The 144,179-nt window shown below is 34.9% G+C and overlaps 1 protein-coding gene across 1 annotated transcript; it reads left to right on the forward strand.

The window, feature by feature from the left end:
• Positions 1-21,302: 21,302 nt before the first annotated feature.
• KYNU (kynureninase) lies at positions 21,303-111,504 on the forward strand. The gene is made up of 14 exons (XM_065880600.1): positions 21,303-21,403; positions 25,294-25,470; positions 35,019-35,139; positions 42,964-43,046; positions 52,395-52,456; positions 54,016-54,087; positions 55,294-55,368; positions 58,156-58,302; positions 77,915-78,013; positions 78,821-78,894; positions 101,723-101,775; positions 103,626-103,711; positions 109,302-109,532; positions 110,841-111,504. The coding sequence occupies exons 2-14, from the start codon at positions 25,302-25,304 to the stop codon at positions 110,985-110,987; spliced, it is 1,419 nt and encodes a 472-aa protein (XP_065736672.1). The 5' UTR covers positions 21,303-21,403; positions 25,294-25,301; the 3' UTR covers positions 110,988-111,504.
• Positions 111,505-144,179: the final 32,675 nt, after the last annotated feature.

The following is a 144,179-nucleotide window of genomic DNA, read 5'->3' on the forward strand; positions in this document are numbered from 1 at the left end:
GAACAAATGAAGCAGAGAAAGCGAGGAAAGGCTAAAGGTGGAATATTCTGGAAATAGTGAGATTTCACTCAAGAGAAGCTTTCATCAAGACAGAGTCAGGAATAACAAGAAGACCAGCTCTTAAGCAGTTGGAAATGTCATGAATCACTCAGCATAGGCAAAGGGGCCACAATTCAAGGGACAAAGTGCAAAAGGTATTGAAAAAAAGTTCAGCAATTAAAACAGCTTTAAAATCATGTTTCTTACTGATGGTCTGTTGACACTCTGCACATAAGAGGTGTCCAAATAATACCAGAGAATTATTGTCTGGGCAGAATGAAATATGTCGCTTTAAAAGTCAAATTGAGGCTTTTCTCCCCTGAATATGTTCTGACTTTGGAGATTTATAATGATCAATTTCTATCACTGGTAGAGAGCTATACACTGAATACTGAATTTAAGATCTATCATTTGCTTGAGCTACATTATAATAGTTTAATTTTTAAGACAATACAGCTGAAATAGTTTTCATACAGGAACTAGATAATAGACTGTAATACAGATTAGAAGAAAGTACAGTACATTTCTTCAGAGTACAAAGCAGGTGCCTTCAATGTTCATGTATTTTAAATGGAGATTGTTTTCTTTTAAGAGAAAATATTATATAGAATATTGATACAAAGGGATTATATATTTTTGTTTTATTTTCCTGAGTTGTAAAACTAATTTTCTTCCTCTAATGAGAGTTCCGTGAAATATTCCATGAAGTCTGTAACAAATCTGGCCTATAAGGAAATGGATTTATATAAACTATAGCTGGGATTTTTCTGTATCTCAATGCAATTTCTTTCTTTGTAACATTTTATGCAGGCTTATTATGATTTTATCTACAGAGGCATTTAGGTATTTTTTAAATGGTAAGGAAAAAATCAAAATTTGAAATTGAAAAAAAGAATTCAAAGTGAGTTACCAGGACAAAGAGTTCTTGAACAATGAATGTTAGAAGTAAGATCACATTCTTACTATATAGAGTGCATATCTGAACAATTTCCAATTGTGACCTAGTAATCAAGACTTCTCTATAACACTGCCTATGATTACCATCATTAAGAATGGTATGGATATTATATATAAAAAACACTGGAGAGGGCTCCTTTGAAATTGATGGCCAATATAACTATAACTCAGAGGCATTTACACGAACAACTTTGTAATAAAGAATAAGCCCAATGGTATAAGAACAAGTTGATTTCAATCACAGTTTTAAGTTAAAGTTTGTGGGGGCCACAGTGAGTGTCTGTAATTATAGGAATGTGCTGTAGGATGGTGTGGGTTTTTTTTCTGAAGCTATTCCTGAAGAAGATAAATGAGGCATGATCGTGGTACTTTTTCATTGGTTATGTTTTCAATAGATCTTTTGTAATGAATGTAAAGTGGCTTAGGAGAAGAAAAACTGATAAATCTGAAAATATAGATACTAGAATGATCTCTCCATGCAATGATGAGCAAAAGAAGTAGTTGAATTCATCAGTGTAACATATCCATGGTAAATGGACAGACCATGTACTGTTATTAGAAAAAGAGCTGGAGCTCCACAAACATCAAGTAAAAATGTAATAACCAAAGAAATTCTGGAAAAATGATTCCTCAATAGATGTTCTGACCATCCAACCCTCTCAATTCCAGTATCCTCAACTACTGCTCTTATATGAAGCACTACTGAATAGATCATAAAAGTCTTAGGCTTTGTTGGGTATTGAGGCAATGAGGAAATAATTAAGCATACCACTATCTAAAGTCTAAGTTCAGGATAGTTCTATTACTGTTCAAAACTGGTCTGAAGTGTAGAGGCAGTGGGCTCCTACCCCTCTGCACTGCATCAAATCTATTCCCCCAGTAAAAACATAGGCCTTTGCCCTTTTTGAGCTCAATCCTGTCCTGATAAACTGACTACATGGGTGAGCCATACAAAATGCAACTTTTCCACAGATGATCAGTTCTAAAATACAGAAAACTCAGACGTGGTTGGAGCAAAACAGTAACTCAAGCTGAAGCTTCTCCACATAAAAGCTTGAGGCCAGAAAAACAGAACTCCTGCCCTCAAACCCAAACCCGAACTTGGATCTGGAAAGAAAGAGAAGCTATACGCAGAAAGTTTATCTTCTTTTAGCCAGAAGGATGCCTGGAGACAGAGGGTAGACAGTCTTGTGATGAGAATTACATTCTGAGGTTCTTGGAGAAAACTCAATCTGTAGAAATCCATAGATATTGGTATTTGAACAAGTGTGTAGTGCTAAGAGCACTCAAGCCTTGGAAGAAATGCTGGAGCATCATACCATTGGACACACTTTAACCTAAATCTCATAAAATAGCAATTTTTTCAGTGAAAGAGACTATGAAGTATAAAGTGTTACCGATGGAGCCTCAACAGAGGGCAGACGGATTGTGGGTGGTACATCGTCAATGCCCAGTTGTAAATACTGTAGAACCTCCCACCACTTGTATCCCTCGTGATAGCTCAATAGCTTGATCTGAGTCATAAAGGCAAATAAAGCCAAGAGTAAATACATACTTAAGAAAATTTAGCACAGAACACAGAACACCCAAAGAAAACAATCCAAATGAGTAGGTTCTTCCAGTGAATTTGAATCTGGAATTTGAATTTGAATCTCACCTTGAATCTGGAGGAAACAGATGAAACTGTTAGAGAAATAAAAAGGAACACTGAGATTAATTCAATGATCATAATAAGGCTTTCAGGTATGGAAACATAATTTTTAAATTTAAAAAATATTAGAAATACTGAAAAAGTAGATGGTGATTGTTAAAAATAAGGCAGTATCCTGAAATCTTGAAATGATAAAAATGCAAAGAGACTGACAAGGAACTTGTAAGACATATCCAGGAAGTCTAACAGCTGAAACATAGGAGTTAAAGAAAAAGGGAACAAAGAGGTTGGGGAGAGACAATTCCTAGAGAAATGATAGTGAAGAATTTTCCCACGCATATGCACATACGAGCATGCTCATGTACACACCCACAAAGAAATTTTTGGGCCAAACTTCTGAATTCTAAAAATAGATAAAAAATTCTAACAAGATTCCACACAAAAGAAACAAGTTGTTTTTTTGTATTTTTGTTTTTTAAAAAGGAAAACCAATTAGACTGGCATTGAGCTTTTCCCTTATAATACCAAAGGAAGAAGTGTATGGAATAACATCTATAGGCTACTGAAAGAAAAGGATTGGAACCTAAGTATCTACACCCAGCTTAGAATCATTCACCTGCAAAAAAAGAAACAAATTTGTTGATAGGCAAATATTCAAAACCATATTATTCTATATCCATCAAAGGAAATACTCGAGAATGGATTTAAAACCAAAAAACAAATAAGTGGAACAGTATCCTTATATATCATTATGGAGGATGATGGGCAAGAGAGTTCCTTCAAACAAGAAAAGTGAGTTTTGTTATCCCTGTCCTGTACTATTTGTGTATGTTTTATATCACGAGCATATTGCTCTCATTTCACTGACATTTCTTTATAATAGTTTTCCTCCACTGCTTTAAAGTGGGAATGGGTATCTGGGTTCATTTTTATTATTAGTCATGAATGCCAGAATAATGAGAAACCATATTTATAAAGAACAAGAATATCCTAAGTTTCCTAACAACACGTATCCTAAAGTTCCTGTTTTTTGAGGAAAACTTTAATTTGGATGAAGTTTGGATTGTCTCTCTTTAGAAATAGGGTAACTGTGTTTCAGTTGCATATGGAATTGCTGAATTGGGTCCATGGGCACAGGTTTAGAATTATGTATCTGGGGGAAAAGATTGGGGTTGCCAGAAGTGAAATTGTAGTGAATTTCACTACAATATAGTAGGTATATAGTTTGGTCAGCTTACGTCAGGGAGCAACCGAAGTCCTGCTCTATAATAATTCTCTATTCAACTGTGTTCAGCCTAGGGTTACTATAGCTATGGATTTTTGTGTGTCTATCTTTTTATCACCAAGATTTCAATTGATATTTCTTTTATATTCATATCTTCTTGTTTTGGTTTTCATGTTTTTTTAAATAATTGAAAACATACTTATTCCTATTATAATTGTATGCAGAGTGAGTTTATCATGAGTATTTAATCACTGAGTATGTCTTTCTTAGCACTATACTACTTAATATAATATGCAGACTTATATTGAAAAAGAGAATGTCGTGATTATTTACACTCTCTCTCCCCCACTTTAACTGCCTTATCAGAATCATGCCAGCCCACTCACCCCTCTCTCTTTTTCTAAGGCAGCAGTCATAGTTCTGTTAGCTCAACCTGTAATTGGCACTTTTGTTTCCTACAGCAGCCAAACATGTAGCCTTTCTTTTTTTCACCCAGATCCACAGCCTTGCAGGACCATAACTTCAGCCCTACTCACTGCTTTGGTTTTATGTTTTGTTTTGTTTTTCTATTTCTTATCCACAGAAATATTTGCCTTTTTATTTATTTTTTGATCCCAGCTACAACTGTTTTGCTTTTCTCTTTTACTATAGTATCTACTAGTGTGGATTTGGGGGTCTATATTGCATGGAATATTCCCTTCTTCTCTCTCTCTCTCTCTCTCTCTCTCACACACACACACACACACACACACACACACACACACACACATTTTATTTCCTCTGACGCATTTCCTCCTCTGTAAAGTAAAACAGTAATAGTACCTATAACTCTTTTTTTCTTTCCTCTAAAGATTAAGGGAGACAATACAAATGAAACCCTAGTACAATACTTGACACTTAGATAGGATTAAATATATACTAGTTATTTATTAATCTTGTTTCAAATTGAACTGACACTTTTGTGGGACTTAGATACACATATAAAATGAGATTTAAATTTAATTTTAGTCTAAATTGAAATTGAATAATTTGTTCTGTCCTATATTTACTCCCTCACCAAAGTCTCTGAGAATGTACAGTATGGTGATAAATGGAGGAGGATGTAGCTGGGAAATCAGCAGCCATAACTCTGCTCTTGAACTCACATTAGCCTGGCACTCCTGCCTGTGTGGGAAACAGACCCTGCCCTTAAAGCTGACCTGCCTTTGTGCAGCAAGCACCTGACCTGCTAATGATGGAGGAACTCTCATCTTTTCATTTGGGCCAAATATATCTATTGAATCCATATATTTATGGACATATATTATGGACAAACTGCAACACTTTCATCACCATTACTCTTGCCTCTAGTGCATGATTTATCAATCAACATGTCAAACCATTTTGAGAAAGGTATCAGGAAATACAAAGTCAAAGTTGTATCTGATTTCTTTACTGAAGAACAAACTTAAAAAGGAAAGAAAAAACAGCACTGCCAATGTCATGATAGAAAATGGAATCATTCTTAAATTCATGAGGCAAAATATGTTTTCCAAAATCTGTATTATAGATATTGGCAAACAGAGATAGGTACGAAAAACAGTGGGGCAAGTAGAATGTTCTTATAAGTGCATGGAGTTTTCTCTTAGTAGAAACCTTTCCATTTAGTTACTAAACAAATTCTCTAAACACTGAAAATATTTTAGAACTTCTCAGGAAATGATCATTAAAGTAAATTGCTAGTGTTTGATAAATTCTCACTCCAGTGTCCATCCGTGGCTCCTTCAACCAATACCTCTGTTCTCGGCCAGATTCTTTGCTAGCAAGGAGTTTTGGGAGCATTTTATATTCACTTGTCTGTGTCAGGTTTGTCTAACATGCTCAGCCTAGGTTGGTAAAAACATTCCATCCCTTTTAAAATTAGTTTCTGGAGTACTCTGTTAAGAAGATGAAAGACCGGACTTCCCCGGTGGTGCAGTGGTTAAGAATCCGCCTGCCGATTCAGGGGACACGGGTTCGATCCCTGGTCTGAGAAGACCCCACATGCCGCAGAGCAACTAACCTGTGCGTCACAACTACTGAGCCTGCGCTCTAGAGCCCGCAAGCCACAACTACTGAAGCTCACGTGCCTAGAGCCCGTGCTCTGCAACAAAGAGAAGCCACTGCAATGAGAAGCCCGTGCACCGCAACGAAGAGTAGCCCCCGCTCGCCGCAACTAGAGAAAGCCTGTGCACAGTAATAAAAACCCAACATAGCCAAACATAAATAAATAAAATTAAAAAAAAGAACATGAAAGACCACATCTAGGCACAGAGGAAAAGAGTACAGTGTGAGCTCCATTAACAGGGACTGCCACAGGCAAGGAAGAAAGGAGTAGCTTCAGGTAAGTGTAGACACTTCTTTGGAATACTCTCTGACTTCCCCAAGCAGAAACATCATTGCTTCTTCCCAATTCCATGGGGATGTATTTTCAGGATACTTTGAATAATTAAATTCTAATTATGTTCTCTGGAGATTTAATAGATCAAATGTAAATATGAAATAACTACTATTCTTGGAAGTTTTGGGATCAACTATTCACCTTTATTACATTAATCAATAAATTCCATTAATTAATCAAGTGGATTACCATGTACAAATCATGTATTTAAGGACTGTGCATATGCTAGGGCTATCTAAACTGAGTTAACCCTCTTATGTAATTCAACGAGCAATATATGTGTTTTCTTATGGCGTTTGGATTATTAAGAAGGTATTGTACACTGTTCTGTAAACTCTATGTTAATGGACCCAAGGTTCACAATCATAGTAAGAGGTGTTTTTTTTAATTGTGTAGTTATACTGTAATCAAGATGTACAGTACAAGAAGCAATAGTAATAAACGCACTAGTCATATCTTATAAATCATGAATAGGACTCTTTTAATAAGCAAAGACCTTGGGTCAACTCAGGCTAAGAGGCAGTGTTGCAAAAAATAAGCTTTTCATAAAATCTCTTTAGCTGAAAATGTAAGCACAATCATTTTTGTGGTTAAACAAGGGAAAGGATTAATTCTAACTCTGTGGATATGTGTGTATATATTTCCCCAACCAAACTTACGATTGCTCATAATAGAGGCAACTTCATTTTTGAAAGGGTTGGCTGTGAGGTTGTGATAATGAAGAAAGAAGCTCTGATAAAGCATGTTTTTTCTAGTGATTCTACAGCTAGTTTTAGTACGTGTTGGGTATTTTTATTAAGCTGATGGCTTCTCAAAGAATATGTTTGTTTTATTGGTGGGTCTTTCCTATATTTTAATTAAAATTGCATACCTCTTGGGCCTCCCTGGTGGCGCAGTGGTTGAGAGTCCACCTGCCGATGCAGGGGACACGGGTTCGTGCCCCGGTCCGGGAGGATTCCACATGCTGCAGAGCGGCTGGGCCCGTGAGCCATGGCCGCTGAGCCTGCGCGTCCGGAGCCTGTGTTCCGCAATGGGAGAGGCCACAATAGTGAGAGGCCTGCGTACTGCAAAAAAAAAAAAAATTGCATACCTCTACCATGTTTTATTTATAATTTTTATGACAATGATATATACATTAAAATAGTTTTTACAGAGCATTGACCAAAAATTGGTAGGATTTCAACATACTTTTCTATCTGAAGACCAAAAGTAGATCTCTGAATATCAGAAAAACCTTAAAAATTAACATTTTAAAAATAAATATAACTTTCACCTTTATCAACTTGATTTGTGCCTGCTTAAGACCTCATGTTCAATTCTGATAATGCTGGGTCTGTGTGGTAAACAGGTCCCCAGACTTATGGTCCAGAGTTTTGTTTTGTTTTTAGATTCATATTCCATTGCCATAATGCTTTTTCCTTTTGTTCGCGTCACTATTAATGATATTTTAATATATTTAATTTATCAGTTTAACTGGTTAATAATAGATCCTGGTGAATAAAAACAATGCAGAGGCAATCTAACTAATAAAATAATTTAACTTGAATTCAGGAAACATTTTATTATCTACTATGCAAAAGGAAGTAAAGAAAGATAAAACTTCATGCTCAAGTAACAAGTACCCTAGAAAGGAAGAAAATTGTGCATACAGATATATTAAGAACTCAGCCTATGCTAAGGGCTATTAACAGCAGTACAGAAAGTGCTACAGGTACAAAAATGAATGCATGTATTTTTATTAGCAACAGAGGGAAAAACTGTAGAATGAGACTGGAAAAGAAGAAGAGACAAAGGAGAATGAGAAAAAAGATTAAACTGAGATTTGCACTCTAAAAGAACTGATAGGAACAAGAGCTTTCAATGTAGAGGCTGTCAGCAGAGAAGGCAGTTTGAACTTGCCAATAAGGAAATCATTAGAACTGTACCAGAGAAGAGGTTCAGTAATACAGTAGAAGTGGAAGTAAGATTTAAGGGGAGTTTGCAGTTAAGGAGGCACTTTAAAGGCATTTCTACTCTGTTCTTCTCTTTGAAGCCAAGAGAAAACAAAAGAAAACTTCTTAGAAAATGGAGAAGAAAACTCTCTCTTTAACAAAATGGGTAATGGCTATAATTGCAAATGACAAATTATGAAGAATAGCTGCTGAATACAATAAAGACCTAACATGTCTGGGTGCAAAGAGTGCATTCATATCTCACATGGTGAGCCCTGGAGTTCTCCCAAAGCAGGTGGCATGGTCCTACGGGAAACTGTAAAGAATATCTTATCCAGAAAAGTAATTCTGGAAAATAGGACAGGCTAGAGAACAATCTCTAAACTCCATTCCACTCTGAATATAGAAAAGAGACATAAGAGTGGAGGAAAGTACACAGATCAGCCGCCATCATAAGAAACTGCAGTCATTATGGTAGTGGGAGGAAAGAGCAGGAGCAATTCACTTTACCCACAATGACAAGAGTTAGCTAAGTCATCTCACAACAGAAAAACCTATGTCACCTGGGTCTAAATGCTAAGCCATGCTGATTTACTGCTGCAGCAACAACAAAAAAGAATTGGACCATACTGGGTAGATAAATCCCCTCACACCTCCTGGATACCTCAGTCATGCTTCTGACTTTAACTCTGTCAAAGCATAATCACTCAGTTAAATAAAATATCATAAGAAGCATTATAAAACAGACAATAAACTCTGACTGGAATATAAAGAAAATCCTGAGCTAAGTGAAAACTTAAGTTCATTTTTGGAAGAGGGCAATCAAGAGAGAAAAGAACATTTCAACCAGAGGGAAGTAACAACATAGGGAAAAACAGAAGTGGATGGAGAGTTTGGGCATCAAATTCTCATAGTGAGTTTAGCATGGTTGGATTATAGCATCCATGGGGAAGAAGGGCCCAAAATGAGGCTCCAAAGGTAGGCACAGTCCAAACCATAAAATACTTTCTATGTCATGTCAATAACTATATCCTTCCTGGATACAATTTTAAAAGTCCTGTAAGTAGCATTTAACACATGACTTGAAAGATTAGTCTGTGAATGACATAGAATTTAGATTACAGGGGAAATATAGAGACAGGGAAGCAAGTTAAGAGACTGTCCAAAAGAAGTCAAAAGGAAGTCATAAAGTGATGACATGTTAGACTCGGACAAGCAGTGAGTATAGAAAGGGGCGGAAGGAATGACTAAACAGTACTTGGGCAAATTGAGGACTCCATGTTTTCTGTAAAGTACCTACAGGATGATGATTCTGTGATCTCATAAAGAGTCACAGATAAAAGGAAATTAAGAACAATTCCTCTTGCACATCTTTTTCCTATTGATGATATTTTTGTTTTCTATTAGTTTTCTTTTATAAATTTAAATTTCAGATTGTCCTACTTGCCTACTAATTGCTGTTAGTAAAACATTAACCTCCTATTTCATCTGTACTGGATTAGGGCAGTGAGTCCAAAAGTCCACTCTGGTAGGCACAATAAAGTTACAGGAGCCTCTTGTGAGTGTAATAGTTACAAGGAATTCCTTAGGAATAATTATAAAGAACAAAGATAACTGAAAAGTTAGAAGTCAGAGGATTTATAAACTGCCCTGTTGAAAGTAGGTCCTAAGTAAACTGCATAGGAGATATAGCTAGTTACTGACCACTCTACAGCTACTTCCTGGCTTGGACACCACAACAAACATCCAGACCATAAAGGCTCCTTGTCTCATAGAATAGCCTAGGGATGCTCTGATCCAACAGGGAAGGCTATGGAGATCTGACCCTGCATTCTGAAGGCTTCCTCAGAGGAAGGACCATGAGGGTGAATATTTTATATGGATTCTCTAGAGCATATAATACTAAATCAACAGGTAAGGAGTAACTGGATTACTGAGCAGCAATTAGGGACCAGTCAAAGTGAGAGAGGGTAAATTTGTATGGGAGTAATAATCACCTTCTTATTTAATTACTTATTTGTCCATTATCATTTAACCAGGGTGGTGAATTTATATTATCAATTAAAAGGCCACATGTAGGTTGAAAAATAAATAAACATACTGATCCCATAGAAAACTACAATAAATACAAGAGGAAATTAGAACTCAGTGATGTAAATGAAAAGTCTCACTAAAAGTAGTGCAAAAAGTTGATTTTAACCTCCCTAGCAGCCAAAGCAAAGAGTAGCACAATTCTTCATGGTTTTTCAAAAACTAAGACCTGAATATTTCTCCTATAATTTTTCAAAGCAAAATCATGTTTTGAGGTAAAATATATATAAAGTGAAATGCATGATTCTGCTCCTTTTACTTCTCTCAAGTCACACTGAAGCAGAAAGTCAAATTGGAGTTCTATAAGATCCAAATCCATTAAGAGCCAAAAGCAATAAGGTTCAACTGTGCAGCCTGAGGTAAAGTCTAAAGATCTCAAAAGTCATCCAGTTGTCACGGATTTCACCATGTTCCCTTAAATGCTAATGATACCTGAGGATATTCATCCTCAGAATGCCTTCCCTTGCTCCAAGGATATGTGTGGTGAGGGGGAGAATATACTTTTCATCACCTCTTTCCTGCATTCCTACTTGAACAAATTTATTTCATTTTGTAGACTATCTCAGTCCATTAAAGGTTATCTCTTTACCAAATCATAATGTATTGAACACCAACACTATTTTTTTATTTCCATTAAGAATAAGACACAAGGCTTTTGGCTGGAAATTTATGTAGAAAAAGGTTTACATTGCAGGACAGTAACATGAACAATCACTAAGGTTCTTTGTCTTTTTCTTATCTCCTTGTCCATCACAAACTCTTCCTGCTTGGGCCACCCAGATTAAATGGTTTTCTATATACCATAGAAAAATAACTTATTTTTTAATATTTTAATTTTATTGGAGTATAGTTGATTTACAATGTTGTGTTAGTTTCAGGTGTACAGCAAAGTGATCCAGTTATACATATACATATATTCATTCTTTTTTAGATTATTTTCTCATATAGGTTATCACAGGTAGAGTTCCCTGTGCTATACAGTAGGTCCCCATCAGTCATGTATATTATATATAGTACTGTGCGTGTGTTCATCCCAAGCTCCTGATTTATCCCTCCTGCCATGTTTCCCCTTTGGAAACCATAAATTTGTTTTTGATATCTATAAGTCTGCTTCTGTTTTGTAAATAAGTTTGTTTGTATCGTTTTTAAATTAGATTCCACATATGAGTGATATCATATGATATTTGTCTTTCTCTGACTTTCTTCACTTAGTATGATAATCTCTAGGTCCACCCATGTTGCTGCAAATGGCATTATTTCATTCTTTTTATGGCTGAGTAATATTCCATTGTATATGTGTATACCACAACTTCTTTATACATTTTTCTGTCAGTGGACATTTAGTTGGCTTCCATGTCTTGGCTATTGTAAATAGTGCTGCAATGAACACTGGAGTGCTTGTATCCTTTTGAATTATGGTTTTCTCTGGATATATGCCCAGGAGTGGGATTGCTGGATCATACGGTGGTTCTATTTTAAGTTTTTTAAGGAACCTCCATACTGTTCTCCATAGTGGCTGTACCAATTTACATTCCCACCAACACTGTAGGAGGGTTCCTTTTTCTCCACACCCTCTCTAGCTCTTATTGTTCATAGGAAAATAACTTATAAAATTAAAAGCAATTATAATTGTTAATAGTGAATATTTGAAATAAATGGGAAAGAATTAAAGAATTATGAAATAAAACCAATGAAATAAAATGAAAGAACAGAATACAAACAAATAAGTTGAGTAAAAATAAATAATAATAAATAAATAATAAAATAAATTAAAATGGCATAACAAGCAATAATAAAGGTCCATCTGTGTAAAGAAAATAATTTAAAATAACAGATTAAAATAAATAAAATAAAAATTGAAAATGTAAAAGTGAGTTATGAAATAAAGCAGGGAAAGAGATTTTAAAAAGTAAAAAAGAGTTAAAATTGTAAAAGAATCAATATTGGAGTAATAAGTAATAAGAAGGAAACACAAGGATCAGATTGGACAAAAGTGAAAAGTTAAGGCAAGAAATTTGATTGGAAAAATTAATATTAAAAATAAGTTGAGAAGGAAGTATTATATGGGAATTCTCTGTACTTTCTGCTTACTTTTGATGTGAATCTAAAGCTGCTCTAAAAAGCAAAGCTTATATAAGAAAATAAAAAAGAAAAACTAGATAAATAAGCTGAAGAAGAAAAAAAAACAGTTGAAAGCCATGTAAAGAAGAACAAAATATGTTAAAACAATGCAGTGGAAAATAGCTATAATTTATTTTAAACAGAATTAATATATCACGAATAAAGATAAATGATTCTAATGAAAACAGTTAAGCAACATGATTCTTTATCAACACTTTTTTTTTTTTTTTAATGAAAACAGACTTTTGTACCTTAGACTCCTACATTATCAAGTTTGGAATTGAGATTAGAAAAACTTCAGAAAATAAACAGGAAAGCTCATTTTTTCCCCAGTGGTCTGGAATAGTTTGAATAATATGGGAATCTCCTATTCTTTTAAGCTGAACTATAATTCAACAATAGTTGTACAAAAGTATTCAAACTTCATATCGCCTTCTGTATGACAGCTCTTTAAACTCATTTCTAACCTCTTCTGAAAGAATTGTTCTTTTCAAGTATTCCTCCAGTTCAGTCAATTTTGAAAATGTGTATCGTGTTAAAAATAATCTCTTTTTTCCAGATTATAGAAATATTTCTATAAAGCAGGATACTATTCTCATATATAAATGCAAGTTAAATTTCAAGTTTATGAATGTTATTTTCTACTTCTTACTAACTCTTCTCTAATACAATGTACTTTCCTTTTCTAAAGAAGAGCCCCTTAGAAGCATTTCCTGTTGGCCCTTAGGAACTTACTGTAACATTCTTTGGATTCTAACTAATAAAATCTCTCCCATGTTCAGTGTGGGATTTAGAAAATTGCTATATTTTGGTGGATGTGTACTATAAAAGCTGTGGGAAGTAAATGAGTAGGAACCAGCAAAGTTGGTGTCTAGATAATGGACACATGCACAATGAGAATTTTTACAGCATTTGTTAGTGGTGCTAGAAACCATTTTGCCAGAGAATCACAGGAAGAAAAGTCAAATGCTAGAGGAGGATCTTGAAGAGTCACCTATGAACATCCACCCTTCATTGCCTCTCTTGATAGTCACTTTTAATATTTTAAAAATGTTTTAAGGAGAAGTGAGTTATTAAAGTAAAAGGAGGGCACTTGTATTTGTACTTGTACTGTGAAAAAAATTCTAGTGTATAAATCTTTGCCTTTTAATGGAAATTTTGCACGAGTGACATCAGCATCATGGCAGAAGACACTTTCTTTGTCTCACCCCTTCAATCTACACACAAACTACAACCAATGAAACATCCATAAGTCAACAAAAGTGTTCTCTTAGCTTCATGGACTTGTATATCCAGTTCTTTCCTTAGGTTTGTAAATTTCTTAGCTATTATTTCTTTAAATAAACTCTCTACTCCCTTCTCCCTTTCTTCTTCTGGAATACCCATTATCTTTATACTGCCTTCTCTTTTGGAGTCAGATAGTCCTCATAGAGTTTATTCATTTAAAAAACAAACAAAAAAACTTAGTTCTTGCTCCTCTTCTCCCCAAATCATTTCTAGCTTTCTGTCTTTGAGCTTAATAATTCTCTTCCTTATGGTCTGCTCTATTTCCAATGCTCCATCTCACTTACTGAGTTTTTCAGCTCCAGAATTTCTGTTTGGTTCATTTTTAGAGTCTCAGTCTCTTTGGTAAAGTATTCCTTCTGATCATTAATTTTATTCCTGACCTCATTGAACTGCCTTTCTGAGTTTTCTTGTAGCTCATTGAGTTTCTTCATGACAGCTATTTTTAACTCTCTCTCAGTTAGATTCTGTGACTTTAAGTTTGTTTTCTGGAGAATTGTCAAAAGTCAATGAAAAATAATTTTAAAGGAAGCCAGGAAAAAAAAAGGATAGTAAACTACAAAGGAACCTCCATCAGGCTATCAACAGATTCCTCAGCAGAAACTGCCATGATCAAGTGGGATTTATTCCGGGATGCATTGATGGTTCAACATCATAAATCAATAAACATAATTCAATACATTAACAACATGAAGGATAAAAATTACATGTTCATCTCAATACATGCAGAAAAACTATTTGACAAGTCAAAAACTCTCAATAAAATGGGTATAGAATAAATACACCTCATCATAATAATAGCCATATATGATGAACTCACAGCTATCATACTCAATGGTAACAAACTGAAAGCTACCGCTTAATATCAGGAACAAGACAAGGATGCCCACTCTCACCATTCTTATTCAATGTAATACTGGAAGTCCTAGACAGAGCAACTAGGCAAGGAAAAGAAATAAAACACATTCAGACTGGAAGAGAAGAAGTAAAACTGGATGACATGATTTGTGGATGACATGATTATATATATTTGTGGATGACATGATTATATATAGGGAAAACTCTGAAGATACCACCAAAAAAATCTATTAGAAGTAATAAACCAATACAGTAAGCTTGCAGAGCACAAAATCAATATAGAAAAATCTGTTGTGTTTTTGTACACTAACAACGAGCTAACAGAAAGAGAAATTAAGAAAACAATCTCATTTATAATCACAACAAAGAGAATAAAATACCTAGGAATAAATTTAACCAAACAGGTAAAAGATCTATATACTGAAAACTACAAGACATTGTTTAAAGAAATTGAAGAAGACATAAATAAATGGAAAGATATTTCATGCTCATGGATTGGAAGAATTAACATTGTTAAAGGTGTCCATATTACCTAAGGCAATCTACAGATTCAATGCAATCCCTATCATTATTCACAGAAATAGGACAAAAAACTCCTAAAATTTATATGGGACCACCGGAGACCCCAAAGAGCCAAAGCAATCCTGAGAAAAAACAAAGCTGAAGATATCATACTCCTGATTTCAAACTATATCATAAAGCTACTGTAATCAGAACAGCATGATATTAGCAGAAAAACAGACACATAGATCAATGGAACATAATTGAGAGCCCAGAAATAGAACCACACATATATGGACAATTAATTTATGACAAAGAAGCAAAGAACCAGACAAGGGAGAAAGGATCGTCTCTTCAATAACTGGTGTAGGGAACACTGGACAGCCAGATGCACAAGAATGCAACTAGACCACTATCTCACACCATACACAAAAATCAAAATGGATTGAAATTGAATGTAAGACCCTACACCATAAAACTACTATTTAGACAGTATGCTCTTTGATGGCAGTCTTAGTAATGTCTTTCTGGATATGTCTCCTCAGGCAAGGAAAAAAACAAAAGAACAAAAATAAACAAGTGGGATTACATCAAACTAAAAAGCTTCTGCACAGCAAAATCTACTGTCAATAAAATGAAAAGATAACCTACTGAATGGGGCATTTACAAATCATACATCTGATAAGGGGTTATATCCAAATATATAAAAGATTCGTTCAACTCAACAACAACTAAAAAACAAACAACCCAATTAAAAAATGGGTAGAGGACCTGAAGAGACATTTTTCCAAGGAAAACATACAGTTGGCCAATAGACACAGGAAAAGTTGTTTAACATCACTAATTATTAGGGAAATGCAAATCAAACCCACAAATATCACCTTATGCCCATTAGAATGACTACAATCATAAAGGCAAGAAATAACAAGTGTTGGACAGAATGTGGAGAAATGGGAACCCTTGTGTAGTGCTGGTGGGAATGTAAACTGGTGCAGTCACTATGGAAAACAATATGGAGATTACAAAAAAAATTAAGAATAGAACTACCATACGATTCAGCTAATTTGCTTCCAGGTATTTTTCTGAAGAAAACAAAAACACTAATTCAAAAAGATATAGGCACCCCTATGTTCATCGCAGCATTGTTTACAATAGCCAAGATACGGAAACAACCTAAGTGCCTATTTATGGAATGAATGGAAAATATGTGGTATATATATATATATATATATATATATATATACACACACACACACACACACACACAAAGGAATACAACTCAGCCATAAAAAAAGTAATATTGCCATTTTCAACAACATGGGTGGACCTAAAAGGTATTATGCTAAGTGAAGTAAGTCAGATGGAGAAAGACAAATAACATATGATTTCACTCATATGTGGCATATAAAAAACAGAACCTCAGAAAACCTCTCCTTATCAAGAGGATAATAGCAGTAACATTACTTTGAGAAAGTCAGTTATTAAATAAACAAACAGTAAAGGCATAACTACTACTACAAAATGGTTTATTTGAAAGCAAGCCCTTGCTTTAGAGTGGGAGTTTTAAAATCCTTAATGGTCATTTTCTAATTCATTAAAGTTCCTCTATTCAGATGTGATGACTCATTGAAATAGGGCCAGCAATATTAAAAGGATTTGCCTATTTCAAAACTGTTTTGAATCTCTTTGTAGCTCAGCTCTGATTCTTTTATCTGCTTACTATTTGAATACAGAGGAAATAATAGATAATTTTGTTAATTCCAGTTCTTCATATACACAATCAGATATTTGGGCAAATCGATATGCAAACATATCTAATAGAGAATATTCAACTTCCCCTGCTAGAGCACAACATATAGATTGACTTGAATGCCTCTGAATTTAACACTGAGGGGGAAAATTTGATCTAGGAAAAAGTGCCTGGGTTATAGGAATTTTAGTCTACAAATGAATTCTTTTAATATTTAATTAATTAATTAATTTGGTTGTGCTGGGTCTTAGCTGCGGCAGCCAAGCTTCTTCATTGCCGCTCACCTGCTCCTTAGTTGAGGCTCTCTGGCTCCTTAGTTGTGGCATGCATGTAGGGTCTAGTTCCCTGACCAGGGATCGAACCTGGGCCCCCTGCATTGGGAGCCTGGAGTCTTAACCACTGAGCCACCAGGGAAGTCCCTACAAATGAATTTTAAGTACCAACTGGCAAAATGTCATTTGCTTATAATAAACCCTTGTATTTTTTCTCAAAAAAAAAAAAAAAACTAAAAAAACTAAAATACTGAATATAGAGGACAGAAAAGCCCGTGCTCACTACTGGGGAATTTTTCTAATAACCAGAATATATATCTCATAGATCTGTTCTCTAAATAGAGAGAACAGATTATTTAGCCTAGTGATTTACTGTTATTTGCTTTCCCTGTTAGATGTGACGGAGAGGGAGAAGAGGGAAGAGAGGAGGGGAAAAGAGTGGAGGAGAAGGAGAGGAGGGGCGAGAAGAGGTGAGGACAGGAGGGAGGTAATAGAGAAGAAAGAAGAAAAGGGAGAGGGGCAAGAGAGAGAGAAAAGGCAGGGGAGGAGGATTAAGGAGAGTAGAGGAAGAGGGGGGAGGGAAGGGAGTAAGAAGGGGGAAGGATAAAAAGGGAAGGCAAGAGAAGAAGGCAGGGAAGGAGAGGAAAGGAGGGAGAAAAGGAAAGGGGAGGGGGAAGAACAGAGGAGAGAGAATTTGGGGGGGGTGTTCTGTTCTTGATATTGTTCCAATGTTTTCCCCTACCCATGAAAGATTTGGCATTCCTTGGCTTCAGAATGAAATTGCTTGACAAGAACCCCCTGACCTGGGTTTTGAGAGAACTTATGTTATGTTGGTTAACCCTAAGAGGAAGGGGAAAGAGTGTTGGCAGTGCAGAGTGATGAGGCTGGGAAAGGAGAGGCAGAAGGGAAGAGAGAGAAGGAAGCTACTAGGCTGGCCCCAGAGTATTTTGCTATGTGTAAGACGTCTGGGGTATTTCCAACATCCCCTTGGAAGAAGAAGGAAGGAGAGTCCTAATAATGACTCAGATTAAATTTCCCTCCACAGAAGTGAGAAGCGAGTTCCTACATGTTTTTACTTAATTAGAAAAAATAGATCTATGTGAAAGTTCCTATATACTGTAGGGGAGGAAAAATAATTTTCCCTCTACCCTTCTGAGTTCTTAGCTGAGATCCCTGTAATAAAAGACAGATTAACAAGAGAAAAAAAAAAAAAGTAAGTTTATTAACATGAATACCTCATGTATACATAGGAAATATCCAGGAGAAAATGAATAACTCTCAGAGCTGGCTTAGAATTCAGGCTAAATTCCCATCTTAATAGGGAAGGGAAGAGGAATGTATGCCACTTCGTGGAGAATAAACGATTTTTAGGAAAGATCAATGGGCCCTTAGAAGAAAGGATGAGAGATAGAAATAGTTTGTGACAAGGTCTGTCTGTGTGTGGTGTGGACTTGTAGTCTCTTCTGTTATAAGACTCAATCTCCCCGGTTAATGAAACTTCTGAGGAGGGCATTTATGAAAATTGGGTTCCTTTCAGATCTATCTTTAGGCAGATAAAGGGAGTTCAGAGACATCCTCTCCCTGCATTTCCTGTTTTTCAAGTGCCTACAGCTCATAATAGTCAATATGCCACAGTGGCATATTTTGTGGTGACATGTCCTGAACTACTACAGTTCTATTTTGGGGTGGCATATTATGCTACCCTTCAACATCCAAGTTTCAGACTGCAGCTTTTTATCAGTCCGTCCTCACTGGCCCCCAAGGTTCTCTTTTACTTCTACAGAACACTTTTAATAGTTGGACCTGAACTGGCCACCAACCAGCATCTTTGCCTTAGTCACATACTCGTTTTTACTTACTGAACATTTAGCATTAGAGCTTCATAGTTGGATCTGTAGCCTTGGATTCTTACAGAAACAGTTTGCTACACTGAATTTAATTTGATTAATAATACTGTGAGCCCTGACTGAAGTCTACTACTTTATGCCACACACTGGTCCAGCCTTAGTGAATAAGCCTTGAAGAGTAAATATAAAATTCACTGTTTAAGAATCAGTTTTTGAGAGAACAGACTTTCCCTCATATCTCCAATCAGCAATTTTGATGGAAGGAAATGAATCATCTTCTGAAAAAAAACCAACCTAATTCAACAGATATTTTCTTAGCTCTATTCATGGGTAAACTCTGAAGAGGATAAAATCAAATTTTCTGCCTTTCAGAGACATGTCATGTTACAGGCCAGATGACATACATGGAAATTAAAAGACAACTCTGAATTGGTGCGTTTATCCTGGCAACATGTTTCCTCTTTCTGTTTCCAAAAAGGAAGAAATTGAAGCTCACTCTGTTCTTTCTTTTCCCGCCACAGCTGGCCTTGCAGTGGATCTTTCTTTCACCACTCCTGTCACGACTTATCTCACAATCCTTTATATTTTTAGGGGCTTATGTGAGTATTATAAAGATTTTATAATGGAAAACCATTATATCCCCAGGAACAAAGAATATTCTTAATACTTTTTAAAAAATGAATGAAGGTAACAGATTAAAAAAGATAGATATACAAAATATAAGAACTAGAATGACAGCTTAGACCTCCACGCAAGTTCTTTAAAAGTGGCTATGTTAAACAATAGTTTTTAAGACAATCTTTTTATGGCATGGTCTTTAACATTATCAAAAGACTTTAGAAGAAGTAGTGTGAAAGCAAGACACTTTATCTCTACTTCTATATGTACCTATATCTGTCTCCTGTAGTTAAAGGAGTATAATTCTCCTACCAAAAGTGACACAGACTTCACCCTCAGGCTCACTTCCTGGATATTAGAACTGGACAAATTGTCTAACACTCTTATAGCATAAGGAATAAGCAAAATAGAAAAAAAACCACAAAATTTGAGATACTCTGGATTCAAAGTTTTACTCTTCCAACTTAATAAAATTAAGACACTCTACTTACTCTATAGTATTATTGTAATGATAAGGTTCATGAGATGAAATACATTTTCTTTTCACTGTTCAATTACTTGTATGAAAGTGACTTCATGTCTTTTATCCCCATCTCTCATACACTGGAGGGTAATGCTTTTGGTCTGGTTAACTAAAAAAAAATAGGGACATGTTACTTATTAACTTATGTGTCTTGGTACACTGGCTCTCTGGGTACATTGTTTTATATCTCAGTAATCTTGATGGAAAAGTACTTTTATGTCTCCATCTGATAGATGACATATAAGACTCACCACAGGTGAGGTAAATTGTCCAGAGTTACACAGCAAACATATGGTAGAGATGATTGAATCAAATAATGCTATACCTGGTATGGTGTGGGGCTCAACAACGGGTGGATGTACAAGTGAGTTAATTATTCAGGCCCAGTCTCTATCTTTGGTCTTCATTCTGAAACATTTTGCTCTTGGTTTTTGATACCTAAAAGGATATTCACTAAAAGACCCAAGCTCAGGAATAAGCTAAAGAGATAATGAAGGTAGAACAATAGATAGCCCACAGGCTTAAAGGAATAATTTCCATTCATGAAGTTTCCTAGACTAGTTTCCACTTGATCTTCAAACTCTAACTCTTTCTTCCTTGATTGTTTTGTTAACGGTTAATTTAGGAGTTTCTAAAATCCACCTATTGGGCAATAAAGTATATTCTAGAATTGAGGGCCAATATTAAACTTTCGACTAAAATGTTAATTCATTAAATATCAAACTCTACCTTCAGACTAGAAACTTACAGTGCTTTTGACAGTGGGGTACTGCCTCAAAATCTAAGTTTTCCTTATCTCCCAGAGTTGGGAAAGAACTTTTCTCCAGTCCTTAGTGTATTCCATAGCCCAAAGCAAGGAAGGATTGCAAATTTGGGGATTTAGTTCCTGGACAAACTCATTGGTTCATTTCACACAAAAATGAGGATAATCTATTTACTCTATAGGATTATTATAGGATATAGCTCACATTCTCAAAGGTCTTAGTTGGAGGACAAAGAAGTGTTTATCTAAGTGTAAAGGTCAGAGCCCCTTAGGGAGCTGCCCTAAGCAGAGCCCCTAGTGTTTGAAATAGAGAGCAGAAGCAGCATTTTGTTTAGATGTTTGTCAGTGACTGGAGATTTACAATCAGCATACACAGAGTGGGAAGAACTAAAGTTAGCTCACAGATTCCCCGGAGGGTGGAGTCTGAGCAGAAGTGCTTTCAATTTCTCACCCAGAAGTCTGGCCTATCAATTTGTAAGGAACTCTTGAGAGGTTTTTTTTTTTGTTGAAGCAGAAACACTGGGAGCTGTGGACCCCACTGGAATCCTAGCCGGTAAGCCCTGAGACACTGATATATATACTCTGTACACAAATATACATTCAGTGATTTTTCTAAAGGGATATTCTGCTAGAATTCTTGTCATAATGCTTTAGAGGTTTCTTCTGCCAGTTTCTTCTCTTTTTCTCCTCCAAATTATTTTCATAAAAACAGTGCAACACCCTAAAAGTGTTCTCACCTTTAAAATTGCGAGTTAAATGAAGAGATTTTTACCAATATAGTAAAAAAAGAATTGATGTCAATAGTATACTGCAATTCATCTACTAAAATATAGTTATAGTTGAATAAATTAATCTTGGTACTCGAGTTTAAATGGTAAGATTTGATCAAAATTCAAATTATTAAATAAGCTTTAGGTCTTTTGTTTTCTGGTAACTCTAGTTGTCTTTAGTGCTGTTAGTCATACTCAATTTTTGTTTAGAGAAGTGAAAATGTCTACTTCTTGAGTGAGGTTTCTTCCCCTTTCACTCTGTGAAATGTTTGCCTAAGAATGGAAAGTTGATACACATTTTTTCTATATAGCTAAAAGAGTTTCTTTTTTCTTTCCTGCTTTTACTTTGAGGACGGAGGGGTGTTTTTTAGGTAGTAATATTGGAGCAAATGTATTGAACTTATTAATGTGAAACTCAGCATATAATTCATATAAGCTTAGATATGAAGTATGCAGCTATGTCAGTGATGTCACTCATTCCTCAAACAATGATATATTTAAAGAACACTGTTCTATGCACATATATTAAGTAATACTTTCTTTCTCAATGAAAAGCTACACACTTTCTTCATAATTTGCTTTACCAGGTTCTAATCTTTGGACTCAAGTGAATAATTTGCTCATTTCAGGCATGAAACCTGAAACTGTGTAAAGATTAACTACTGGGTACTCATTGTCATTTACTTAACTATTTAACCTCAGACCTGTGGGTAACTAGGAGATCCTGAATTCCGTAATTCCATTAAAAATTTTTTATTTTAAGAGTTTCAGCTGTCTAAATAAAATTGAAAACACAATTTACAAAATTTCAAAAGCTAAATTGACAGTAAAATGGCAATTTCCATCACAAGGTACTAATATGAAAATATATTATGAGACTATCTTTTATCTCTTTAGAAAGGAATTTACTTAAATAATTTTATTTGATCCTAACCATGATCTTCTGAAGTAGAATTTAAGATAGTTTTACATAATATTGCAGCAGAGAAATGTTAGGAGACTCGCCTAAGACCATATGTGTACATGTCCACTTTTAAAATAAAATTAACACTAAATACATGAAGTATAAAATTTGGAATTTTTTTTTTTTTTTGCGGTATGCAGCCCTCTCACTGCTGTGGCCTCTCCCATTATGGAGCACAGACTCTGGACGTGCAGGCTCAGCGGCCATGGCTCACGGGCCCAGCTGCTCTGCGGCATGTGGGATCTTCCCGGACCGGGACACGAACCCATGTCCCCTGCGTCGGCAGGCGGACTCTTAACCACAGCGCCACCAGGGAAGCCCTGCTTCTGTTCTGTCGGAAGCTGTACCTGTTGGCAGGGTGGTACCCAGTTTGCTCTTCCGGAAAGACTATTTCACCAGCAGGTATCTTACTGTCAGTGCAGGTGAGGTTTTGACACCTGGGCTATGACAGGCCCAGAAGTAGGACCAGCACTTTAACCTTTGCCTGGCTGGGACTGAAAGGATTAAAAAGAGCAATAGCCTGTGGTGCTTTGCAGACTGAGTACAGGGCTGAAAAAAGAAATAAAGGGAGAGAAAGGGAATGAACCAAAGAAACATCGAAAGGAAAATCAAGAAACAAGATTGAAAGAAAAAGAAGTGAGAGGTTCAAGTCTTGGGTCAGGAATTCTTCTCTGCACATTCCACCCACATGCCCCGTCAAAGACAAGCACAATTTGACTCAGCTCCTCAGGCAAGTGCAGTCCCAAATTGTGAGCTCTATTATCCTTCTCTTTCATTTTTGTTTCTACTCTATTGATTCCAGAGTTTGGTCTCAAAATAGGGGAAAATGACACTGATCCCTCAGAATTGTTACAGGGATTAAATAAGAAACAAATATAGAGAGGCTAATGAGTTAATACAAATATTTTTTTTAAATGAAGTTGAATTTTATTGCTAATATGATGGTAGAAAATTAATTTGTGTATTGATTTAGATAACCCAGTTAGAGTTTAGAGTCAACCCTGATGAACTCTGAAAGTGCTGACTCTCCAAAGGAAGTCTCAAATACAAGGCAAGCTCTCTTGATTCTGAATCCCATTGAAAATGTTCCTTTAATTATTTCCTCTGTGGTTGGAATGAGGAGGGTATTCCTCTAGTAACAGTCATTAATCCTGTCAAATAATTCACCAAGCTATTTTGTGAATCTTATTCAATTGCCATTTCGGGGGGAACACTCTATCTGAAAGGCACTGCTCAGGAATGGGTTGACTACAAAGATAAATTAAACAAGATTCAGGCGCCCAGGTAGAATACAGTTCAATAGTAACTCAATCAAGCTACCATAAGTAATGGGTTTATAGTAAAGACACACTTGATAGACAGAAAAGCTCCAGGTTTTGATTCCCTCCAGACTGTGGGTCACCACACGGGCAAGAGGGTGTCAAGGCTAGATTGTGTCCTAGCCTCTTCTACTCACTTCAGTGTGGTTTTCCCCTCATTCTCCTGATGTGTAGTTGATGCTCAGCCAGCCTTTAGGTTTTTTCAGAGGAAATTGCTTCATATGTAGTTGTAGACTCATTGTGTCTGTGGGGTCAAGTGAGTTCAGTATCTTCCTGCACTGCCATCTTAAACAGGAAGCCTCTCCTATTCTTGCTCAATTTTAAAAAACTAAAACTTTGGGAAATAAAATATAAAGACTAATTACAAAATAAATATAAATATAAAACTCCATTGTCATTTATCCCTTTCCAAAATTTAAGTTTTCTTTCCAAAAGGGTGGGAAGTGTTAGATGATGACTTAAGGAAGCAGGATGTGGTTTCAAGAAAGGGTCCTGCTTTGTTCAAAGATGCTCTGGGGGCTTCCCTGGTGGCGCAGTGGTTGAGAGTCCATCTGCCGATGCAGGGGACACGGGTTCGTGCCCCGGTCCGGGAAGATCCCACATGCTGTGGAGCGGCTGGGCCCGTGAGCCATAGCCGCTGATCCTGCATGTCTGGAGCCTGTGCTCCACAACAAGAGAGGCCACAACAGTGAGAGGCCTGCATACCGCAAAAAAAAAAAAAAGATGCTCTGTATGACTGTGAAAGAGAAGTTTCTCATTAGCAGCAGCAGGTAGATCTCTTTGGTCTTCATATGGCAAAAATTACTAACATTATTTAAGATGTTTAAATACTTTTTCATCGATATTGTTTTTATTCACAATAAAGAATTTGTTAAGGTTCTATTGTATATATGTTCATATTTTTAAAACTATGATCCAAGAATCATTGGGGAGGGGAGAGTGGAGGTGGGCTAGGGAGAAGGAGGATAAGCTAGTTGGGGCACTGCTCTTCTATACTTTTCACAAAAGCATCTTTACTGTTACCTCCTAGTAAGACACCTAAAGGAAAAAGTGCTGACATTATATATGTTTGAACAACATTAATTTGGACTTCTCAGAAAATAAAAATGGAAAGAGCTAACACTTATTGAGAGCTTACTTTGTCTTGAGCACCATTACCTAATTCAGTCCTTTCAGCATCCCTAAGTCACTATTATTTTCATTATTATGTGCATGAGAAAAACTCAGGCATGGGGTTTAATGCTGATTGTTAATTATATTATTCGTGAGGTTGGGAAGATGAGAAGCTTAGTTAAAACAAAAGGTTTCACCTAAAAGCTAATTTTCTACCAAAAAAAAATGATGGTGGCTAGATTATTTTTAATTTTTTTCAAATTAATTTTTAGAGGAGAACTTATAATGGAACCTTCACCTCTTGAGTTACCAGCTAACACAGTCCGACGCATCGCATCTGAACTTAGATGTCACCCAACAGATGAGAGGGTTGCCCTCCGCCTCGATGAGGAAGATAAGCTGAGGCACTTCAGGGAGTGTTTTTATATTCCCAAAATGCAGGATCTGCCTCCAAGTAAGAATACTGGAAAGGGTTTTACTTTTCTTAATTAATTTATTAACATATTTGCTACTGCATGTGTTCATCATAAATCTTTGAAAATCATTGTTCTGTTACATAATAGAGCCATTGCATTTGTGTCCACAAAACAGCAGGCTCCTGGTGGTATTAATTCTACTTGTCAGCCTACCTTAGTCTCAGATTCTATGTGTTTCCTCTCCTCTTCTGAAGAAAATACTTACAGGGTTCTTATACTGTCATCTAGTTCTCTGAACAATAGAGTTACTGATTGAAAATTGTAGCAGATGCATTTACTTATTCTCTTAAGCACTCAGAGCTCAAAACAATTCTTCTTTAATACAGTATTAGAATACCTCTTGTTTTGTGGCACCTAGTTCATGATAATATATTTGTCTAAGAGAGAATATTATTTTGGAACTTGGACATATTAGGAAGGATGTTACATAAGTAGCCATCTTTGTGTGTTGAGGCATGTATGACTTACAAAAAATAATTAAATAAATAAAATTAATGCCTAAGAAATGCATATTGCATTTCAAAAAATTAATAAACTGACTTCGTTCTTGTTTTGGAGGATGTTCTGTTTAAAAAAAACTAGGTAGCACAGGTAAAAAAAATGAAACAATTTTTCATATTTGGCTTAGCTCCATTTTCCATCGATGAAAAAGTTTACAAGTTGAATAGAATTGATCCACCAAAATGGGTTTCACATACTTAATAATTCAGTCTAATTTCCTTTTTTCTTCAGATTAACTGTGGCGGGTACAATTTTGGATAGTCATAATCTAAGAGCATCAGCTAATATGATTTTAAGATGAGATTGGGTCACATAACTGTCATATTTGGTTTATATTTTATTATGTAACATAGGATGGCACTTTGTAATATTATGGAAGTGTAAAATAAAAGGAAGCCTAGTATCCAATTTAAAGTTGCTTACTTTCTGCCCTGCAAACCGGTTCATCTGTACCATTTTTCTAGGTTCCACATATATGCGTTAATATACGATATCTGTTTTTCTCTTTCTGACTTGCTTCACTCTGTTTGACAGTCTCTAGATTCATCCACATCTCTACAAATGACCCAATTTTTTTCCTTTTTACGGCTGAGTAATATTCCATTGCATATATGTACCACAACTTCTTTATCCATTCGTCTGTTGATGGGCATTTAGGTTGCTTCCATGACCTGGCTATTGTAAATACCACAGCAATGAACATTGGGGTGCATGTGTCTTTTTGAATTATGGTTTTCTCCGGGTATATGCCCAGCAGTGGGATTGCTGGGTCATATGGTAATTCTATTTTTAGTTTAGTTTTTTTTTTTACGGTACGCGGGCATCTCACTGCCGCAGCCTCTCCCGTTGCCTCCGTACGCACAGGCCCAGCGGCCATGGCTCACGGGCCCAGCCGCTCCGCGGCACATGGGATCCTCCCGGATCAGGGCATGAACCCACGTCCCCTGCGTCGGCAGGCAGGCTCTCAACCACTGCGCCACCAGGGAAGCCCTATTTTTAGTTTTTTAAGGAACCTCCATACTGTTCTCCATAGTGGCTGTATCAATTTACATTCCCACCAACAGTGCAAGAGAGTTCCCTTTTCTCCACACCCTCTCCAGCATTTGTTGTTTGCAGATTTTCTAATGATGCCAATTCTAACTGGTATGAGGTAATACCTCATTGTAGTTTTGATTTGCATTTCTCTAATAATTAGTGATGTTGAGCAGCTTTTCAAGTGCCTCTTGGCCATCTGTATGTCCTCTTTGGAGAAATGTCTGTTTTGGTCTTCTGCCCATTTTTGGATTAGATTGTTTGTTTTCTTAATATTGAGCTGCATGAGCTGTTTATATATTTTGGAGATTAATCCTTTGTCCATTGATTCATTTGTAAATATTTTCTCCCATTCTGAGGGTTGTTTTTTCATCCTGTTTATAGTTTCCTTCGCTTTGCAAAAGCTTTTAAGTTTCATCAGGTCCCATTTGTTTATATTTGTTTTTATTTCCATTATTCTAGGAGGTGGACCAAAAAAGATCTCGCTGTGATTTATGTCAAAAAGTGTTTTTCCTATGTTTTCCTCTAAGAGTTTTATAGTGTCCGGTCTTATATTTAGGTCTCTAATCCCTTTTGACTTTATTTTTGTGTATGGTGTTAGGGAATGTTCTAATTTCATTCTTTTACATGATGCTGTCCAGTTTTACCAGCACCACTTATTGAAGAGACTGTCTTTTCTCCATTGTACATCCTAGCCTCCTTTGTCATAGATTAGTTGACCATAGGGGCCTGGGTTTATCTCTGGGCTTTCTATCCTGTTCCATTGATCTATATTTCTGTCTTTCTGCCAGTACCATATTGTCTTGATTACTGAAGTCAGGGAGTCTGATTCCTCCAGCTCCACTGCTTTCCCTCAAGACTGCTTTAGCTATTTGGGGTCTTTTGTGTCTCCATACAAATTTTATGATTTTTTGTTCTAGTCCTGTAAAAAATGCTATTGGTAATTTGATAGGGATTGCACTGAATCTGTAGATTGTTTTGGGTAGTATGGTCATTTTCACAATATTGATTCTTCCAATCCAAGAACATGGTATATCTCTCCATCTGTTGGTATCATCTTTAATTTCTTTCATCAGTGTCTTATAGTTTTCTGCATACAGGTCTTTTGGCTCTCTAGGTAGGTTTATTCCTAGGTATTTTATTCTTTTTGTTGCAATGGTAAATGGAGTGTTTCCTTAATTTCTCTATCAGATTTTTCATCATTAGTGTATAGGAATGCAAGAGATTTCTGTACATTAATTTTGTATCCTGCAACTTTACCAAATTCACTGATTAGCTCTAGTAGTTTTCTGGTGGCATTTTTAGGATTTTCTATGCATAGTATCATGTTATATGCAAACTGACAGTTTTATTTATTCTTTTCCAATTTGTATTCCTTTTATTTTTTTCTTCCCTGATTGCCATGGGTAGGACTTACAAAACTATGTTGAATAATAGTGGTAAGAGTGCACATCCTAGGCTCATTCCTGATCTTAGAGGAAATGCTTTCAGTTTTTCAGCATTGAGAATGATGTTTCCTGTGGGTTTGTTGTACATGGCCTTTATTATGTTGAGGTAGGTTCCCTCTATGCCCACTTTCTGGAGAGTTTTTATAATAAATGGGTATTGAATTTTGTCAAAAGCTTTTTCTGCATCTATTGAGATGATCATATGGTTTTTATTCTTCAATTTGCTAATATGGTTTATCACATTGACTGATTTATGTATATTGAAGGATCCTTGCATCCCTGGAATAACTCCCACTTGATCATGGTGTATGGTCCTTTTAATGTGTTGTTAGATTCTGTTTGCTAGTATTTTGCTTAGGATTTTTGCATCTATATTCATCAGTGATCTTGGTCTGTATTTTCCTTTTTTGTAGTATCTGTCTGGTTTTGGTATCAGGGTGATGGTGGCCTCATAGAATGAGGTTGGGAGTGTTCCTTCCTCTGAAAATTTTTGGAAGAGTTTGAGAAGTATGGGTGTTAGCTTTTCTCTAAATGTTTGATAGAATTCACCTTTGAAGCCATCTGGTCCTGAACTTTTGTTTGTTGGAAGATTTTTAATCACAGTTTCAATTTCATTACTTGTGATTGGTCCATTCATATTTTCTGTTTCTTCCTGGTTCAGTCTTGGAAGGTTATACCTTTCTAAGAATTTTTCCATTTCTTCCAGGTTGTCCATTTTATTGGCATAGAGTTAGTTGTAGTAGTCTCTTAGAATGCTTTGTATTTCTGCAGTGTCAGTTGTGATTTCTCCTTTTTCAATTCTAATTTTATTGATTTGAGTCTTCTCCCTCTTTTTCTTGATGAGTCTGGCTAATAGTTTATAAATTTTGTTTATCTTCTCAAAGAACCAGCTTTTAGTTTTATTGATCTTTGCTATTGTTTTCTTTGTTTCTATTTCATTGATTTCTGCTCTGATCTTTATGATTTCTTTCCTTCTGCTAACTTTGGGTTTTGTCTGTTCTTTTTTCTCTAGTTCCTTTAGGTGTAATGTTAGATTGTTTATTTGAGATTTTTCTTGTTTCTTGAGGTAGGCTTGCATAGCTATAAACTTCCTTCTTAGAACTGCTTTTGCTGCATCCCATAGGTTTTGGATCATCGTGTTTTCATTGTCATTTGTCTCTACGTATTTTTTGATTTTCTCTTTGATTTCTTCAGTGATCTCTTGGTTATTAAGTAACGTATTGTTGAGCCTCCATGTGTTTGTGCTTTTTACGTTTTTTTTCCCTCTAATTCATTTCTAATCTCATAGCGCTGTGGTCAGAAAAGATGCTTGATATGATTTAAATTTTCTTAAATTTACTGTGGCTTGATTTGTGATGCAAGATGTGATCTATCCTGGAGAATGTTCTGTGTGCACTTGAAAAGAAAGTGTAATCTGCTGGTTTTGGATGGAATGTCCTATAAATATCAATTAAATCTATCGGGTCTATTGTGTCATTTAAAGCTTGTGTTTCCTTATGTATTTTCATTTTGGATGATCTGTCCATTGGTGTAAGTGAGGTGTTAAAGTCCCCCACTATTATTGTGTTACTGTCAATTTCCTGTTTTACAGCTGTTAGCAGTTGCCTTATGTATTGAGGTGCTCCTATGTTGGGTGCATATATATTTATAATTGTTATATCTTCTTCTTGGATTGATCCCTTGATCATTATGTAGTGTCCTTCCTTGTCTCTTGTAACATTCTTTATTTTACAGTCTATTTTATCTGATATGAGTATTGCTACTCCAGCTTTCTTTTGATTTCCATTTGCATGGAATACCTTTTTCCATCCCCTCACTTTCAGTCTGAATGTGTCCCTAGGTCTGAAGTGGGTCTCTTGTAGACAGCATATATATGTGTCTTGTTTTTGTATCCATTCAGCAAGCCTGTGTCTTTTGGTTGGAACATTGAATCCATTCACTTTTAAGGTAGTTATCAATATGTATGTTCTTACTACCATTTTCTTAATTGTTTTGGGTTTGTTTTTGTAGGTCCTTTTCTTCTCTTCTGTTTCCCACTTAGAGAAGTTCCTTTAGCATTTGTTGTGGAGCTGGTTTGGTGGTTCTTTATTCTCTTAGCTTTTGCTTGTCTGTAAAGCTTTTGATTTCTCCATCGAATCTGAACGAGATCCTAATCTTGGTTGTAGGTTCTTCCCTTTCATCACTTTAAGTATATCTTGCCACTCCCTTCTGGCTTGTAGAGTTTCTGCTGAGAAATCAGCTCTTAACTTTATGGGAGTTCCCTTGTATGTTATTTGTCGTTTTTCCCTTGCTGCTTTCAATAATTTTTCTTTGTCTTTAATTTTTGCCAATTTGATTACTATGTGTCTTGACATGTTTCTCCTTGGGTTTATCCTGTATGGGACTCTCTGCACTTCCTGGACTTGGGTGGCTATTTCCTTTCCCATGTAAGGGAAGTTTTCAACTATAATCTCTTCAAATATTTTCTCGGTCCTTTCTCTCTCTCTTCTCCTTCTGGGACCCCTATAACGTGAATGCTGTTGTGCTTATTGTTGTTCCAGTGGTCTCTTAGGCCCTCTTCATTCTTTTTTCTTTATTCTGTTCCACAGCAGTGAATTCCACCATTCTTTCTTCCAGGTCACTTATCCGTTCTTCTGCCTCAGTTATTCTGCTATTGATTCCTTCTAGTGTAGTTTTCATTTCAGTTATTGTGTTGTTCATCTCTGTTTGTTTGTTCTTTAATTCTTCTAGGTCTTCGTTAAACATTTCTGGCATCTTCTCGATCTTTGCCTCCATTCTTTTTCCGAGGTCCTGGATCATCTTCACTCTCGTTATTCTGAATTCTTTTTCTGGAAGGTTGTTGCCTATCTCCACTTCATTTAGTTGTTTCTCTGGGGTTTTTTCTTGTTCCTTCATCTGGTATATAGCCCTCTGCCTTTTCATCTTGTCTGTCTTTCTGTGAATGTGGTTTTTGTTCCACAGGCTGCAGGATTGTAGTCCTTCTTGCTTCTGCTGTCTGCCCTCTGGTGGATGAGGCTATCTAAGTGGCTTGTGCAAGTTTCCTGATGGGAGGGACTGATGCTGGGTAGAGCTGGCTGTTCCTTTGGTGGGCAGAGCTCAGTAAAACTTTAATCCACTTGTCTGCTGATGGGTGGGGCTGGGTTCCCTCCCTGTTGGTTGTTTGGCCTGAGGCGACCCAACACTGGAGCCTACCCAGGCTCTTTGGTGGGGGTAATGGAAGACTCTGGGGGGGCTCACGCCAAGGATTACTTCCCAGAACTTCTGCTGCCAGTGTCCTTGTCCTCACAGTGACACACAGCCACCCCCTGCCTCTGCAGGGGAGCCTCCAACACTAGCAGGTAGGTCTGGTTCAGTCTCCTATGGGGTCACTTCTCCTTCCCCTGGGTCCCGATGTGCACACTACTTTGTGTGTGCCCTCCAAGAGTGGAGTCTCTGTTTCCCCCAGTCCTGTCAAAGTCTTGCAATGAAATCCCACTAGGCTTCAATGTCTGATTCTCTAGGAATTCCTCCTCCCGTTCCCAGGCCCCCAGATTGGGAAGCCTGACGTGGGGCTCAGAATGTTCACTCCAGTGGGTGGATGTCTATGGTATAAGTTTTCTCCAGTTTGTGAGTCACCCACCCAGCAGTTATGGGATTTGACTTTATCATGATTGTGCCCCTCCTACCATCTCATTGTGGCTTCTCCTTTGTCTTTGGATGTGGGGTATCTTTTTTGGTGAGTTCCTGTGTCTTTCTGTCAATGATTGTTCAGCAGTTAGTTGTGATTCTGGTGTTCTTGTAAGAGGGAGTGAGAGCACGTCTTTCTACTCCACCATCTTGAACCAATCTCCATAATTTCTTCATTACATTTTTGATCCCCTTCTCTCTCTGTCTTCTAAAATCCCTATAATGTGAATATTGGCATGCTTAATGTTATCGTAGACATCTCTTAAATTGCTTTCAGTTTTTAAAAAATTTACTTTTCTGTCTGCTGTTCCAACTGGGTGATTTCCATAATTGTATCTTTCAGATCACTTTTGCATTCTTCTGTATCACTTAGTCTGTTATTCATTCCTTCTAATGTGTTTATTTTAGCTGTTGAATTATTTAGTTTTGATTGGGTCTTTTTTATATTTTCTAGTTCCTTGTTAAAATATTAGTGTTTAGATCAATTATTTTTTTCTAATTCAGTCAACATTTTTATTATCAATGTTTTGAATTCTTTGGTAAATTATTTATTTATGTTTTATTACTTTTTTCAATGGCTTCCTCTTGTTCTTTCAATTGTGGGTAGTTCTTCTGACTTTTCAGTTCACTTAACTTTGCCTCTATGAATTTACATGAAACAGTTACCTACTGTGGTCTTGAAAGGATGTTCTTAGGTTGGAGCATCCCTGTGCAGACTGCGTGTGACCAATGCTTTTGGTGGGAGAGCTGGATTTGATATGGATACTAGTCACATCTTCTTCCAGGGTGTGCTGGCAGCTATCTTATGATGTGAGTATCTCATGACTTGGTTAGGTGAAGGTCAGAAAATTCTTCCTACACTAGCCATTTCTCAGATTCCTTCAGCTTAAAACATCCAATATGCCAAGGTGCTCTATTTTTTTAAATACTTTTTAAAAAATTATTTATTTATTTTTGGCTGCTTTGGGTCTTTGTTGCTGTGTGCAGGCTTTCTCTAATTGTGGTGAGCAGGGGCTACTCTTCATTGTGGTGCACAGGCTTCTCATTGTGGTGGCTTCTCGTTTCAGAGCACAGGCTCAAGGTGCAAGGGCTTCAGTAATTGTGGCACACAGGCTCACTAGTTGTGGCTCGTCGGCTCTAGAGCACAGGCTCAGTAGTTGTGGCACACGGGCTTAATTACTCAGCGGCATGTGGGATCTTCCCGGACCAAGGTCCGTGTCCCCTGCATTGGCAGGAAGATTCTTAACCACTGTGCCACCAGAGAAGTCCAAGGTGCCATATTTTGAGGTAGCATGTCCTGAACCCCATGACTGCCAAGAGTACCAACTTTTAATAAGAAATTTTCTTATCATTCTTCAGAGAAGAGAAGCCTAGGCCCCCACAGCTTAAAGTCCTGTTTGTCTTTCATGTTGTAAAGATCTGATGGCATTAGGTCGGAGAGTGGTGTGTTATCTCTTCATTCTTGTGGGTAATTACCAAAGCACTTTCTTGATACTCTATTCCACCTATTTACATAATGCCAACTAATGCTCACATGGTGACATTTGATGTGCTTTGGAGACAAAAAACAAACAAAAAAAAACAAAACTCAACCAAGTAAAAGGAAAATAGTTTAGGATGGGGAACCACACTTTGGGGAGGCATGAGATGAGATAATTCAGTTTACAATCCACTTTTTTTTCACACTGAACACATTTTAAAAATGACTTTCTAAGTAAAAGTAACCCAATACCTATTTATCTGTAAAATCGTCACCAATGAAAGAACAAGACAAAAAAAAAAAAAAATGGGAGCAGAGATCTGGGTGGTTGCCTCCTCTTCCTGGGTTGTTGATAAGGCTGACACACACAGAACATGTTTAGCCTTTAAACTACTTATTTGAATGCTTAGTTGAAATTTGAGCCATGGTACACCAATTAAAACCTCTGGATTCTAAAAAAAATCCTTCAGTATTTGTTCTCTAGATCGACAAAGAACTGTTAATTAATCAAATTTAAATGTGTGAACAGTATTTACACCTCTTTGATTGGGTCTGACTTAAGAAATGCCAATGAAAAAGTGACGCAGGATCTATAAAAGTAGGTTGAATTAGATGGTATGCTTTTAAAAAGCCTGCAAAGATTTAAGTAGTCTAAATAAAGACAAGTATACTACCAAATGATTCAAATTTCAGCAAGAAGCTTAATCTTTCTTCCCACAGAATTAATATAAAACTTAGTAGAACACAATTATAAACTTGTGCATTTCTAGAAAATACTTGAAGCATATAGATTGGTTTGCTAATGAAATTGCATTTACTGCAATCAAGGAAAAATTATAAAACAAATCACTAAAGTTCTGATTTATTTGAATAAAAAGTAGATATAGAGAACAATCTTTGCCTACATATGTATTAATATTATATGCATACAAAGAACAAAAATCTATAAATTCAATATATCTACTTCAGATATATAAATAATAATTTAGATTTTTTTAATTTGCCTGATCTACAACACCAGGATTATTACTTGTCTAAATTCTGGTAACCTTCTGCTATGACTAGATAGGCTGATATAATTTCTGTAAAAATTCTGGTTTTAACTCTTTTCTATTGGCTATTTATGATTGGGAGTAGCTGTTAATCTAGATTTCCTCGTGGAGCATAATAAATACGACAGACCTGAACAAAAGCATCTATCTGTTTAAACTGTATTTTAAAATATAAATGTAAAAGATTATTTTTCAGAGAACCTGATGTTATCCTTGGGAGGAATTTTAAGATATGTATCATCTTTCTTGGAGTTAATTACATTCATTGTTTGTAGTGGATTAACAATGCCAAATGGAAGAATGTTAATTAATTGAATAAGTATATTTTCCCTTTTCTTCTATTTCAGTTGATTTATCTTTAGTGAATAAGGATGAAGAAGCCATCTATTTCTTGGGAAATTCTCTTGGGCTTCAACCAAAAATGGTTAAAACATATCTGGAAGAAGAACTAGATAAGTGGGCCAAAATGTAAGTATTATTTCAAAAGCTATCATTCAACATCTCATATAAGAATTTTAAAAATCACGCCAGGTTGTCTAATATTTGGAAAGGTGTATAGTAGAATCTTAGAATTTTAGAGCACAGGGAACCTGAGGGATTGTGTCATTCAACACTGGATGAAATAACTGAGGATCAGTAAATAAGGTATTATGGCAAGTTAGTTGCAGAATCAATAGTAAAACTTTTGAAATATTTAAAATTTTAAGTTCCTCCCTTGAATTGACACATCTACATCATATGCAATTATTTTATTTTCTAAATGATTAACAAAGCAGTTAATATTTAGGATTCAATTTAGTGTTTTCATGATTAGTTCTTGGCTAAACTCAACCACACTAATTTTTATAAATAAGAAAATAAAAATTGTTGAGGTGGGGAGAGGAGGTTGAGTGGAACAGAAGGTGCTTCCCTCCCCAAATTGAACATGATTATTGAGAAGATGCTCCATTTGGGCTTAGCTAACCATGCAGGAATCTTAAATTAGGATTCATCTTTTTCTCCTTCTTTTATGTTCTGCTTTTACTCTTCTGCTTATGAAACCCTTCATACTCTCTGCTTACCTCAATGCTTACCCTCTTTAATATCAACCTTCTCAACCACTGATTAGCCCTCCCTGAATGTCTATTGCATTAATAATCAGTGCTCTACAATAGGCAGTTTAGAGGGTTCTACTTTCATTAGTTTCATATTCTTAGCTGTATTGTAAATCCCTTAAAAAATAACCTAATCTTATGTACTTCTTATCCTTCCCCAGTGATTACTGATAAAGCTGGAACTGAAAATATTTTAAAATATTTTTAACTATTTAAACATTTTATATTTAAAATATTAAAAATAGTACAACTATTTAAAAAATATTTTTTGACTCTTAGAATCTGAAAAATAGCTATGAAGGGGAAGCTAAACCTGAAGGACAGGAAAAAAAAAATTCAGGAAGGAAGATGAAAAATTCAGGAAGGAAGATGAAACTAAACCAGATAAGAATTCTGAGCAAGATATTTGGTTCTTATAGAAACTCAGAATGCCTTTTCCAGCTTTCTATATTCTTCAGGTCAGTGGTCTTTTACATTGAGACCAAAACCTCTTCTATAAAGTTTAGTTTACACTGACTATGCCAATGATTACTACCATGGCTATTAGATAACATTGTAAAGTTTCTTAATTTAAGTGGTTAAGAATGTAAGTTCACAACTCAATGCAAGAATAATAGAGTTTTATATAGTTTATTAGGCATACTATAACTTTACCTGCATAACATTTATGCATAAATTGAAAAATAAATATCACCACATTTGGAAGCATTTTGCACTAGCAAGCTTTAGTATTTAAAAAATGAGGGTCATAGTTAATAAAAATGGTTAATATTCATTTTTGGCCTTAACGTAAAAGATAGCAAAGAATTAGATTGAATTTGAACTTTGGAGAGTGTCCTTGACTCTTGGATATTCATTCAGCAAGACTGTGCATTTTTATCCTTCAGGTATTTTAAAAAGATGCCGCTCTTCTATCCTATTCATATTCTTATGATTATCCTACTTTATTAAAAGAATGGTTGATTATTCTCAAGACATGTATTCCAGTTATGTTCCAGGAAAGTGCCTCTCTGTCATAATGCCCTTCTATTGTTGTTACCTTTCAATTTTATATTTTACCTTGTGACAACAGAAAATTACATAATCTTAAACCCTCTACCTATTTTTCATCAGACAGACGATTTAGCAAGGAGGTGCACTGTAATGCTTCAAGCAGTGTAAAGTAAATTTTAAAAAGACTTCTTCTGAGAAAAAGATTAGGTAGCTAGTTTGTTTTATTTAGTCTTTTTGCTGTAAACTGTGGTGGCCCAGTCAACATCATAGCCCTGCCAGCTCAATGTCAGTGGTGTTTTAGGTGCATGATCGCAATCCTGTTTTCTCCTATCCCACCCTTGATCTTTCATCTCAAATAGGTTTGTTCATTACTTTTTGCTCCTAAATATTTAGCTTAAAATTCCACTCTGGCCTTTTCCAGCTAAGGTTGTGTTGGGAGGAAAACTTTTCCTCTACCAACTTACATTCTAGTGGTTGGGGGCATGAGAATTAATTGACAGCAGACAGATTAGCAGGAGAAAAGTTTATTTCACATGTGTGCAGAAGCACTCTACAAACAGTGATTCACTGATCAGCCAGAGTAAAGGTTTAAAACCAACTTAACAAAAGGGGCGAGTTTTAGGGCTTCAGTAGGAAAGTATGGAAGGCTCTGTTGGGCTTTTCCATCCTGATGATAATGGGCAGTATCTTTCCAGGCTGGAAGCCCCCCAAGAGGAAGATGGAGGGGAAGTAAATTTGTAACTCCTAGTGCTAAGCGTCATTTTTCTCTGACGGTGGGTCAATGGCAATGGCATTTTCAGGAGGCTTTCCTTAAGTCTAGATAATGTTTCTTTCTTAGGCTGCTGTTTGTCCACATGCTTTTAGTTTAAAGTAATCTTCATGCTACTCTGGTGGCCTGTTGGTTACTTCAATTCCCTTTCTGGCTATTGCTTTTGTTTTAAATCTCCCCTGCATATATTTGATTTGCCTCTAGATCCAGGGCCTCCCATTACTGTGGTGAGTTTTATCCGATTATCTGTTCCTCTTCATCTCCTCCAACCCCACTTCTGCCCTACTTCTTAGCTGATACCCAAGCCAGGCCAGTGCCTCCCCCTCTTCTAGATCACTGAGAGATTTTGAGAAGAACTGAGTCAAAGAGAGCTATACAGTCACTAAACACTCTAATGCACATTGAAATTAGTTGGAAAAAAAATAATATTAAAAATTTATAATCTTAACAGTAACATAGAAATTTGAGTGCTCTAAGCAAGATATTACTGTGGGATATTGATGTCAAGTCTCTGGCCATCCATGACCTATAATGTAGGAAATGACATTTGGCTCATGGTTTTCATCTTCTATGTCATCATCTTTTATGGCCCATTGTAGACATACTACCTACTTATCTACAAAATAAACCATCACTGGTCACAATGCCATCCAATCTTATAATTCATATGGCTACCATATTTGATTATTTATACTAAAGAAAAGTCAAGGATACAGGCATACTTAGAAATATTTTAGGACCCAAATGATTTCTTCTAAAACTTCAAGTTACTTAAGGCAAAACTATGAAAATAAAATACTTACCTCTGTGATTTTTATAAATGATTATCATTATTTTCCAAAGTCATTTTCAACTGTATGTGATTTCTAAAGTAGGTTAATGACACTTTACTTTGGAGTATATATTATTTGTTTGGTGAAATGATAATATTTAGATAATTTTAATATTCTGAAATAGAAAACTTTTAGGGTAATTTCATTCTTTGATATATAATAATTAGTTATCAGCAAGAAGCTACCATAAACAATAAGAAGCAACAATATCATATGCTTGTCCATTGTGGGTCTGCTAGGATGGATAGGCAATAAACTTAAATAATTTTTGAGAACATTTAAAGTTATGTATTTTACCAATGGCCCAGATTATTTAAAGGAGAATAACATGGGTTAATATTCATAGCGGTAAAGTTCGGCTAGAAGGGAAAGATATGTCAGTCCTAAAGAGCACATTGTAAGTTGAGAAATGTATATTGTGTCCCTAAGATATAATCACTATATCTTAGGTCTTCTGGGTTGTCTTATCTGCTAGATAAATAAATTTCTTTCTTTTTCATAAGAGCAAAAACTTGCCACATTTGTGTTTTTATAGGCATTCTTCTAAGAATTGAGACATATTAGGTAGAATTATTTAAAGAGAAAAATAGCCCACTGAATTACATATTAGGAACAAAAGGCCTGGTTTGCAGACAGTGACTTAACTTACATGGCAATGTGTGTGCAGAAAAGGTACTGGTAAAGCACATGGGAGAGGTCTGCTCCTGCAGACCTGCAGTGGTTCAATTTATGGGTTTCTTTCTTTAAAAAAAAAAAAAAAAAGTGTATTGTAAGGGAGGAAAGACTGTCCCCCTACTCTCCTAGATCCATTAGCTGGGTCTACGAAATAAACACAACAGGCAGATTAACAAGAGAGAAGGCATAAAAGTACATGTTTAACATTACGTGTATGAGGGCGTCACAGGAAAAAGAAAAAAGTGAATATCCAAAAAATCAATTAGATTTGAGAGCTTACGTACTGTCTTAATAGGGACAGAGGAAGGGTATATAAGCTACTCTGGGGAAAGTAAACGATTTTTAGGAAGGATGAATGGAACTTTAGAAGAATAGATGGGAAGTGTGATAGCTTGTGACAAAGTTTGTCTGGCTGTGGTGCTGACTTCTAGTCTCCTCTCTTGTGACAAGAGTAAATCTCCTCTGGTTGATGAAACTCCTGAGGAGGGAATTTATGACAACTGAGTCCTTTTTGGAGGATCTGTCTTCAGGCAGATAAGGAGAGTTCAGAGATATCTTCCCCATGTATTTGCTGTTTTTCAAGTGCATTCCTTTTTATTAATTTATTTATTTAATTTATTTATTTTTGGCTATGTTGGGTCTTTGTTGCTGTGCGCGGGCTTTCTCTAGTTGCGGCGAGAGCAGGTTGCACTTTGTTGCGGTACGTGGGCTTCTCATGTGGTGGCTTCTCTTGTTGTGGAGCATGGGCCCTAGGCACGCAGTCTTCAGTAGCTGCAGCATCTGAGCTGAATAGTTGTGGCTCGTGGGCTCTAGAGTACAGGCTCAATAGTTGTGGCACATGGGCTTAATTGCTCCATGGCATATGGGATCTTCCCAGACCAGGGCTTGAACCCATGTCCCCTGCATTGGCAGGCGGATTCTCAACCACTTTACTACTAGGGACCTCAAGTGCATTCTTTGTGTTTTGTGCAAAATAATCCTTATGCCAAAGAGGCCAGTTTTAGTGTGGCATATTCTGCCACCCTTCAGTATGAATAAGAAAATACGTGGTATGACATGTGACGGAGCTTTTCCTGACATCTCTGTTGGCTAATCGACAATTGGGTCACAGAAAAAAACTTGTGATATCATTAAGGAAGACTGTGAAGTCTTATTTATTCGCTTATTGGGGGGAGCTTTTAAAAGCAGGGCCACTTCTCATTTTGTAGGATGGTTAAAGCACAGTCATATTTCAAAGAGGATCCACATTTCTATTAACTTCCTAATTAGATTTTATATTCTGAAATTTAATTTTCTGAGCAAATACTGCCTTGTAGACTTCTCTGAGAACAGCTCACTCAGGCAATGATTGATGCTATGGTAGTGAGTGAATGCTTTCCTATGCTCTCTTTTCCTTTCCAGCATTTGTAAAAGAAGATTGCAGCTACACTGCAACTATTTTAAGCAGTTTTGAATGAGAACAACATAATCTTTCTCTTAACTTGAATATGTACATTATGAATGCAGTGTGATCCACATCAGCTCTTTCTAATGACAGGCCACTTTACTTTGAGTTTATTTGGGTAACACTTTCTAAATACATTTCACTATCTCAGGCTAGGAGACTGACAAAATGAAGAAGCTGACTCTGCATGTGATATTTTAAAGGGAGGAAGATGACAAAAGCATTCCAAGAAGAAAGTATCCTTAAAGATTATTATCATGGTGTCTACCACAGTGAGAAGTAGGTGGCATCATATTCTGAGATATAAATTCTCTGAGGCAGAACATAGACTTTTACTACCTAAATGTAATAAGATGTATTGTGCTATCAGCAAGGCCATGGAGCTCTATATGATTAAAATAAAAATGTATCCAAGTATCTTCCTTTAAATACTATTTAATGATAATGATTTTTGTCTTTAGCATTTATATTGGAAGTCAAGAAAGAGGCAAGCTGCAGGCTATCTAATAATAATATGAATAATATGCACTAACAGTTGCCCTTCTTTTCCTCCTTAGTTCTTATAGTCTATGTTTATTCTCAAAGAAAGTCTTCTTCCTTCATCTCAGTTTATATGCTAATTGAAATATTAGCTTAAAAGTTGTGTTTTACACCTCATGCTGGTGAAGTGAGTTTTAACATTAGATTTTCATTAGGAAAGAAGACTCAGAAAAGGGGTACCATGTACCAATCTTTTTCACATGTTACTTGTTTTTCATAGCCATACTTTAAGTTATATATTGTAACCCACTTACTTTTATAAAAGTGGAAAATTAGGCCCTATACACCTCTAATAAATGTAGCCTCGGGCCCAGTATTGCCCTGGACCTGTCTCATCCCAGGTGATGGAGCCAATTGCTAAATATTCAAGATTTTTGTTGATACCAAATTGGCCATGTGAATGGGGGTAGTCATACCGCAAAAAACAGCAAGGGCTAAAAAACAGGGCTCCTCCCTTCCAGTTCCCCACTGCTCTGTAGAGGAGAAAAAATATTTTCCTTTACCCTACTGAGTTTTTACCTGAGAGCTTGTAATAAAAGATTAACAAGAGAAGAACAAACGGAAGTGTATTAACATGAATACCTCATATATACATAGGAAACACCCAGGGAAAAATGAGTAACTCCCAAAAGTGGCTTAGAATTCAAGCTTAAATCCCTTGTTAAAAGGGAAAGAGGAGGAGAGATGAAGGCCTCTTAGAGGAGAGTAAAGGATTTCTATGAAAGATGGTCCTTGAAGAATAGATGACAAAGTTTATCTGGGGTGTCACTGACTTCTAATCTCTTCTGTGCTAAGAATCAATTTTCCCTGGTTGATGAAACTCCTGAGGAGGGGATTTATGACAACTGAATTCCCTTTGAAGGATCTGTCTTTAGGCAGATAGGGAAGTTCAGAGAAAGCTTCTCCATGCATTTTCTGTTTTTCAAGTGCCTACAGCTCAAGATGATCAATATACCACTATGCTACATTTTAGTGTGGTGTGTTCTGCTACCCTTCACCTCTGAGAGTAGGTTTACCAGCTCACCACTGCCAGCTTACTTAATTTCAGAGTATGTATTCATCACAATTAGCACTATACATAGAGCACATGCTCATTCTTTTCTTCCAAGTTTAAATAGTCTTTGGATTCCAAAAGAATTAAAAACAATCTAATTCAAAGCTTCCTAAGATATGTTTGTAACAGTACACAAAGTCACTCCCTTCTTAATCCTTTGTTTTAATTTCTTCTCCTATATTTTTCAAATATTTTGCCTCCTCATTTGATAGAAACTACCAGAGAGTTGAAGTTCTCTTATGTATTTTGTGTTTTTTCCATTATGCCTACTGGGATACTTACTAGAATAATAAAATTGAGCTAGAATATGATAGATGAAATTGCTAGAAAATAGGTCAAGAAATAGTGTTGGCTTTGATTATTGCCACGTTTTACTATCTACTTAAAATGTTACCATGAGTATAGTCACATTTTATACACTTCTATTTAATTTACAGATTGTAATTATATTTTAATGTTTAATTAATAATCATTTTAATCTCTAGCCTCAAATAACAGTTAATATGTTTTAGTATAGGTACAACTATATGGTATGGTATACAAGTAAGGTACTCAAATAGTCTTGAAATTTTCAAAAGAAAAGAGAAAAAAATAACATCTTAGACTCCAAAATAGAGAAAAATAATGAAATATATGGGTAATCGCCCCTACGCTCCCCAACAGAAAGGAAATCAAAGAAATTTTTTTAAATGACAAGTTAAAAAGCAGAGTTCTCAAGTATTACTTTTGGTTTTCAAAAAAGCATGCTTTTTATTAAAACACTACAAAGACTCATTTAGAAATGTCCAGTTGCTAATGCTGATATCTGAAAACTCTCACACACACACTCACACAGATAGACACAGACACACACATAAACTAAGATTGTTCATCTCCCTTTTCAATTTCAGGGGAGCCTATGGTCATGATGTAGGGAAACGTCCTTGGATTATAGGAGATGAGACTATTTTAGGACTTATGACTGACATTGTAGGTAAGTATAAAATGAATTTTTTCCAAAAGAATCATAATGATATAATCATTTAGTTATACACATAGGTTATACGGTAAAAATTTTATTGAAGAATGTCCTGATTTTCTATTTTAATCCATAACACTAAGGCGTAAGCATGCCTTTAATTAAGACTTATTGCTAATGTTATTTTTTATTATATATTCTAGGACTAGTATTTGCCCACCAATGAGAAACACACATATTTATAATTAAATAAGTTTCATAAAAATCAACTTAAAAGAATTTTCTAAGGTTTTATTATATGGTAAAATAAACATTAATCGTAACATGCTAAAGGTCTAAAACACCAATATGTTTTGGTTCATTTCAACTTAACTCATGGTGATCTTTTAAAATTAGGCTGAGTGCTGTTGAAAATAATATAGTTGATGCTGTTTTTTGGTATATAATGTATTCCTTAAAGTGAATTCTATCTACTCTTGGTAGAACTATTCAAGATAGTTTTAGATGGTAAATGTGTTAACATTTCAAAAAAAGTTATCTGTTTAATTGGATTGATTATTCAGCATTGCCTAAAATCTTATATGAAATTTAAGGTATTAAACAAACAAAAAATATAGCTCTGGTGACCAGAGACGAGTGTGCTTCTGGGCCCCATAGTAAGTTTCCTACATACAGCCTCTTCTTTAAGATCAGGAAATGTAACAAACTTCCCTAAAACATACAAATAAACATAGAGAATTAGGCAAAGTGAGGTGACAGAGGAATATGTTCCAAACAAATAACAACATGAAACTGAAGAACTAAGTGAAGTGTTGATAAGTAATCTACTCGATAAAAAAATCAAGGTAGTGATTATAAAAATGCTCAATGAATTAGGGAGAATGGATGAAAACAGTGAGGAGTTAAACAAAGAGTTAGAAAATATAAAGAAGAACCAAACAGACCTGAAGAATACAATAACTGAAATAAAAATACACTAGATGGAATCAACAGTAAATTAGATGATACAGAGGAACGTGTCAGTGAACTGGAAGACAGAGTAGTGTAAATCACTCCAGCTAAGCAGAGAAAAGAATAAAGAATTGAAAAATAAGGACAGTTTAAGAGACCCCTGGGACAATATCAAGTGTACTATCATTCACATTATAGGGGTCCCAGAAGGAGAAGACAGAAAGGGGCAGAGAAGTTATTTGAAGTGATAATAGCTGAAAACTTCCCTAACCTGGGAATGGAAACAGACATCCAGGTCCAGAAATCACAGAGATAAGATCAAACCAAAGAGGTCCACACCAAGACACATTGTAATTAAAATGTCAAAAAATAAAGAGAAAGAGAAAATCTTAAAAGCAGCAAGGGAAAAGCAAGTAATTACATACAAGAGAACTCCCATAAAACAGTCAGCTGACTTTTCAGCAGGAACTCTGCAAGGCCAGAAGGGAGTGTCATCACATATTTAAAGTGGTGAAGAAAAAAAAACCTACAAACAAGAATACTCTACCTGGCAAGACTATCATTCAAATTTGAAGGAGAGATGAAGAGTTTCACAAATAAGCAAAAGCTAGAAGAGTTCAGCACCACTAAATCTGCTTTACAAGAAATGTGAAAGAAACTTCTGTAAGTGGAAAAGAAAAGGCCACAACTAGAAATCTCTCTCTCTGTTTTAATGTTCTTACACAGTATTCATTTGCTCTGTAACAATTCACATTTTAAATAGTGCTTCCTGACAACATGACAGCTGGCTCTTCTTGAACAGGGGCAATAAGGATAGCAATTCACATTCAAGGTGGTAATATTACCAGACCACACTAGAAGGGTAAGCAGAGATTCTCCGGGGGAGGGTGTATGTGGTGGGGAGGATGTTGTCTAGGGTAGAGGGTTTGTAAGGGAAGGAAAGAGGAGAGGTTGGGAGAAGGAACACCCTTGAATTTGCAGAAGTCATTACTCTATCTAAGTAGTGGTTGTATTGGCTTTGCTGGTAACCCCATGTAGGGAGAAGAGGAAGAAAGGAGCACTTCCTATCTTAGATGTTTGGTTGGGGGCTTGCCTGCGAGGAGAAGGAAGTTTAGGGACACATTTGACAAGAGACCAGCACCCACACCAATCAGGTGAAGCTTACTCAGTCTTCAGCCACCATTTACATCCTCTGTACTGGCTGCAAGAGGGAGAGGAAACCTCAAGCTTTTGCACTATGTTTAACAAGGAGAAATTCAAACTTATTATAGTCAAAACAATCTAAGGCAGTTTGCAAACATACCACAAAGAATTTAGGGACATTGTTTTTCTAGCTTCTTCTTATGTATTTCTGGGAGTCACCCCAGCATAAATATAGTCTTCTGCCCCAATCAACCCCCACAAACCAGATCCTCAGTAAACAACTTTGCATTTTACTCCTGCCCAAAGTGGCTGGCTTCCCAGAAAGCCTCAACATGGTAGAGAACGAGGCCTAGGTGGCCCAGCCCAGGTTGCAGGACTACTGCCCAAGTTTAGGTATTCAGTCAACTAAAAATTAGTCCTTAGAATTCTCTATTAGACTAAAATCTCACTGGTAAAGGCAAGGAGGACACAGTTCAGTCCATAACATATTCCCTGTGAAAACAGAGTTAAATAAATGTTTATCCACCTCTGCGCTAACTTAGCTCCCAGTATCTAGGCAGGAGACTGGAAAAGTCTTCTCTGCGATATTTGGGCAGCCTGAAGGTTCTGACATGGATTTTCATAGCACGACAAACCCCACCACATGCACAGCAGGGAACACAGTGGGTGCTTAACACACCCCAAACTACCAGACTTTAAGGAAAACCTGTTTTTAGTTTATGAACTATATGAATGTGTAACCTGTTCCATTCAGCAAGTTAAAAAAACAAACAAACAACACTCCATCAAAGAGTTGCAAGCAAAAGCAACAAGCTCGGTTTGCTGCTAGTTATTACTGAGTAATCATTACACTACACACATTTCTGTTTTATGTGGTTATATTATAGGATCAGAAGATTGGCTTCTAGTTAGATAACACATTAAGTACAAACTGAAAATGCTCCCTTCTATTCCAAAAACAGAGAAATGATAGAAAAAAATTTAGATTAACAAACATATAGCAACACTAAAAAAAATTAAATAGAAATCCCTACTGACCAGAAATATAGCAATTGCTGAGAAAGAAGCAGTTGAAAGCTAGAAGCACAATATCTGGGGGGTAGTGCATGGAGCCAGGAGTGTGTAGGGCCTGAGTGCAGGACTCTCACAAGCCCCAGGGCGAATCTGCAGAGCCCTGGATGCTTGGGGCTCAAACTCAAGGCCAGAACCTTGTCAGCCAGGGTGGGTAAAGGTGAAAACATAGCATCTCCTGCCAAACCAGTCAGGATCTTGGGAGCACAGAGTATTTGATCAGACTGCCAGCATTATCCAGAGGAGTGTATATTTTCATGGAGGGAATTCCCACCTGAACAATCCTGGACTACATTTACGGGTGTATTAATTAGTTGTTTGACAATGCTTTCATTTATGCTCATTTTTTAGACGCCTATTATATTCATTCAAATGCCTAACATGTAAATTTTAAAAAAAATTGAAAAAAATCCTGCATTAATTTGACCTGAGCATATGTTTTCCTTAGATGTGGACTGTCTCTTTCTTTGCTAGATTTGCTTTCAGAACATAAATTGCATTCTAATCCTATTATTTTGTGATTAGTATTTATCATCCTTTAAAGAGGAGTTCAGATGTTTATATACAGGCCAGGGAAGTGGTAAGGCTATCATTTAGTGAGATTTATTTATGAAGCCCATAAAACCTGCAAAAAGATTTCCTTTGATCGTTTAAAAGTTTATAGCTCTATTGCAACTTATTAAATGTGCATGTGTTTTGTTGCCCAGCAAATACACATATGTCAGAATGATCAATGAAATTTAAACCAGCCCACCTCTCATGATGATTACTAAGGAAATTAAAAAACAACAACAACAACTAAATACTCAGATTTATTTAGATAAGTAAGAAGATTGAACTTACTAAAAATGTTTAAAGAATATTTATCAGTTCTAGCTTTAGGGATTTTTGTGTGTCTTTGAAATACCATACAAAGCTGTAAAGTATGGGACAAACTTTATTATGTTTTCTGTGATTTTTGTCCTTGAATGTTGTATAAATTAAATTACAGTCATTTGATCCTAATTATACAGGATATAAAAATAACAATTATGTCTTGAAATGGGCAAAGTCACATTTGTACATATGAAACTCAATAAACAGTATATGTATTGTTTATTATATATATATATATATATATATATATATACAGTATATATATATTCTCAAAGTTTCAAGCCTTAATATGACAAATGCATTGTCATATTTTATTTGAAATATTGTCAGTGCATTAAACTAAATATTTAGTTTAATGATTAGTTTATTAAATGTTTATTTTGTTCTCTCCAATTTATGTTGTATCAGGAGAAATATTTCTACTATTTTTGTTGTTGACAGTATCTTCAAAAGTATATTATGAGCAATATTTTAAAAGCTTTTCTTTTTAATTTCAGTAGCTATCATCTATCCCCAAATTTCTTTACTTTTAAAACTGTATATATTAGTCCAAGAAACGGTTCTTACCTTAAGTTGAAAAATGAATGAGTTCACTTTGTTCGATTTAGTAGTAACTGATTCTTTTAGAAGGTATTTTGTGTCTGTTCATGTTTATTTTCTTTGTTGCAAATCCCATGCAGGTTCCCTTTTGCCTTGGTTGATAGTAAGTTCTGAGAAAATTTGGTGGAGTTCGAAGTAGCAAAAATATTTAGTTAAAAAAATATATATATTTAATAGCTCCTAATTTGTTTCTCATCCACATATATAGTACTCTGTTGCACTTTTTAAAATCATTCTTTCTCACACGTAATGCAAGAAACCTAAAATCCTCTTTGGAAGTAGATATTGTATAAATCACAAAATAAATGTTAAAATTATGTGGTAACTACGGAAGAGAGCAGCAGAAGTCAAATTGATTTTTGCTACTTGTGGGCTGTCTAAATGTGTCATGAACAGATAAGTTGTATATTTTGGACTATGACTGAATCTTCCAGGTTCTTAAAACCACAACCTGTATTTTGCCATAAAATTTCTCAAAAAGAAGTAACAGGAGTATAATAAAAATTATTATGTGTACAAATTGATAGAGTGGATAGAGAAGCGGAAGACACAGTGAGCAACCCTATATTTCTATGTCCACAGACATAGAAAAGAATTTCCATTTCAGATGAGAAGAAAAACCATTAATAAAACATTTTATATGGAGCTAACAATTCTGCAAAACATGGAATAACTTTCCCTTAGAGTTAATGTCATATTATCAAGATGCTAGAAATAGAATTGCTGAAGAATACTGTTAGTATTATTATTAAGCCTACTTCTCCCTGGGTACATAAACATCACAAAGGGCTAGATACATACATTTTGGCTTATAAAAATGTTGTAAAGTGAACATAGATTTGCTTTATGAAACTTGTGGTTGACCCTCAGAGAAGCAATAATCCCTGGGAGCTCTCTCCAAAGTCATAAATCCTCAACCACACACTAGCCACCTCCAAGGCCATAGGAATTTGCTATTTGAAAAACAGAGTGGAAAGTTCTCGGACTTAGCCGAACTACAAACCTTACAACAAAATCCACAATTAACATTTGCATCTGCTTAATAAAATATACAGAACATGGTATGGCAGTTATGAGATCCATCATTAACCTTCTTATCAAACACTAAGCAGCCTGGAACCCTCCTGACCTCACTTTGCAAAATATTTGAAATTAAATGAAGATTAGAAAGGTGCTGAGGGATGTTAGTAATGAACATGGGCTTCCTATATTTGACTTACAGGGAGTGGATAATGTAGACAACACTTCCAAATGTTACCTTGAACAAAGATTTTAATTAATATTTTTTTCTATAAGATTTTGTCTCCTACTTCCTATCTGTGAGACCTTAAGCGAGTTAGTTCATTTCTGTGCACATCAGTTTCCTCATTGATAAATATGGAAATCAAAGTAGATACCTTATCAAGTTACTGTGAAGTGTTGGCACATAATAAGGGCTCAATAAACGTTAGCATGCCAGGCATTGAGATAAGAAGGCAGTGCTTGTACATAACTTTCACCTTCTGGTAAACAAAAAGTTATGTTCCATAAATAAGCAAGCAAGAAAGCACTCTTCAAATGAGAACCCTGGCTCACACCCATCTCAGATGAAGTAATTCAAATTTTTACATTTACTGCAGTGAGTTTTATATGATCTTCTAAAATAAAGACTCTTTCAAATCCTCATAAGTTTTCATGAAGTTTTTAAAAAAAACCTTGGCCTCCAATAAATTTGCCCTCAATACTTGTGGTTCTTTCTTTTATTTTTATTTTTTTTTGAATTTTAGTCAGATGAATGGATAAAGAAGATGTGGTGTATACATATACAATGGAATATTACTCAGCCATAAAGAAGAATGAAATAATGCCATTTGCAGGGGCGTGGATGGACCTAGAGCATATTATGCTTAGTGAAAGAAGTCACACAGAGAAAGACAAATACTGTATGATATCACCTATGTGGAATCTAAAAAATAATACAGAAGAAGGTATATGCAAAACAGAAACAGAGTTATGGATGTAGGAAACAAACAAGTGGTTGCCAAAGGGAAGAGGGAAGAGGGAGGAGCCAAATAGGGGAGTTACAAACTACTATGTATAAAATAGATAAGCAACAAGGATATATTGTATAGCACAGGGAATTACAGTTCATACTTATAGTTATTGGTTTCAACATTATTTCACAAAAAGTTCTTGGGAGAAGGAAAAAGTACAAAGAAAAGCAACTTGAAATAATTTCATCTTGCTTAAAAAAAATTTGTCTTATGGAATGCTGATAATATTGAAATATCTTAAAACAACAAATGTTGATTTCAGAAATACATATTGGACCAAAAGAGATAGGTCAATTAGATATATTTCCTTTGGAAAATAGGCTAAAAATCAGTCTGACTGGTGGCCCTTTCATGTTAACAATGCTTGTTTCTTTAGTGCCTTTAGGTCATATTTGGAATAAACATTACTGTTAATGTTCTGCAGCATTAATATTTGCACCATCCTTAGATATACATAGGTACGCACGCACATGTTAAGTACACCGAACCTCTCCTTGACAACGTTCGTTAGCAGGTGAGGAGGGCATTTTGTGAAGAGCTTGATTGAATTTAAAGTGTGCCAAGGCGGGATAATTTTTGCGGGCAAATTATTCAACTCAGTGAGGGATTATTTACAAAGAATTGATCCAATGTTAGCATGCCATTGAGAGTGAGGGGAGGAAAGGCCACGTGTATGTCTAGATTAATTCAGCCTAGCACTTGTGGTTCATCACATTCCACGCAAGAAAAATTTTAGGTGATCCAAAATGAACACTATTATTTGAAGGACTAACATTCCTGAGGAATGAATAATTATTTTAATCAGAAGGTAATCACTAAGCAAAAATGGAATGCCTGACCTTGTATAGAAAGTCTCACTCCCTTCCTGCCTCTTCTATTTCTTTGTTTTCATTTTGTGATAAAACTTATGAACTTTCTCTTTTGTTTTCTTCCCACCACATTCTTTCAAATGCTTTTCTTTCTACTAATTCTGCTTTCTCAGTATGTTTGGGGCGTGGCTCCCCCATGGATACCAAAATAGGAGGATGCTCAAGTCCCTAATATAAAGTGAGTCGTGCCATGAATAAAGTCCGTCCTCCATATCCGCAGGTTTCATATCCGCAGATAAGGAGGGCCAAATGTATTATTTTTCCTTCCTTTTCTCCTTCCACGCTCCCTGCCAGAATATTTTTTATTAAAATGAATAGTGTTCAGAAAAGATGTGTGTAAAGAGCTAACAGGGAGTTAAGGGTTATATAAGATTAATATAATAGATAATGTTTTGTTTTAGAAATAACAGTAAAAATTCATACCATAATGCAAAGAAACAAAATAAAGCTTGCAGCATTTCTTTCACCATATTTCTAAAAGACTTTTATACCGTAGGAGAAGACATATGCCCCTGTATACAAATTAAGCTTTCTAGTATGTTTGAGATATTTTATTTAGTGCTAGGAATGCAGAATGAGGTTGTCGTTATTGTCCCCTGACTTGAGACACTATTCACATTACAACGACCAGAGATACATCTCTTAACAGCCACCATTTATTTACCAGCCTTGCATTCAAATGGGGAAATCCATCAATCAAATGCAACAAAAAGTTTTTCTTGACTAAATGAAGACACAGGCCTTTCCTTAAATGGCTATGCTGAAATATAAATTCCTAAATTATACACTTATTTCCAGTGGCCTTCCCTCAAGTGAACTTAACCTAAAATCCATCTATTAATTAGATTAATTATTCTACTTACTGTCTATTCTTTTAGTAAAAATGGGAGTCTATGAGAAGTATTTCATTGGATACAAAGTGCAAGACTCGTATGAAGTATTTTCTCTAACACCTAGTACAGCCTTACAAACGTTAAAGCTCACAGCCCATTTTTCTCACTGACAGTAAAGAGAAATCATTCCTATTAAACAGGTCTAATTGCCTTTAAGAGACATCATAAGAACTAAAAATAGGGAAAGTATTAATATCTTTGTTATTGTGCTCTGAGTTCTTAAGTATTCAATGTATGCTTTGTCTCTGGGTCTGTTTCCAGTGGCAAAACCCTTGTTAACAGGAATTATATCAGATTATGATTGTGTAGTGGATATCTTAATTTTGTGTGTTTTCTTCATCAGACAATACATATCTATATTAATTACCTTATATCAGTGTGTATAAATAAACCCCAGAGCTATTTAGCTCTTTGTACTTTGCTTCTAGCTCTTTTGTCTTATGAACTACAGTATTGTATATCTCACTGTAATAACAGTGAATTATGTTTAGCAACATTGCCTTCTTTTATTAAAGGTGCATTTTAATTTGATGTTACAAACAACCAGCTTTAAAAATGTGATGGGCTTTCATTTCTTTTTAGATTCCTTTTGGAGATACACTTACCACAAAAATGTCCTCTGTGGGAATTTGGCAGCGTAGCTGATGATAGGATAAATCATTTTTAGTTTAGCAAATGCTTCACTATTATGTTATTATTATTTACTATGTCAAAAAGGAAATATAATTTTTAGCTAGCTATATGCATATGAGTCCAGCTATTGTTTGATAAAATGAGTCAAGTGGGAAAACTTCCATTTCTTTGTGATGACACATCAAATGTGTCCTTATCTCTAAAAACATTAAGGATGAAGGAGTGATAGTTTGTTTTTCCAGGTACTCTTAGAACTAATAGAACAATCTAAATTATGATATATTTATTTTGCAGGAGCCAATGAGAAAGAAATAGCCCTAATGAATGGTTTGACTGTTAATTTACATCTTCTATTGGTAAGCTTCCTATTCCACCAATGTTTAGTATACACTGTTTACAGAATCTGACATTTTTCAATCTTTAATTCATGAGCATTTGGAGGTTTACTTATTTAAAAATAAGTTGTGAGGTTGTTTTCATTTCTACCAGGAAATGCTGGACCATGACAGAATGGCTTCTTCGTAACCATGGGAGAGTTGACTCTTGCAAAGAGCTTTAGAATAATGAATAGCTCTTATCTCAGAACATAAGGAATAAGCGTCACAGTGGGTAAAAAGCAAAACTGCTGCACACACACAAAACAATGATGTATGAATGGTAGCAAACAGTGAGCTTTTCAGAAAGACAGTTTTCCAATATGCTGGGCTTTAGCAGGGTGGGACTATGGATTAGTATGTCTTTGTAGGCTAATTTTGGGGGAGTGGATTAAAAAAGAATTAGAAATTAAAACTAAATTGGAGAAAAAGGACCTAGTACCTTAAATGAGTCACTGTGTTTAGGTGTTTCTTACATCCTAAGAACTTAATAATGTGTATGCCTTAGAATGTCAAATATATTATTGATTTGAAATATGGCACCTATAGTAATTGATGCTATGAAAAATTTGTATTTCATTTTTAAGTGAGATTTTGAAAACATGTCTACAAGACAAAGATGCACAATTAAGATATTGATATTTTATTTTGATAAAATATAGACATGATTATTAAATATGCCTAAGGAAAGTACTTGTGGAGTATGTTAACTATGATGGTAAACAGCATAGTTTTCAGTTCAGACACCTCTGGTTTGGCTCCCAGCTAGGCTACTTAATACCTGTTTGACTTTGGACAAGGGTTTTGGCATCTCTAAATCTTAATTTTTTCCTCTGTAAAAGTGAGGATAATACCTACCTCGTACATATGAAACAAGATAATATGTGAAAATTGCTTTAGCACCCTGGCCAGTGGTCAACATCCAATTAACAGTAGTAATCATCCTCATTGTTATTATTGTCAGTCAGTATTGCTTCTCCAGGAACTGTGTGGAGAAATGAAAAGGCCCCACTGAACACATGAGCTACTTCTCTCTGGTGTCTCTAGAAATGCCAAATGTTTCATTAGGGCAAAGGTACCTCTAGTTGAACCTAAAATTAGATTTCATAATATCATAAAACTGTAGAAATCTTATGTACTAGAAACCAAATCTGCAGTGCTAGATAAATCAATATAAATAAAATATACACAGAACATGATATTTGTCTCATAATAGAGAAACTGCCATTAAACGCATTGGGAAGTTAATTTTTCAATTAACATTTAAGTAAAGTTTGAGAATGTGTTTTTATCTGATTCACATTTTCTCCCAAATTTGCTTTCCTATTGATAAATATAATGAGCAAGTATCTTCTTCCGTTTTAGAATTTACTGGAAACAAGGCTAATCAGAGAAGGTACCTTTGACAGACATCTAGCTGTGTAATTAATTAATGCCTTTAAAATGCTGGAGATTATAAAATGAAAGTGTGGTATATATAAAATGAACAAATGTCTAAGTTGTGCATTAACGCATTTCTCAATAAGTCCATTTCATTGCAGTTATCGTTTTTCAAGCCTACACCCAAACGGTATAAAATTCTCCTAGAAGCTAAAGCCTTCCCTTCAGATCATGTAAGGATTCTTCAAATTATATTTATATTCTTTCTGCTCTTCCTAAAGGAGTATATCATTTGCCTGACTTGAATGTTTATTCACTAGTCTTTTCCAAGTAACCTTATAATAAAAAAGATCTGTCAAATGCTTTTGATTTATGCATTTTTTATAGATTGTAGCTTTATTTCTTTGGTTCAAGTAAAACGTGTTAAAAGAGGAAAGAATTGAATGGGAACATTGATTTATTAGTCTTTTTAAAGACATTGAGCAAACCGCTGGTCTAAATCAAGTGCAGTTATAAATGTTTTATTAATTCTTGTTGCTGTTTTATTTTATGAAATTAAATCGATACATATACCAGTACTTAACCTTTTAGGTACATAAAGTAGGAATATAAACATTTATTTGTCCATTTGTTTTCATAGCACACTAACATAATTATTGATACTTTATAATTAAAAAAATGTATTAAGGACTAAAAGAATTTCTTGTGGTTCAAGAAAAAAATCATGCTACTTTTTCAGGAATCACAGTTGGTAAGAAATATGATTGTTCCAGACACAGACAGGCACAGATTAAAGTATATTGCAGTTTCAGTGCTGTATTTCAGTTTTAGTGTTGGAGAAACTTGATTTCTGTCTTTTCTAAGTATTCTAGCCTACACCTTGTAATTTTAAGGCACTTAATTAATGCAAGTTAATAACCATGCTCTTACTAAAAAGGATCAAACCCCTATTTTGAAAAACTTCAGGGTTTCTAAAATTTCTTGCTCCCATTTATATCTTGGGCTCTCAATGAAGGGAACTTCTTGATGCCCTTTTCTTTTACTAGCTTACTCTTTCTAGGACAAGCCACTTCTGTACTCTCTGTTGGAGCCTAGCAAATCCCCACCTCCTCACTTTGGTTATTTTGTAAATTCTGTTTTGACTTGCATTAGATGATTTAATATCTTATTCTAAAAATCTCTTGTACTCCTAAAGTCTAGATGACCCCTACATTTCCATCCATTTCTAATATTTTGTGTTTCAAAGAATGTTCAGACTGTTGCATGTAAATTATGTTAAATAATTCTTCTCTGATATATTCTGTTTAGTCACTTTTAACCTTGACCTTGAATTTAATATAATAATATGCTTTTATTGGTATTTTATTATTTTTTTCTGAGTTATTTCAATATACTTCTGTACACTGGACTTGATTTAATAAATCATCTTTCTTTTCCAGTATGCTATTGAGTCACAGCTTCAACTTCATGGACTTAACATTGAGAAAAGTATGCGGCTTATAAAACCAAGAGAGGTATATGAGAAAGATAAATAAATATTAATCATTCTTCTATTTAGTATTGATCTTTTTTCTTCATTTTCTTCAAAAGTTTATTAGCTTCATTACTTTAATGGAAGTTTCAAGAAAGTATAAAAGGCCTATACTCTGTTACTGTTAGGTCATTTTGCTTAAAATAGAGAATTAACTCAGAAGTGTATCTATTTTAATTTTTCAAGGGCTATTACAAGCAAACTATTTTCCTATTAATACCACTGGAGTCTGCCATATTCTTCAATGGGATGGGAGGAGATGACAAATTGCATACATCATTTTCAATTTTAAATGCCATTTCCTGTGGGTGCCATTGAAATCATGTTAAAAATTAGTGATACTTGTTGAAATTGAATGATGCCTATCTTTTATGCCCCTCTTAATCTAAGGATCAAATATTTTCCTCTGAGCTTGGCCTGGGGAATAGAAAGGGATGTGGTGTAGCAGAAAAAAACTAGGCTTAGAACTTCGCTATTACTCCCCAGGGAAATCCCAGACCCACCGACATACTGGGTATGTGACTTTCTGATAGTTAATCTATCTCTGAGATTCCTTTATATTTAAACAGACAACAAAGGAAATACCTAGTCAGGCTTGACCATATGTTCAAGGTCTAAAATACTGTGCATTTTACATTAATAAAGATATAAGGCTAAGTTGTACAGGTTTTGACCTATAAACCCTGCATCTTGTGTAATTTTGGCATCAAGAGATCCACACAGAATAAATTTTAGGTTTCACATATGTACGATGCTCCCAGGCTGTTAAACCAGTGTTTGAACATTTATTTCTTTCAACCCAGAACTAATTTGAGAAATTAAAGGTCTACTCTATTCACTTCTATTTGCCAACATGCAATAAATTAATGGAACAGAAAGTTCTCACAGCTTTGGAACAACATCTGTTTCATATGTTGTATATAAATTGCTTATTTCCAGCAAAAATGAGCATAGCCACTAATATATCACAAGTTTTTACTTTAAAAGTGACAAGTGGGGACTTCCCTGGTGGTCCAGTGGTTTAGAATCTGCTTTCCAATGCAAGGGACACGGGCTCGCTCCCTGGTCAGGGAACTAGGATCCCACACGATGCAGGGCAACTAAGCCCGCCCGCCACTAACTAGAGAGAAGCCTGCGCTCCATAACGATAGATCCTTCATGCCACAACGAGGATCCCGCATGCCGCAACCAGGACCCGATGCAGCCAAATAAATAAATAAATAAATAAATAAAATGAAATAGGAACAAACTTACAGTTACCAATGGGGAAAGGTGGGGGGACAGGGTGGAGGGGAGAGATAAATTAGGAGTTTGGGGTTAACACACACACTACTGTATATAAGGTAGATAACCAACAAGACCTACTATATAGCACAGGGAAATATACTCAATATTTAAAAAATAAAAAAATAAAAAAGTAATAAAAGTGACAAGTGTTGTAGAGCTGTATGAGTTAATCATAATTTGGGGACCACTCTTTAGCATTACTGGATTAGGGCACATCAACATAAGACAGAACCATATCTATCATTTAAAAATATATTTCTTATTTGCTTAATACTGATTCTTTAAAGAAATAAAGTATTAGTAGATATAACACTTTCCTTACTTTTCTTTGAAATTATGGTGGACAAACTGTATTAGCTTCCTCTAAGGGAAAAAAAGAGTTTGGGGTTATGATATTAATTTTACTCTGAATTTTTTCTTAGAATCACTGAAATCCTTCTCTTTATGTATAAAGTATGCATCACTTAATAATTCAAAGATTTCATTGTCAATCCTATTTTTATAGATTATCATTTTGTAAACAAGTCTCAGACTATCAGCAGAAATTAGAGTATTTTTATATTTGTGATACATATTATATATGCCTAATGTGGGATACAGTAACTGGCAAATAGTAAGTTACCAAAAATTAAAAATAATTGAAGGAAAATTCATTAATGCCTTAATGAGTTTTCCCCACATATTAATGTAGTTAATGATGCTTTGACTTCATAATCATGTCAGATTTAGCACTGTAGAAAATACATGAAGACTTCATAAATAGGTGAGAATTATCAGGATACAAATAGACTATATGTATCTAGGTGAGTTATTTTCACTCAAGTTGTTTATAAGACCAAACCTAAATTCATTCACAATTTTCAGAAAGTCACTGATCACTAGTCTTAGGTGGGGAGTTGTGGGGGAAAAGTAACTTTGATAATATTGAATTTTATTGATATTTTCTTCATGTTTGGATCTTGATCTTTAGATTGGTGTGGAGGAGATTTTACTCTTAAACTAATAGAAAATATTGGTTAAGTTACACTCAGATGAATGATGTATACGTGCCTCTTTTTTCTGGAAAAAAATATTAGATTGATAAGTAAAATACTAATTTCCAAGAAATTTGCCTTGACATTTGAATTTTATGGACATCCTGTACTTTCTGGTATTTTATTTGATGGGAATAAGAAGGAAACAATCTATAAGTATGTAAATAGTAAAGATTAAGTGAAAAACTGAAGAATAAAATCAAGCAGTAGGGTTTTGCAAAGATACTTTATAAACCTCTTTTTTACTATTTTATTATCATTTCTTAATAACAAAAAGATATTCAAATACATGCTCTTGCCCGATTTTTGAAGATTATTAATTTGAAAAAAATTATCTTTGATTTTTCTTACAGTAGGAAAGATCTCAAGGTGAATTTTAGATTGGGAAATGTAAAGGGACAAATTTGTTATTGTGGATATAATGTAACTTGTGCCTAACGTGACTTTAGGGGGAAGAAACACTGAGATTAGAGGATATCCTTGAAGTAATTGAGAATGAAGGTGACTCTATTGCAGTGATCCTGTTCAGTGGTCTGCATTTTTATACTGGCCAGCTCTTTAATATGCCTGCCATCACAAAAGCCGGACAAGCAAAGGTATGTACGTCATTTCCTCCTTTGCCCCTTGTCCAGAACATCACTCTATAGGAGTATTCAACTGTACTTCTAGTAAAATACCTTTGTTTGTGTCTGTGTAAAATTATTTAAAGAGTTTAAAAAAAGAGTAAGATATATATCATGTATATGATATATGACATATATATGATATATGACATATAAACAATAAATATATCTGAAAAATATATATATATTTTGCTTTAGGCATCTCTATTTAAACCTCTTTTTGTCACTTCTGTGGTCTTACCTCCTTATTAGCATCTGCTCTCCCAATGTCTACCTCTAATCAGCAGTACAGGTGAGCTTCCTGTAAGTGATGTCATTGGTACAGAGCTGCTCAGTCAGCAGGAAGCAGACAATACTTAGGATAGTAACTATATACTAGGACTGTTAGAAGCTCAACTCTGGTGCTTTGTCATATTATAACTCATTCTATATATAATTCATGCTCATTAACACTATGTACCTGAAAAAGGGGAGATGGAGAATAAAAGTTTATCAGTAGATGGAGTTTTACCCAGTTTACTTTAGGAAGCCATTATACTGCCTATAACGAGCAATTTTCCCTCAATACTACTGAATGACACTTACATAGTTTACTATTGTGAAAGAGTAGCTCTTTATATATAAGTGCTTGTAAGAAAGTGTTTTTATTATTTGTTTGCCTGAAAAAAAAAATCAGAGGAACAACATTAAACAGTTACAATTTGTATTTAAAATCTTTAAATAACAGTTCTATTTGATTCAGCAATCAAATCATGTATTTAAAAAGGTAACAACTGAATTATACTCTGAACATTAATAAGTTATGCGATTAATATATGTGTGATATCTAGTTAATATACTCAGTTATTGAAGCTAATGAATGGAACTAATGAAAAAAAATTTAGCACCGTTATCAGCAGTCTTAGGAGTTTCCAACCAAGACTTCCAACTGGTTTGATGGATAACTGTGAAAGTGGTGCATTATGAAAGATATAAAGATAATGTCTTCTTAATTTAGATATTAAATGTTAAGCACCAAAATAAAGGGAGGCCAATAAAATATCATATTTTAAAATGTTATGCAAGTAATCAGAAGTCCCTGATTGCCTTAGTATACACGCATGTCTCATTAAACTTCATAGAAATGAGGCAGGATGGTAAAGAAGAAAGATCATGGGTTTTGGAATCACTCAGTCTGAAATTCATATCTTGGCTAGGTCATTTAATTCTTACATGATCTCAAGCAAGCTAGTTACTTCACTTTTCTGAATTTCTGTTTTCAAAACTGTTAATTTGGGATAACAGGACCTACTTCATAAATGCAGTGTTGATTATGAAGAGTATAAAATATCTTTTGGATTGTACACATTCTACCGTTAAATGGTGGTTCCCTCCCTCCTTCCACTGTCCTCAACAAATATGAAGTTATAGAAAGTGGCTTAAATATAAATTTCCTTTCATTTCCCATTAAAAAGCAAGATAAACTTGTTTAGTAGATGTTATATGTAATTCTTATTCTTAACTACCTTGCTTACTAAAACCATTCTCTCAGTATTTTGCACGCTTTCTTTTATGTAAAAAATATGGTAAGTGCCTACCAGGTAAAACTCTCATTGAGTTTTCAGTCAAAGAAAGGAAGGTAGGAATGAGCAGTTCCATATAAATGTAACTGCACAGGAGTGATGGATACTATGTGAGTGAAATGGCGATCTAGCAGACTTCAATTTATCCATTATCAAAATTATTTTAACAGACATTTATACTCTTGCTAGACAATCCCCTCCATTCTCAATGGAGATTTAGAAAAATTCTTTATAATGTAGACTTACATAGCTCTCTTGGGTGGTCTATGAAGATAAAGCTGAAGAGAGAGACAAAGAGAAAATTAAAGGTGTCAATCAAGAAAGAGTTGGGAAATTCGAGGGGAAAAAAAGCCATAAAAGAGCCACAGTTAGGAACGGCTAAGTGACATAAAAATGACGAAAGTTTCCAGAAGTATGGTTGGAACCAAAAATGATGGATTAATAAAAGTCAACAAGAGTAGATTCTGAAGTAGAAACTTCATATGAAAGGGAAGTGGGGATAGGAATTTTGAAAAACATATTATTAAAGAAATACATGTATACCAAAAAAAGCAGAAATTGTAAGTGGCTTGATGAATTATTTTGAACCCTTATAGCCATCACCCACATCAAGAAACTTCTAGAACATTTATAACACTCAGAATCCTCCTTCTCCCAAATACTGCCTATTACCTCCTCTCCTGACTTCTAACCATATATAAATATATATATATATATATAAAATATATACATATATAAAATATATATAAGCTTTGTCCATCTTTGAACTGTATATGAATGGATTAACGTATATTCTTTTGTGTCTTGCTTATTTGCTATTATATTTGTGGGGTTCATCCATATTGTATGTAGCAGTTTTGCCTGTTTTTCTTTCCACTTCACTATATTATTATAGTGTATGAAATAGATCACAATTTATTTTTTTCCATTCTAATCAGAATAGATGTTTGAGTTTCATTTCCATTTGAGGGCCATTACAATAAATTCTACTGTGAACATTCTTATAAATTTCTTTGGGTATGCCTTCATACCCATTTCTGTTAAATACATACCTAGAATTAGAATCCTTGGAACATAAAGTATGTATATGTTAAATCCTAATCAACAATGCCAACTTTCCAAAGGTTTGTATCAATTTGTCATATACTCCCACTAGCATGTATGAGTTTCTGTTGCTCTTCATTCTCACCAATAGCAAATCTGATTAGTTTGTAATAATTCATTATAGTTTTAATGTGCACTTCTCTGACTATTGATGAGGTTGAGGATCTTTCAAATGTGTACTAGCTGTCTCAGAATCTTCTTTTATGAAATGCTTATTCAAGTGTCTTTCCCAATTTTGTATTTGGTTATCTGACTTCTTGTTGTAAGTGATATAGAAATTGACTCTGATGGAAAGAGAAAATATAAGATTTCTAGTGATCATCTAAAGGGAAAAATAAATAAATTAATAAAAGAACAGTTGGTAGGATGGCTCTGACTCACATAATGAATTTAGAGAATGCTGAGACTTTTTTTAACTGAGGAGAAGCCCTGGGATGGTGACAAGTGTGAGAGGGTAAGGAAAATTAAGCATAAGATCAGGCTAGAGAGCCATATTATAAGGGAAGGCCAGCATGTGAAAAGAGACATCAGTTTGAAGACACACTTTCATATTTTGTCTTAGAAGCCATCTACTTAATTTTATATTATTGGGCAACCTACCATCTTGGAGCTCTGCCTTACTTCTATATTTATATATTTTTCATATACTATTACTTATTTCTACTAATAATTTATTTTTGTCTACATTCACTGAATGCTCCCCATTGTCCTTTGAATTACTATCCCTAAAGATTTTTAACCACTGCCACGACTCAGCTCTCACTGTCAAGTAAAAGCTACAGGCTACTCACACACTTGAAAATTGTTATTTATGAGCATCTGCCTATTACACATGGAAGGCCTATATGCACCCTGAGATCAGTATGTTCCAGACTTGTCTCCCTCCAGAATATCCCTACTGTTTGTTTCATGCCACCATCGTTATAGACCTTTAGACTCAACTCTGACATTTTCCTGTTCTTTACCTTTTCAACCAATCACTTCTTAATTCTACCCTCAGGGTTAGTCTTTCCTTTAATATTCCTGAATCACTTATGAAGGTTTTCAGCTGCAAGAAACAAAATCCCAGAGAAAAATTAGCCAAAGATTAGGGATTTATTTTTCTCACCACAGAAGACTTGAGGCAGGAGGCTGCTAGGATGCACTCAGCAACTGAGTAGTGTTTGTGTGACATCTCCAGGGCTTTCTTATATTTTCTTCAGTCTTTTCATGTCATGGTCACAGGGAGAGTTGTCCCAAATCCAGATATCACAATTCTATTTACAGCAGAGAGAAAGACGAAGGGAGAAGTAGCAGTACAGCTTTATCTGTCCCTTTCATCCAAAGTGCAAAGTCTTTCCCAGAAAAACTAGCAGTTTCCTGTTTATGATTCATTGCCTTCTGAAGTAGTAGTTTCAAAGAAGCATGAGTAAAGGAGTTTTTAGCTTTTATGGCCCTATATTAGAGAGAGGCTGAGAAGAGGGGTTGCGGTTAATTTACCGACAGTAATTCTTGCATTTCCCAATTACACCCCCGTGGAGCATCATTGTTTCTAATCTGTTTCCCTCTTTCCTCTTCTAGCCCTCTTTAATTTTTTTCCTTTTTTTTTCCCTTCGTTCCTTCCTCCCTCCCTTCTTTTTTTCTTTCTTCTATTTTCTTCTTTGCCTCATTTCACAAAACATTTGAAAAAAATTCATGGAAAATTGATTAGGCTCCATAATGAAATATAAAGAGAGCAAAATAAAGAGAAAATCTACATCATCTGGTGAAATGAATAGGCTCCCCACAAATTATAATTTCTCAAGTTGAATTATGATAAGAAATAGGTAATTAGAAATTACTGTCAATGGAAACTCTTGGTGTATAAGGTAGACTAAGTCTTGGTAACAATTAAATAGAACCATAAATGGCTTCACTGTGATAGATGTTTTTGTGTTGCTCACGCAGCAGTCAGGGATCAGCTTTCTCCAGTGCAATGATTCAGGTTACCAGTGGTTCAGGGTTGTATCCTATGGCTTTCATACCCTAGAGCTTCTGTCACTATTCAGCCAAAGAAATGGGATAAAGGGATTTAAAGGGGAATACTAACATCTTAAAAACATTAGCTTAACAATGAAAAAATTTATTTCCACTTATATTCCCTCGACTAACACATGGTCATTTTTGGGAAATGAAGTATATTTGTGTGCTTAAGAGGAACAGTTATTAGCCTTGCCACACCTGGAATTCAGGCGTTTTTGGTTGCTGATGGAGTAGGATACTTATTCTGAAATGCAGTATAGCATTTGCATTAATGAAATGTTTAGATAGTAGAGACAGAGACACACCTGGCCTTGAACCCACATCTTTCCATTAGTTTCTAGAATAGTTTAAATGGCTTAATTCATTTACCAATATGACTTCATTTCTCCACTTAACAAATGGGGAAGGTAATAGTGCCTACTTCATTGATTTGTTCTACTGAGAAACAAGGAACTATCCCTAAAACACTTAGTACTTAGTGCATTGTAAGTAATCAGTAAACGTTATCAATATATAAAAATATCACATTGGCATATCCAACCTACAAAAAAATAATGAATCCTTAGAAAGTGAGAACTTTAAACTAAAGACTCTCATTAGACACTTCTACTCTAGATTATAAAAGAAAACAATAATCTAAGCAGTATGGTTAGGACTCAATAGACTGGACTGAAAACTTTAAAGTCTGGGTAATGGACTGATAAAAATTTTAATAATCTTATCCCCAAAAAAACTCAGTGCCAACTGCTTGCTTTCTACCTTCCCTCTCCAGTGCCACATAAACTGGCCTACAGCACTCTGGAATTCATGGTGCCTGGTAGACAGTGGTGCCAAATAAATACTTTTGAGTGAATGAATGATTGATTCTCTTATTTATCACATCTTTTATACTATCTTACTCTACCTTATATGGATGCCGGCATGTTAGTTTTCTTTTAGCCTACTGAAAATTGAAATGCAAATGACAGCCAAAAAGAAGACTGAATTTTGCAAACCTGTGCTTTGCTTTATTAGCTTCTACCTTGTTATGTGTCACTCTCACCTGGGTATGAGTACAAACATCTCTTAGACCTAACTATAAGTTGCCTAAATTATTAATAAGTAATAATCACAATTACAGCCCAAACAATTTAAAAACAAAATGAATTAATTCTGGATCTAGAACATTAGACGAAAGCAGAAATATGAATAAAGACATCATTATAAAAAAGAAAGATATATTTTAGCTTTAATATCATTTAATAAAAACTGAGGTATCTAAATAACACTCATATATAAATGGTCACCTCACTGATCCATCCATTTATCTTCAGGGAAAGTTTAAATTATTGTTAAAAATGTTTTCAGACTTTTGTAGGAGACAAATGATTGATCAAGCCTCAAAATTCAACATCATCTTGGCTGAGCTACGTCTAGTACTGAAGATTGGGAGTCAAGTCTCATGAACTATTACAACAGAATAATATCAGTAATACTTGCATGAGATATCAGGATTTGAGCAATCAATCAGTTAGGAAAAATCAGTACCTGATGCTTTTGTATATAACTATAATATAAACTGGCATGGTGTATGAAATTTTTATGCATAATAAATTAACCTTTTCCAAAAAGGTTTAACATTGAGATGTTCAATATTAAGTAATCTTTACTAGAAATCATACTAATACAGCCATTCTTTCATTAAAGTCACTGCCAGTTCACCAAATAGGATCTTATCATTAGCGCATAAAAAGAATCTTAGCTCTATATTCTCTATAGCAGAGCGATATGCATTTTAATTTTTTATACATTCTTTCTATCAGTAAATATTTGAGTAGTAAATTATAATAACGGAATTCTAAATAAGAATGCCTAATTTAGCCTGGAGTGTCAGCCTGACCTTCTTAGGGAAGATGAGACAAGAGCCAATTCTAACATTATGAGTAGGAGTTAACTAGGTAAAATCCCCTCCAGGGTGTGGACAGTATGGTGGGGCCATTCTAGATAGTGTTAAAAAATGACAGAATTACAAGGAAGCAAATATTTCAGTATAATTTGATTGTAGAAAAGATTGTATAATTTGATAGTTAGAAAAGATATGACAAGAAATGAGTTTATAAAGCAGACAGAGGCTGAGTAAAGAAGGGCCCACTAAGCCATATTATACATCTTGAGCTTCTCTTTAGTGCCACAGGTAGCCATTAAAAGCTTTTAGACAATGAAAGAACTAGGTTTTGTTTTAATTTTAAAAAGATTTTCCCTGCCTACAGGAATGGGTAGGAATTAGATGAGTAGGCAAAAGTAAAGAGTCAGTTGCAGTCTCTATGCAAGAATTTTAAAACTCGCTATCATGATACAGTTCAAAAGATAGGGGTACCAGAGAGCAGATCCATTTCATACTACATGAAATATTTTTCTGATCTCCTAAGAGATTGTTCTTATTTAATCTTATCATCCTATTGCTATTAAAGACAGATTTTGTATAACCATCAGAAATGAAGGATCTATACTGAGCTCTTGCTGTCCCACCCAGATTTAGTTCTAGCCACAGAATCCAAGGATTAAATACATACATATATATATATATATATATATATATATATATATATATATAGAGAGAGAGAGAGAGAGAGAGAGAGAGAGAGAGAGAGAGAGAGAGAGAGAGAGAGAGAGAGAGAGAGAGAGAGAGAGAGAGAGAGAGAGAACAGAGACAGAAACAGAGACAAAGAGACAGAGAGAGAGAAGAGAAAAATGACCTAAAGTTTAGATGGAATGTCCCATTAACTATACATCATTTACTCTGGGAATAGTGAAGGATTATTCTGTTTAGAAATATAAAGTAAACTATCCTGTTTATCCAAGCAGGAGCCTGGAGTCTCTAAGTCAAAATATGTTGGTAAGGATCAGTGCCCAAGAATCTAAAAATTTTGAGCTGTTTCTAAGAAGTTTTCATCAGATGTTTTAATGTAAGCTTTTCATTAAATGGACCATGTGAGAAAGACTGAGTAGTTCTCAACAGAAGAGAAATTTGCACTCAAGATGTTTTAGAATTACAGATTTGAGAAAAGCAAGACTCTCAGTTGTCAATCAGGATTGTTGCTTTGGCAACCACTCTCATCAAAGCCATGGTGGACAATTATTTCTCCAGATCTAGCCTCGTCTAAACCCAGGGTCCCCCAAGTGAAATATTACATTTATGGTTTTTTTTAGAGGATATGCATTTTATAAAATACTTAAGTTGTCTTAGACCCAGGCTAAAACCCATATTTTTCATGCCACTTGACCAACAAAAGGCTGATTTAAGTCTTTGTTAAGCTGAAAAATGAAAGTGTTACAACATGAAATGTACACACCCGTTTTAATTTATTCACTAATCACCAGAAGAATGGAAAGGAAAAAGTGTGTCTCATGGCAATCAAGGTAGGTGGAATTTCAGAAGACCCCAGAAAAAAAAATCCCCAATAAAATGTGAGAGATTTCTCTTAATGTCCTTCTTCATGATCCCCTTCTTTAAGAAATGTTTTATTAAATTAATTAATTTATTTTTGGCTGCGTTGGGTCTTCGTTGCTGTGTGCGGGCTTTCTCTAGTTGCGGCGAGTGGGGGCTACTCTTCATTGTGGTGCACGGGCTTCTTACTGCGGCGGCTTCTCTTGTTGTGGAGCATGGGCTCTAGGTACGCGGGCTTCAGTAGTTGTGGCTCGTGGGCTGTAGAGTGCAGGCTCAGTAGCCGTGGCACACGGGCTTAGTTGCTCCGCGGCATGTGGGATCTTCCCAGACCAGGACTCAAACCCGTGTCCCCTGCATTGACAGGTGGATTCTTAACCACTGTGCCACTAGGGACTTCCCCCCTTCTTTAATCAGTTAAATTATTTATGCAAACAAGATTAGGGATATCAAAGTTTAGTTCAGTTGAAAAGACAATGTTCACTTTCCTAGCAAATTAAGTAAGGTGGTAAACAAAGAAGATAACTATCACATTGTCTATAAAAAGTAGCTCTAAGGGAAGAAATTTAAGAGTGACATCTTCAGAAACTATCCCATAAGCTTCTTTGCAAGATGATCAAGTTCAGTATGTAAGTAAAACTTAATAATATAAGCAAATTTGGTTGAGAAATTGACCATTTAGATTGGCATAGTAATCACTAGTAAAATATCTTACGGAAGAGTGTACTTTCATTTCCCATCTAAATGGGGCTCTCTTTGATATACAGTATCATTCTCATGTGATGGATAAATTAAATAGTTGCTTTAATGCCACTTTATAACAAGACAGGTAGATAAAAGTAGATATGTAAAGGTTAAAAGTCACCACCCATCCAAAAAGTAACTGCCCATTGTTGGGAAGGTTGTGATTAGGCCCATGTATCCCATATTTGATCCCTTGCTTCATGTCTTTCCCAAATTATGACCATCATGCTTCTACCATTTGTAGAATAGAGTCAAAACCACTTCAGGGCTCCCCTGGTGGCGCAGTGGTTGAGAGTCCGCCTGCCAATGCAGGGGACACGGGTTTGTGCCCCGGTCCGGGAAGATCCCACATGCCGCAGAGCGGCTGGGCCCGCGAGCCATGGCCGCTGAGCCTGCGCGTCCGGAGCCTGTGCTCCGCAATGGGAGAGGCCACATCAGTGAGAGGCCCGCGTACCGCAAAAAAGAAACAAAAAACACTTCAGTCTTTTTTATGATTATGCATATACCTAAGTTATCGGTATCGTATTTTCCTCTGCTCTCCTTCACATACTAACAGTTAAACTAAACCAAATGTGTTGAATGTTTTCTGTCCAGATGTCATTCTTTCAGTCTCCAGGCCTTTTTTCTTAGCTTTCCCTCCTCCTAGAATTCCCACATATGAAGATTCTGTTCCTCCAGCTTAGCTCAACCACTACCTGCTTCACAGGTTATGATCTGTCCTAGAGATTTGCTTTGTTTAACCCTCTTTGTATATACAAACATCGTACATTATACATTTTTTAATCACATGCCAATAATGACAGATCAAGAGATTTCATATAAAAACTCCTAGTTTCAAATTACAGGTTTGGCAACACTAGACCATCTTTCTTGTACGATAACAAGTGGCAAGCCTGAATCATAGCTCTGCCCATTAGATGGGACTTCGGTTCTTCAACACAACTCCCATGTCTACCTGCTGACCTCAGCACTGAAGCAGAATGACAGCTGGTGTATATATTTCTGCTTACATTGCAGCATTCTTACCAAAAACGGTAAAGTGGAGTATTTCTTATAGGCCCAACTCATATATTTCTTGACTAACTCCTGTAGAAACATGAGGGGGTGATCCTTCACCTTCATCATAAAATTTCTCTTGCTCCTCTGTGTCAGGCTAAATCTGTCTTCCTGCTGTATTTCCATAGCATGACAGAAAATGTATTATTGGTCCTCTTTTGTAGTATCTTGTAATTATTTCTATGCCTATCTTAACTATGAAATTTAGGAAGCTTTTGTCAATAGTGTGTTCAATGACTGATTGAGGGTGGACCCTACAAACTTCACAGGCTTATACTAGTGCTTTACACATACATAGTCATTTATCATTAAGTGCATACCTGTTTGGCCAGTGAATGGATAAATGTGTGTTATCAGCAAGAATGGATTAGGCTGATTTTATGGATCACACATTGCATAAAAGACATAACTATGCTCCCATTTAATTAGAATCAGAAAATTCTGAAGAATTACTTATAATGGTCAATTGCTCTAAAAATCAAAATACTTGTAAAATTTGAGTTCTTTTTCAAACTCCATTTCTACTCTTTGACACACTTAGGGCATGCAGACTGCTCCATTAAGTTATTAAATATTAAATGAACTAAATTAAGCTTGAAAAATTACCTTGAGCTATTTTTCCCATCTTGAGTATCTGAAATAAATCAAACAAACTATATTTTGTGTGAGATCCTTGCCAGCTGGAGAAAGACTCCAGAAGAGAACAGTGTTACTTGATTTGTTTTATTTTTCTTCTTTGGTTTTGTACTTACTTCTGACCATAAACAGAGGAGACAATTGCTGTTTTTTCCTGGTAAAAGAAATAGCTAAAATTTACCCTTGAAAGCACACTCTATTAGATAGTAAGACATTTCTACCTGTAAATTACACAACACTTTAGGGTCTCAAGGGTTTTTTTGTTTTGTTTTGTTTTTTTGCTTTTCCTCTCTCTCAAATCCTTTACTCTTTCTCCCCATGTAGCTGTTAGCTCTTAGCTCTGTCTCAAACCTTCTTAACTGATACCTCCCTCCTTAAATTTCATTAGCAAAATGTTCCTAACACTCCCCACTTTCTACTTCTCATCTCTGGATTTGCCAGTCTCATCAATATTTACTTTTAAAAAGCCAGGCTAAAAGGGTGAATCTAGTTTCTGCAATAGTGCTTTGTACAAATGTGAATAATACTAGGTGCTGATGATGACCTACTGTGCTTTAGGCACTTGGCATGTAGTATTTACAATATTCTCAGCTACCCTAATAGGGAGCTTTTCCCATGGCTCAGTTGAGGAAACTGAGTCCAAGAGAAGTTAAGCAGTTGCTCAAGCTGACTTAGCCAGCCAGTAAAGGTTAGACTTGGAGTCTGGCGCCGATACCATACCTCTCTTTCCACTATATTTTCTCCTTTTATATTTGTAAACTGATTGTGTAAGGGCAAAGAGGTCTCAACATTTGGAAAGTCAAAGAAAATACATATAGCCCTCTTTCTTGGTTATTTTTCTCCATGGGAGCCTGAAACCTTTGTCTTTATGGTTGATATAACTGTCTCTTCAGTTTAGAGAATATTGAAAACCACAATTTTTACTTTGCCCCTAGATGTCAAGTATAAGGAACAGAATTATTGCTGAATAAGATTCTATTCAGTGCCAGCATTCAATAGTGGCCCAACTCGGAACCTCTAACCCACTCTTCCCAACTGCTCTTTTTAAGAGATGCCCCAAGACACTGGTGGGTCTCCTTCTGATGGTTCTCTTAGATAGTTCTATTGGCAATAGCTCCCACCAATGATTGCCCCATTGTCATTCCTGTTAGCAGCTCTTCAGGGCTTTTAGATGTATTTGCAGGTGCCCTCCCTCTAATTAAGAGCTTACAAACTCCTATACGACTGGGAAGCTAATCTACATGACAATAGGGAGAATTTCAACAGGAAGTCCACTGAACCTTCTAATGGTAGCTGAGTTGCAGAGTATTCTCAAGAAATTTCATTGTTTCACAGGTATATTGACCCCTCACTTAATATCAGTTTCCAGGATTTAAGAGGGGGAGAGAGAGAGAGACAGAGAGAGCGAGGGAGACAGAGAGAGAATAGATTAAGAAAAACCCCACTGTGTCTGCCTTTAAAGAATCATATGGAACATAGAGACATATATATAGAAAACTGCTTTAGACTGTATTAATGCTCGACAAGGGTAAAAACAAATCCATGAAAATGTCTTAGAAAATCAATCCAGTCTAATACCACAAAAAACAGAGTTATACATGCTCCAATTCATTTTACCTTACGATTGGGTCAAAACCACATATTGCAAATTGACTCAAGAGGAAGTCAGATAGTGTGGGGAAAATTTCCCACTCAAGTTCGGAAGCTATCATTTTCCTCCAGGCATCTGTTCACAGAACTAGGGGACATAGCTAGTATTCTAGCTAGTATTCCAGACTCTGGTTGCCAGTGTTCCCCATGGGCTACGTGGCCTGCTGTGTAAGTTCCACAGCTAAAACACTTCTGGAATTTAAACAAAGGGCACTTTGAGTTATATATTAATTTCAAAATACATTCAGGTTCCATTTCCTGTGACATAAATAGAGCCCAGAAAGGCCTCCAAAAATGCACTAGGTTGGCCATCTTCAGCACCTGAGTAGAGTTCTACCACCCCATTCAGGACTCCAAGGTTTCCATCCAAAGACAAGCTCCTTAGTTTTCCTGTGTCCATCATCTTCTTTTCAAATTTCCACCCCCTGTCACTTTACTTTTCCAACAGGACACTTCCTTCATATTTTCTTTTGGGTAACTATAAGTTACTATACTTTCTGAAAATATGGAAGTATGGCTTGATATAAGTGGGTAATAAAATCCAAATACTGTATTAGTCTAATTTGCACAGGTTGACAAATAAATGAATATTTCAGAATTGATTCTACTTTCACTTTTTAGCTTACCCTTGAATCCAAACCAGAGTTTTTAAGTCACCGAGTGAAAGCATTCATTCTGATTTCATTTTGATTTCAACTTAAAGGTACTCGTTTTTAATTTAATTAATTCCCTGATATCTATGCCCAACCTTTGTCATGAAAGACTCTTTCTTGATTCAAAACTCTCTCTTATTCGATATCTTATCTTTTTCCAAATTAAGCTCTCTGGAAACCGAGAAGTATAGTCATGGCTTCCCAAATCCCTAGCAATAGCCCACATGAGAGGCACAGAACAATGTTCACTTTATCAGGGCTTGTTGTCTCTGCTGTATACACATTTTGGCATAAATACCATCAATCAATAGCTCTAGGACAATGGGGGAGCTTTCTTACTCAAATTATCATGTAGACTAAGGGTTATTTGTGATACCATCCTTCTCTGTACACTTGCATTTTAAAATAATATTTTGATAGAAGATACATTTGAAATTATTAGACCTTAACCTTGGAGTAATTCATATGTCTAGGGTAGAATCTTGTCTACCCTCCCAATTTTTCCTCTTTCTGTTCCTGTTTGCTGCTGAACTTAATATGAACATTTAGAATTATCAAGTCACTAGCTTCCTGGATGGAATACTGTGTGTATTTTTTTTTCTCCTGCAGTACATATGCTGATTACTTATGTTTTTCTGGTATCATATATTATCTATAAGAGCCTCAGGACTAAAATAACTTTGAGTAGCATTCAGGTTCTGCCTTACAGAAAATTTTAAGTTTTGCTTCTAGTTGCCAAGCTACTTGATTTCTAAAATATTCCCTGCAGTTCCACTTGGAAGATTGTGTTTTGTCCCTTTTAACTTGTGAAAGTTCATTTTCATTTTGTATTGCTTTATGTTTTAATAGTGAGGAACAGTTACTCCCATCAAACTATTGATATAAATTAGTGAAGGCTTAACATAGTATTTCAAAAAACAGTAGACAGCTGTATTAAATAATGTGGGGAAGGAAACTGTAATACAAATTACATATTGACTTTAAGTGCAGAGTAAACACAGTATTAAGAAATAATGCATAGTTCCTGCTTATAACCAGAGTTGGATGAAAAGAAAAAAAAAAGTAAGAAGGATATTTGAAGACCACAATAAATTTTAGGATGAAAGGAAAGACTTTCACAATAAAAATTCACTCTGAAATGATATACTATGTTTACAGAGATGGTAGAGGCCCCTCTTACAGAGATCTTTACTAGGTATTACTTTTTTTTCTTTTAACTTAGCATCTGTGGATTTTTTTGAATCATAGCACTTGAATGAATTTTACAAATTTTAGTGCTTCAAGACTATGGCAAGAAACCCTACCACCTTTCATGTGCTTCTTGTTCATTTTCACCCTCCCCAGTACAAGTCAACACCTCCCTAACTATGAGCTTCCTTGGGAAATCCCAGGATCAAAGCTAACTAGCCAACTTGTTGTTATGAATCCACCATTTGTCCATATCATCTATGTAGAGTTGAACAACAACACACACATACACACACACTCCTATCATTTTTAAAAATTTTTGTTCACTGTCCTCAAATTTTCCCATCAGTTTTTCTATTTAAGGTAATATTGTTCAAATTTATAGCAATGTACTTCTTCAGTTGTTTCCTGTGACTTTATATCAAAACAGGAGTGATATTTAGAATACATAAAGATCTCTTTAGTATGGTGTGGAAACTGTAGTTCCCATAAACAGCCACGAGAGAAGTCACACTCCTATTACTAGTATCCAATTACTAGCCTTGAAGGGACTTGTAGGCCCCTGTAATTTACCCACCATGATGCTAATGCCACTGCCAAGGGCATCCACTGAAGTCTGGACATGCATCGAGCTGGTATGTATGAATGACCACAGGCTGTGTGACAGGCATCTCTTGCAGGTACCTCCTAAGTAACCTGGGCGCTTACTCAACTGGCTCAAAGACATAGGCTACTTACCTATCTTAAGTATTTTATTATTTTAACAATTATTTGAACATACAAATGCATACAAGCTGACTTTCAGTTCTGTGTATAGCTACAAATATATAATTAACCCTTTTCCCACCAAATTTGCTACTTATTGATGGTCTTCATAATTTATAGGATTTTTTTTTTTTTGGTGAAGAAAGAACAAACTAATAATATCTGTCTAAAGCCAATCTGTTATAGAATAAATCAATAAAGTTATCAGGACTTTAATGCTACAAGGGATAAAATTAAACTGTACTATTCCATATTTCATTTTAATTAATAAACAAATAATAAACTAAATTTGAGAAACAGTGATCTAGCTCTTTACCTGGAAATCTCAGCACAGACCCTGTATATTATTCCACTGGTTAGAAAAATTTTTAGTATTGTGCTAGTAAAGATGGCAAAGACAAAAAGTCATGATATTCCTTGTTCTATTGAAAGGGACTTTAAATATATTTTAAACTACTTTTGACTGTCCAAGAAACTTCATTTTAAAATATGCCAAGCCTGAATAAATGGTTTATGCAATAAAATTGAAACAGAAATAAAGGATATCAAATAATATTTTAACATTTAGCTTCAGTTTACAGAATATTTATTGACAATTGTATGACTTTGCTTTTTTACTTATTTATTCAACAATTGAATTATTTGAGTTCATATTATATAAAAATAGAAGATAGTGTAAGATTGGAAAATTGCTACAAGAGATTTATGCAACCAGGGCTGTAAGATGAGAGAAGCGAGAGGGTTTGGCAAAGGTATCTTCCTATGGAAGTTATCTTGTGATCAAAATTTGAGCTACCCAGGCAAATGAGGAGGGAAAGAATACCCCAGAGACAGAGAACAGTTTATGCGAATAAATGAAAGTAGGTGTACGGCACCCGGGACAGGAAAGCTGGAAAGAACCAGATCATAAAGGTCTTTAAAAGCCATACCAAGGAAAATGAGTTACATTCTCAAGTTAATGGGGAGATCTTTGAAGGGACACAGGAAGTCTTATAACCAAATGTATGATTTAGAAAGTTCATTGGAAGAAGGCAGGCTGGAAGTAGTCTGAATGGTTAGAAGACTACTGCCATAGTTTGGGGACTGACTGTAAAGCCAGGTGACACGGTGGCTGAACACCGCTGCTGTCCTTGTATCAATGAAAGTCTGAGCAATTGTGGGTAATTTTAATAAAAATCTGTTGAAAAATATTTGATTTCTATTTTTAAAATTACATAAAGTATGCACTCAAGGGTGAGGTCTGTTTTCACACATTCATATTGTTTTACCTACTCTTATTCGTAAAATAATGAAAATGTTAACTGCATGGCTATACAGAGGTTTTGGAGAACTTAGTTTTTTCTTTATTTTTAAGATGCTGCCATCTAGTGAAACTTTTGTAAAATTGCTTTGTGATGATCTCATGCAAGTTTGTATCTTACGGTCATTTCCTAAAAACAGTCACATTTTAATAATTTATGTTCTCTGCCACCCATGGGGAAAGAATTGTACATGCATTAAAACATACTGTAGGAGCCACAAGTGATTATTTTACATCGTGCCACAGATGTGACTACAGAGCTTTTAATAACAGGATACGGTAGGTGAAGTTTCATGGTTTCTTCATTGTGCCATTCTTTATAAATAACTGATAATAAAATAAAAGTGCTGCCTTTTTATTCCTTGAGTTTTCTAAGAAAAGCTGTGTTGTAAAAACTTGTCTAAGAGAAGTTAAGTTGTAAAAATTTCTTCATAAAGAAAAGCACTTTAATTGGATATGTTGGTGAGAAAAAAGAGAATTTTAAATTCAAAACATTTTTCCCCCAAATTTAATTTCAATATTAAAAGTGTATCTTAAAATACAAACTAATTGCACATATGTATGTCTCTGTATATATATCTATTGAACCTAGTCTGCAAACCTCAGTTTTGATGACCTCTAAATCTTGATGGAGATTAACTGTATTTCTTTTCTATTGCTTCAAAAATTTGTGTTAGCATGAAGCATCTGTCATATTTTTATGACATGTATTGCTCATTTTTTGTGTTTTAGAAACAAAATACCTGTAAGAACTTTTTCTTTTATGATGTTCTAGTTCTCGCCACATTACAGTAAGGTTTCTAATTAACTGACTCCCCAATATATTGAGTTTCTCTATGGAAACCAATGCTACAGGGCAGGGGTCAGCAAATCTTTTCTGTAATGGGCAAAATTGCAAATGTTTCAGACTTTTTTGTTCATATGGTCTCTGTTGCAGTGATTCATTTGTGCTTGCAAAAGCAGCCATAGACAATATCTAAACAAATGAGATTGTTGTGCTCAAATACAACTTTATTCATTAAGAACAGGTCATGAAAAAAAAAAAGAAAAGGTCATGGTTTGCATCCCTCTGTTCTGGGGAAAGTACCTGTAATAGCAGTTTGGGGTTATTTATTCTTAAGAGGTGTTAGAACAATCTAAAATTGGTACCTCTGCAATTATTTACTTCAAAAACTTCAATCCATAGATGTGTTTCTTCGAAGTTGCAGGAAGTCTACAAGTTTTAAGAATGTAATTATTACGTTTACTCTTAGTAAGCTAACAACAGAAGAACTCAGAGGTTAGACACGTTTGCAAAGTGTACTATCATCCCCATTTAACTATCAGCTTTTTAAAAAAATTCATGTCATTAACTGAGACAGAATAGAGTCAGATAGTAAGAGACTGTTAGGGTCTCAAGTCAATGTACAGGGAGAACACAGTATAGAGTCAAAAACAGCATCATTTTTATGGGTCACCTTTGTGTCAACTGATCTAGACAGGACTTAGTTGCAGGGATCCTGCTAATCTCAGCTGAGGTCACTCATGCATCTCTGGCCAACTAAGAGAATGTGGGAGAGTAGAATCCAGGCTGAGCCCAGGGGAGGATGACTCTGATCCACAATTTTTTCATCTTCCATCTGGGCCAGTAGGTTGGCCGAAGCAAGTCCTTCTCATATAGGTGGCAGAGGGCAAGAGAGAGCAAGCCTCATCACTCAAGTGATTAGGACATTCTCTTTGTATTATATGTGCTGATGTCCCTTTGCTCAAAACAAGTCACCTGACTGATCCCAGTGGCGGAGAATTGCACCCTGTTCTCAGTGAAGGAACTGAAAAGTTACGTGGCAAGGGACATGGATACAGGAAGGGACATAGAATCGGAACCACTAAGGCAATTTACTACAGCATGCATAGACTTGATCAAATTAAATGACATGATGTGGGGTTAAGTGATAAACTGAAAAATTTATTAACTCCTTCAGGTTAACAGGATATACTAAAGCAGCAGTTCTCAAACTTTTTAGTAATGCAAACCTTTTATATTCTTAAAAATCACTGATCACCTCAAAGAGGTTTTAATATTGTTTATATCTATCTATTTACCGTATTTCTAATTAAAACAGAATTTTAAAATACATTTACTTATTTAATTTAGGACAAAAGTGGCAAACCCATTACATATTGACATAAATAATATATTGTTAGGGAAGCAAAACTGTAGTTTCTAAAAGAAACAATAAAAGGAATGTTTTATATTTGGCAGATATTTTATATAGATAGAGATCTTTACTGTTTGGCTTCATAGCAGGCAACTGGTTTTATATATCTTCTGCATTCAATCTCTTGATTTTTTTTTCCTTTGTGAACCACAGGAATGAAATTGGACCTTGTACAGATATATATTTAGAAAAAGCAAAAGTAGTTTAATAGCTTTTTCAGTTAATTGTGAATAATCTTTGATACTACACCAGAATTTGACAAGTGAGAACTTCTTGGGAGTTGTGGTATGAAATGTGAAACCAAATCACTGATCTTTCTATGCTTTGTTACATTAAACTCCATTGGCTGATTTTTCATTTTGAATAGATCTTTTATCCATGCATGATATGTAATAAGCGTTGGTCATTTGGAAAATATTGGTTCATTATTATGCATATTTTACAAATATTGATATTTACATATTTCAGTATATGTTCTTTTAAAAATTATATATTACTTCTAAACTCATCAGAAATATCTTTAAATACTGGGAAATGGTCATATTCATAAAAGTGGATACAAGTTTTCCAAAATTCTATTTTATCTTGGTAACTACTTTTTTTCCTTGGCAACAAATCCTGTGAGTTATTTTCCTTACATTGACAGACTCATTTAATTTTCCAAAATATGTCTGTCAAATACCTAAGTATGACCTACTATTGTTTGTATATAAGTTGCTCTTTCATGCAAAAACGGTTTTCCAGTAAGCTAAAGTGGCTAATTCAGCTTGCAACTCAAATAATTGCATAAGTGCATTACTTTGAGACAACTATCCTACTTCAGGATATGGTCAAATGTCTTATGCATAATTCCCACATTAAATCTTAAAAATAGGAAAATTAAGATATTGAGATTTAATATAAATGTATTAGTTTTATACTTTTATCAAGGAGATATATAAGTGAAATTAACTTTTTTATGCTGTAACTGAAAGGCTTTGACACACAATGACAGTACAAGCTTCCACTACCTTGATTTGTGCTGAGGTGCCAGCAATTTCACCCATCATTGCTTTTGCATTATCATTGCAAATGTCAACACAGTGAAGAAGGCAAAGAATGTCTTCTTCATGGTATGAAAATTGTTTTGACCTGAAAGGGTCTTGGGAATGCCCAGGATTTTGTGACTCACACTTTGTGGGTCACTGTACCAAAGGATGAACTATATTTATGGTACAGCAGTGTGTCAAAGATTTTCTTAAGTATACTGTCTTTACTATTTCAAATCATTAAGTGAATTCAAAATTTATTATGTTCTTCCACAGGGTTGTTTGGTTGGCTTTGATCTGGCACATGCAGTTGGAAATGTTGAACTCCACTTACATGAGTGGGGAGTTGATTTTGCCTGCTGGTGCTCCTACAAGGTATCAACAAACTAGTTAATATATTTTTATTCTTTTATTCCATATTGACATTAATCTAAATGTAAAACTGGATCAGTGGCCAATTTTAAGTATTTGAATTACTTACCTCCATTTCTTTCATTACTGTATTTTCTGACTCTAGTTAACTGTAGAGCACATGATAGAATAGTATAGGTTATTAAATTTTGCTATTTCCATCCTCTATAGAATACTATTCCTTCAATTCCCTGGCTGCTCTGTAAAAGTCAGGAGGTTCTGGAAAAAAAGCTCCACACTTAGAACTTAATTCAAATTGATCTGAGTTTTTTGTTGATATGTTGTGAAATTTCTACATAAGTAAAGATAATTCTTATGGAATCAACTTTGTACTGACATTTGAAGACAGGTTAATTGACAGGGAGCATGGATATAAAACCAATTTTATTTAAATTTAAGTGTTTTAAAAATATAGTCTTTTATTATTATTTAAATAGTTTGTGACAAAATAATTGAAACGAATGAGCTCTGAAGTGAGATAAATGTCACTGGAACTATTATCTACTAGTTGGGGCAAAATTTGGCTAAAAAAGTAATAGCTATTTATTCTCGATTAATAATGCTATGTTTCATTTTTTTTTCTTTAAACAAGGTAACTCTAAATTCTGTTTTATTATAAAAGTTCAAATAGTCACACATTCTGATCTTGTCAAAAGTTGGTTTCATAACAAAAAAGTCAAATTATTACATTGTTTACTTTTGTCATACATATTTAGGTAAACCCATACAGTTTAATTTATTCTCAATCCAGTATTTTTTTTTTTAATCCAGTATTTAAATGCAGGAGCAGGAGGTCTTGCTGGTGCCTTTGTCCATGAAAAGCATGCCTATACAATTAAACCTGCGTGAGTACTATCTTTAGATTCTTCTTTGGTGATGAATAAATGAACTTGCATTAGTAATATGCTAAATTTACATGAGCTCTTTAAGATGCTATCCAATAAGAATCTGGACTGATTATAATTATTTTACTACTCTATGAACAATGATATGCTTTATCGGAAATAAATGGTTTCCAAAGAGTTCTCTTGGTTGAACTAGAAATTTAATCACAAAAGAGAAGCTTCAAGGCTAAAAATGAGTCCCTGTAATCACGCAGAGCAGATGGTTTAATGCGAAGAGACTACTTAACTTTTTTTCAAAAATTAGACTTTAGAAAATTTCAGGTTTCTCACATTGATGAATAAATCAAAGGCAACTAGAGCTGTGCCTAATAGAGCTTCAAAGTGGTATGTGATTATTAAAATTACATCTACCTTTAAAGCTGGAAACTTATAAAATGGTCTTGTAAGGAGTATCTTCTGTCCTAAAAAATTTTATAATCCATGAAAACTGAAGAAGCTGAACACTGAACAACAGACTGACTACATAAAAAGAAATACTTTTCAATTTTTATATAGCACTCCATTTTTTTAGAGCAAGTATAAATGCAAATGTGATACACCAACAAATTTACACATTTTTATTTGACTGGGGAACTCTTAAGTGTTTCTATTTTTTTAATCTGGTATGGAGATAAAGAAATAATATACTGTAAAAAAAATCCTTTCAAAGTTGTATCAGAGTGTAGGTGATGAGCAGACTGTCTAGACTCCTAATAGGTAATATAATAACATTTGATTAGTTTTCTGAATCTTCTCAGTCACTGGTTGAGTGGTATAATTGCTATAAGAATTGAAAGTGAATTAGTAATAAAGCTTGGAGCACCTCACATTTTTGAGATTCTGTGCATATAAATCTTACAAATTTAAGATGATTTTCTATAGCTAATTTAATTATGTCTAAAATTTCCACAAGATTTTAAAGTTTTAAAATTAAGTAGAGCATTTTTTAGGCAAGTATTTTGTTAGGCAGACATCTTCCTTGAGTATATTGTCAGTACATTAGATTTCTCCCCTTGTCCCAAATTCTCTGAAAAGAATATAAAGCGTATATTATATTATAGGAATACGATACATATTTTAAAAGGTCGCTTTTTCATTTTTAGCAAACCACATTGATAACATTTTACCTAGCATAAGTGTTTTCCATATAGACAGTATATAAGGTATTGCTTGCTTTTGTGTGAAGACTCACTACCTTGAGCATCTCCAACTCTCCACTTATTTAAATTGCAATAGAGGAATCAGCAAAGGGAAGCAAGGGTAAGTAATCTACACAAATTCTAGAGAATGCAAGTGTTAGCAGTTTAACCGATTTTACAGCATCTCTATTGCACTTCAGATTTCTTTCACCGTTATTTGCCTTTCATGGATGAGGAACTGGAGAGGGTGGAGGGGTTGTAGTGTGTTCGCATGTGCCTCATCTTGTAGAATCCCAACATCCTCTAGACCCAGTAAGCAATTGTTAAGTCTATGCTCCCAGGAGAAAGACCATGCAGACAGACCAGATTTACATTCCAGCTTGATCACTCACTTGCTGGTCCATAACCTGAAGAATGTCCTTGACTTCATAGTGTTCTAGCCTCTATATAAAGATAACATCAGCATCCACCTCATAGGCAATTACTGTGAGATTAAAATGGGATGATGCATGGAAAGCACTTAGCATAGCCACTGAAGCATGACAGGTGATCCATGCATGTAGGCTAAGTATTTTGTTGCCTCAGTGTGAAGCTGCATGTTAACTTGTAGAATTTTGCCTAGTAGAGACCATTTCTCTCAAGCAGGAAACATAGCCTTAAAGATTACAGCTTGTGACCTTTGGGACATTAAACCGTTTTGTACCTATTGCCAAGCTCAGACTGACCCTGTAAGTCTCTATTCCTTGAATTCTCTCTCGTACTGGCCTCACCATCTTAATTGGCTCCCTTGCTAATTAATGAGTTGATTGAGATCTTTATATGTGTTCATTTTATATTTGTATGAGAGCCATGCTTTTAACTTTTTTGAAAATTATACATTATTAACTATTGTTGCATTTTAACTATCTGGCTTTGGAGACTGACGACTCAATTCAGTCTGACTCATGTAGCCCTTCTTACAGGAAAGCCTGTTTGTTGTTTCTTCATTTGTCTGTTGTTAAAGCTTCTTTTTATGTGATATCAGAGGGACTAATTCCGATGGTAACAACTTCTACCCTATAGTGGAACGTAACTGCTGTTGATGTTGTAAACTTTGTCGCTTAAAAAAGGGTGACATCTAGTGGCTAAACACATTATTTCAAATAAAGAGTACATATAACTTTTCCTGGTCCATTCATCCTTTTATCAAGTATTTTTTAAGTATATATATTTAAATCATTTTTTATTTTATATAATTTGACCCCATATTTATAGTGCAATTATTGTGTAGTCAAAGCCTTCGATAAAGAGGCAGGACAGGACGAAGGTGGAAGTTAGTGAGGGGCATTCTAGGTGCATGGTTCAACATACGCATAAATGTCTATCAAGGCTGAGAAGAAGGACATTATGGGAGTGGCTGGCGGCTGGCCTACCTGCTATAGTGAGTGGATCCCGGAACAAGTAATCCTGCATTCTAAAAGTTTAATATTCATTATATAATTTCGAAGTATCTTTTATATGATGTTCCCATTAGCAACTGGTAAATTATATGTGTACCAAGAAATTTCACTTCCTTCTTTTGTTTAAATAGGCATTTTGGCCATTGTTCAAACCTGATGATGACCTAAGACTCTTTCCAAGAACCTTTGCCAATAAAAAGAATGAGTAGAGGCCAGAGTCAGTCCACTGCATTAAGCATTATAACTCAAGCTATTATTCTCAACTAGAATTTGACCTTTTCCTAGTTTATCATCACTTTTCCTCATTCCAGTGTCATATTCTAAACCTTGTCTGTAGCTAAGAATTATACAAAGTTAGAACTGGTTGTGAGTAAATGTTATCTGTGTCTTCTTCCTTCAGGGCTGACTTCAATTTAGTCTACACAGTTAATTATTGCTCTGAAATATGAAGGAAAATATTTTAATTATAAGAATCTGACAATCAGAAATGTATCACTTTAAAAAATATACTTCAAAATCTTGAATTTTTCTTTTTAACTTTATAAGTGTTGACCTTTCTGATAGACTTCAGATCAATATTTAACCTTTTGGTTTTAGGGGATTCAAGCATATCTGAGGACCATAAAAAGATTCTTCTGTGAGAACCTATAGACTGCAATTCAAGACACCACCACCCACCTCTTCTTTTTTTTAGAGAGAGACTCTAGCATGAAAACAGGAGTGGATTATGTGAGCTATTAAGATTCCTTCTATGGCTTACTTTTTTACCCTGTCCAATGAAATAACACATACAAGAAAACTGCTGTTCCTCACTTTCCATGCTGGCATAAAAAACCTCCAAATGGTCTCATATATCTCTTGAAATGCTAGTTTCTCCTACAATTTTTTTTTTTTAAGTTTTCTGAGTGGCCAAGAATGGGGCCAACTGATAATTTTTTTTAAATGCCGGAATTTCAAATCATGCCAACACATTTCCATAAACAGCCAGAAGTATTTGATTGAAGACTTTAAGTAGAGATAACATTTTCAAAGCTTTATTGAGAACCTGAGTCATCTCCTTTATTATAATAAGTCATTTGCAGGTTAAAAAGAACCAATAGAAGAGGCTGGCTGACATCAGTGCATGGTTAAGGCATATTTTAGAACTCAGAAATGTAGGTTATTATTATTATTAGGGAACTTAAAAAAAGAGGAACAATATAAGAAAACAACATTGTTTCCTATAAAACAATATAGGGAAGACTAAGAAAGGATAATTATAAGCATCAAGAAAATTTAGAAAAAAAGACTTAAAAAATTATAAGCATGTACCATGCTTGACCCAACTGTACAATTAATGTTATATGGAGAGAGCATCTAATGCACATTTGTTCTGGGGAGTGCTGACTTGAAATATTTGATTCTACATACTTCTCCAGGCAATACTGGAGAATACCATAGCCCAAAACTCATCTATAATTTAAACCTTGTTTTGGTTTCTGTGATTCTTTCTGACTTACTACTTATCACATCCTTGTCTACTACCTGCATAAGGTCTTGTTAAACGCTGAGAGAACAAGGAAGTGTAGGTGTGTGAATTCACAAGACTCCAAATGCTTTCAAATGGAACAGGCCAGTATCAATAGATTTCTCAGTGAGAGTTTTCACAGAATTCCTAGTTGATCTATGACCTAGACCTCCCAGGGCATCTGTTCTACCTATTTAGCATGTTTCTGGAGTTAGATGTTCAGTATGAATTAACATGGATGACTTCTCAGCCACAACTTCCTGCCCTATCAGACAGCCATATTAAATGTACTTGGCCATCCCCTTTGTCCTTAACGTGTACCTCCCACAGCCCTAATCTTCTAGTGTACCACTTTCCCTTGCTTCTGTTCCAATGCATGTGATTATTCTTCTATATTTTATAAGGTTTTCTCTTTCACTTTTTCATTGATTCTCTCAATGCCTCAACCATTGGTCCTCTTGCCCAGAAGTTTCTCATCCACAGTCATTATGTCAACAACAGACATTTGTAGAAGACACCAACTTGCATTTCCAGCTTTACCACTTGCTTACTTTCTAGCCCTTACTTTCATCTGATTGCAAATTGCGAGAGTTCCTGATTACCAAAGCATTATTCCAGTCCCCAAAGATATATGACAATGTAGGGAAGCAAAAACTGTCATAGTAGGAAATTTTCACTAATGAACTACCCATTTATAAAATTAGCCTTTTCTAAACACCCTTTCCCAATTAGTATTAGCATTTATCTCTATGTTATTATAAAAAAGTTTAGACTCTTGCTGATTATAGAATGTTATAAGCATAACACAATAAAAACTTAATGCAAATGGTCTGTAAAGTAACATTTTTCAAGAGATTCAGGATTTCATGATGCAAGTGATACTGAAGAACTGCTGAATCACAAAATCATGGACAATGAGAGTATGTCAGAGTCAGAACCATTAACAGATGAAGTAGACGAAATTAGACATGGTACTTCAAAAGCAAATGACTAGAATATCAGGGATTAAAAGGAAATGATGAATGCTTCAAAAATTTTGTGGAAATGATCACCTTTATGCTCATGTTAAAAAAGTTAAATATAATACAAAAAAGATTGTAGTTAGCTATCACATTTGTTAAAATACACACAAAAACCCCACAATTTATTATTCTTTTTAATAATTAGCATATTATAATTTTAATGTGTTTTGTCAAATTATATTTATTTTACAATTTAAAATTTTATTTTCAAGAGCATCTCAATCAAATCTTTTATTCTTTTTTCCTCCATTATTTACTTCAAAAAGTATGGTTTACTGTTTTAAAATAGATGTATTTTAAATGGCCTTTTCCCAGTATTCCATTTGTAATCAAATAATGAGGACTTCCAATATATTCATACATCTTTCCAGTCTTAGGAATTAAACATGATGAACCTTCCATTTTATCCTACTCCAAAACGAGTATCCTTTCTAAGGTGCTCACTGCTTTACCAAGTAAAGAGAATGTTCCTGAGTCAATTGAGGAGGCACGGGCAAATATAAACAACATAGATTTTTGTACAAGAAACTTTAATAGATAGAAATAAATATAGGATATTTCATATGATTTTTAAATCATACAATCTATTTGGAGAGATGCCATTTCAATAGCTGAATAAACAATTTAAATAACAGGTAACACAGGGATAGAATACGTGCCACAGGCAGTTTCTTAATAATTGCTGGGTGAATTTTCAGATATTGCCATAGGAACAGTGAAGGAATAGATAACTTTAACTCAGAGCTGCTTTGGAAAAGCTTGAAGAAGTTGGTGGTGAAACTTACAGATACAATTCCTCTGCAAAATGGAATGCTATGTTAACTAAGTGAGTAAATTTTCTCTCTGTTACTTTGAAAGCTGAAATTGTTGCCTATGAGGGAGATTTCACTTGATTAGTTTCATAAATTTAAGGAAGTATAAAGAAGAAAGAGTTACTTAAATGACATTTCTTTAAGGGATATGTCAGGTGATCTTTATCTTTTTATACTCTTTACTAGAATTTTTATGGAATCTGAGTTATTGACTTAACATTTAAAAGTCTGCCGATTATCATAAAATTGCTCTTTATCTCTATTCTACAATATTTTAGAAATTATAAACAGTGGTAAAATCAAGTATGCTTCATACACTTAGTTCCAGAGCCATGCTCACGAGTGGGTTATACCTATTGCAAATCCTAGTCCCCAAAGCCTCATTGTAAGGGATCTAAAAGAAGACAATTTGATTGAAGAAAACTCATTTATGGATTCATGGCATATAACCTATACCCGTCTTCATTCAGAAACCATTTTAGATCAATAACTCTAAAAGGATCCCTCATCTTCTTGGCCTGACACTTTTTTACTGTGCATAATCATCTAGACAATTTTCCCGTGTGAATTTAAGCTGGGATCATAAAAATAACGTTTATGCACTGAGGCATGATCACAGTTAAAAATAATTTCAGTAAATAATCTGATTTTCTCAATTTAAGAGATAAAGGAATCCTGGCTCTTAAAAGAAAACCAAAATAGTAATCATCAGTATAAAAAGATACATTAAAGCCATTGTTGCTCGCAAATCACTATTCTCAGATAATGATGACATAAAGATTAATTTGAGAAAACTGAAGTCCTTTGAAACCTCAAAATTTATTTTCTCTTTGAAAATTGCAGACTTGTGTCCCTGGAGATATATGAGGTCAGTGAACCTTTTAAACACAAAAAGTAAAACTTGTCAAAGAACTTCTGCTCTTGTTTTAATTACTTCAAGTTTTGTCCCTAAAGTAACCTTCAGAATCTGCAAGGGTTTTTAATATAAACTATGAAGAGCTACTGCTAAACTTTTATTTGTTCTTGTTGAGAAAACACATATATCCATCTGACTTTTTATGACTGTCAAAACAGCCACGGTGCAATGATACTGTTGTGCGGGGCAGCTTGGGAAACTGCTCATCACACACAGACCCACTGGGTCCTGGTGCTTCCAAGACTGAGCTGTGCCAACTTCACAGGCCACAGGAATACTTGGAATGCATTACTCAGAAGAGAGGTCTGAATTCCTATGATCCATTTTCTCTTTGGTCACTTGTTTTTAACTCTACCCCAGGGGAGAGGGTTTGATTGAGTGGGAGTTATCATTTTCTCTAGAATGGAGGTTTGTCCCCATCATGATAACGTCCTGTAGAGATAGCTTGCCTTCATTCTCTTATAAATCCTTGCTCCAATCAGATGTAGTCAGAGTCTCAGAAGATTTGGCACAGGCATGGAAACCTAGGCAGAAAATGCCCATTTGATTCTTTCTTTTTTTTAAGGGGGCCTGTGATCCTTGTGAGAACTCATCTTAGTATGTCCAATGTGATTGTTTGAAAAATTGACTAAATTAATTCTAAATGTTTAAGTACAAGGACATTGTCCTTTTGATTTTCCTTTACTTTCATAATCCACAATGCCCAAGAAAATATTTTTAAAATTTTGTTGGATATATGGCTCTTTCTTTACTCTCAGCATAACAGACAAACCATCTTCTAGCATATGGAAGCATTTCTACTTTGCAAGGTATTCTGAAGTGGGTATGATTTGCAAAATACTGTCAAATTAAATATGCATTTCCATATGCTTCTACAAAGACCAAATATATCCATGAAAACCAGCTATATACAACTTCAAAAGTCCTTCATGAGTATTTTAATCAACATTGCAAATAGTTCTTTCTAAAGTCCTAAATTCAGACATCTTCTTGATGTGTTTTGTGCTTTTAGCACCAATGTTACCACAGATTATAAACCTATATTTTATAGTAATAATACATTTCAATGAATCATATGCAGAAATTTTTTCTTAATGAAGCTTTCACACCAAGAAAATATTGATTTAGCTCTTGTAAGGACAGCATATTATTCTGAATCTTCAGGAAACAATTTTCATTAACCAAAACTTACAATAACAGGAAGTACTTTCTTATAACTATGCTTATCATACTGTTAGCTCACTGAACATATTTTAACAAGCCTCCTTTTGAGTAAGATTTGAAGATGTAATTGAATATGTAACAGAACCAAGTAAAGCACTCTATCTTAATGATATTTACATTATGATTGGGCAAATGAGTGGAGGAAAAGGAATTGAACCCCCATACATCCACAACTCCTTTCCAAAGCAGTGTTAAATCAGCTGACTTAGAACAGAGCAGAGCAATTGTGAATAGATGAATTTTTTTAGAAAATAGGAACTGATAAAGATCTTCTTTACTAAGAGTGAGTTGGTAATATTTTACCTGTCTAATGTCATGAGCCTTATAATGGTCATGCTTAGGGACTAGTTGCTGACATCAAGGGATGAATGTACAATTCACAGGCTGAAACATCCTGTTTTGTCAAGATTTTTGTTGTCACTAGCACCTTTGAATCTGCTTCTATCACTTGGCCGTAAGTTTACTTTTCCTTCAAATATGCTGTTCACCAACTGCCTGGATTTAGGTTTTCCTTGCTCCTTCTCTCATTTTTAGTTGAGCTTTTGTTTTTGTTTTTTTGCCTTTTGTTATAGTTTATATCTGTTTTCTCTGATCCTTATTCCTATGCTGTAGCTCCACCTTTTCCTATATGTGCCTGAACTACTGTTATTTTTGAATTTCAATATCAACTTGAACTTTAACAATTGTGTTCCTGTTTCCCAAGCCTACTCTGCATGGTAGTTTAGCAATATTAATGCCTCATTGTGAGAAATGGCCTAAAAACTTTCTGGGATACTTATGTACCCATGCAACCATGCCCATATCCTACCCAACTGATATTACTTCCCTGAAGGCAGTGTTTTAGTATGCTCAAACTCACGCTTGTTTGCATTTGGTCATCCTATTGGATGGCTTGCTTAGAAAAGACTGTCAGTGGAGGCTTGAAAAAACACCTTGGCTGATTATAGATGAATAGAGCTTGGACTAACCAAAAAGAAAGAGGAAAAAAGTATACAATTGTTCATGAAAAGAAGTTAATATTGTCACTGAACACTGTGGAAGAATTTTGACTTATAATCTTTTAAGGCACAGCTGCATAATGTCCTTGTACCACATTTACATTCATTAAAGAAATATTTATAGAGCATCTACTATATTCCAGGCATTTTTTTAAGTGTCTGGGATATATGGACAAATAAAGCAAAGATTCCTCCCCTTATAGAGCTTACATTCCAGTAAAGAAAGATAGATTATACACATAATAAAGAGCAAATTGTATGATATGTTTGAAGTTGATAAGTCCTATAGACAATTGGAAAAACAGGACATTAAAAGGAGGTATAAGAATACTCTGTGGGGCTTCCCTGGTGGCGCAGTGGTTAAGAATCTGCCTGCCAATGCAGGGGACACGGGTTTTCGCCCTGGTCCGGGAAGATCCCACATGCCGCACAGCAACTAAGTCCATGAGCCACAACTACTGAGCCTGCACTCTAGAGCCCGCAAGCCACAACTACTGAGCCCACGTGCCACAACTACTGAAGCCCGCATGCCTAGAGCCCGTGTTCCACAACAGGAGAGGCCACCACGATGAGAAGCCCGTGTACCGTAACAAAGAGTAACCCCCACTCAATGCAACTAGAGAAAGCCCACGCACGGAAATGAAGACCCAACGCAGACAAAAGAAAAAAAGAAAAAGAATACTCTGTGGAATCCTTGGCATTGCATAGTATTAAAAAGGCATTCAGGAAAGCTCACCATTGGGAAAATATGATGTGGATGAAGAGGTGAATGAGGTGGAGACTGGACCAAATAATTATTTGGTGAAGAGGGCTCCAGGCGGTGGGAGTATTTTATCAAAAGCTCAAAGACAAGAGTGTTGAGAAAGCCAGCATGGCTGGAATAGAATGAATAAGCTGGAGATGAGTGAGACAAAGTGGTCCAGAAAATGCAGGCCCTTGTAAGGCAATGTAAAGACTTGGGATACATTGCCCATTTTGCTGAAAAGTGACATGACAGCAAATTTAAAATGATCATTCTGGTGGCTTTCTTGGGAATAGGTTGTAGGAGGGTAAGGGTAGACTTTGGGAGACCTGCTGGGGAACCATTAAGGAATGCAGACAAGAGGTGACAACAATTCAAAGCAGGGCAGCAGCAAAGGAGGTGATGAGAAGCTGTAGGCTTCTAGATCTATTACAAAAGATAGGTGGCAGCACTCTGAAGGAGGTCAGAAACAGAAATGTGGATGTCAGTTAAGGGATGTTTGCAATCACACAGAAGTGAGCCACTCATTATCTAAAATATAGTAATGGCAAGAGGGATAAAGAAAGCAGGACAGAGTTAAAAGTTATTAGGAAATTAGAGGACATAGAGAAAAGTTTGGCTAAAGGGACAAGAATGAGGGGAGAATCAGACTGATGTCTGTCCAAATGATACTAAAATACTCAAATGTCATACAGTTATTTCAACTATCAACTAAAAAATACTTCTTGAGCATCTACTACAGACAAAGCAGTATGCAAACCCTGGGGATACAGACAAGAATAAGCCTGTTTTCTTGGGATTTATCATTCTGTGTGACAGGGGAAAGGAAGAGACACGTTGGAGAAAGCCTCCTAACTCTTAGTCAGACTGAAAGGGAACAGGCAGTGGTGGGGTGTTCCAGGCAGGATCATCGAGGTCCTTGTGTTTCAAGTTAAGGAGTTTTGATTTTTATCTTAAAAACAAAGGGGTGCCATTGACTGCTCATATGGAACAAGACTGCAAATTCAAGTCTCATCACCTCTCCAGGTATTGGTTTGATTATGGGAAAAATAAATAATTAGGCCAGGGCATCTTTAAGATTCCCTTCCAGTTTTCAAACTCTCTGATTCTTCAGTAATAAACATGAAGCTTTGGAATAAGGTAAACTGCTGATAGGGATAACTCAGAAATTAAAACCAATTTAATGGAAATCTGTGCATCATCGGTTATATTAATGAGTTTGATGACCCTCTTCCCTTCTGTTTTTTTGTAATAGGTGGATACAGTAATGCCCAGTAAGTTCAGACAAATTTATAACAAACTTTACTGTAACTTTCTCATCTTTTTCATTTTCTCAAGTATGAAAGAGTACCATGTTCACATTTCCTAAGTTCAGCTACCAAATTTTTTATTATGAAAATTAAGACTATATAAAAGCTATTTGAATGAATAAATTTCTCATTACATCCTCAATAAAACAACCTTTGTGGAACTTTTGATTCTGTGAAACCTGATTATTTGATGAGGATTTTAAGTAATATACTTTCACTTGAGGTTCGGTTATGGAGGATATTAGGATATGAGATAACAGACAAACTTATTCACAATTGCTATTACAGATTTTGTTTAAAAATAAACAATTATGCTGTACCCCAAATGTTCCATTTTTTTGTAATGCTATAACAGTTTTGTTGATTCAACACATTTTCTGAAACCATGAAAGCAGTAGACAATTGTATTTAGTTCTAAGTTGTGCCCGAGAGAGAGAGAGAGAGAGAGAGAGAGAGAGAGAGAGAAATAAGAGAAGAGAGGTGGGGAGGGGAGGGAAGAAGAAAGGAAAGAGGAAGAGGGAAAAGAAGAGGAAAAGGAAAAGAAAAAAAAAAAGAAACTTACTCCCCGTCAGGTTTATATTCTTAAGCACAGACTTAAATTATTAAATGTGTGGTGATAAATTGCCAAATTAAAGGACATCATGAAAGCAGTTTTTAATGCAAATGTACTTCCTTAGAAAAGATTGTGATCTATTTCTTTATATGTGGGATTTTGCTCCAATGAATAATTGCACTTTTAACATAAGCTAAGAAAACCGGGATAAGCTGTTTTGTTTAGTTTTGGTGAGGTATGGGGTGAGGAGAGGTAAGGGGTTTGCAGAATAAGTTAAATTAATTCAGTGCATGAAATATTTAGGGATTCATACTGGAGATTCTGCCATTAAAGGCTTGCTAAGGAGATCAAGGAGCATTTTGATATTTCATTTCATAACTCTTAGCATCCAAAATCATATTGATTGGATCCCTAGTGGCTTCCTCTTACTGAATCTGAATATCATGGCTCAAAGATGCCTTTATTGTAAGTGATGCTTTCCATTTGATAATACTTATTTGAAACTCCTTTTAGGAAATTTATGATGTTCAAAGAAAAAAAGCATATTAAAATCTTTACTTTTTATTATTTATTGGATCTCTCCCAATACCTTCTCTCAAAATTCTGTTAACATCCTCATTTTAAGTAAATTTACTCACTGCTTGATTTTTAATTTTTGATGGCAAAAGATTCAAATTTCTATCCTAGTATGATGAGATTGCGTCTTAATTGTTATTGTTCATATTCAATTTGTAGATATGATTTATGAGCTTGTGATAATAGCTACTTATAAGCTAATTTAATGGTTTTTAATTTTACTGCATTAGCTTTAGAATATTTGTCTTTAGAATTCATGCCATGATTTCATTTATATTACATTTCTTTTGTATTTTGATTTTCCCTTTCCTGCATTCCAAGTGGTGGAGTCTTAAAATGAATTTAATTTTCCCCTAGGTTCTTAGAAATGTATTTTGAGTTTTAATAAATATTCTTTGAAATAATCATTTCTTTATTTGACTTTAAACAGCCCCCATTCCATCTGTCAAGACTTCAAGGTGTAATATATGATCGATACACATACTCAGATTCATTAAATTAGATACCTAGGTCCATGCATTTTGAAGAAAAGAAACTGACTACAGTGATTATGAAAGGACAGAGTCAAAAAACCTTTTGTTTTGAGGAAGGAAAAACATTGTGTATAAAAAAATGTGGCTGTCATCTAGCCTGGCATTTTGCCAGGTCAGAACCTTAAGCACAGTATTTAAGTAATCTAAGGAATATTGGGGTTTTTTTAGACTCTTTGATGAATTAAAAAAAAAAAAAAAAAAGACTGCCCAGGCGATTTTGCATGTGTTTGTGAATATACTTGGTCATGATGGTCTAGACCTGTATTTGGGCTTCAAGGACTAATAACTGTATTATCTTCAACTAATTTTTTTTTTAATTAATTTTTTTGGCCACCAACGTGAGGCATGTGGGATCTTAGTTCCCTGACCAGGGATGGAACACACGCCCCTGACAGTCGAAGCAGAGTCTTAACCGCTGGACTGCCAGAGAATTCCCCTATCTTTGACTATTTATCCAGCATCTTGGAACCTCAATTTTCTCATCTGTTTAATGAGGATGATAATAGTATCTACATCACAGGATTCTTTTGAAGATTGATTGTTTAGAACAATGTCTGATTCATAATGAAATCTCAATTAACATTTGTTTTTGTTGCTCTCAAAACTAATAAAACAACTACAAGAACCTAAATCAGGACGAATCCACAAAATCAAATCAAATTCTTTTGAGTATTTTTACAAGATCTTTGCTTGATGTTTGAGGAGTCAGTCACCTGGTTTCATGTTGTTCACTTTCCAGCATTGGAAAATAATACGGGGAAAAGACTTCATCTTTCGAACATACTATTTTAATAAACAGAATTCTTTTTCCTTTTCTTATTTAAATTAACAATGATTTTCAAAATTTTAATCTAGTTATGGTAAAAGTTATATTAGTATGGGCTCTTATATTAACATATATCATTGATGTTATTTATCATGAAAATATTCAGGATAACCTGAAAAATGTCAGAAGTTAAAGAAGAGATTCTAAGATCCTTTTACTTTACAAGGAATTATGGGTAAAAATAAATTTTAATAAGATAAAAATGTCATTCTCTTGTTGTAACACCCCATTTAAATTATTAATTTTTATCAAGTGAAGGTATAGAGCAATTAATTTTAGATAGCTGTAATTATTTCCAGAAGAAATAATATTTAGAATTTCATTAAGATTATAGATACCACAAATGATTAAAAGAATATGGTAATTATTAATCTTTTATATCAGAATAAAGACATAGAGGAAGAAAAGCATCACATGAAAATCAGTGACAGTTTGGGACAATTAACCACTACTGGCTTCAGGACTTTGAAGCACATACAACATGGAATAGTTCCTCCATCCTCTTTTTTCATAACTGTAAGAGTGTTTGTACTATGATTTGTTGAGTTGTTTTGATGAAAATTTTCAAGTAATTGCTTTGGTAACAGAGTTCAGTGATGTCACTGTCACATCTAGATATTAGACTTTACTGCCATATATATTATCCTCCTGCTCTGGAGCACTCTCACCCAATTTACTACTAATCGTTAGGGAATTATGGTATAAATAGCCTCTATGAAGAGCCGTGTTTTCTTTCTTCTGTTTCTCCTACTCTACTTTCCTTCTCTTAATGAGTTCAATATTCACGTTGATGAAACTGAAACTTCTTACCTTTTGAGTCTCTAATTTCATTTCTTTCAGGGTTTCAATCCACTCAATGTCTCACTCCTAACAGAATCTGTCAGCAACTCTGTCTTCCTTAGCTCTTGTTTAACATCAGACATCTAGGTTTGAGTCCATTTTCCCTCTCTCAATTCTTTCTACTTTGCTATGTCACCTGAATCCATTCTTCTTGAGGAAGAGACACAGGTCCCACCCACAATTCTTAATTGTGAGCCACATAAAGGCATGAACACCAGGAGTCAGAGATGGGGGGCTACCCACCCACCCTTTGTTGAATTATTATTTGTTTAATTAGTTTCTACCCTGAGTCACACCCACACCCAACAGACTTTAAGCTCTTTGTGGGCAGGAACCATTTCTAGTACAGCTCACTGTACTATTTCTATCTCTTGCTTCTATCAAGGTGTCTCAACTATTTTTGAAGAATTATGGAGTGAAATATAGGAAAACTCTAATAAGCTTGATAAAAGAAAGGTAATTTAATTAGTCACATAAATGATAGAAATAGAGTCCCTTATAACAAGCATCAACTTTATTCTAACTTCACACTAATTTCCATTAAACTATTTTATTTTACCTGAGTCTACTTTTAGCATCTGCTCTTCTACTCAGCTTCCAGGGACTGACCATCTCAGCTTCTATTTGCTTATTGGTTTGTTAAGATACTTGCTTTGAACCCCCTCCTTCAACTTCCTTCTGATGACACTGTATCAACCACAGCTTCTCACTGTGGGTCAGTGTTTCTGCTCACTTACTGGGCAGGATGTGGGCTTAACTAGCTACATTCCTTTAGATGATCACTCAAACTCTGTAAGTCTTACTTTTCTCAAATATAAAATGATGGAAACAATACCAACCTCAGAATGTTGTTGCAAAGATTAATAAGTAAGATGATGTGAAACGATCTTGCCCATTTTCCAGCAAACATATCTTTGTTTCTGTCCTTTATTTCCCTTAGCAGTTCACTATGCAAAAGCTTTGCCCAACCATGCCTTTTTTTTTTTTTTTTTTTTTTTGTGGTACGCGGGCCTCTCACTGTTGCGGCCTCTCCCGTTGCGGAGCACAGGCTCCGGACGCGCAGGCCCAGCGGCCATGGGTCACGCGCCCAGCCGCTCCGCGGCATGTGGGATCCTCCTGGACCGGGGCACGAACCCGCGTCCCCTGCATCGGCAGGCGGACTCTCAACCACTGCGCCACCAGGGAAGCCCCAACCATGCCTTTTGAATACGATTTCCTGTTAGCATAAGAACAAGCAATTTGATTTGATAGATCACTCCGAAATGTTCTATAGGATTATATAATTTCCATCCAGAAGTGACATAGATGTGGTGGCTAGGGGTGATGGATGGCAAACAATTAGAATCTCCAATGCGGCTGGCCCAGAGGTTAGTCTCCCAGTATCTTTTGTACTAAGCCATTGGATAGAAAAATATAATCTCTTTAGTGAATAAATTCAAAAGAAGCATATTATCATCAAATAATGAGGCAACTCAGAAAAAATTACAATATCATATTTGTACTTTTTCAGATAAAAAGTTAAAGTACTTTTATGGACTCAGTAAATAAAGCATAAAAAATGATGCCTTGACCTCAGTTATAGACTCAGGTCCAAGTATTTTTTCCTCTAAAGAAGAAAACTTTTTCCCTCCGTGTATTTACTTGTTCCTTTTATATTTGTGCTATGAACGTGCCATCAGTACTTTTAAGCATGAACTATAATTTCTTTCTATGATACCACATTCATATCTAGGTCTTTGATGGTATCTTTGGATACCATGTATCTAGGCCTTTGATGTTTCTGTCAGATATGCCCAGCAATCATAACTCATACTCCTGAATTTTTAATAGCACTCCACAAACAGAAATGATAAATACCTAGTCTTTTTAATGAATACACAAAAATGAAGGAAAAGTTGCTAAATAAGAAAAAAAGTATTGAAGTACTCTCCCAATTTTTATTTTAAACCTGTTGAAAAAAAATGGAAAAAAAAGTCCCAGTTTTCCATTACCCTGTCTCATAGCCACTGTATTTGCCTCAGATTTTTAAAAAAGAAAATGCCAAGAGGAAAATTTTGAATCCGTTTCCAAAGAAAGCATTACGTGCAAAAGGGCTCATACATTATTTTTTTGATTTGTAACTATAGAAGAAATCATCTCTTTAACAAACTGTAGTATTTTTCTTCTCTTTCAAAAGATAGAAATAACATAAAAAAATAGTCAATGCCTCTGTATTAAATGATAGTGAATGAATCTAACTCATTCAGGCTAGAACTCCTTTCTTTATGCAAACATAATCTTAGCCTCAATAGAAAAGGTGATACTGAGTTCCCCTCAGTACCTAGCACAGTTCTATGCCTGCTGAAAGAATGGGTTTTCAATAAATATACACCATGATAAATATAAGTACCTCAAATAAACAATTACATTGTACACTGATTTGTTTTCCCACTCAATTTAACTCATCCATATAGCTCAGTTATGTGTTCAGATTAACTAAAGAAAGGTTCTGATTCTGGATATTTAATACAAAAACATATGAGAACTTTGATAAACATACTTTTCATTTTATAATTGATTTCAGTTGTCATCAGAAATTTAATAATTTTTTAGTAAGTTACATATGTAAATGTCACCGGACCATAAACTTAGGTGGACAAATAATTTTATTTTCTTTATTTTCATCTATCAACTCATTTGATTCAGGAAATTCAGTCTTATAACTTTGAGGTATACTTAGTGACTTTTCTCAGTAAATTCAGAATTTAAGCTCTGTCAGTTCAGAGTTCTTTTCTTGTCTTTCTCTCCTTAGGATGGCATCTAAGGTTGCACGATGGGTGACGTACAGAGTGCCCAGACATAGATAAAGGAGAGGCATCTTGTCTACAGCCATCTCCTGGAATCCATTAAAATGTACCTGGCACTCCCTTGGTCATCTGCTCCCATTACTGCTATATCCTCCAAGATGTCTGTGGAGCTACCATGACCCTGTGCCCTTTATCTCAAGCTCCAATGGAGATGCTGACTTTCCCAGTCACTTCGATTTCCTTCTCTGGGGAAACAGGAATTTCAGGATACTCTCTTGGGTCTCTTGGGTTAGTATGATCCTAGATTATAAATGGAGGTGCTATCACAGGCCCTTCTGCTAACCTTTTTTGTATGAAGATTATGGCACCAACCTGGCATGGAGGGATTCTTACAAACCCTTTGGATTGCCACGTAGGACTGAGGGAACATGGCTCAGGAATTTCGTATCATTAGATCCTCCCAAACATATCTGGAATTCCCACTGACCTCTCAAGCATCCCAACTCCCATCCCCCAGAACTTAACTGGGGGTAGGGAGTACAGCCCAGCTCTGTGTTAGGAATATGAATCCAGTCTTTCTATTTTCCTTTCTGAAGCTTCCCATTCCTCAGCACTCACAAGGTCATTTGATTCATGGGTTAGATTTATTATTCTTTTCTTTTTGCTGCTTACAGCATAAACTTTATGCTAGGCTATTATATGAGACACTTGATAATTAGAATTCCAAAATGTCTATCTACTGCAAGTCAAAAGCCTTGGCGTTTAAATACTACTGACTCTGCTATAAGTTTCAATAGCTTGTTTTGAACTCAAAGCTAAAAGGAGTATACATCTTTTGGTGCTCTCCACTTAACAAATGACCCTGAAGCAATAAAATTTATTGATTCATTGTGGAGAAGAAAGTTTTAGAAAATTATTTGCAAATGATGAGAAAATTTTTAATTAATACTTTCAAAGTTTTTTTTTAACCACCCCAAACATTTTTTTCCAAATAATATTATGTCAGTAGTTGTCCCTGAAGCCATAGATTTTTCAAGTCAAGAGAAACTGGCAATTAATATGTGACTAAAAATATCATACATAGCAGGAGCAGAACCCAAACTGGATCATCAGTTTTCTAATAAGTTTTAGAGCTTTATTCTGGAAAAATCATTTGAAAACAATTCTGAAGTTGAATATTAAGTCTACACCTAGAAATTTAGTAAACTCAATAAAAAAATCAGAATTCATTTAAATTCAAACAGTATAACACACACAAAAATATAAAAGTTGAAAAGGGAGGTGGTGTGAAATTTGCCCTCATAATCTTCATATGTGCTGGGCCTTTGAATATGCTATTTGACTATCTGGAACACTTTTTCCTTCCTCTTTTGCTGAAATATACTCATTCTTCTGCTCAGCTTCCTCGTCAAAGCCTCCCCTGACCATCACCACACTAGTCAGTTGCCCGAACTCATGCTTCTCCTAATAATCTTTTACCATTCGTCACACATCCACATTACAAACACTCTTCTACAAACACTAGGAGACAAGTCCCTGATCTCATGAGCTTACATTCTAGTTGGGGGAGAAAAATGAAGATAAGTAAGATAATTATCAAGTTCATAAAAGATACTACATGTTCTATTGTATATCTTTATTTTTTGGTTTCTTATCTCTTGAAATCATTCCCTTTCAGGACCCAGAACTCATTCTCATTCACTTTTTTTTTTTTTTCTTTTTTTTTTTTTTTTCTAAGTGCCCCCACAGTTTGAGTATTCTCATTCACTTTTTTTTTTTTTTTTTTTTTTTTTTTTTGTTTGTTTGTTTTTGTGATACGCGGGCCTCTCACTGTTGTGGCCTCTCCCGTTGCAGAGCACAGGCTCCGGACGCACAGGCTCGTCGGCCACGGCTCACGGGCCCAGCCGCTCCGCGGCATGTGGGATCTTCCCAGACCGGGGCACGAACCCGTGTCCCCTGCATCGGCAGGCGGACTCTCAACCACTGCGCCACCAGGGAAGCCCTCTCATTCACTTTTGAAATAATGACTATGTGATATTTTATAATATAAATTTAGCATAATTTATAAAACTAGTCTTTTATTGAAGGAAGTTTAGGTTATTTTCAATCTTGGACTATTACTAAAAGGGAGGCAATGGCTATATTTATACATAATTCACTTCATACTTGTACAAGTTCTACTGAAGAAAAAAAACTCCCAGAATTGAATTTGCCAGGTCAAAGAATACATGTATTTGTAAATTTTATAGCTGTTACTCATTTGTTTTCTAGAGGGGTGCATCAATAATACATACTCCCACAATAATACATGAGCGTTACTTATAAAACATGTTAATACTAAAAGAGTCCTTAATAAAACTTTGGAATTTTTTCTAATCTAAGAGGACAGCAAATGTATCTCAATGTAGCTTTCATTTGTATTTTTCTTATCATTAGTTAAGTGGAGAGTTTTTTTTTTTTTTTTGCTGTACGCGGGCCTCTCACTGTTGTGGCCTCTCCTGTTGCAGAGCACAGGCTCCGGACGCACAAGCTCAGTGACCATGGCTCACGGGCCCAGCCGCTCCGCGGCATGTGGGATCTTCCCAGAACGGGGCACGAACCCGCGTCCCCTGCATCGGCAGGCGGACTCTCAACCACTGAGCCACCAGGGAAGCCCTATCTCTAGATATTTTTATACTACAAAGATTAACCTCTTGTGATATAAGTTGCAAATATCACTTGATAGAACTTTCTCTTATGACTCATTGGTCTATGGAGATGATTCTATAACTTTCTCTTCAGCTTTATTAATATGATGAATGGTATATTAATTGATTTGTTAACAGTTCCACATTGTTTTCATTTTGAATTTTTATAATATAGTAATATTTTGTCATAGCTGTTATGTCATAGCTGTTATGTCATAGCTGTTATGTTGTAGCTGTTATGTCAATGTCATAGCTGTTATTTTTTAGGGATTTTTAAATATTATTTGTTTTTCCATATGGCATTAGAATCAGCTTGCAAGTACCAAATGAAAATAAAATCTGTATATTTTACTGGGGTTATATAAATTTATACATCAATTTGAGGAGAATTGACTTTCTTTTTTAATAAATTTATTTATTTATTTGTTTGTTTACTTTTGGCTGCGTTGGGTCTTCTTTGCTGTGCACAAGGCTTTCTCTAGTTGGGGGGCGATGGGGGGCTACTCTTCGTTGCGGTGCGTGGGCTTCTCATTGCAGTGGCTTATCTTGTTGTGGAGCACGGGTTCTAGGCGCACAGGCTTCAGTAGTTGTGGCTCACAGGCTCAACAGTTGTAGCACATGGGCTTAGTTGCTCCGCAGCACGTGGGATCTTCCTGGACCAGAGCTCAAACCCATGTCTCCTGCATTGGCAGGCAGATTTTTAACCAATGCACCACAAGGGAAGTCCTGTTGTTTTTCCTGATGCTGAAATTATTCAAGTCTTTTTGCTCTTGTTGTTCAGATTCAGAAGTATTTAAACTTTTTTATGTAGGTCTGGAATATTTCTTATTATTATATCAGCTTGTTGAAATTGTAAACTTCAGATATTTAGTTCTCATATTAATTTTGTACCAGATTACCATACTAAATTATCTTTTTGTTCATACCAGCTACAAAATTGTATAATTTGAAAGTAGTGACAATTTACTACCTCTTTTTTCAATTATTATAACTGTAAAATCTTAGTACTAATGAAAGTACATTTGGTGTTTCTCCATTTCATCTAAGTTTGACTTGGATGTGAATAAAGAAAAAATTAAAAATTTTAACATTTTGGCCATAATTACATATAAATGCATGCAATATATTTTATCCTAAAATTGGAAACAGTTTAAATATTGTTATCTCCATTTTATTCTTTTTGAATATACATTCTTTCAAATATGATTTTTATAATGGCTACATAATAGTCCATCATATAAAAGTTGTATAATTTATTTTATTGTTTCTCTGTTACAAGATATTGGGGTTGCTGTGACACTGTAAATAGTATTGTGTTCATTGTCCTAGCACACACATCTTAGTGTACTACAAATAGTGTAATCCGAATAGTCCTTTGGATAAACTGGAACAAGTAAAAGTACTGGGACAGAAAACTATACAATATTTAATTTATATTTTCAAACTGTACACCATAAAGGCTTTATTACTTATATATTCATTACTAGACAAAGAGCTTATTTCCTTTTTACTAAATCCTTGATGCAAATAGACATATAAATTTTAAATGACTTTGCCAATTTGATATGTGAAGCATGGTCTGATCTTCTTGTTTTTTCATATTTTTAATTATTACTGAGATTGAGGCTTTTTCTCCCCCCCAGAATTCATGGGGCATATGCATTTCTCCTTTTATAAATGCCTTGTCCATTCTTCGTGGCTGTGTGGTTTTGGGGGCACTGCCCTTTCTCTGATGAAAAAACTCTTGGTGAAAACTCTTTTAAATGTGGCAAACAGCTTCCTTCTCCTCATCATTGGTTTTTCTTTTGGTTTTTCTTTGTAATACAGAATTTGCAATGTGTCTGAATATATAGATATGTTCCTTTATATTTTCTTTGGTTTTCATAGTTAGAAAATTTTCTTTTAAGAATCATATAAATATAGGAACATATTTTCTTCATCTCTGCATTTTTTGGAATGTTACAATTATCACTAATTAAATTGTTGTATGATCTGAGGACTGTTTTTTATATTTTCTGCCATGTTCCATTTGTCTCCCTGATGCTTCTTTTAATAGTATTGTGCTCATTCATTTAACGAATTTTGTAATATGCTATATAATAAAGAGCATATTCACCTTTATACTCTTCTATTTCAAAAGTTATTATTTTCACTCATATATTCTATATAAACTTAACAACATTTTGCCAAATCCAAAAACAACATACTTGGAATTTTTAATTTTGGCAGTATTAAAACTAGCAATTTATTTAGGAAGAATTGATTATCAGGAATATTGTATTTCTCTTTCTCAAATTTTATATTTTTCTTTAGATATTTTGTATTTTTTTTATCTAATAAGCACACACATATACATATGATTTTTCCTATATATACTGTATTTTATATCTGACTAATAACATTCTTATTAAAATCTGAAAGTAACAATTTCTTTAGAAAATTATTTTAAAATTTTCAAAAATTATATAGGTTATTTTTATGCCATTTCTCCTTAGAGAGCTTACTGCAAGAAAAATACATTATTGTATTAATCACTTTTTTTGGAGCTTTCTTTTCACCTTTGTTTTAAAATCTAAAAAAAACAACATTTTTGTTCATTTTATTTAATTTTAAATAAGAACAAGGTCATTAAGTACAGGTCTCCAGATGATTTAACTTTGCAAAGGTAATACAACTAATAACAAGAATAAATTGATTTTATACTCAATCTCAAGAAGGTTATAAATATTAATTGCCTTATGATATGATATAGTATTTATATGCTTAAGTATCTGATGACTCGTATCACAAATGATTTTAAAATGCAGGCCCTGGAGTCCTATATTAATTGTGACTATTTTTATAGACCAAAATATCAAATGTTATTATTTATGTTTCAGGTTAGTGGGATGGTTTGGCCATGAATTAAGCACCAGATTTAAGATGGATAACAGTAAGTGTATTCAATTTTACTTCACAAGTCACTTTGTCTTAACTTTATTTCAATTTTCGTCTTTGTATGATATGTAATATACATGCCTCATGGAGAGTGCACTTTGAAAATGCCACTGAGAATTCTTAAAATAAGAAATGACATTTCTTCAGTGTAAGACTAAGTGTTCATAGATTTTAGCATGATTTTGAGCCTATCCTTTTGTAGGGAAATAAGAAGTGAAATCTAAAGTACTCAGATCTCATCAATATGGAGTACCTAAAACATCAGGCAGGGAAAACAGGAAGGAATTGTTGGCTTGGAGTCAGACCCAGAGAGACTTAGGTATCAAACCCACTTTGCTGCTTAATAGTTTTGTGATGTTGCACATATTTATCATTTTGGATTTTTTGGGTTTTTTCCTCACATATCTAATGTGAATAATAATAACTATTTCAGGGTTTCGTTTGAGGGCAGGACACATTCTAAGCTATAAACCAAGTAGCATACTATTTAATAAATGTTCATTTTTATCCCTCTATTTTCCCAAATTTTCCTTCTTTTGTGGCTTTCACCACATACCAAATAGTAACCCCAATGGGTAGAAATGAAAGTACACCATGCGCAGGGAGTTATCAAATTGCACTATTTCTTTTTCCTGAGTGACTTTATTCTTCCATCACATGGGATACAGAGAACTTCCTAAATGTGAGAATTAAACTTAAATTTGATCCTCCAGACTGCTTCCAACCCTGAGATAGGATTTTAAATATATTCACATTTGCACCAACCAAGATGCAAAGAATAAAGATGGGCTCTTCAGTCATATCAGGAAAGCTGTGTTTTATCTTGGCTGCTGAAATAATGAACTCTGTTATTATGCCAGTTATTTAAATTGTTTGTAGTGGGTTTTCTTATCTGTAAATGAGGGAGCTGGATTAGATCAGGGGTGGACAAAAGTTTTCTGTGAAGGGTCAGATTGGAGATATGCTAAGTTTTTGGGGCTATGCTGTTTCTGTGGTAAATACACAACTCTGCCATTGTGGTGCTAAAGCAGCCACAGAAATACATAAATGAATGAATGTGGCTACGTTCCAATAAAACTTTATTTACAAAAACAAGTGGTGGGCCAGATTTGACCCACAGGATATAGTTTGACTAGCCTTAATTAGATGCATCTCTAAAGACCCAGAAAATTCTCACTCTTAGTATTAGTTTTTAACTTTATCTCTAACTAGCAGTTTTAACTCTTGGATTTAACTTGCAAATATTCAATCTAATTAATTATAATTAGGATAATGTCTGATATTAATTTACCTTTTTAATATATCATACTTAGACAGATCATTTTTTTTAAAGCCTTTGTTTTTCTTCTTTCCCGAGAAGCTACTTGACCCAGTAATCCTAATGTTAAAAGTCACCTTCCTAGGTCATTTCATTTATATTTCTGCCTTTGGGTGACATTACAATTACAAGCCATTCGAATATTGATATCTTCCCCTTGTTGACCTGGTTTCATAATAGAAAGGCAAAGCATGGAGCAGAACAAGGAATGTTGGCTTGGGGATGAGAGGGCAGAGGATGGGGTGCCGAAAATCTTCTAGATGACATTATGTTTGTCTTGTGTCTAAGGGCTCTAATTTTTGGTAGGCTGCTATGAAGGTGGGGGCAGAGGAGATGGAAGTTGTAGGTGAAGGAGAAATATGCCGGTATTTTAGGTCCATGGCGTTTCTCTTAAATATCTCAGAAATCTCAGGAAGAAAAGTTTTTAAGTCTTATATTTTTCCCCTCTACTTTACTGTCATAAAAAATCCATAAAGGATACCTTTTTAGGCACATTCTATAAAAGTGACACAATATTAATTTTTCAGAACTGCAGCTAATCCCTGGGGTCAATGGATTCCGAATTTCAAATCCTCCCATTCTATTGGTCTGTTCCTTACATGCTAGTTTAGAGGTAAGTGATCTATGCTTCAGCCTTCCCACATCTTTACCTTTCTCTTTACCTGAGACATGTTGTTTATCTGCTAATCAGCTAGATTAATATGCAATGTGCATAAACAATGGAGGAAGGGCAGGGTTCTCCATTAGGACAGTGACTGTGTGCTAATGTCACTTTTTATTTATATATTCAGCCCCCAACCCAAGGCTTGGCACACTTAGTAAATGTTCAATGAAACTTATATGGGGTGACATATTTTTAGTTCCACTTAGAATTTGTGTGAACCTGAATAAGTTATTTAACCTTCTACTGGTCTCTCTCTATACAAAACAAACATGCAATATTTAAGTCTTAATTAATTCACTCATTCAAACACTTACTTATTAAGAAATTATTGTGTGCTGGACGATGCTGTGATTACTGGGGACTCTGTTTCTTCTAGTTCCGTGAGTCAATGAACTGACAAACTGCCATGTGACAAAACTATAGGAAGACTTTGGGGGTTGGGGAGAGTATGAATAGTCAGAGTAAACCAAAGATGAGTAAGGTTGTCCCATGAGGTAGGGCAGATTTTCTTTTTCCTCATTGGGGTTTCTATAACATTATATCCATGTTTAATTTCTACTATTATTGGCTCAATATTTTTCTTTAAGTTCATTCATGCTTCTACTTAAAATTAGTCTCACCCTAAATAATAGGGTACTTACCTATATCTATTCATTTTAATGCACATATAATGCATATATATGTCTCCTAACTAATTATTTGGAATATTGGATATTCATTAATTTCAGATTAAGACTAAATTTATCTAAGTATATATTGTTAATAATTATATCTATATAATAATAGTATTCATACATATATTAAGGCAATATATATTTTATATACATACATTTAAGTAAAATATATTTTAAGTAAATATACATATGTTTCCAATAGAGATTTTAAATATATAGATATTCAAATAAAATTTTGATTTTCTGTTTTTTTTTAAATTGAAAGCCTCCTAAAATCATCTAGGTTTAGGAAATTCTACTGTGGCGTATTCTGGCATGAGTGACCGGATAAAGACTTCCAAAATCTCTTCCAAACTTAAAATTCTAGAATTCTGTGAACATTCACAGCAGCTTCTCATTTTGGCCACTGGACAGCAGCGTCAAGTTCCGCTGTTTTTATACAGCTTCACCACTAGATAGTAGTAATCAACTCATTTCATTTCATCCCAATTTAAAGAGCACATACTCGGTATGACCACTAGATGGAGCTTGTGCTGTTTTCACTTTGGGGCAGGTTTTTTTTTTTTTTTTTTTTTTTTAAGTTGAAATAGACCCAGTAACAAGATTTCACAGGCAGTGATACATATTTAAAAAAATCTTTTTAAGGGGGGTGATGAAATCTACTCGGCAAATCAAATAATGATATTTGATTTGCTTTCAAAATATCCAACCTGAGGAACACTTCCGTTAAACATTTTTATTTTATTTTATTCTATTCTATTTTATTTTTTTTTTTGGCTGCATTGGGTGTTTGTTGCTGCGAACCGACTTTTCTCTAGTTGCGGCGAGCCAGGGCTACTCTTTGATGCAGCGCGCGGGCTTCTCATTGCGGTGGCTTCCCTGGTTGCGGAGCACAGGCCCTAGGCATGCAGGCTTCAGTAGTCGCAGCATGCGAGCTCAGTTGTTGCAGTGCATGGGTTCAGTAGTTGTGGCGCAAGGGCTCAGTAGTTGTGGCTTGTGGGCTCTAGAGCGCAGGCTCAGTAGGTGTGGCACACAGGCTTAGCTGCTCTGCAGCATGTGGGATCTTCCCGGACCAGGGATCGAACCCGTTTCCCTTGCATTGGCAGGCGGATTCTTAACCACTGAGCACCAGGGATGTCCCCCGTTAAACATTTTAAAAGAAGATAACGTTTTGCTTATTTTGAAAGTTTGTATCAGGGAGAAGATGAATTATAGTAAGAAAAAACAAGGCACCAAGGAATACCTTAGGAAAAACTAGTTCTTAAAGTTTCCTCTGATTTTATCTTTGCAAATGACTTCCTAGCCATATCTAGAAAATGTCTTTTAGACACTATCACTTTGGTATTCTCTGCAGTGGATTGACTGCTCTTCAGTAGTCACCTCTTCTGCCACAGGAAGTCTTATTCCTATTTTCCCTACCAATAGTTTTCTTCCACACTGTATTATAGTCACCTAGACATGGTTTCTATTCTCAGCTGGAATCTGAAGACTGATTTATCTTCTCCTTTAATATCTAAACTTAAACCTGAGAAAAAGACTCTAAATGCCACAGAAGAGGTATGTACACTGCTCTGGAGCTTCTTATCACTTAAGTGTTTCTCTGCATCCTCTTGGAGATATCTTATTAAATCATTCACTGTCGAGGCTATGTTCTAACCAAAATTATCTTTAAGTAATCAAACCTTGTGTTAAAGAAGGTGTTTTCAAAATTCTTGCTTCCTATTATAAATTACAAAATTCTGAAATTACAAAATGATACGTTTCATTGTTTCCCATTCTCTACTTAACTGTTAAAACACTGTACCTTCTAGATGTTTCTGAGTTTGCCATGTGTCAGTGAATTAACCTATTCAGTACTTACCTAATTTATTTAAAAGTTACGCATATAGGAGACATGTAGCTGAAGTTTGAGTAAATGAAAGAAATAAATACATGAATCAAGCTACCTTTCTTTGTTATCTCTACTTCCCTTTCAAAAAATATTCTTACACAGTCAAATGCCAACCAAAGAAGAGATTCTATACTTAAGAATCAATATACATGGATATGATTTCGAATTTGCAATACAGAGAATTTTTAAAAAAGATTAATTATGGCTTTGTTCACAATTAATGTGTATTTGATTGATTGATGGATACCATGAAAAATAGCACCTTATAATTAGTTTCAAACTGTTTCTTCATAGTGCTGCCTATTTAATCTTTTGTACAATAATTTAAAAAATATTGTGGATCAAGAGAAAGAGCAATAAGGTAGGAAGCAGGAGGCAAATACTCTATCCCTCACTGGGACACTAAGTGTGACCTTCAACAAGTGACAACTACTCTTGAATTCATTTGCCTCAATTTTTTAATGAAGATGTTTGGACCAGATTACTTCGGAGGTCACCTCAACCTTCTAATTAGTAACTTGAAATTAAACAATACTTATATTGTATTTTGAAGGGTCATATTTCTATGTGGTGATAGGTAGACAATTTTAGACTTTTTCAGTACATAAATATATAATTAAATAAATAGCTTAAATATATAAAATTAGAGCATTCAATTAAAATACAGGGCAAGTCAGAAGAAATGTACTCTGTCTTTCCTCAGAGTTATTAGGGAGCCAATTTTAAGAATTTAAGAATTGAAAACATCATGCTATACTTATTTTTCCTATTTAAACATATCTAACTTTTCTAGCTTTGCATTTATTTTAGTTAGCAAGAAAACTCACCCAAATAGTGGAAACTCTGCCAAGAATTCTGTTATAAGCTGAATATTTTCAAACTACACTTTTCATTTTTCCTAATTAAAAAAAAAATATTTCACAGTACTGAAAGCATGAAAATAATGAGAAGCAAAAAAAAAAAAAAAGGGACATTTATTCTACTTCACTGCTAACTCCTATTATCCCCTCTTGATATTTTTATCTGAGGCCTCAGTAGAGACTTTTACACTCTGAGAAGAATTTATGACCGCCTCAGAATGCAGCTTCTCTTGTTGTGGTTGTAATGTGGAAATTAGTTTTACATTTAAAAGTTATTTTATTACTAACAAAGAGTCATGATATGTTAAAATTGACACATTTGTCATGAAAAAAAATTGGTTGCTTGTTATCAAATCTGCAAGAGCAAAAAACTTCATTAAAAAAAAACCCTATAAACTTAATATTCCCCAAAGTCTTACTAACCTATGAATACAAATGAAATACCATTAAAAGTACTACTTTACACATTGTCCCCATCTGCATCTTATGGGTCCCAAAGCAGATCCAGAAAGTGTACTAGAATTATTTAAATAATTAAAATGTCCTCAAATTATTATTAATCTCCAAAGAGAAGCTTGTAAAGATTCCTGTCACATTTTTTTTTTTTTTAAATTCCAAACCTGACAGCCAAACCATTGGTGGGCTACACCTTACCTGTCCCTGCTCCTGCCCTCTGTACAAATGTTGATTCTTGGAACAGGCTCTCTTGATCCAAATCTTGGAGGTGTTCCCTTGAGTCTTCATTGTGCCAAATCTATGGACATTTTGTTTTACACAGGAAGTGAAGAGATGCCTCTTACCAAAGTCCATGTAACTGGTCTAAAGTAGCAGTTTTTTGCACTGAATATGTCAGATGCCTTTTGACATGGACCTCAAAGACCTCAGCTTCTATTTGCAGCTGAACTCTTCCCAGGCTGCAGACACAGTCCATGAGGTCTGGTTGGGAAGAGAGGCAGATAGCTTTCTATCCTCTGATTTTCCTCTCTTCCTTCAAGACACTACCTTACATACAACTCCCATCCTCTCCTTCAGCCACATCTATAGCTTCCATGCAATAGGTCAAGAAAATCTATGCCTGAATGGTTGAGTTCTAGTAGAATGCCTGCCCACACATGCCATGTGTATATAGAGAAAAAACTATTTTCATAGACTTCATAAAGTATAGATATCACCAAATGACCCTATGTTTGCTCAGTTGCATAACATGATACAGAATAGGGACATTAAGTGGCTTGCCAGTGCATCATTCTCTGTTTGCAGTTATTTCAGTTCTTATATGTAGAATATATTTTTAAACTCTACTTGACCTTAAGAGATAAGCTAGAAAAGCATGTCTGTTCTGACCCCTAATGTTCCAATACCAGTTATTTTGTGCCCTTTTGTCACTCATCTTAATATAAGACACCTCACGCAGCAACTGGCAGTATTTTCACACCAGTGTTAGAGTTTAGCAGGGGAGAAAATGATGAAAGAAGAAAAAAAGAAAGACCAAATGCTTCAGTAATAATACATGCATTATCTAACATTATTTGCTTTTCTGACCAAACTTAGCATCACTATTTAACTACTTGTTTTCTTGCTGTTAAACTGAAGGAGATTTAGGAATTGGTAAAACGAATATAAATAATATTGGTAACATTGCCTTCCACATAAGCGTTTAGCTCTTACTGCACCGTTCTGTGGATTAAACAAACTTTATATGGGAATAGAAAAAAATCTTGATTATGATTGTATAAAATGTTTGGAGGAAAATTTTTGACATTTATAACAGTTAAATGCATTTATTAAGGTATGTTTTACTTGTACTAATTATATGAAGCTAATTTAAAATAACTCTGAAGGAACATTATGTTCACTTATATTTTTCTGCTTTTGCAAGTATTGTTTAAATGACATTTGTACAGTTTCTCTGTCATGGACACTTTGTGTTTAATTTTTAATGGCAAAGCACTTAAAAGAGGACATGTTTTCACAAAAAGATTATCTAAAACGGATGTTTTATTGGAAAGGTCAAAAGTGGGCATTTCCCTTGTTCTATGTGTGATTTACAGTTAAATTTTGCTTCTTTATAAATCAACAAGAAACTGTGAACCTGATTGTTACTCATTCTGCAGATCTTTAGGCAAGCAACTATGAAAGCACTGAGGAGAAAATCTATGTTGCTAACTGGTTATCTGGAATACATGATCAAGCATCACTTCAGCCAGGATAAAGCAGAAACCAAGAAAACAGTTGTGAACATAATTACTCCATCCCGTATAGAGGATCGCGGCTGCCAGCTAACCCTAACATTTTCTATTCCAATTAAATATATTTTCCAAGAACTAGAAAAAAGAGGAGTGGTTGTACGTATATCTCTTGCTTTGCTACCAGGTTTTTCTCTATGGGTTGCATGTTGAGGATAAAATTTGGATTTTTTTGTTTATTCATTTTTCCATTTTATTTCACATCAGTCAGTGAGGATAAGTTAAATGCCAACTAAGTATTCAGCACTGTGCTAACTGAAGGGCACAGAGATCTGTAATTTCTGATAAAAGGGAAGAAACCACAAATTTTGGTTGCAGGAAAGTTTATGTAATTTATCCATTATTTTCATTATAGTTTGGGCAGAAAAAAATTTAGTGAAAACCCTAATATATTATATATTTATTGAATAAGTGGAATTAAAGAACATACAATATAGTAGAGGGAGAAAAAGGAAATCAGTCTTACTTAGTTGTCTGATTGAACTAAATTATTTTCAACGTTTTCACTTCAGTCAAGAAAGATATGTAGACACATCTTAAGAGTGTTAATGTTGTATGGAATTTTTTTTTTAACTGTTGGGCCTAAGTAGCCCTCTTAGTCTCTTGAAGAGAACTAATAAGTATTTAATGAGTAATTTTAGGAAAAATGGTGATAACATATCTATTTCCAGATTTAGAAACTGCTGCACTCAGTCTTCCAAACCTTTAGGAGAGGTATCCCCAGATTCTGAAGACACAAATCAGAATATCAGCATTTCAAATCACACTCTACCATTTACAAGCCATGTGCTCCTGGGAAAGTTAGTAAACAACTATTGACTTCAGATCCTTCATCTGTATTTTTGCTGCAAAAATACTTAGCTCAAAAGTTGTTATGGAATAAAATGTGCCAGCACACATAAACCATTTATTATATTGTCTAGCCCATAGGGCGTGTTTCTTAAAGATAGTCATAGTGATCTTCAGACTACGTTGAATTATCTGAGCCCAATTCATGAGATTAGGGATTACTGAATTTAATGGAAATATAACTAAAACTATCCAGATCTCAGTGAGGTTCTCAATCATTGAAATGTGTACAAGGGTTCCAGTCTCTCCAGGGTCTCTCCACAGATAAACTATATACTCGATCCATTGGTTGCTTAAAAAGGATCATTGCTGACTGGACTTCAGGAAAGTACTTAGGATATTCATGTACCAACCCATTAATATTTTAATTATTATTAAGAGGGGAGTTTCAAATAACATAGAAACACTATGCTTTACTTAAAGTGAAAAAAATTGCTTATATATTAAGTTTTAGGGAAATCAGTATGAATGTTTTACGTAAGTTTCTCTTGAATGTGGATTTCCATTATATGAATGATGCCAACATTATTGTGGTTTTACTTTTTGTTTCCCCTACAGTGTGACAAACGGGATCCAAATGGGATTCGAGTGGCTCCAGTTCCTCTCTACAATTCTTTCCATGATGTTTATAAATTTATCAATCTGCTCATTTCTGCACTTGACTCTGCAGAAACAAAAATAGCCAAGTTTTCCATAGCAACTTAAGCAAATAATATGGATAGCCTGTGGTTATTTTATTACTATTATTCAAGTTTTAATTATTTCAAAACTGATTACACATAACTGGCAATGAATTGTATACTTTACAGAAAAACAAGACAATTTTTTAAGGGTCTGTGGCCTTGAGATATCTGCATGGCTGTCCAATTTCTTGGTGTTTGGTGGATCAAAGTCTTTACTGGTGCAAGTATTATGTACACAGTCTTGATTAGCTGTCATATTTCCTTGTTAATGAAATGTTTTTGTTGGTTTAATTTATAATTTGACTGACAACTTCACAATGTACATGGAAATTTTTGTGTCAATTTTAGAAATATTACTTTAATTTTAATTTACCAAAGAGTTTCTTATAGGCACTGTAGTTGAACAGTCTGATGTATGTATGCTTTTTACAATGTTCCATCTAACTCCAATCTGAGGAACAGAAAATGTATTGTCTAGGGCAGTGGCTTTCAAATATTTTGGTCACAATCCACACTAAGGAATACATTTAATATCAGAGTTTAATTTGTGTACAAGCCTTATTTCATTGATCCTAATACACAATTTTTTTAATCATATGTTAACATCTGGTAAAGAAGAAATGTCTTTCAGTTTTCATTCCACAGCTTCTTACAATTGCCATTGGCCATTCTTTCATGTTATCATCCCTGACATTACCATGATTTTCATAGTGAGTAGATATCATCCTAGATCTGGTTTTAAAAATGGTATATATAGCAAAAACAAAAGTTGCATAAATTATTTGCTTGTGCTTTCATATTTATTATTTTATCTCATTACAACTAATGGTGGTTGAAGCTCATTAAATTGATTTCTTTACTCACTCTAGGGTCCTAATCCATTTTTCAAGGATGTCCCCTTATTTAATGTTATCATAATCTCTTGGTTTTGTTTAATGGGAATTTCTCCTGATAAAAGACTTCAGATGCTACTATGTTTCTAAAATAGTGAAATAAATCACTCTAAGATACTTGTGATTGAGGATTAAAGTTAGGAAATAAGTGCTTCACCACTCAACCTCTATCCCAAATCTATGGACCTTTGTTAATCACTATGAAAACACAACAGTTACATTCAGCCCTGTAAGATTCCCCTAGTTCTCAGCTGTTGATTCCATAACCACTATTCATGAATTGGCAAAATATTCTACATTTGTATACACAAGCAGCAAGAAAGAGTGACTATGATGGTATTAGCTTAGCCAACCACTTTGAGTGGTAGAGTTAAATAAAAAGTTGCAGAGCTCTAACACCAACACCAGCAACTACTGATATTTATCGAGTACTTCCCATGTACCATGTATTGTGCTATTCTATTTACATGTTATCTCACTTAATTGAGTGGTTGCATAATTGCTTTAGAAAAATTTCCCACCTCCACTTTTGGTAAAACTCATCTTTCATAGATGGAAAACTTCTCAAAACCTTAAAATCTGACCATACACGACTTCATCTAGAAGAAACTGTTTTTGAACATCACAGTGGTAAACAAAAAAGACATAATTTCAGCTCTCAGGGAACAGGTAGCTTAGTAGGGAAACAGATAGTAAACCTATAAACATCCAAGTAAATATATAATTACAAACTGTAAGTTCTTCTATTAAAGATAAACGGTGATACTATGAGAGAAAAATCTTAAGGGTATTAACTAGATAGTTGAGTAAGGAAAGGTATATGAAGGTGCCTATCAGTTAAAGTTCTAAAATATTTGATGTTAATCACATTAAAATTACATCAAATTATGTAAATAAACCATTCAAAGCATCATCAGCACTCTGTCCTCATCACCCAGGTGAAGAAAGAGCATTAAAAACTCGCTTTCTTACAGACTCTGGGAGGGCTCATGCCAAGTAGTACTTGCCAGAACTTATGCTGCCAGTGTCCTTGTCCCACCGTGAGCCACAGCCACCCCCCGCCTCTACAGGAGACCCTCCAACACTAGCAGATTCACAGAAAGGTAGACAGGATGAAAAGGCAGAGGGCTATGTACCAGATGAAGGAACAAGATAAAACCCCAGAAAAACAACTAAATGAAGTGGAGATAGGCAACCTTCCAGAAAAAAAGTTCAGAATAATGATAGTGAAGATGACCCAGGACCTCAGAAAAAGAATAGAGGCAAAGATCGAGAAAATGCAAGAAATGTTTAACAAAGACCTAGAAGAATTAAAGAACAAACAAACAGAGATGAACAATACAATAACTGAAATGAAAACTACACTAGAAGGAATAGCAGAATAACTGAGGCAGAAGAACGGATAAGTGACCTTGAAGACAGAATGGTGGAATTCACTGCTGTGGAACAGAATAAAGAAAAAAGGATGAAAAGAAATGAAGACAGCCTAAGAGACCTCTGGGACAACATTAAACGCAACAACATTCACATCATAGGGGTCCCAGAAGAAGAGAGAGAGAAAGGACCTGAGAAAATATTTGAAGAGATTATAGTCAAAAACTTCCCTAACATGGGAAAGGAAATAGCCACCCAAGTCCAGGAAGGGCAGAGTCCCATACAGGATAAACCCAAAGAGAAACACGCCGAGACACATAGTAAATCAAACTGGCAAAAATTAAAGACAAAGAAAAATTATTGAAAGCAGCAAGGGAAAAATGACAAATAACATACAAGGGAACTCCGATAAGGTTAACAGCTGATTTCTCAGCAGAAACTCTACAAGCCAGAAGGGAGAGGCATGATATACTGAGAGTGATGAAAGGGAAGAACCTACAACCAAGATTACTCTACCCAGCAAGGATCTCATTCAGAATCAATGGAGAAATCAAAACCTTTACAGACAAGCAAAAACTAAGAGAATAAAGAACCACCAAACCAGCTCTACAACAAACGCTAAAGGAACTTCTCTAAGTGGGAAACACAAGAGAAGAAAAGGACCTACAAAAACAAACCCAAAACAATTAAGAAAATGGTAATAGGAACATACTTATTGATAATCATCTTAAATGTGAACGGATTAAATGCTCCTACTAAATAAGACAGGCTCCTTGAATGGATACGAAAAAAAGACACATATATATGCTGTCTGCAAGAGACCCACTTCAGACCTAGGGACACATACACACTGAAAGTGAGGGGATGGAAAAAGATATTCCATGCAAATGGAAATCAAAAGAAAGCTGGAGTAGCAATACTCATATCAGATAAAATAGATTTTAAAATAAAGAATGTTACAAGAGACAAGGAAGGACACTACATAATGATCAAGGGATCAATCCAAGAAGAAGATATAACAATTATAAATATATATGCACCCAACATAGGAGCACCTCAATACATAAGGCAACTGCTAACAGCTATGAAAGAGGAAATCGACAGTAACACAATAAGAGTGGGGGACTTTAACACCTCACTTACACCAATGGACAGATCATCCAGACAGAAAATTAATAAGTAAACACAAGCTTTAAATGACACAATAGACCCGATAGATTTAATTGATATTTATAGGACATTCCATCCAAAAACAGCAGATTACACTTTCTTCTCAAGTGCGCATGGAACATTCTCCAGGATAGATCACATCTTGGGTCACAAACCAAGCCACAGTAAATTTAAGAAAATTGAAATCATATCAAGCATCTTTTCTGACCACAACACTGTGAGATTAGAAATGAATTACAGGGAAAAAAAACATATAAAACACAAACACATGGAGGTTAAATAACACGTTACTAAATAACCAAGAGATCACTGAAGAAATCAAAGAGGAAATCAAAAAATACTAGAGACAAATGACAATGAAAACATGATGATCCAAAACCTATGGGATGCAGCAAAAGCAGTTCTAAGAGGGAAGCTTATAGCTATATAAGCCTACCTCAAGAAACAAGAAAAAACTCAAACAAACAATATAAGCTTACACCTAACAGAACTAGAGAAAGAAGAACAAACAAAACCCAAAGTTAGCAGAAGGAAAGAAATCATAAAAATCAGAGCAGAAATAAATGAAATAGAAACAAAGAAAACAATAGCAAAGATCAATAAAACTAAAATCTGGTTCTTTGAGAAGATAAACAAAATTGGTAAACCATTAGCCAGATTCATCAAGAAAAAGAGGGAGAGGACTCAAGTCAGTAAAATTAGAAATGAAAAAGGAGAAGTTACAACAGACACCGCAGAAATACAAAGCATTCTAAGAGACTACTACAAGCAACTCTATGCCGATAAAATGGACAACCTGAAAGAAATGGACAAATTCTTAGAAAGGTATAACCTTCCAAGACAGAACCAGGAAGAAACAGAAAATATGAACAGACCAATCACAAGTAATGAAATTGAAACTGTGATTAAAAATCTCCCAACAAATAAAAGTCCAGGACCAGATGGCTTCATAGGTGAATTCTATCAAACATTTAGAGAAAAGCTAACACCCATCCTTCTCAAACTCTTCCAGAACATTTCAGAGGAAGGAACACTCCCAAACTCATTCTATGAGGCCACCATCACCATGATAACAAAACCAGGCAAAGATACTACAAAGAAAGAAAATTACAGACCAATATCGCTAATGAATATAGATGCAAAAATCCTAAACAAAATACTAGCAAACAGAATCCAACAACATATTAAAAGGATCATAAACCATGATCAAGTGGGATTTATCCCAGGGATGCAAGGATTCTTCAATATACGTAAATCAGTCAATGTGATAAACCATATTAACAAATTGAAGAATAAAAACCATAGGATCATCTCAATAGATGCAGAAAAAGCTTTTGACAAAATTCAACACCCATTTATGATAAAAACTCTCCAGAAAGTGGGCATAGAGGGAACCTACCTCAACATAATAAAGGCCATATATGACACACCCACAGCAAATATCATTCTCAATGGTGAAAAACTGAAAGCATTTCCTCTAAGATCAGGATGTCCACACTCACCACTGTTATTCAACATAGTTTTGGAAATCCTAGCCATGGCAATCAGAAGAAAAAGAAATAAAAGGAATACAAATTGGAAAAGAAGAAGTAAAACTGTCACTGTTTGCAGATGACATGATACTATATAGAGGGAATCCTAAAGATGCCACCAGAAAACTACTAGAGTTAATTAATGAATTTGGTAAGTTGCAGGATACAAAATTAATGCACAGAAGTCTCTTGCATTCCTGCACACTAATGATGAAATATCTGAAAGAGAAATAAAGGAAACACTCCCATTTACCATTGTAACAAAAAGAATCAAATACCTAGGAATAAATCTACCTAGGGAGACAAAAGACCTGTATGCAGAAAACTATAAGACACTGATGAAAGAAAATAAAGATGAAACCAACAGATGGAGAGATATACCATGTTCTTGGATCAGAAGAATCAATACTGTAAAAATGACTATACTACCCAAAGCAATCTACAGATTCAATGCAATCCCTATCAAATTATCAATGGCATTTTTTATGGAACTAGAACAAAATATCTTAAAATTTGTATGGAGACCCAAAAGACCCTGAATAGCCAAAGCAGTCTTGAGGGAAAAAAACGGAGTGGGAGGAATCAGACTCCCTGACTGCAGACTATACTACAAAGCTACAATAATCAAGACAATATGGTACTGGCACAAAAACAGAAACATAGAGCAATGGAACAAGATAGAAAGCCCCGAGATAAAACCATGCACCTATGGTTAACTAATCTATGACAAAGGAGGCAAGGATATACAATAGAGAAAAGACAGTCTCTTCAATAAGTGGTGCTGGGAAAACTGGACAGCTACATGTAAAAGAATGAAATTAGAACACTCCCTAACACCATACAGAAAATAAACTCAAAATAGATTAGAGACCTAAATATAAGACCAGACACTATAAAACTCTTAGAGGAAAACATAGGAAAAACACTCTTTGACATAAACCACAGCAAGATCATTTTTGATCCACCTCCTAGAGTAATGGAAATAAAAATAAACAAATGGGACTTAATGAAACTTAAAACCTTTTGCATAGAAAGGAAACCATAAAAAAGACCAAAAGACAACCCTCAGAATGGGAGAAAATATTTGCAAATGAATCAACAGACAAAGAATTCATCTCCAAAATTTATAAACAGCTCATGCAGCTCAATATTAAAAAGACAAACAACCCAGTTCAAAAATGGGCAGAAGACCTAAATAGACATTTCTCCAAAGAAGACATACAGATGACCAAGAAGCACATGAAAAGCTGCTCAACATCACTAATTATTAGAGAAATGCAAATCAAAACTACAATGAGGTAACACCTCACACTAGTTAGAATGGCATCATCAGAATATCTACAAACAACAAATGCTGTAGAGGGTGTGGAGAAAAGGGAACCCTCTTGCACTGTTGGTGGGAATGTAAATTGATACAGCCACTATGGAGAACAGTGTGGAGGTTCCTTAATAAACTAAAAATAGAATTACTATATGATCCAGCAATCCCACTACTGGGCATACACCCAGAGAAAACCATAATTCAAAAAGACACATGTACCCCAATTTTCATTGCAGCAATATTTACAATAGCCAGGTAATGGAAACAACCTAAATGCCCATCGCCAGATGAATGTATACAGAAGATGTGGTACATATATACAATGGAATATTACTCAGCCATAAAAAGGAATGAAACTGGGTCATTTGCAGAGACGTGGATGGATCTAGAGACTGTCATACAGAGTGAAGCAAGTCAGAAAGAGAAAAACAGATATCATATATTAACGCATATATGTGGAACCTAGAAAAATGGTACAGATGAACCGGTTTGCAGGGCAGAAATTGAGACACAGATGTAGAGAAGAAACATATGAACACCAAGGGGGGAAGTGGCAGGGGGGTGGTGGTGGTGGTGTGATGAATTGGGCGATTGGGATTGACATGTATACACTTATGTGTATAAAATTGATGACTAATAAGGACCTGCTGTATAAAAAAATAAGTAAAATAAAAATTAAAAAAAAAAAAAGAAACTTGCTTTCTCCTACTTGCACCCCCTCCTCCCCCAAACCCAGAGATAATCATCGAACTAAATTTTGTGTTAATCATTCCCTTACTTTCTTTAAAATTTTATAACTATGCATGTACCCATAAAAATATATTAGCTAAATTTGCCTGTGTGTGAACTTTATATAAATGTAATCATACTGTATATATTCTTCTACTTCTTTTGCTCAGCATCCTGCTTTTTGAGATTCATTCATGTGTTACACATAGCTTTCCATTCATTTTCATTGCTGCTCAGTATTCTATTGTATAATTAGAATTATAATTCATTCTACTACTGATGAAGATGTGAGTTGTTCCAAATATTTGTAATATTGCAACAATGCTGCTATTAACATTCTTAGTGCACACGTTCAGAAGTTTGTCCAGGACCTATAATTGTGGAAGTGCTTGGTCATAGGCCACACACATGGTCGACTTCACTATGTACTGTCAAACTTTTCTAAAGTGGTTGTACCAGTTTCCACGCCAAACCAGTAGGACATGAGGGTTCCCTTGCTCCTTATCCTTGCCAGTAGTATACATATAAAAATAGACAAGGTAGGGCTTCCCTGGTGGCGCAGTGGTTGAGAGTCCGCCTGCCGATGCAGGGGACACGGGTTCGTGCCCCGGTCCGGGAGTATCCCACATGCCGCGGAGCGGCTGGGCCCGTGAGCCATGGCCGCTGAGCCTGCGCGTCTGGAGCCTGTGCTCCGCAACGGGAGAGGCCACAGCAGTGAGAGGGCCCGCGTACCACAAAAAAAAAATAGCCAAGGTGATTATTAAAATAACAGAGAATAAATGTTTAACTTCCACACAAGAAAGGGAAAAAAGAATTAAGACACACATACACACACACACACACACACACACACACACACACAAACACATCAGTTTATGCTTTGGACACCATCCTTAATTTGTGGATTAAGCCAAAACGAGATTTTTACTTGAATTTTACACTTGATCAGCCTCTTTTCCTTTCTATCCCCTCCTTCACAGGCTTTTTGTATAATTCCTTCAGAAAAACATATTTATCCAAATTCCTGTCTCAAGTTCCTAGGGAACCAAATCTAAGACACCATTTCCTTACTAGTCTTAATAATCATAAGTATTTTATATTCTATATCTAATATATGATGAATTTACAGTTCTGTTTCTGTTGCTTTTCACATATAATGCTAGTTTCCTTGTATATATTGTAATTCTTAACTTTAAAGTGCTCATTCTTTGAGAACTGGGTTAAAGTGTGTTATTTGAAAGGTATTCACATTTGCTTCTGCCAGTTGCCGAGGATCACTTCTGAGTTGTTTTCAGGTTTTTCAAATCACATGAACAGCATGTAACTAGATATATTAATCCATGTGAGGACCAATTAACAGTTACAAATCTTCACAAGTTATTAATTTTTCTTGCTGATCCTTTATATAGCCTTTGGTTGTCAACATTATGCCAGGCTCTCCTATCAGCTTACTTACCTTGGCCAATCCTAGGCTTGTCTCATGTCCTATTTAGTTATCAACACTGAAGCTCAGTGACTCTGGGATTCAGCAGAAACTCTGAGGATGAAAGCCATGCCTTGATCCTAAGCTTACTTTGATCTTTTCTTACTTCCCAGTTTCCTGCTTTTATTTCATTTTGGAGTTCTGAGAATTTCTCACTTCTGTGTCATCTCATTTTAAAAGGCTTTTTTGTTGTCGTTTTTCTTTTTTTTTCTTTCTGGTATCTAATCCCCTACAACATGCTAAACTGTCAAGAAATGGATTATGACTGAAAACAAAACAAAACAAAACAAAACAAAATATATATATATACTTCCTGTTTTCTTAAGTAGAATGTGTGAAAAATGAATTGCACTTTCTCAATAACTCATGCACATCTATATAAATATCAATTCTTTTACAGCAATGCCCTTGGGTGCTACTGTAATACATAGGTCTGTTTGTGTAACGTGAAATTATTATACAAAGCTTACTGGAGAAAAAGCTGGATGTGAAGTCAATAACTTATTTTCAAATTAAAGAAATAAACTTTTTCTACAGCTATTTTCTGCACAATAACTTTCTACTTATTCTTGAGTTCAAAACTATACGGGTTTACATTCAAATTTTGTTATGTCTTTGTTTCACAAATTGAAGTTGCTAGAGCATTGGTTTTTAAGTAAATGGATTTTGGCATAATCTTAAGAAAGAAACTTGCAAACACCCTGAAAGCACACCATAAAGCACAACATGGTAATCACTGGATTAGGGCACCCTATTACTGAGATGATGGATTTGATGCTTGTGTGGGCCATTAGCATCTGCACTATGTGTTTGAGAAAGGTACAGGATATGTACCCAGCCCTCTAGTAGTAGTATTTTTAATCTCCGCAAGATGTACTCTCAAAGAACAAAATGATAAAGAGGATCATTATAATGGATTTAAACATTTCTGATGTGGTTTTGGCTTATTGCAATTATTCTTTTTATTAATGATCTAGTATTCCGATTTTTGACTCTTTAAAGTGGCTCCTGAGTCGTTTTGACATTACCTCAGCTATTTTTTGATAGCTTCATTGCTTTTGGTCTGACAAAATGTAGGCTTACTTTGTATATTTCCTACCTCAAACTTGATATCACTCATTTCTTTAAGAATATTCAATTTCTTTTGGAGAAAAGTGGCATTTAGAAACTATAATCTTAACAGTACAAGTGCTCATTATAATTAGGTTGATCATTATTTCCATGATTTTCAGTAAAAGCATTAGGAAATATATATTTTTATGAGAAATTATATCTTTATTTCATATTCATTCAATTTAATTTAGGATAACAGAGTTTTTATTTAACTTAATCTATTTTATATCTCTTGTGCTGAAAATCTTTGTTCTAGTAATATTATCATGTATAATATATACTATCATATATATGCATATATATTATATATATAGTTTTAGAATTAGTAATACTAAAGCTATCATAAACAATATGATGAAAACAGTTTAAGATCTTTTGGAAACTTCTTTTTGGCCTTAGAATACATCTGACTAGGAATAGTAAGTCAGATTACTGTGTTTTAAAGGCACTTGTAATAACTCTTCTCTGTATGGTTCCATCACCAATTGTATACATATTTAGGTTCAGTACTTTGGAATTATCTTTTCAATCTTTATAAACTTCATTTTAAATATAAAAATTATTTCAGAATTGTGTCATATAATTGGACAATTTCAACTTCAAATCTGCAAACCAGGTACACTCAGAAAACTCTAGATTCTGTCCCTATTCCCTTCACCCTATTTCCTCCCAGTATTTATACATTTTTTTTCATGCTTTGGTTTATCCTTTCTTTTACTTTACATATAGATATAGATATAAATATAGGTAAATATATATATATATATCTCCTTCCTTATATAATATATAATAAATATAGTAGCATGTTACAAATACTTGTTTCCACTTTGGAAAAACATTCCTTTATAGAAAATTATAGTTAATACTTAAGGAATAATAGAATTAGAAAATAATTCATTTTCAATTCTTATTAGAATAATTGGTTCAGGCAAAGATCAAACATTATAGGAAAAGTTGATGAGAAAGTACATAGTGGGGGCATTGGACTGTTACCACCTAAACTCACTGATCATCACTAATACCAGTAAAAATGGAGCAACCTGTAACTATATGCCTGTGATGTGGGCTATTTACTAAGGATATAATAAACCTGAATCCAGTAAAACTTTAGGGCTATTTTCCAGTTTATAACAACATGAAGAATGGAGGAACAAGCTAAATGACCCCACAGAGAAGCAAATATGGGCCATTCTACATGGCAACTGGTTGGGTTTCTTCAACAAGTCAATAGCATGAATAAGATAGGGAAGAGGTGAGGGAGAAGGAACTATTCTGGATTATGAGACTGAAGAGACGGCAAGCAAATGCAATGTGTAGACTTAGTTTGGATCTTGATTCAAAGACCAACTATAAAAATATATTGCTGAGAGAACTGAGGACATCTGAATGAGAAAATATTTTTTATTCAATTTGTTAGCTGTGATAGCTACTGTGGATGTAAGAAGATGGGTATATATACCAAGTACATAGGAATAAAATGATGAAGTCTGGAATTTGCTTTAAAATTCCTTTGTTCTCTCCCTTCCCCCCCCTCCAAAAATAGAAAGAGTTTCTTATTGTATCATGTATATAATATTTCCTACCACATATTCTTATGATGGAAACAATCCCTTCTGCCTCCACGTGTCAAAGAGTTGTTTCCATAATTTCCTTATGATGGATTTTGAAAGGAACAATATATCGCACACTTATTTGCATATTTGTCTTTTCTTCCTACTTTAATATCCTCAACCAAATGAGAATAGTGTTTTAAAGCATGACTTCCCATGAAAAACAAAGAAACTAACTAACATTGGATTCCTGGGCCTCAGTTGAAATTTCAATCACATATACTCATAATATTATTTTAGGTGAAAAGAACTGCATTTGGGTGCCAATATTTACTAAACAGAGGTCTTAATTTACTCTTTCCCAGTATGTGGGAGCTTCATTTCATGCAGCTCTCCTTGCACTCTATTGTGCTAAAACAGCAAGCTTGTCAAGAATGGAGACATTGCAATGATATATGCAGAGTCTATGGGAGACATTTTCTCTATGGGTTAAAGTAAGTAGTTGGATCAAAGTCAGGACGTAGATGCTACAGCTGGTCTGGGAAAAAACGGCAATTAAGAGGAAAAAAAAGAACAGAAAGAGAGAATCACAGACAGTCTTTTTTTAGGTGGCAACAACAGAACCAGACTGTTTGAAACTGGTAACTGACTCCAAATGTCACATTTTTCACTGAATTCTAAGTAATATTGCTATTTCATAACTGTTATTTGGTTGTATTGATGGCCATATTAACTTACTTTGTAACAAACTTGTTACATATATTTTTACATACTATATTTGTTATCTTTCTCTTTCTTATGTATCTTTCTCTCAACAATACTTAGGAGGATTGAAGAAAAGCATATTAAAGCTTACAGAACACTTCCTTTGAATGACTTTCAATCCAGCCAGACCTGGTATGTTTATTGTGATCAACTCATGCACTTCTGTGCAGTTCAACATCCAGTACCTGTGTGATTACCTATCCATCAGAAAATTTCATCTTCCTTAAATATTTCAATGTGTATTTGTGTCAGAAACATAAGAATAAACTAAGACTAAAAGAAAGCTAAATGTTTTAAATTAATTTCTCTGGGAAAGTTGACAATCATTTTACAGGAGCAAATTTACTGTATACTAATCTATATTTCCAGGTAATATTAGTCATCTATCTCACAAAAAATGATAGTAAATGAATAAATGTGGCATAAACATAGAAATATCCCCAAAATGACAAGAGTCAAGAGTGCACGGAAGATGTCATACACTTTCAAAACTGGAAAGTAAACTGACTTATCAGGACAAAGAAAACTGAAATATAACTGCCAACATGAGAGGGGAAGCTATCAAAGAGTATTAATCTAATTCAGGTCAAAGCCATTGAAATGTTTAGGAATTGGAGGTACCTGTTATTTCTGAAGATCAGGATACACAGTGGGATGGGAAATAAATGGTTGAAAGTCTATATAATTCGCAGCTGGACCACAGATTCTTTCCTCAGCCTGTGCAACTGGAAGGTTACACCTTCCCCACATCCACAAAGACAAGAGTTCACTTTCTAGAAAGGATGAACTTGTGTAGTTCTAGACGTGGGGGCATGAGGACAGCTGAGGAGATGGATGAGCCATTTGACTAAATGATGAATGATTTAGCAAAATTTTGCATTTTAAGTGGTGAAAGCCCTTACTCCTTTCCCCTACTTGTCTCCCAAGAAATTATGCATGTGCCTAGGGCCATGTCCACCTCCCCTCCAGCCCACCCCAGGAATATGATTATAGAGTTCTCTCTGGGAAAACTGTCTAGTCCAATTGATACGAACTACAAATCTTTACATGGGTCTCATTGTGGTATAGTGCCACCCACCAATCAAAAAGTTCCACCCCTGCACAAAATACTCGCACTTGATTTTTACAGTTCCAAGTTTAAAATGAATAGACATGGAGTATCACCATATGTTGAACAATAACATTTAAAGTGCAGGATATAATCCAAAAGAACAAACAGGAAATAAGTAATATAATGAAAAAGGAAGAAAAAGAGGAGAAAAAGGAAAAAAAAAAGCTACAGCTAAAAATCTTCAAGAGAAAAGAAAAATCTTGGAACAAGAATACTATACAATTAAACAGGCTTCAGAGAACAAGAAAACGCTCTTGAAAATGAAAACAAATATGATATCAGAAATAATTCAAAGGAAAATTTGGAATATAAAATTGAAGAACTGTCTCAAAAGGAGAACAAATAGATTAGATAATTAGAAGGTTAATTCTAGAGGTCAACACCCATCTAACAGTGGCTGCAAAATAAAAGAGCAGAGAAAATATTGGGTTGGCCAAAAAGTTCGTTTGGGTTTTTCCATGTTACATTTTGGCCAACCCAATAGAAAAATTATCAAAAAAGAAAACTCCTCCCAAGAACTTTTCCCAAAACAAAGATGTGCTTTCAGAAGAAAGAGGCTTAGTAAGTACTAAACATGATCAACTTGTTTCGTTTTTTAAAATATAAATCACATTATGGGAAAAAATGTAAGACACTGGGGATATAAAGAAGATTCTAAAAACTTTTATAGAAAAAGTTGTTACATTAAAATCAGCAACTATAATGATGCAGAAATTCTTACTACAAAATCTGAAAGACAGAGAACAATGGAGGATACTTTCGTTATTCGGATGGGAAATTATCTCCATTTAAGACTTTGACTTCAAGTCAAACTATCAATTAAATGTGAAGATAAAGATGTTTTCAGGTGAGCAAGGTTTTAGAATGTTTACTTTCCATGTACTACTTCTCAGAAGCTACTGGAAAAGACTGACGCAATAGGATTCCCAAAGAGGGCATGAAGAGAGGTCTCATGCCGACACCCCTAGAGCAGAATCACTCCAGACTGGAATAAATCCTCAGAGGTCTGCAGGAGGTGGATATTTACTTCCTCTCTCTGTCCTTCCACCACACACACAAACTGATGAAATACCTAATGCCTCATATTTTTCATTATTCTGATAAGAGTTTTAAATTGTCAGAGCTAATTTGAGAATTCAAATTAGTAAACAGACAACAATACTGAGCAAATGTAAAAGAAGGCAATTATTAACTCTAAAACATAAGATTGTACAATAAAAGAAACATTATTAGGGTAAAACGTGCGGTGTAGAAGACATACCCTCTATTTCTCAGTTTAATATTACAAAAATGCTATGTTCTCAATATATTTTAACATATGTCCTGATTCTTTCATATGCACACAACACCAGCTGTAAATAATATTTATGTGGTTATAAACATGCAAACAATGAGTATTGAGGCAATCTAAATAATGATTTCACTATACATGGAGGATAGGGGAAGAGAATATGTATTTGTTTGTATGTATGTGTCTGTGGGCCATGGGGGAGAGGGAGATCTATGATAACTAAATCCTCAATTTTCACAGTAGGAAAAAATAATGTTGCGAATTTGAAGATGAAGAAATAGCTATAAATTCATATTATTTAAAAATATGGGGCTAAATATAGATAGAAATAGCTAAAATAGTTGAGAGCTGTCGCCTTTTGGTTAGCAGGAATTAAAGGTAGGTGTTGGGTGGGTCAGAGGACTACTGTTTTGGGCGTAAAAGTTGAAACATGCAGAGAAGTATGCTGTATAAGAGTTACGTTCACAGACTCTGAAACAAAGATACAGGGCTCAAATATTGGGTCTACCACCTGCTAGTTATATGATCTTGTGACATAGATGCTCAGTGCCTCCATTTCCCTTTTTTAAAATTAAATAATAATGGCGTTACCTCACAGGGTTGTCTTACAGATTAAGTAGTTTAATAAACAAAATCATTTAAATAGTATGTGGCACACATTACTAGTGCTGGCAGTTCTAGGTAACTGTTAAGTATTTACATGAGTTACTTTGGTTAAAAAAAAATTAAAAAGAAAACACAACACATTGTGCAATACATAGAAATTAGTCAAGAAATAAGAATCATTATATTTAAAAACTAAAAATTGATGAATTGCCATCAATGGAATAAAGCTATCTTAAACTACTAAAGTATGTTTCTTACTGTTTAATATCTAAACAAGAGCATTTCATTAATTATGCTTCATATGAAAGATTAATTTGTGTCTATTGTAACTATCAGTATATGAACATATTGCATAAGATATGAATTGAAATTGGCTTCTAAAAATCAGAAGCTCATTCACTGAAAGAAATGAAGACAGTAAAATTGATAATAACATTCATTGGATTTCCCTGGTGATGCAGTGGTTAAGAATCTGCCTGCCAATGCAGGGAACATGGGTTTGATCCCTGGTCAGGGAAGATCCCACATGTCACAGAGCAACTAAGCCCCCAAGCCACAACTACTGAGCCCATGTGCTGCAACTACTGAAGCCTGCGCACCTAGAGCCTGTGCTCTACAGCAAGAGAAGCTCCCACTCCCTGCAACTAGAGAAAGCCCGTGAGTAGTAAGAAAGACCCAATGCAGCCAAAAAATAAAATAAATAAAATAAAATAAAAACTTGTCAGAAGACTAATTAATACTTATGTGAATATTTCTTCTTTTTGGCTGAACACTGGTCCTATATCTGCTTTGATATTTTCACATAATATCAGGTATGCCCTCTATGCTTCAACTTAATATTCAGAAAATCCTAAATTCTCAATATATCTTAAGATATGTCGCTACTCTTTCATATACACTTAGTGAGTCCAAAATTTCAACAAAACTGATACTGATTTTTCTTTTTCTCCTCAGTACAGATTAAGGACACATTTTTTTTTCAAAAATGAACTGTGTTTAAAGAGATGCTATTAAGTGGGGAAACAACAGGTAATGTGTTGAGTGCGGTGGTTTTATTAATTGTAACATATAGTAAACCATGTTTTTGTTTTTATTTATATTTTCAACATGCAATGTAAATTAGAATACCTCCAGATATTCTTTTGGCAAGCACAAAAGCTGTTTATCCCATAGATGATATAGACAATAATGTATGGCTCATAATTTGGAAGAAAGCTGTAACTTAAGAAGTTCCGATGACATTCAAACAGTTTGTGTGTAACTAAACTAAGGCTGTTAGTGAATGGCAGCTTTAAAACATTTTAAACATGTGGACAAAAAATTGAATTTTTATTATTGTAAACGAAAAAGGAAGGTTTCTGGAGAAGCTAGACAACATACTGTAATCCAAGCTTGAGCAAGTTGAGGAGGTATGGTGTCGTATAAATAGAAACCTACTCTTCCCTTTATGTGTTTAACATACATAATCTGAAAAAGAGGAGAGATATGGAATGATAATGTACAATATCATACATCTTAGCACAGGAATAGAAATTTTTTATTCTGAATATCAGAAACTCAAGGAAGAATCACAGTGAGACATATTTATCTCTGCAAATCTAGGTACATCCTGAAAATTTTGAATAATATACATTTTATGGAAAAGATTAAATTGAGTGAGTTTGTATATAAGTGTATGTGATGACTGAAAGAGAGAAGTGACTGAAGGACAAAACTTAATCCAGTCATTGCTATCAAACATATGACAACATTTAATGACATTTCTACTAAGGCAAGTTTGAGTACAGGAAAACTGTATGATAAAAAAAATCTTTATAGCCTTCTGTTCATTCAACTCATAGTGTATTTAGCTAGTTATAGCTTAGGGAATACTTTAAAATCATATTCATAGTTTTATTACATAGAGAAAATGAAGAAAGAAAAGAATAATATAGGAAAAAAGAAAGGAAGATGGATTAAAAGGACTGAGAAAGTAAACTGCTTCTTTTCTTTTGAAACATTTGTCATAAAGAAAGTTGAATTCATTTTACTTAGAATTTTTAGGAATTTAGTAGAGAACCATTTCTTAATATAGAATCCTGCATCCTGTAGGTATTTTTATAATATCCACTATATATTGAATACCTAAGCTGTGTAACCTATGTTAATGCAAAAATATGTACAAAATGGCTAAAATTTAAAAAATAGAGATAATATCAACTGCTGGAGAGGCTGCAGAGAAACGTAATCACCTGTACATTGCTGGTTAAGATGTAAAATGATATATCTACTTCTGCAAAATAGTTTAGCAGTTTCTTCTAAAACTGAAAATGCGCTTACAATACAACCCAGGAATGGTACTTTGGGAAATTTATACCAGAGAAATTAAAACCTATGTTACTGCAAAGACATGTACAAAAATATTTATAACAACTTTATTTATAGTAGAGAAAAACTGAAAACAACTCAAATGTCTTTCAATGGATGAATGGTTAAACAAACTGTGGTATATCCATACCTTGGAATACTGCTCTTTTACCTTTATCTCTTTAGTTAATTTCAATTCACTTTCACCAATCAATAGAGACTTTATTTTGCCTGGAAGATTCTCCTTCTAGGCCAAGTTGAGTATCTTCTACAATATAGTCATTCACTTGGGAATGATAACACAGAGCTTAAATACTGAATGAATGAATGAATGAATCACAGTAGGACAAATGATCAATCTCTGAGATATGGAGACTATCTGAAAAAATGAGAATTCCATTAGTGAAAATAAACTCTTGTCCAACCAAGAATTACTTTTGTTTCTTTCTTATTCATTTCGGTTGGGTTCTTAGAAGTTAAAAACTTCCAGTTATTTTAGGTTTACCTATGATAATAGGTTTCATTATTTAGTCTAATAGGTATCTAATGGATATCATGATAAATAATAGTTCAATAAAGGCTAGAGTTAATTGTTCTCTTAACGTATGCCAGATTTTTGTCTTAACACTTTATATTTAATCCCTATCCCAACCCTATGAGATAAATACTATTATTTTGTTCATATTCTAGATAAAGCAGGAAAGGATAAGTATTGTGTCAAGATCAAACAACTAGAAAGTGGTAGAGTTGGGACCCAAATCTGGCAGTCTGTATCTAGGGCTCACATACTTAACCAACATGCAATATTTCCTCTCTTGAAGCACACTGATAATTTGGTTTATTTTAATTGCTCACAGCTTTCTCACCTTTCATAACATGCATGGTAAACTCATAAAATACTAACTTTGTAAGCCCATTTCCTTAGATGTAAACCAAGATAAAATAACTACTTACTCCATTCACTTCTCAAAAAAATAAACAAGGAAGCATTTTGTAAACTTTGAAGTTCTATTATAAAGCTTTTGTCACAGGCAGTGATATCCACTGGTTTCTTTTCTGTATTAAAGTCATCTTGTCATGTCCCTGCCTTATACCTTTTCAACTGTCATCTTTTTATTTCTTAATGTAGTCCTAATTATATTAAGTTTCCAGACTTCACCTCCCTAAAAAGGTGCACTTCAATCAAAGACAATATGATTTGGTCTGATTCACATACTCATCCTTCAGAGATACAGGCATACCTTGTTAAATTGTGCTTTGCTTTATTGTGCTTTGCAAATATTGCAATTTTTTACAAATTGAAATTTCGTGGCAACCCTACATCGAGCAAGTCTATCAATGCCATTTTCCCAACAGTTTTTGCTCACTTTGTGTCTGATTACATGTTGTTAATCCTCACAATCTTTTGGACCTTTTCATTGTTATCATATTTATTATGGTGATCTGTGATCAGTGATCCTCGATGTTACTACTATGATTCACTGAAGGTTCAGATGATGGTTAGCATTTTTTTAGCAATAAAATATTTTAAAATTAAAATATGTACTTTTTAAAAGACATAATGCTATTGCACACTGAATAGGCTACACTATAGTGTAAACATAACTTTTATATGCACTGGGAAACCAAAAAATTCATATGACTCACTTTATTGCAATATTTACTTTATTGCACTGGTCTGGAACTGAACCCACAATATCTCCAAGGTATGCCTCTGTTAACTGAGCCCTGACTACAGACATTTCCTCATGCTAGGTTCAGAGATTAGAAAAAGGGCAATCATCCCAGCCAAGGGAGCTCAGAGTCTGGGGAGATAGCTACCATAATGTAGACATACTCCAGATAGTAAAGGAGTAGAGTTCTGGTAAGGGTTGTAAAGAAAAAGGACAGAGTGTACAATGGAAGACTGACCAAGGGAAAATTTTCACCTATAGGTTTGTCAGGGAAGGCTTCCATTGAGGAAGTGATTAAAATGAGACCTGGAGGATGAGAAACAGGGAACGCAGGGCGGAGAAAGAGTATTCTAAACAAAGTCTGTGAGGTTAGAAAGGACTTCATGTAGAAACGAGCTTCAGTCTTTTGAGAAACATATTTAATAGGCAAGATTTCCTATTTAAAAGTTCAAAAACTTTTTCTAAGTTTTTAAAGATTTTTTCCAGTTTTCTTATTATATAGTTTGATGAAACAATGAAAAAACACATTAATTTGTGAATGTATTTTTAAAAATGAGTTTGAGTGTTCCTGTGGCTAACCCAGTGACTATAAAATAACCTACAGGGCAACATCAATCTGAGGTGAGTAGTAATTATTTTGAACCAAAACATCTATTGGATCTTTGAATGTTCCTTTTATTTAATCAGTTCTCACCCCAAAGGGAGAGAAGTGTTTCTCTATTTTGTCCTACACTGACAATTCAACTACAAGTCATATACCAGGGTCAGCAAACTATGGTCCATGGGCCAAATCCCATCCAACATCTCTTTTTGTTCAGTGTGTGAGCTAAGAATGGTTTTTATATTTCCAAGTAGATTAAAAAAATTTAAAGAATAATATTTCAAAACATATGATAATTACATAAAATTCAAATTTCATTGCCAACTATTTTTTTTTTTGAGTGGGGGAAAACTCAGTCATGCACATTTGTTCATGTATTATCTATGGCTTCTTTTACTCTCTAAGGTCAGAGTTGTGTAGTTGGGACAGAGACCTTATCATCCACAAAACCATTTAGACCATCCTCCACAAATATTTACTCACTGGTCCTTTAAAGAAAAAGTTTACTGACCTCTGCATTAAAACATTAGTTTGTTGAGGTGTTATTGGTAACACATTCATGCCACTAATCTTCAGTTCAGTTGTGTGCCCATGGCTTTATCATAAGCTTTAAGTGTATGCGAGCTGCTTTTTCTACCTTTAATTTTCTGAACAGTATCTCGTTAACAAACTAGACAATCAAATGATTTTATTTTGAAAAACTATATGATGTTTTGTTTAATCTTAATTTTTGGTAGCTTTCTAAATTCTATTTTAGGATATTGAAATTTTTTCTGACATTATAATACATAAAGTTAACATTAGGTGTCAGTATTTTACATATTATTTAGTAAGTGTGTGTATATGAAAAAGTATTGGATTATTACAGACAGCATTTTCACTGGAAAACTTCAACTTTGTTATAATGCTCGCTCTATTGTTTTTGGGTTTTTTTGGTTTCTGTATTATGGAAATATTCTTTATGGTATCTACTAAGAAATCTCTTTAAAATGTGGCCCATCTACACCAGTCCATTTGCCAGCTGAATATAACTGTACCCTCAATTGAAGCCACAAAGAATAGAAGCTCTACCAAATTCCGGACCAAAACATTCATGAGGTGTATTAATTTTAGCCTCTAAATTTTGAGGTGATTTGTTAAACACCAAGAGATAATTAGAACAATTGGGACAATCCTCAATGTTGTAGACAACAGATGCGGTAGAGTGAAAGAGTAAGAATTTAAACGTTATTACTCAATCGAGCAAAAAAATATAACACTCTTAGCCCCCACTCCCAAAAAGTCTATTGCTCGAAAGCCCTATGAAGCAACTGGGAGTAGGTTTGGGAGGGGACTCAAGCCTGCTAATTAAGGGTATTAATTTATTTGATGGCAAAACCTGATCTGGTCCAAACTCATTTGATCAGCATTTACATAAGACTATATATTGCTTTTATTTATTACACTTAGTGTGAATATTCATATATTTGTTTACAGTTATATTAATGCCCTTAAGTGATACTGTCCTAGACCCCACTGGAAGTATTATGTATTATATGATGTATATATTATATTACTTTATAAACTCAGAAAAATTCTAAATTCTAAATCATAAGTGGACCCAAAAGTTTCAAATAAAGTTTTGAGAGCTTGTATTATGTGGCAGTTGAACATGCCATTTTTAGGAGTCATAGTATTGGGTTCAATTTTCAACTCTGTACACAATCATGGGAAAGTTACTTGGTCTCTCTGCACCTTAATTTCCCCACAATCATATGCAGATGTGTTCACAAAACATATCTTCAGGAAAGCTTATCCAAATATTATTTATAAAGATAGAAAAACAGAATCAACTTAAATGAAGAACTATAAGGGACTAATTTAATTAGGCCATCATTAAAAATTCTGTTTTAGAATTTTTAAATATTTTAAAATACAGTACATTCAACACTGTAAATAGATATTGAAATAGTGAAAACATTATTGCTATTCCAGAAAAGTAAAAACCAGAAATAGATATTAATATGATTAAATCTAAGCCAGAAAGAGCTAAACAGAAGTGTATTTACTGTACCAAGTTTTATGAAAGTGAAGAGGAAGGAGAGTTTTAATCCCACCTAAGGGGAATAAATGAAGACTTCCTCTCTTTTATAGTAGCTTGAAATTCTCCAAAAGTCCCAACGTCATGGATTATCATTAATGGAAGGAGCAAGTAAGTCAGGGAGGAAACAATGTCATGTAAGTACAGTGGCGCTGCATATACTAGGGTTCACTTTCAAAAACTCAACTAAATTATGCTCAATCAAAAAAGATTAAACATAAAAAACAGTCTAAATTGTTTGGGTGTTTGATACAGCACTACAGAATGAGCTGAGGACCCAGATAGAATGTGACAAGGTTGACAGCAATTCCTCCTCACTTTCTAGACACCTCTCAGGACATAAGCATGACCCACACCAGATGTGATTCTAGTGTTGAAGACTAGATGAAGTCTATTTTTAATAAATATTTCCAAGTATTTATTTTTCCAAAACATAAGCCATAAACTTTATCTAGAAATCAACCAAACCATCTCATTTTCCAATAATGGAGGAAAAACTATTCACACTGGACTTACTTAAAGAATATAGGTCTCCAAGATGTTGCCTTCTTTGAAGATCTGCAGTTTGCTTAGGGGTCACTTACATCCATCCTACCTACCCACATCTTACAGATGTAGAAACTCAGGACCAGCACAGTCAAGCACTAGAACCCTGAAGTTTTCACTCTATGCATGTTGTTTTTTCCTCCTTTTTCTATACTATTTCTGTGAGGATTCCACAATTCTCAGTTGCTACACAACCCTCTCCGTGGGGATAACAAATGGGGCTTGCTGATGATTCTGTTTGCTGCTTAAGTGTCCCCATAAACCTGCTTCTCAACTGTTGGAAAACAGAATAGCACCTCAGAGGATTCTCTGGCTTCAGTTACTACACACATTTCAAATACGGGAGATTCAGCATGGACAGCAAGATCTATCCATTAATTTGTAGACAGTGCACGAGCAACCCTTTCCATACACGAACCTCCATCTCAGCCAGGAAGGGGTGTACCACCAGCCGGAGTCCTTGTTTTTTCTCTCCCATACCTGTTTCCACTGCTCTCACACTAACTTGGAGGAGAAGTAAACAATAATTCTAACATTTTGCCATTGAAAATACTAGATACTAACTTAGTCCCACCTCCTGAAACCTATGGAGAAGGGGAGACATTCTCTGAGTACCAGTACTTCCTTGTACCTTAGTTCTCCAGGTCAAAACCCCTCAACCCTTAGGAAAACACTGAGCAGTTTTTTCTTGTAGCCCACCAAGTTTTGAATGAATGTAAAGAGAGGAAGTTAGGGGAAATAGAGTAATCACACTCTACCCACCAACTTTCATCTAATCTATAATAAATTATTAATCTAATTAATATTAGATGTTCAAAAAACAATGCCTTCTCCCATAACCATTACCTGACATTCTCACAGGAGTAACTTGTCTAATTTATCCCAAATAGTACTTCCTTCTCAATAGATACATACTTTCTAGATTTCATATTTAACAAAACTAAAAGTAACTTTTAAAAAGGGTCATCTGTATGGTAATAAGATAGTGGTCCAGTTTCATTCTTTCAAATGTGGCTGTCCAGTTTTCCCAATACCATTTATTGAAGAGACTCTTTTTCCATTGTATATCCTTGGCTCCTTTGTTGTAAATCAATTGATACATATGCATGGGTTTATGTCTGGGATCTCTATTCTGATCCACTATTTGATGCGTCTGTTTTTATGCCAATACCATTCTGATTACCATAGCTTTGTAATATAGTTTAAAATCAGGGAGCATGATGCTCACAGCTTTGTTCTTCTTTCTCAAGATTACTTTAGTTATCTGAGATCTTTTGTGGTTCCATACAAATTTTAGGATTGTTTGTTCTATTTCTGTGAAAAATGCCATTGTAATTTTGATAGGGATTATGTTGAATCCATATATTGCTTTGAGTAGTAAGGACATTTGAACAACATTAGTTCTTCCAAATATGAGCACAAAATATCTTTCCATTTACTTGTGTCTTCTTCAATTTCTTTCGTATATTTCTTTCTTAAATTTATTATATTTTGTAGTTTTCAGGTCTTCTACATCCTTGGCTAAATTATTCCTAGGTATTTTATTCGTTTTGATGCAATTGCAAATGGGATTTTTCTTTAAGCTTCTCTTTCTGACAGTTCATTATTAGTGTATAGAAAAGCAACAGATTTTTGTGTATTAATTTTGCATCCTGCACAGTCCCTTTGTCATGTAAGGCACCGTATTTATAGTTCATGGGGATTAGGGCATGAACATCTTTAAGGGTTATTATATTGCTCACCACCATTGGTTTCTGAGCATTTCTCTTTCTCTCCTACTTTGGCTTTGCTCCCATGTAGAATCCCTGAAGGCTTTTTACCCTGAAATGCTTTGCCTCCATCTTCTACAACCTTTCAGTAACCAAAGGCAGATATTTCCTTGGATGGTAGGCTTCTAGAGCATTCCTCTATGTTCTCTTTGAAGTTGTTAGTTGCAGGAAGCAAACTCAGATGGAGATTTATGTGCAGGAGTTTTACTGGAAATGCTCTTGGGATGAACATGTGTATGTGGGGATGGGCTTGGGGGACAGCGAAGGAAGCAGGACTGTGCTGATGGGAGAAAATGAACTTTAATACAGTTACAACAAAGTTCTCAACCAATCCCACAGGGAGTCTGGACCAAGATGACCCTTGAGAATTGCCCTCCAATTGAGGTCCCTTGTATGGGGCTCCAACATCATTGTCATAGATGCAAGAAACTAGGGCATGGAGAAGTGAAGGAGGGGCAGGCATGACCTCAGGCTAGGCACAGAAATTCACCGAGAGAGGTCTGTCCCCAACAATCCCAGTAATAATTGTTTTGAGGAATGAGTGTTTTGCAGCTAAAGAGTAAGAAATTGGCCTTGAAGTAGGAGAACAAAGATGACACTTGGGTCAGGAAAATAAGATCAAAGATTTGGGATCAAATGGAGGTGGGATAGTCTAGTATTTCCTATACCAATCACTTCTACTTCTTGTAGCTTGTATGCACAGGTGTATGGGAGGTGTGGGGCTCAGCTATCAGGAAAAGAAAAGGGGTAATGATCTCATTCCTGCCACCTGCCACATTGATCCCCACTCTCCCTGAATGGTTCCTGATCTTTTATCTTTAAACTAATAAGCCTGGGTACATGTTTATATATGTGCATTTTATGATAAGCCATCAAAACTTCACATTTAATGTAGAAATGTTATCAAATATAAACGAACCATTTTTATGTGTGTACATATATATATATATATATATGCATTTACACATATGTGTGAGTATATACATATATATACACAGGTATACACACACATGGAAACACACATATATTCAGAAATCTGTGTAAACAGCTAACCTTGCTTGATAAATGTGTATGGTTTTTTGGCGTGTGGAGTGTCCTTGAAGGTGGTTTTGGGGTAACTAAAAGTCAAATCTGAAGTTGCTTTTGTTTAAAAAAAAGAAAAGAAAAAAACCCAGTTCTTTTGTAACTACTAGAATCAGCTCACAAAGTTTATTTTTTATCTGTGTCCATAAAATTTAATAAATTTAATAATTTAAAAGATTTATAAAGGGAAAATTGTCCCTAACATGGTCTGGGACAGAGTTTTTAATTCACAACCTTCTTCTGGGAAGAAATTAGCATTCTTGATAAACTGCTAAAGCAATTTTCAGATAAACTTTTGATGGCGTTAAGACCTCTTCTGGGAAGCCAGTTGTCATCCCACTCAGCCGAATGATAGTCAAAGAGTTCAATGATCTTTCACCAGACATCTTTTTTTCCCTTTTTGTGTATGACAGCTAACCACTCTTTGATATATGTTTGTGTGTATGTGCGTGTGTGCGTGTGCACGTATATCTGTGTGTATGAAGAGAGAAAGCTTAAAGTTGTCCAATTTAGAATTTGTAATAATTTAAAAATAAAACTTGATTAGCACACATAACTAAATTTTCTGGGAAAAAAAGTTTCAAACAGGAAGTATTTCATTAATATTTGGTCCCATTTAGAAATGTAAGAGCCCCTAAACATTTTAAACTACAGTTGTGAATTTAATACTTGATTTCATTTTTTAAATATTTACATTTAAATACCTTTAAATATTTACATTGTCTAAAAAAATTTTAAGTACTTACATAATTCTGTAAAATTTACTAAATTAAATTTCAAAATAGAATAAACCTGTGCCAACAGGCATTCTAATACTGTATATGAACTGAGATCTTAAGTTAAGATCTCAAGTTGAAATTGATTTCACAATTGCATATTTTAAACTGGAGTCACAAGTCTGACCCATTCTAATATACTAAATTCTCCACAACATTTCAGATATTTAAAATACCAAATGTGCACAATTTACTTAACAAAGATGGCTAAATAATAATAATATCATAGATGTGATTTTCTAAAACATTTTAATACTAATTTTAAACCTTCTCAAGTTTAAAAAAATGCTGCACATCATGAAACAATTATGTCACCCAACCCATTTTTGGTGGTTACCTTCCCATGAAATTTTTGGAATTGCTTTCATTTTCCTGGTTCTTAGAGACCAGAATATATTGACCAAAAAGCAATGGATCCTTATCTGGGATTCTGATGGATCTCCCATGTATATAAAGAGGATCCAACAGTCTTCCTAACTTAAAACGTGTAGACGTTTGGACAATTTTCTTAGACTTAAGTCTCATCATTACCAAATTTTCAAATGAAACAAGGTCTGTAATCCACACCAAGAAATTAAATTTGACTTTGCATTTCTTTCTACGGAAACGTGTCTCCATTCAAGGTCTAAAGACCCATGAGCTTGAAGGATTTCACATTATCTTAGTACTCTATAACCTTAGGAGATATGAAAATTATATCAAACTAATTCCATATGTCTCTCCTGGCTGTGTGTTATTATTCAACCGTAATTTCCAAGGTCATTCTGTGAATGCTATCCTTTCCCCTAAGCTTTTCAACTTCTTGCTTCCCTTCTCTGAGAAAAATTTCATCAAACCTTATTTTCCTCACTACAAAATAAGAATAATAATATACAACTCACAAGTTTGTTGTGAACACTAAATTAGATAATATATGCAAAATTTCTTTGTAATAAAATTAGTGTTGCTGTGAAATTTTTTTTTTTTTTTACCACAACTACTAATACCTCGTATTGAGTTTTCACTATAGGGCAGATCCCACAAGAGGGATTTTTTTTTTTTTTTTCCACAAGAGGGATTTAACATTATCTATTTAAACCTCTAAACAATGCTAGGTGATGACTAATAGTAATCTCCACTTCAGAACCAGGGCTTCAAGACCACAAGTTATTACTTAGTTATATAACATATTGCTAAATTATGCCCATAGTTATGTTGCTAATGTTTGTGGAACTAGAATTTAAAGCCAGATATGATGGACTACAAGGGTGTTTTTTTTAACCTCTGTTCTAAATACTCTAGGCAACTAAGAAAGAGGTGATCAGTGTAAAGTGTACGATCCAGATCTTGTTACACAGGTGGTCCACTATTTCTTTCACCATCCTTTTTTTATCTCCACCAATGACCTTTTATTTCTGTTTTACTATTCCATCTTTGCAGAGTTTATATTACCAAGTATACAACAAGCTGTTCCAAGCACCGTTTGGAGTTCCTTGGTGAATGCCACATCACTCCTTATATATGGAAGGTGCTACAAAAATAGTTGTTGAATGAATGGGGCAAAGTGTTGAAAAAAAAAAAGGAACACATTTGTTATTTACTATAATACTTAGAAGAGATATTTTCTTGGCGGGGAGAAGAAAATGAACCTTTTAGAAATGTATATTTTTTAGTTCTTCTATGCACTAGGCATTAGTTCTCTAATACACTAGAAATAAAGTAACACATACTTTATTTCATTCAAGCTTTTCAATAACATGCCAAGATTTGTTGCACTACTGCTATCTATGACTATTGTTGTGGAGACACTAAAGAAGTTAAGGAACTTGTCAAAGGATAAAGATCAAGACCGGACTTTGGAGCCTAGTGGGTCTGATTTCAGTAATAAAAGGAAACAACCTTTCTTTTGATCATAAAGTGAGTACTGAAAGCTGCTTATTGTTGAAATTATTTCCTATCAAAATGCTGAGCATTCTTAGTAGAATCTTTTAAACAAATGTCCTGTATTCTTCAACTAAATTGATTTAAAGGTAATACTCCTCATGTTGGGCCAGTCATTTAAGAAAATGTAAACAAATGCCAAATTGATCTCCATGTCCTCCCACCCCACTTATTAAAATATTTTTATTGAAGTGTAGTTGATTAACAATGTTGTGCCAATTTCTGCTGTACAGCAAAGTGACTCAGTTATACACATATAGACATTCATCTTTTAATATTCTTTTCCATGATGGTTTATCCCAGGAGATTGGATATAGTCCCCTGTGCTGTACAGTAGGACCTCGTTGTTTATCCATACTAAATGTAATAGTTTGCATCTACTAACCCCAAACTCCCAGTCCATCCCTCTCCCTCCTTTCCTCCCCTTTGGCAACCACAAGTCTGTTCTCTGTGTCTGTGAGTCTGTTTCTGTTTTGTAGATAAGTTCATTTGTGCCATATTTTAGATTCCACATATAAGTGATATCATATGATATTTGCCTTTCTCTGTCTGACTTCACTTAGTATGATAATCTCTGGTTGCATCCATGTTGTCGAAAATGGTATTATTTCATTCTTTTTTGTGGTTGATTAGTATTTCATTGTGTATATGTACCATATCTTCTTTATCCATTCCTCTGTCAATGGACATTTAGGTTTCCACCCCACTTTTTTATACACCCCTTACCCTCCAAACACCTAAGGGCTTTTTATCACCCAGTGCATCCTCACAACTTTCCTGTGCTACCTCTCCTATCCTTACACAAGTCTACAGTGAAACTCTGACATCTCGTTCTCAACATGGTTGAAATTAAGTTTACTGTCTTTCCAACTGCCTCAAATAAACATTGTCTCTGCTCTCTCTCTTTTGTCCTCTATGTCATATAATAGCATTACCAGCTATTCATTTGACTGTTCCTGAAGCCTCAAGTTCCCACAACTAATCAATCACCAAATTTTACTGATACTGTCTCCTACTACCTCTAGAATTCTTTTTTCATTTTATTCCACTTCCACTTTCAGAATCATAGTTTAGTAGATATCTTTTTTTTTTTTGCCTTGGATTCATGAAAACGAACCTCTTATATATTTCCCCGTCTTGAGGCATATCCTACCTTTTTGAGTTCTCTACACTATAGACAAAAATATAACAGGCAAATAGATTCTATTTAGATCCCTTTTTAAAACATCACTATTTCCAGGAATTTGGGGACAGAATACATATCTGGTTCTGAAACCCTTTCAGGCCTCATATTTCTTTTTTTTTTTTTGCAGTACGCGGGCCTCTCACTGTTGTGGCCTCTCCCGTTGCGGAGCACAGGCTCTGGACGCGCAGGCTCAGTGACCATGGCTCACGGGCCCAGCCGCTCCGCAGCATGTGGGATCTTCCCGGACCGGGGCACGAACCCGTGTCCCCTACAACGGCAGGTGGACTCTCAACCACTGTGCCACCAGGGAAGCCCATGGCCTCATATTTCATCATTCATTTGTTCCTCCAAACTGCTCTTCCAGAATTAACTGTGCTTTCTCTTGATTTGTGCTATCTGCGATTCTCTGCTTAGAAGACATTCCTTATGCCTTGTCCCCTGATTACATTCTACTCTTCCTTCAAGTCTCGGCTGAGTCTTACTTAACTTGCTAGTGAAATTGTTGCCGATGGGTATCATCCTTACATAACATAGCAGGGAAACATGAGCTATCTAAATATTCTCATAGCAAAATTAAGTTCTTCTTTATCTGTGTTTCCATTGCAGTTTTGTACTTCCCTGTTTTCATCCCTATCTATTGTATTGGTCCTCATGCACTAAGTATTGGACAGAGATCTGGAACATAGTAGGCATTCAAAGAACCCTTGTTCACTTGAAATATTAGATATACTCAAAATATTTATTATTAATTTAATGTAGGAAACTTCATATAACTTAGCCACAAATTTTTAATGGGTTCTTCCTATTTTAGAAATTATATATGTAAAGCAAAAATAAGAAAATAAATCATGCTAACTAAAAGTAGAACGTTGTACTTACATAAGATGAATGTGGAAATGTTTTTAATAAATGTGTGCTAAATTAATGGAAGAATATTTAATAAAACATATTTATAACATTCTTATATGACATAATGCTATACATTTTAGTTTTCTTCTATTTTGAGCTCTTTTTAGAACACAGCTGAGCATTCTATTGGATTCTATTGGGTCAATTTTATTAATTTAATTAATTAAGTGGTACTGAAATTTAGATTAAAGAGGAAATATTAAAGTTAATGATAACAGAGACAGAGTTATAAAACAATGAAGTTTGTACAAGTGAGGGAACATAAAATGCTCAGTCAGATTAAAAAAATAAAAAGTTCAATTTTTTGATATTGTGGCATGTGTCTTTCACTGAATTTAACATCTTTTCTAAGAAAACAAAAGTCAAAAAAAAAAAAAAAAGAAAACAAAAGTCACATAAGTTCACTGAATTTGTATTGACTGGTTGGGATACATTTGATAAAAAACATAAATATTAGGCAAGACTTCTGGTGGGTAACATAGGTTTAGGTACTGTTTTGACCAGTTAAGTAATAAGAGGGGTTTTGTTTTTTTGTTTTTGGGGTTTTTTGCTTTTGTTTTGTTTTTATCATGCACCAAATTTTCACTCAATATTGGTGACACATTTTATTTACATGCCCCACAATCTGCACAAATGACTCAGTTATAGATCAGTAATTCATGTTTTTTTATTCTTCAATTTTATTACCTAAACTTACTCTTCTAAGCATCGTTTTATGTTTCTAGTTAAATATAAGTGAAAATTGATTGGAGTATTTCTCAATGGAATTTTATCTTTATTTCATCATAATTGCTTCATATTTGAATAATGACAGATGAACTGCCTCATTCAATTGCAGCTTTAAGTCTTTGAAGTCACAATAACAGCATACGATTTAAATCCTCAAGCCATTATTATATCAGAAAAGACATTGTTGAAAATGAAAACTTATGATGCTATAATTCGATGGGGAAAAGGACTCTAATAATTAAAACATATTATTTCCTGGACAATTTCCAACCTAAGATATTATGACACAAGAGTGAATTGGACAGTTACACGGTGGTACCACCTTCCTAAATTACATCTAGAGCAATATTTTATAATTATTAAGCAAAAATTCACATAGCAAGTAAACGACACTAAAATTATTTTGCTTTAGAATGAAACATTATCTCAGTGGCATTTATAATTTTATTCAGCAACAATTCAGTATTTCACCAATAGAGAGTTCATCAGATCTTTTTCTTTTTTTCTCTGACATTTACATCAAGAGCTGAGTACTTGTTAATACTCCAAGGTATGCATTTCAAAGTTCTCTTTGGCTTTGTATTCAGTTTTAAGTAAAGAATCAAATACTATGCAAAGGCTAAAAGTAAAAAAAAAAAAAGAGATCCTGCACTTAAAATTTTATTAAATATGGCTAATATGTTTTGCAGTGGCTGATTTATACATGCAACACTTTCATTTTTTGACTAAGACAGTATATTTCTACCAATGTAGCATCAAAAGATTTTCAGGACCTCAGTAAGCAAAGTAAATAGAATAAAACCTATGTAACACATACTCAACATAATTCAGAGTACATAAAATTACACACATAAGAGGGAATATTTGTAAATGATTACAGTGAATAACATGAACATGAAAATGGCTCCCATTTGAAATTATAGAAAGACACCTTTTTACTGGGGATTTTCTTCAGCCATTTATCAAAGCAAGTTGATACTCCTAGTAAGTCAATACCTTTCTTTAAGAATGAAATTACATAGAATAAAATTAATTATGTGTTATAAAAATTATATTTTATACTAACACTAAATTTTGTGAAGTTACAAAGCCCAGTAAATATCAGCTTCTTGTCCAATAGGAAGAACATCATTAGATATTTCTTCTATAAAAGATCATAGAATACTGTGAATGAAGCACCTCAGAGTCAGGCAAAACCCTGCTATTTCTCTAATTGCATAGATGTTTTCCGTGCTATTAGAATCTGTTTAAATTCTAAAACTCTGCTTGTTTACATTTTAACACTGTTTAACTACTGGGATGTCCTATGTCATTTGAGCTCTAGGGGAAAAGTGAGATTGAATGCTCTATCTATGCACCCAAATTCTCCTTATGTTGCAGACTATTAAATAGATCACCAAGGACTTTTGGATCTTGAGGATGAGTCTACAATTTAAGAAAGATATTTTATAGCATACCATGACAAAACCTATATGCATAAAATCTTCACTGACTACTAGTTATTTTCAGAAAATACTTTTACAGTTCATTTCATCCTTTCCCTTCCTGTCCCTGTTCAATAGTTTTAGATTCCTTCCTGCCTTGAGGAGAGCTTATTTTGGTACATTATCTTTGAATTGAGTTTGATCTAGCTTCTTCAAATTGATCAATTAATTCTAATCACCTATCTCGATTTACTGTGATTCAAATCTCCATGTGCCAACTTATCTGAGTTTCTTTCTTTAAAAAAGATCAGGCATTTAGGAGTAAATGTTGGCAGCAAATGTTGGGGTCTAGAGATGGCAAGAGGGAAGATGAAGAATTGTATGGAAACATACGAAAGCTCATTTGCCTCTCTGTGCCTTAATGCACACGAGAATCTGGTTTCACAGATCTAGGAAAATGTTATAAAGGAAACTATTCCCGGGACTTCCCTGGTAGCGCAGTGGTTAAGAATCTGCCTGCCAATGCAGGGAACATGGGTTCGAGCTCTGGTCCGAGAAGATCCCACGTCGCAGAGCAACTAAGCCCGTGTGCCACAACTACTGAGCCTGCGCTCTAGAGCCCGCAAGCCACAACTACTGAGCCTACGTGCCACAACTAATGAATCCTGCGTGCCTAGAGCCCGTGCTCCGCAAAAAGAGAAGCCCCCTCTCTCTGTGACTGGAGGAAGCCTGCATGCAGCAACAAAGACCCAAAGCAGCCATAAATAAATAAATACATTTATTTTTTTTTTTTTTTTTTTTTTTTTTTTATTTAGTCTATTTATTTTGGCTGCTTTTGTTCTTTGTTGTGGTGCACGGGCTTCTCATTGTGGTAGCTTCTCTTGTTGTAGAGCACGGGCTTTAGTAGTTGTAGCTCGCGGGGTTAGGTTGTCCCGCGGCATGTGGGACCCTCCCGGACCAGGGCCCGAACCACTGTTTCCTACATTGGTAGGCAGATTCCCAACCACTGCGCCACCAGGGAAGCCCCATTTATTTTTTTAAAAAAAAACAAAAAAACTATCCCCACGGCACATTCACAACTTACTTTCTGAACCCAGGTCAGATTCTGGACACTTTATCTCCTGTCTTTCAACCCTGGTGCATATGCTTTTATATTTCTAAAACCCTTCACTGAAAAACCTCCTTAACCACAGCGCTCCAGAACTAAAATAATACTCCTTTTCCCCACTCCCTC

The sequence above is a fragment of the Phocoena phocoena genome, chromosome 7 (genome assembly GCF_963924675.1).
Source record: "Phocoena phocoena chromosome 7, mPhoPho1.1, whole genome shotgun sequence".
Classification (NCBI taxonomy): domain Eukaryota; kingdom Metazoa; phylum Chordata; class Mammalia; order Artiodactyla; family Phocoenidae; genus Phocoena; species Phocoena phocoena.

Excerpts from the sequence above, each read along its gene's own strand:
- KYNU (XM_065880600.1), top strand. The coding sequence starts at position 25,302 with ATGGAACCTTCACCTCTTGAGTTACCAGCTAACACAGTCCGACGCATC. Across the intron at positions 52,457-54,015 it reads TTAATTTACATCTTCTATTG|TTATCGTTTTTCAAGCCTAC; the intron begins GTAAGCTTCCTA and ends ATTTCATTGCAG. Across the intron at positions 58,303-77,914 it reads CAAAAGCCGGACAAGCAAAG|GGTTGTTTGGTTGGCTTTGA; the intron begins GTATGTACGTCA and ends GTTCTTCCACAG.